This window comes from Capricornis sumatraensis, chromosome 1, assembly GCF_032405125.1.
Source record: "Capricornis sumatraensis isolate serow.1 chromosome 1, serow.2, whole genome shotgun sequence".
Lineage (NCBI taxonomy): Eukaryota > Metazoa > Chordata > Mammalia > Artiodactyla > Bovidae > Capricornis > Capricornis sumatraensis.
This window is the reverse complement of record NC_091069.1, coordinates 192,643,147-192,787,325: the sequence shown is the minus strand read 5'-3', so window position 1 is coordinate 192,787,325 and position 144,179 is coordinate 192,643,147. Positions and strand designations below refer to the sequence as shown.

General features: G+C 37.4%; 2 protein-coding genes across 2 annotated transcripts; one reads left to right on the top strand and one right to left on the bottom strand.

The window, feature by feature from the left end:
• Positions 1–45,991: 45,991 nt before the first annotated feature.
• Positions 45,992–55,709, top strand: TTC14 (tetratricopeptide repeat domain 14). Its single transcript, XM_068969864.1, has 12 exons — positions 45,992–46,273; positions 46,731–46,855; positions 46,955–47,154; positions 48,073–48,157; positions 48,258–48,387; positions 48,713–48,868; positions 49,283–49,354; positions 49,765–49,884; positions 49,989–50,111; positions 52,328–52,445; positions 53,347–53,456; positions 54,261–55,709. Exons 1-12 carry the CDS (start codon positions 46,113–46,115, stop codon positions 55,177–55,179), a joined length of 2,319 nt encoding a protein of 772 aa, XP_068825965.1. The 5' UTR covers positions 45,992–46,112; the 3' UTR covers positions 55,180–55,709.
• Positions 55,710–58,833: 3,124 nt separating this feature from the next.
• Positions 58,834–113,535, bottom strand: CCDC39 (coiled-coil domain 39 molecular ruler complex subunit). Its single transcript, XM_068984689.1, has 20 exons — positions 113,446–113,535; positions 104,385–104,504; positions 100,859–101,005; positions 99,439–99,597; positions 98,495–98,587; positions 98,280–98,408; positions 95,552–95,743; positions 92,708–92,811; positions 92,256–92,388; positions 89,606–89,800; positions 88,605–88,769; positions 85,603–85,740; positions 81,787–81,995; positions 77,430–77,553; positions 64,988–65,147; positions 64,435–64,541; positions 63,408–63,548; positions 63,088–63,267; positions 62,861–62,946; positions 58,834–58,987 (listed from the first exon to the last, which is right to left on the bottom strand). Exons 1-20 carry the CDS (start codon positions 113,533–113,535, stop codon positions 58,834–58,836), a joined length of 2,826 nt encoding a protein of 941 aa, XP_068840790.1.
• Between the last annotated feature and the right edge of the window lie 30,644 nt (positions 113,536–144,179).

Here is a 144,179-nt window from a genome sequence, read left to right as displayed (position 1 = left end):
GTCCATCACCAACTCCCGGAATCCACCCAAACCGATGTCCATTGAGTCAATGATGCCATCGAGCCATCTCATTCTCTGTCGTCCACTTCTGCTCCTGCCCCCAATCCCTCCCAGCATTGGGGTCTTTTCCAATGAGTCAGCTCTTCGCATGAGGTGGCAAAAGTATTGGAGTTTCAGCTTCAACATCAGTCCTTCCAATGAACACCCAGGACTGGTCTCCTTTAGGATGGACTGGTTGGATCTCCTTGCAGTCCAAGGGACTCTCAAGAGTCTTCTCCAACACCACAGTTCAAAAGCATCAGTTCTTCACCACTCAGCTTTCTTTATAGTCCAACTCTAACATCCATACATGACCACTGGAAAAACCATAGCCTTGACTAGATGGGCCTTTTGTTGGCAAAATAATGTCTCTGCTTTTGAATATGTTGTCTAGGTTGGTCATAACTTTCCTTCCAAGGATTAAGTATCTTTTAATTTCATTGCTGCAATCACCATCCGCAGTGATTTAGGAGCCCCCAAAAATAAAGTCAACCACCGTTTCCACTGTTTCCCCATCTATCTGCCATGAAGTGAGGCTAAACAACATGCTTCTGAATAACCAACAAATCACAGAATAAATCAAAAAAGAAATTAAAATATGCATAAAAACGAATGAAAATGAAAACACAACAACCCAAAACCTATGGGACTCACTAAAAGCAGTGATAAGGGGAAGATTCATAGCAACACAAGCTTACCTCAAGAAACAGGGAGAAAAATCCAACAAATAACCTAGCTCTACACCTAAAGTAACTAGAAAAAGGAAGAAATTAAGAACCCCAGGGTTAGTAGAAGGAAAGAAATCATAAAAATTATGGCAGAAATAAATGAAAAAGAAACAAAGGAGACCATAGCAAAAATCAACAAAGCTAAAAGCTGGCTCTTTGGGAAGATAAATGAAATTGATAAACCATTAGCCAGACTCATCAAGAAACAAACGGAGAAGAATCAAATCAATAAAATTCGAAATGAAAATGGAGAAATCACAACAGACAACACAGAAATACAAGGGATCATAAGAGATACTATCAGCAACTTTTGAACTGTGATGTTGGAGAAGACTCTTGAGAGTCCCTTGGACTACAAGGAGATCCAACCAGTCCATTCTGAAGGAGATCAGCCCTGGTATTTCTCTGGAAGGAATGATGCTAAAGCTGAAGCTCCAGTACTTTGGCCATCTCATACGAAGAGCTGACTCATTGAAAAAGACTGATGCTGGGAGGGATTAGGGGCAGGAGGAGAAGGGGACGACCGAGGATGAGATGGCTGGATGGCATCATGGACTCGACGGACGTGAGTCTGAGTGAACTCCAGGAGATGGTGATGGACAGAGAGGCCTGACGTGCTGCGATTCATGGGGTCGCAAAGAGTCGGACACAACTGAGCGACTGAACTGAACTTAGTCAGCAACTATATGCCAATAAAATGGGCAACTTGGAAGAAACTGACAAATTCTTAGAAAAGTACAGCTTTCCAAAACTGAACAAAGAAGAATTAGAAAATCTTAACAGACCTATCACAAGCATGAAAATCGAAACTGTAATCAGAAATCTTCCAGCAAACAAAAGCCTGGGACCAGACAGCTTCACAGCTGAATTGTACCAAAAATCTAGAGAAGAGTTAACACCTATCCTATTCAAACTCTTCCAGAAAATTGCAAGGAAGGTAAACTTCCAAATTCATTCTATAAGGCCACCATCACCCTAATACCAAAACCTGACAAGTGAAAGTGAAAGTGAAGTCGCTCAGTCATGTCCAACTCTTTGCGACCCGTGGACTATAGCCCACCAAGCTCCTCCATCCATGGGATTCTCCAGGCAAGAATACTGGAGTGGGTTGCCATTTCCTTCTCCAGGGGATCTTGCTGACAAACACACCACAAAAAAAGAAAACTACACTGAAAACTCCTCACTGATGAACATAGATGCAAAAATCCTTAACAAACTTCTAGCAAACAGAATCCAACAACATATTTAAAACATCGTACATCCTGACCAAGTGGACTTTATCCTAAGGATACAAGGATTCTTTAATATCTACAAAGCAATCAATGTGATATACCACATTAACAAATTGAAAGATAAAAACCATATGATTATCTCAATAGATGCAGAGAAAGCCATTGACAAAATTCAACATCCATTTATGATAAAAAAAAAAAAAAACTCTCCAGAAAGCAGGACTAGAAGGAACATATCTCAACATAATAAAAGCCATATATGACAAACCCACAGCAAACATTATCCTCAGTGGTGAAAAATTGAAAGCATTTACCCTAAAGTCAGGAACAAGACAAGGGTGCCCACTCTCATCACTAGTATTTAACATAGTTTTGGAAGTTTTAGCCACAACAATCAGAGAAGACAAAGAAATAAGAGGAATCCAGATTGGGAAAGAAGTAAAACACTATTTGCAGAAGACATGATCCTCTACATAAAAAACCTCAAACACTCCACCAGAAAATTACTAGAGCTAATCAATGAATATAGTAAAGTTGCAAGATATAAAATTAACACACAGAAATCCCTTGCATTCCTATACACTAACAATGAGAAAACAGCAAGAGAAATTAAGGAAAAAATTCCATTCAGTATTCCAATGAAAAGAAACAATACTTAGGAATAGATCAACCTAAAGAAACAAAAGACCTATATATAAGAAAACTATTAAACACTGATGAAAGAAATCGAAGAGGACACAAATAGATGGAGAAATATACCACATTCGTGGATCGGAAGAATCAATATAGTGAAAATGAGTGTATTACCCAAAGGAAAGGGACCAGATCTGATAGACAGAGTGCCTGATGAACTATGGACAGAGGTTTATGACATTGTACAGTAGACAGGGATCAAGAGCATCCCCATGGAAAAGAAATGCAAAAAAGGAAAATGGCTGTCTGAGGAGGCCTTACAAATAGCTGTGAAAAGAAGAGAAGTGAAAAGCAAAGGAGAAAAGGAAAATACAAGCATCTGAATGCAGAGTTCCAAAAAATAGCAAGGAGAAATAAGAAAGCCTTCCTCAGCGATCAATGCAAAGAAATAGAGGAAAACAACAGAATGGGAAAGACTAGAGATCTCTTCAAGAAAATTAGAGATACCAAGGGAACATTTCATGCAAAGATGGGCTCGATAAAGGACAGAAATAGTATGGACCTAACAGAAGCAGAAGATATTAAGAAGAGATGGCAAGAATACACAGAAGGACTGTACAAAAAAGATCTTCACGACCCAGATAATCACGATGGTGTGATCACTCATCTAGAGCCAGACCTCCTGCAATGTGAAGTCAAGTGGAACTTAGAAAGCATCACTATAAACAAAGCTAGTGGAGGTGATGGAATTCCAGTTGAGCTATTTCAAATCCTGAAAGATGATGCTGTGAAAGTGCTGCCCTCTATGCCAGAATTTGGAAAACTCAGCAATGGTCTCAAGACTGGAAAAGGTCAGTTTTCAGTCCAAACCAAAGAAAGGCAATGCCAAAAAATGCTCAAACTACTGCACAATTGCACTCATCTCACACGCTAGTGAAGTAATGCTCAAAATTCTCCAAGCCAGGCTTCAGTAATATGTGAACCGTGAACTTCCAGATGTTCAAGCTGGTTTTAGAAAAGGCAGAAGAACAAGAGATCAAATTGCCAACATCTGCTGGATCATGGAAAAAGCAAAAGCGTTCCAGAAAAACATCTATTTCTGCTTTATTGACTATGCCAAAGCCTTTGACTGTGTGGATCACAATAAACTGTGGGAAATCCTGAAAGAGATGGGAATACTAGACACCCTGACCTGCCTCTTGAGAAACCTATATGCAGGTCAGGAAGCTACAGTTAGAAATGGACATGGAACAACAGATTGGTTCCAAATAGGAAAAGGAGTACATCAAGACTGTATATTGTCCCCCTGCTTATTTAACTTTTATGCAGAATATATCATGAGAAACGCTGGGCTGGAGGTAGCACAAGATGGAATCAAGACTGCTGGGAGAAATATCAATAACCTCAGATATGCAGATGTTACCACCACTAAAAAGCCTCTTGATGAAAGTGAAAGAGGAGAGTGAAAAAGTTGGCTTAAAGCTCAACATTCAGAAAACTAAGATCATGGCATCTGGTACCATCACTTCATGGGAAATAGATGAGGAAACAGTGGAAACAGTGGCTGACTTTATTTTGGGGGGCTCCAAAATCACTGCAGATGGTGACTGCAGCCATGAAATTAAGACGCTTACTCCATGGAAGGAAAGTTATGACCAACCTAGATAGCATATCAAAAAGCAGAGACATTACTTTGCCAACAAAGGTCCATCTAGTCAAGGCTATGGTTTTTCCAGTGGTCATATATGGATGTGAGAGTTGAACTGTGAAGAAAGCTGAGTGCTGAAGAACTGATGCTTTTGAACTGTGGTGTTGGAGAAGACTCTTGAGAGTCCCTTGGACTGCAAGGAGATCCAACCAGTCCATTCTAAAGGAGACCAGTCCTGGGTGTTCATTGGAAGGAATGATGCTGAAGCTGAAACTCCAATACTTTGCCCACCTCATGCAAAGAGTTGACTGATTGGAAAAGACCCTGATGATGGGAGGGATCGAGGGCAGGAGGAGAAGGGGATGACAGAGGATGAGATGGCTGGATGGCATCACCAACTCGATGGTCATGAGTCTGAGTAAACTCCAGGAGTTGGTGATGGACACGGAGGTCTGGCATCCTGTGATTCATGTGGTCACAAAAACTCGGACACAACTGAGCGACCGAACTGAACTGACTGCACTGAACCCAAACGAATCTATAGATTCAATGCAATCCCTTTCAAACTACCAACAGTATTTTTCAGAGAACTAGAACAATAATTTCACAATTTGCATGGAAATACAAAAAACCTCAAATAGCCAAAGCAATCTTGAGAAAGAAGTATGGAACTGGAGGAATCAACCTGTTTCTCTTCAGACTATACTGCAAAGCTACAGTCATCTAGACAGTATGGTACTGGCACAAAGACAGAAACATAAATCAGTGGAACAAAATAGAAACCCCAGAGATAAATCCATGCACCTATGGATGCCTTATCTTTGACAAAGGAGGCAAGAATATACAATGGAGTGAAGACAATCTGTTTAACAAGTGGTGCTGGGAAAACTGGTCAACCACTTGTAAAAGAATGAAACTAGATCACTTTCTAACACCACACACAAAAATAAACACAAAATGGATTAAAGATCTAAACGTAAGACCAAAACTATAAAACTCCTAGAGGAGAACATAGGCAAAACATTCTGACATAAATCACAGCAGGATCCTCTATTACGCATCTCCTAGAGTAATGGAAATGAAAGTAAAAATAAACAAATGGGACCTAACTAAACTTAATAGCTTTTGCACAACAAAGGAAACTATAAGCAAGGTGAAAGATAGCTTTCAGAATGGGAGAAAACAACAGCAAATGAAGCGACTGACAAAGAATTAATCTCAAAAATATACAAGCAGCTCCTGCAGCTCAATTCCAAAAAAATAAAATGAGCCAATCAAAAATGGGCCAGAGAACTAAACAGACATTATTCCAAAGAAGACTTACAGGTGGCTAACAAACACATGAAAACGTGCTCAGCATCACTCATTATCTGAGAAATGCGAATCAAAACTACAATGAGGTATGATCTCATGCTGGTCAGAATGGCTGCTATCAAAAAGTCTACAAACAAACAATAAATGCTGAAGAGGGTGTGGAGAAAAGGGAAGTCTCTTACACTCTTGGTGGGAATGCAAACTAGTACAGCCACTATGGAGAACAGTGTGGAGATTCCTTAAAATTCTGGAAATAGAACTGCCATATGACCCAGCAATCCCACTGCTGCATATACACATCGAGGAAACCAGAATTGAAAGAGACACGTGTACCCCAGTGTTCACTGCAGCACTGTTTACAATAGCCAGGACATGGAAGCAACCTAGATGTCTATCAGCAGACGAATGGATAAGAAAGCTGTGGTACATACAAACAATGGAATATTACTCAGCTATTAAAAAAGTGCATTTGAATCAGTTCTAATGAGGTGGATGAAATGGAGCCTATTATACAGAGTGAAGTAAGTCAGAAAGAAAAACACCCATACAGTATATTAACGCATATATATGGAATTTGGAAAGATGGTAACGATGATCCTATATGAGAGACAGCAAAAGAGACACAGATTTATAGAACAGTCTTTTGGACTCTGTGGGAGAAGGCGAGGGTGGGATGATTTGAGAGAATAGCATTGAAACATGTATATTATCATATATGGAACAGATCACCAGTCCAGGTTCAATGCATGAGACAGGGTGCTCAGGGCTGGTGCACTGGGATGACCCTGAGGGATGGGGTGGGGAGGAAGGTTGGAGGAGGGTACAGGATAGGGAACACATGTACACCGATGGCTGATTCATGTCAGTGTATGGGGAAAACCACTACAATATTATAAAGTAATTAACCTCTGATTAAAATAATAAATTCATTTTTTAAAAATAGAAAAAAAAGAATCAATTCTTTAGCACTCAGCTTTCTTTATAGAGCAATTCTCACATCCATACATGACTCCTGGGAAAACCATAGCTTTGACTAAATGAACCTTTGTTGGCAAAGTAACATCTCTGCTTTTTAATATGCTACTAACACCAAAAAAAGATGTCCTTTTCATTATAGGGGACTGGAATGCAAAAGTAGGAAGTCAAAAAACACCTGGGATAACAGGCAAATTTGGCCTTGGAATACGGAATGAAGCACGGCAAAGGCTCATACAGTTTTGCCAAGAAAATGCACTGGTCATAGCAAACACCCTCTTCCAACAACACAAGAGAAGACTCTACACATGGACATCACCAGATGGTCAACACTGAAATCAGATTGATTATATTCTCTGCAGCAAAAGATGGAGAAGCTCTATAAAGTCAGCAAAAACAAGACTGGGAGCTGACTGTGGCTCAGATCATGAACTCCTTATTGCCAAATTCAGACTTAAATTGAAGAAAGTGGGGAAAACCACTAGACCATTCATGTATGACCTAAATCAAATCCCTTATGATCATACAGTGGAAGTGAGAAATAGATTTAAGGGCCTAGATCTGATAGCTAGAGTGCCTGATGAACTATGGACAGAGGTTCGTGACATTGTGCAGGAGACAGGGATCAAGACCATCCCCATGGAAAAGAAATGCAAAAAAGAAAAATGGCTGTATGGGAAGGCCTTACAAATAGCTGTGAAAAGAAGAGAAGCGAAAAGCCAAGGAGAAAAGGAAAGATATAAGCATCTGAATGCAGAGTTCCAAAGGATAGCAAGGAGAGATAAGAAAGCCTCCCTCAGCAATCAATGCAAAGAAATAGAGGAAAACAACAGAATGGGAAAAATTAGAGATCTCTTAAGAAAATTAGAGATACCAAGGGAACATTTCATGCAAAGATGGGCTCGATAAAGGACAAAAATGGTCTGGACCTAACAGAAGCAGAAGATATTAAGAAGTGGCAACAATACACAGAAGAACTATACTAAAAAGATCTTCATGACCAAATAATCACGATGGCGTGATCACTAACCTAGGGCCAGACATGCTGGAATGTGAAGTCAAGTGGGCCTTAGGAAGCATCACTATGAACAAAGCTACTGGAGGTGATGGAATTCCAGTTGAGCTATTTCAATTCCTGAAAGATGATGCTTTGAAAGTGTCACACTAAATATGCCTGCAAACTTGGAAAACTCAGCAGTGGCCATAGGACTGGAAAAGGTCAGTTTTCATTCTAATCCCAAAGAAAGGCAATGTCAAAGAATGCTCAAACTACTGCACAATTGCACTCATCTCACACGCTAGTGAAGTAATGCTCAAAATTCTCCAAGCCAGGCTTCAGCAATATGTGAACCGTGAACTTCCAGATGTTCAAGCTGGTTTTAGAAAAGGCAGAAGAACAAGAGATCAAATTGCCAACATCCGCTGGATCATGGAAAAAGCAAAAGCGTTCCAGAAAAACATCTATTTCTGCTTTATTGACTATGCCAAAGCCTTTGACTGTGTGGATCACAATAAACTGTGGGAAATCCTGAAAGAGATGGGAATACCAGACACCCTGACCTGCCTCTTGAGAAACCTATATGCAGGTCAGGAAGCAACAGCTAGAACTGGACATGGAACACCAGACTGGTTCCAAATAGGAAAAGGAGTACATCAAGGCTGTGTATCGTCACCCTGCTTATTTAACTTTTATGCAGAATATATCATGAGAAACTCTGGGTTGGAAGAAGCACAAGATGGAATCAAGATTTCCAGGAAAAATATCAATAACCTCAGATATGCAGATGATACCACCCTTATGGCAGAAAGTGAAGAGGAACTAAAAAGCCTATTGATGAAAGTGAAAGAGGAGAGTGAAAAAGTTGGCTTAAAGCTCAACATTCAGAAAACGAAGATCATGGCATCTGGTCCCATCACTTCATGGGAAATAGATGGGGAAACAATGGAAACAGTGTCAGACTTTATTTTGTGGAGCTCCAAAATCACTGCAGATGGTGAGAATCACTGCATGAAATTAAAAGACGCTTACTCCTTGGAGGGAAAGTTATGACCAACCTAGATAGCATATTCAAAAGCAGAGACATTACTTTGCCAACAAGGTCCGTATAGTCAAGGCTATGTTTTTTCCAGTGGTCATGTATGGATGTGACAGTTGGACTGTGAAGAAAGCTGAGTGGTGAAGAACTGATGCTTTTGAACTGTAGTGTTGGAGAAGACTCTTGAGAGTCCCTTGGACTGCAAGGAGATCCAACCTGTCCATTCTGAAGGAGACCAGTCCTGGGTGTTCACTGGAAGGAGTGATGCTAAATCTGAAACTCCAGTACTTTGGCCACCTCATGTGAAGAGTTGACTCATTGGAAAAGACTCTGATGCTGGGAGGGATTAGGGGCAGGAGGAGAAGGGGACGACAGAGGATGAGATGACTGGATGGCATCACTGACTCGATGGACATGAGTTTGGGTAAACTCCGGGAGTTGGTGATGGACAGGGAGGCCTGGTGTGCTGAGATTCATGTGGTCGCAAAGAGTCAGATGCGACTGAGTGACTATACTGAAGTGAACTGAGGTCGGTCTAACCAGGGATCAAACGAGCCCCCCTGCAGTGGTAATGAAATCTAACCACTAAACCACTAGGGAACTCCAAAGATTAATTTTTAAATCAGTCAATTTTGAGTAATCAGATTACTTAATGTGGGTGAGTCTCATCCAAGTAGTTGAAGGCCAGGATAGGAAAAAAAAGACTGGCCTCCCCTGTCGAAAAAGAGAGGAATTATCTACCTGACTGCCTTCAGTCTTCATCTCTACCACCAGATCTTCTGGGTCTCCAGCTTGCCACACCTACAGATTTCTAAGACTTTTTAAGAAAAGCTATAAATTTGAGTACTGGTGATGCTGCTAGTAGGGGTCATTTAAATTGTCCTAGTGAAAGAGGAACTAAAAAGCCTCTTGATGAAAGTAAAAAAGGAGAGTGAAAAAGTTGGTTTAAAGCTCAACATTCAGAAAATGAAGATCATGGCATCCGGTCCCATCACTTCATGGGAATTAGATGGGGAAACAGTGGAAACAGTGTCAGACTTTATTTTTTGGGCTCCAAAATCACTGCAGATGGTGATTGCAGCCATGAAATTAAAAGACGCTTACTCCTTGGAAGAAAAGTTATGACCAACCTAGATAGCATATTCAAAAGCAGAGACATTACTTTGCCTACTAAGGTCCATCTAGTCAAGGCTATGGTTTTTCCTGTGGTCACGTATGGATGTGAGAGTTGGACTGTGCAGAAGGCAGAGCACCGAAGAACTGATGCTTTTGAACTGTGGTGTTGGAGAAGACTCTTGAAAGTCCCTCGGACTGCAAGGAGATCCAACCAGTCCATTCTGAAGGAGATCAACCCTGGGATTTCTTTGGAAGAAATGATGCTAAAGCATCCACTACTTTGGCCACCTCATGAGAAGAGTTGACTCATTGGAAAAGACTCTGATGCTGGGAGGGATTGAGGGCAGGAGAAGAAAGGGACGACAGAGGATGAGATGGCTGGATGGCATCACTGACTTGATGGACGTGAGTCTGAGTGAACTCTGGGAGTTGGTGATAGACAGGGAGGCCTGGCGTGCTGCAGTTCATGGGGTCGCAAAGAGTCGGACACAACTGAGCGACTGAACTGAACTGAACTGAGGCCACCAAACTTCTTACATAGAGCATCAGACAGAAATATTTTAGGCTTTTCAGATCATAAGGCCTTTGACACAGCTACTCAGATAATACATAATGAAAGAGCATGGCTGAGTCCCAACTAACCTTTATTTATAGATAGTGAATTTTAAATATTAAATAATTTACATATATAACAAAAGATTATTTCACTCTGTCTTTATTTTTCAACCATGTAAAAATGTAAAAATCCATCCTTAGCTCATGAGCCATATAAAAACAGGTTACAATTTACTAATACTTCATCGAGACAGATCATTCTTAAACAGCTGTCTTTGGTACCTTGGGTGCTACAATTTTTCATCAGATGGTATGTGATTCAAGATTGTGAGTTCCTTCTTTAGTTGATATGGGTTGAATAAATCACATGAAATGTCACAGACTAATTGTTATGTACATGATAGGCTACTTACTAGTAACCTAAATAGCTTACTAAGTATTACTTATATTTAGTTATTAAAAAAATACTAAAACTGATCCAATACTGGAATTTTTTTCCCACCTCTTAGCCTTTTCAGCTTTTACAAAGATTACATTATATCCCCCAAATTACCTCACAGATATTACATAACATTATGACCATAACACCCTGTACTTTGTTTTTTTTTCTTTTTTTTTAATTTTCTTTTTTTTTTTTAATTTTAAAATCTTTAATTCTTACATGCATTCCCAAACATGAACCCCCCTCCCACCTCCCTCCCCATAACATCTCTGTGGGTCATCCCCATGCACCAGCCCCAAGCATGCTGTATCCTGCGTCAGACATAGACTGGCGATTCAATTCTTACATGATAGTATACATGTTAGAATGCCATTCTCCCAAATCATCCCACCCTCTCCCTCTCCCTCTGAGTCCAAAAGTCCGTTATACACATATGTGTCTTTTTTCCTGTCTTGCATACAGGGTCGTCATTGCCATCTCTCTAAATTCCATATATATAACACCCTGTACTTTGATGTACTTTTTTATCCGATATCACTTACCATGATTTCCATTAAATTTTTTCATTAAAATATGTTATTTCCACTAGACTATTAGCTCTATGAGATCCGTGGTCATGTCTGTTTTCTTCACCACAATATAATGAGCCGAAACCGTATCTAGGAAATTCTAAGTATTTGGTATATATTTGTGGACTGAATGAACAAAATCAATTGCTTATGGTCATTAATTGTTTTAACTCTTGTTATTTAATTATAAAGAACTTTTCACTTAGTCTCAACATAATCAGTTCACTTTGTTAATGGCTGTTTACTGTTTGTAATAATGTTATGTTCATACAAACAATATTTGGGGTCTATAATTTTAAACTGACAGGTCTTAAGAATGAAATGTGGCTCTGTTGACTAAAAAGAGATATACAACTTGAGAGTTGTGAGTTAAGTTTTATTTGGGACAAAATATGGACTGCAGCCCCGCGGCGAGGGCAGCATCTCAGATAGATCTGAGAGACTGCTCCAAATGTGCAGTGGGAGAAAGTCTGTATGTAAGGTTTTGGTGAATGGGGAGTTCAATGCCATGAAGCACTCATTTTACAAAAGGTTTTTGTTAGTCATGAGGATCTGATGTCACCATGAAGGGATTTAGTACTTCTCTAGATATGAGGGGCTTCCCTGGTGGCTCAGAGGTTAAAGCATCTGCCTGCAATGCAGGAGACCTGGGTTCGATCCCTGGGTCAGGAAGATCCCCTGGAGAAAGAAATGGCAACCCACTCCAGTATTCTTGCCTGGAGAATCCCATGGATGGAGGAGCTTGATGAGCTACAGTCCACGGGGTCGCAAAGAGTCGGACACGACTGAGTGAATTCACTTTCACTTTCACTTTCACTTTAGATATGAGGAGATGCAAGGATTGAAATCATAAAATCTATTCCTAAAAACATCCAAAGACCTGCCCCACCAGATTCCCTGGAGCACAGAGTGCCTCACTCCATCCTGAACTCCCTCAGGGGTTGTTGAAGGTCAACAGCTATAGCAGCATGGGGTTCAATCTCATAGAGGCAGATGGCAAATGCCTTTGTTGTTCAGTCACTGGCAAGGCTCTTGGTAACTGCCAATTTGTAGTTGACAGCTCTAAAATGAGTCATTCACACTTCTGTTTTTAAAATGTGAAAGTGAAAGTGAAGTCGACTCTTTGTGACCCCATGGACTGTAGCCTATCAGGCTCCTCAGTCCATGGAATTTTCCAGGCAAGAGTACTGGAGTGGGTTGCAAAATTCACTCCTGGGGACACAGGGTGAAGGATAGAGGAGGGAAGGTTAACAAGAACATTATTATCATAAGTTACAAGTCTTATTCCAAAGGAAAAGGGTCAAAGTTTTTAAAATCTTTTTATTTGCAAGAAATATACTCTGTGGATAATAGGGCCATATCTCTTTTAGTTGAAACACTTTGGTTCAGGGATATTTAATTTCTTGATATTCTTGCTTCTTTAGCTCAAGGCTAGACTTTCAAAACAGTTCTGCTAAGCCTCACCTCAGTTCCACTTGGGGCAATACAACTTTTACTAGCTTGTTTCCAAGACAAGATGCGAAAAGGAAGGAGTTCTCCCAACTGACAGTAATGCTTCCAAGTCATTAGCCCTCTGTGTACTTTGTTTTTATAAATACACAGGTAAAAACAGAACCCCAGGGATTTCCATGATAGTGCCAACATCAAGGTCTTAAAATCCAGGCCTAATGTGAGATATAAGACTTCCTTGGAAAATAAATAGGACCACTGATCTGTACTCAATAGCTTCAGATAGAGTTTTGGTCTATTCCAATTCTTACAACTCTTATTTTAAACTGTTTTACTAAAGGCAGCATTACAGGTAATTTAGGTAAAAACAAAATTTAAACAAAGCAATGAAAAAGAATGCTAATTACTTTAGGGAAATGTGTAAATTTCCTATTCATTGAATGCTCAATGGTTATTTGTTCTAATTGCTCTTTAGTGAGTATTTATTGTGTACACTGGCAAGCTGCTCATTAGAATTGCTGATTCAAAGATAAGAGGAAAACTGCAAAACTACCAATAAGTTCACCGGATCCTGAAATCCTTTAAGTCCTTAACTCTTCTGGCAGCACAAAGTTATCAAGGAATTTAAAGACCCAGTTCTGCCAATCCCAACCTGAAACTCTGATATGTACTCAGAACTTAACTTGCAAGTTTTATACAGATTGACCCAGCTTGCAAAGTTGAAAATGGTGGCTAAATTGTTTCTGACACTACAACAAGTCCTTGAAAAAGAGGTAATCTTGTCAAGCTGTGATGTTAGTTATGTCAGGAAAAAAAAAAAAAATTAAGGAAAGAAAACTTTTTAAAATAAATGTGGAAGTGCTCATAAAGGAGAGAGCTGCTGCTTAAATTTAAACTGTCCTTTCTTTCTTTCTTTCTTCTTTCTTTTTTAGAGAAAAAAACACTCTAGTACTGGCACAAAAAAAAAAATGTTTTGCCCTTTGGCCTAACTTACACAAGTTAACAAGGGGGGCTCTCAGAGGGCCCCGTTTCCATCTCTTCAGATTTTTCTGTTCTTCCAATTGCAGCGGAAGTCCTTCCCCTTCCAAATTCTGCCTGAGTAAGCTTCCTAAAGCTTCAGCCTGTATCGATTTCCTTTTTCACTAAAGAATCATTGTTTCTGCTGCTCATTATAGTTCTTGTTTCTTGGTTGCTTTACTGCTATTGAACTGTTCCTCTTCTCCATTATCAGAGTACAAACTCCAGGAGAGCTCCAACAGTGCTTTATCTCCTTTCAAACTAGGAGAGGATGTTATGAGGAGCTACTGGTAGGGTGTTGTGACAGCACTAACACAGACTGGGGGCTTTGGAAAGACTGTCCAGAGGAGATACCCCAATGCAACATTCCCTCATTTCTTAGGCCTCTGCTTAACCTAATGATCCAGCCAGAGCTCTGGTTTTATCTTCCTTCTGACTATATTTACCTCTCTTTTTGAAAGCACATCCACTTTATACTCAATCTTTTTGATTCTGCTTCAATTTTAAGTCTTTCTTCATTTTTTTTTCATAGAGGCTGAAAAGGCTGAGCTAGAAACAAGCTTGCTTCAGGTTTAATTGGGTACTCTGATTTATTTTTATTTTTCTCTTATACCTCTGTATTATGTATGCTCTGGTGCTACTACATGTGGATAGGTTCCAGGTCACTAGTTGGCAAACCTGTACTCCAGTTGCAGAGTGGCAATTCACTTGCAGACTGCACTGTCTGTTGAGCAAGCATGTTATTTGTGTCAGAACAAAAGATAAATAACATTGCAGCAGATTTTCCACCCCTGAATTTTTGTGTTCTGCAAGCAAGTGGTAGTATTATATCCACTCTATGAGTAGGTGTCTGAGGACAGAGAAAGTTTATGTATTTAAAAAGCATAGGAATAAACTCAGAAGTTCTTTTTCTAAGTTATAAAGGGGGTTTTTCCTTCAAAGACATATTTGTATAACAATGCTCATAGCAGCATTATTTAAAAGAGCCAAAATGTGGATGCACTCCAAATATCCATCAACAAATGAATGGTTAAACAAAATGTGGCATATACATATAGTGAAATATTGGAAGAAATGAAAGTCACTAAGTCGTTTCTGACTCTTTGCAATCCCATGGACTATACAGTCCATGAATTCTCCAGGCCAGAACACTGGAGTAGGTAGCCTTTCCCTTCTCCAGGGGATCTTCCCTTCTCCTGGGACCCAACCCAGGAATTGAACTCAGGTCTCCCGATTGTAGGTAGATTCTTCACCAGCTGAGCCATAAGGAAAGCCCAATGAAATATTATTCAGCCTTAAAAAGAAAAGAAATTCTGGCACATGCCACAACATAGACGAATCTTCAAGATATTATACCAAGCAAAATAAGCAATTCACTAAAGGACAAATATTGTATGATTCCACTTATATGTGGTACCTAGAGTAGTCAAATTCATAGAGAAAGAAAGTAGAATGGTGGTTGCTAAGGGGTAGGAGGAGCACAAATGGGGTGTTAGTATTATTATTAATGGATACACAGTTTTGGTTGGGAAGCATGAAAAAGTTTCCAATATGGAAGGTGATGGTAACTGCACAACAGTGTGAATGTACCTAATGCCACAGAACTGTACACTTAAAAACGGTTAAAATGGTAAATTTTATATTATGCATATTTTGTGCTTGTGCTTAATCTCTGTTGTGTCTGGCCCTTTGCGACCCCATGGACTGTAGCCCACCAGGCTCCTCTATCCATGGGGATTCTCCAGGCAGGAATACTGGAGTGGGTTGCCTGCCCTCCTCCAGGTGATCTTCCCAGTGCAAGTCTCCTGCATTGCAGGAGGATTGTTTGCCATCTGAGCCACCAGGGAAGCCTTTTGGAATACTATTTCTCTCTTCCTTGAAAGTAACAAAACAATGAAAGAAACTAAAAATGGGATTCTGCCCATTTCTTCACTGAATTAACCCCAGTCTAGTGGTTTCAATAATGAGTTATACAAATAAGACTAACCTGACTGTTCTCTTTTAAAGATGTTTAAAAAAAAAAAAAAAGATATCTAGGGGAAATACATATTTTAAAACCATTTAAAAACTTTTCTTTAAATCACTTATCTTTCACATACCAGGTAGATTTTATTTATTCTGCCCCTAGATATTTCCCATACCTGAAATTCAATGTATAGGGACATAAAAATTGCATTCTACAACAGAAAATAGGAATTAATATGCACAGGTAACTTAGGAAAGGGAACACATTTTCTTAAATTAATTAAGCCAGTATTGCTGATAGTATGATCTTACAGCTTCTTGCATTACAATTAGAGAACCTATTAAAATTCTTATTCTAGACATACTGAATCGGCATCTTTGGGACTGGTGACTTCTAACCTGCATTTTCAATTAGCTCCTCTAAGTTAAATTAATGTACACTGAAGTCTGAGAACCAGTAAACTAAAACAAAAGTAAATAATACCAATATCAGGAGTGTATCTCCTTAGACAAGCAGGCGTGAATCTGATCAGAGGGTAGGAATATGAGACTCTGTCTACTGAAATCAAAATTACAATATCTTTATCTGTACTCACTGATTCTTCAACTATAATAGACATTAGAGTGATGTCACAGATTTAAATAACAAAACAACAAAGAAGCAAAGACTTTCATCGGGAGTTACAAGGAAAGGAACAGTTTGTTTTTGTGAAGTGTTTTATAGAACTTAAAAGAAAAGCCTAGTGTGTCATGTGTGTAAAAATAAATAAAACAGAAACTGCAACTAAGAGTCAGGCAGCCAGAAGGGGGAGCTCTCACAATCTATGACAACAGAGCCCAAGAGAAAGATGACTCTCATCTTGCCTGACAAGAGTTCAGCAAATGAGTTACTGCCACAGCTCAATTAAAAGCCACTATACTTTGAACTTTCAATTCCCCTGATGGACTCACTTTACTATAGCCCTCCCAACTTCAATTATCCTCTCTTTGAGAGGGTTATCTCTTTGTTGTGCAGAGATTTGCACTGTGGTTCCCCATGGATGTAGATCCAAAATTGCAGTTCTTTGTTGATCCCAAATAAACCCATTTTGCTGAAAAAATATCTGGCAGTCTATTTGGGCACAGTCCCTTGGCATTTCCATCTTTGATCAGTCAGCCTGAACTCAGATATAACTTTGCATTATTATACAGTGCTTATATTTAATTTGAATTTCTAAGTAACTTCTAACCAGGGCCACCCAAGATATATATGCTTTTCTTCCCTGAAGATGTTTGTCTTATGTCTTTGAGAATGTAGAGTGTCTTCCTATGGACAAAAAAAAATGCTATATATGTAGAAAGTGTCAAAAGAATTAAAAGAATGCATGAAATGATTTTTGTCTCTCTAGGAACTATACTTCTGTCAAAAAATAAAAAGGAAAGGAGGAAAGAAGGCTTAACATTGAAAGCAACAGAATATTAAATAGTTTAAAATATTGTTAGTAATGCAAAAGGCTTGGTATTTACAGTCTTTTCCACAGTCCCAATATATAACCTATAAAAAGTACTTAATAACACCATGATTCTGATATTTCATAATCAATGTGGCTTGAGTGATAAGGGTCATCTCTCTCCTCTTCCACTTCTCTAATGTCTATACTGTGCTTTCATCCTGTCTTTTCTGCCTGTATGTCTACATTTAACTCTTTACATCCAAATAAAGAACGCTGATTCTGATTGGAACTAATAAGAACAGTTCCTTTTTCAAAAACATTCTAGTTTCATAGATAAACTATATAATGATATCTGTTAGCACTTTTTTAAGTACTGTGAATAAATCTCTTTGGAACAATTATCTAGGAAATGGTCATTATCACTCCCCACCCCAGCCCTGGGTGTTTCATATCCATGCCATATTCCCAGGTGCTCTGGGTTCAGAAAGAAGCAGCTGCCTGAGAAGTATGGGAGTACATTCATCTGTAGCACCAGATGGAAAGAATGGATACAAGAAAATCCATGAGGGTAAAAGAGCTTTATGGCCTTCCTGGATGAATGGATAGGAGAGGCTAGGGAGAGGTGGAAGAGTACAACTTGAATCAGAGGTTTCAAGCTGGATGATAAAGAAAATCATGACACCACCAGCAGAAATAGAGAAAATAAGAATTTTGGTTTTGAGAGAAAAATATTGCATTTCACTTGAGACAGAATCTTAAAACTGATGACTGGATATTCATATAGAAATGTCTAGCAGAAAACTGCTGATACAATAACACAGTTAAACAGAGGGCAGACCCAGAGAGGGTGATTTATCACTTTCATTTATGCAGTGGTTATGACATTTAAATGGATGAAACATCTCAAGAGAAGGAATAAAGAAACAAACCAAAGCACATGGATGGAACTTTATGAAGAAGAAAAGTCAGTGAAAGGGACAAAAGAATAGTAAACAAGGAAACTGGATAAGAATTTTAGTGACTCAGAGTTATAGAGGTCAAGGAAGGAAGAAAAGCAAGAAAGTGGGGATCTCAGTTTTGTGATACACAAGAAAAAGGACCAATGACCATAGAAAGATAATATGCACATATATAATTTAAAATTTTCTAGTAGCCACATTTTTAAAAAGTAAAAAGAAATAAATGAAATTAATTTTAAGAATATATTGTTTATCCTAATTTCAAAAGTAAATTTTAAAATGTCAATACATGATATAAAAATTAGTGAGAATTTAACACTCTTCTTATCTTTTGCCATCTTTTAAATTTATTGTGTATTTTACACTTACAATACATCTCAATCTGGTTGCTATATTTCAAGTGCTTAATAGCCATACATGAATACTGGCTTCCTTACTGGACAACTCAGGGTCAGAGAATGTAAATACGCCCTAGGAAACACAGTGAAGACAGGAATGGGTTATGGAAGCCAGTAACCAAAAGTGCAAGTGGAGATAAGATAACCAGATGGATTATCTGAACCTCAGATAAAAAGTGGGATGAGAGTGGCAGTTAAAGGTCCTAGAAATGACACTGGGGAGTAAGGAGCACATCTCTGTCATGTCTAATACACTAGGAGGAAAATGAAAAATGAGGATGAGGTCACTATGAGACGGTCAAGGGGAAGGTAGTCCTATTGGGAGAGTTATATTTGAGTCATGTTGAAGGACATATTTGATTATGAGGAACAGTGCTGCTGCTGCTGCTGCTAAGTCACTTCAGTTGTGTCCAACTCTGTGCAACCCCACAGACAGCAGCCTACCAGGCTTCCCCGTCCCTGGGATTCTCCAGGCAAGAACACTGGAATGGGTTGCCATTTCCTTCTCCAATGCATGAAAGTGAAAAGTGAAAGTGAAGTCACTCAGTCGTGTCTGACTCTTCACAACCCCATGGGCTGCAGCCCACCAGGCTTCTCCATCCATGGGATTCTCCAGGCAAGAATACTGGAGTGGGGTTCCATTGCTTGCTGCTGCTAAGTCACTTCAGTCATGTCCGACTCTGTGCGACCCCATAGATGGCAGCCCAGCAGGATTCTCCAGGCAAGAATATTGGAGTGGGTTCCCATTTCCTTCTCCAATGAGGAAGAGTAGTGTGGAAATAAAGATCAACCAAATTAAAACAAGCAAAGCCTATTTATGCAGAACTTGCTATAAAAGAGTTAGCCACTATCACTTGCATTTTGGCAGAAACTCAAAGCAGGCAAAGGAATGGGGAAAGCTTTGCAGTGGAAAAAAGAAAAGGTTTCAGGTATTCCTTGAATGGAGGCTGTTAGTGTGGAGAAATTCCAGACTGGCTAACTAGAAGTGGGACATCCTATGTAATTAGTTAGAGGTACATATTTGGCTTTTTCTGGTTGGTCCTAAATAGGAATCTGGGACAAAAATTAGGGAAGCTGTTAATTATTAATTAAATCCTAATTTGGAGCAAATTGTAATAGGGTTATTATTTGGTTGAGTTTTTTTTTTTTTTTTTAATTGTTACGCGAGGTAGACCTCTGACTTCCTACCAGTCAGATTTAAAGCAAGCTGGATTCCTCAGCTGCTTACTATAGGCAATGAGTCAGTTTCCTGGGCAAGTTGCTACAAATTGTGGGCCAGAGTTCTATTCATATATATGGTCTGGCCATTATCCATTTGTATATTTTGTCTCTCGCTAGCCTTGCTTCTGTTATTCATTGTAAAACTGTGCTTTTGAATTTAGTGTAGCTCAGGAATGTCACATGTTAGATGTCAAAAGACCTGAGTCATTATCTCCATTCTTTCACCGTTAGTAGTAGAGAAGACAATGGCACCCCCACTCCAGTACTCTTGCTTGGAAAATCCCATGGACTGAGGAGCCTGGTAGGCTACAGTCCATGGGATTGCTAGGAGTTGGACATGACTGAGCGACTTCACTTTCACTTTTCACTTTCATGCATTGGAGAAGGAAATGGCAACCCACTCCAGTACTCTTGCCTGGAGAATCCCGGGGACGGCAGAGCCTGGTGGGCTGCTGTCTATGGGGTCGCACAGAGTTGGACAACACTGAAGTGACTTAGCAGCAGCAGTGTGACCCTAAACTCATCATTAAACTTTTCTGTACCTCAAATTTTCTCATCCACAATCGAAGAGAAATCAAAAGTTTTAAGCTGCAAAAAATACAAAGAGAAGACAGAAAGGAAAATATGAAGGAAGATGGCAACCGCAGAACAGAGAAAATTAACAATGCTTCCATATAAATAAAATGTAATTAGACAATAAATTATAAATATAAAAATATTAAAACTCAATCTAGAAGTGAACAAGGAACAGAGAAATGAGAAGTCATAGTTAGCCAAACAATGGGAGAAATTAGAAAAAAATGTATGTCAACAATTAAGACTAAATTACAAAATGTCTATGTACCAACACAGGCAATAGGTGAGAATCAAACAATGTCATCTGAAAGTCATAAACTAAACAAAGGCCTAAGTAAGAAAAAGTGGTACTGAAGGGTATATATAAAGAAAATTATTAGAATTAGTATAAAATAAAATACACTGGAATAAAAATACAAACCTTTCTAAACCAATATAAAAAAGAACAAAGGAAACATAATAAATGTGAATGACAAACACCAAAACATCAATAATATTAACTAGTTCAAACTCATATATTATAAGTACAACCCCCCTCTATACCATATATAAGAGAAATCCCTAAAACAAATTTATTCAGAAAATTTAAATATAAAGAGATGGACAAAGGTATACCAAAATAAAAGCAAACAAAAAAGAAGGAAGGAATAGTGATCTTAATACCTGACAAACTAGAGTTCAGTACCTTAAGCAATAAAATAAATGACAATAAATGACATGCCATTAGCAAAAGAATATATAATAGTTTTGAATACTTATGTGCTACCACCTCATAAAGCAAAAACTAAAAGAAATATAGGGGCTTCCCTGGTGGCTCAGACAGTAAAGAATCTGCCTGCAATGCAGGAGACCAGGGTTCAATCCCTGGATCTGGAAGATCCCCTGAAGAAGGGAATGGCTACTCACTCCCTTGCCTGGAGAAGTATTCTTGCCTGGAGAAGTATTCTTGCCTGGAGAAGTCCATGGACAGAGGAGCCTGGCAGGCTACAGTCCATGCGGTCGCAAAGAGTCAGATACAACTGAGCAACACAAGAAATGTAAGGAAAAATAGCCAGAAACACACAGTAATGCACAATTTTAATATTCTACTCTCAGTCCAAGACACTTGACAAAAAATAAAGATATAGAAATCCTAAACAACATAAGCAATAAAGTAAATTATATGAATATATATCAAACTTTGCATGCCAAATATATCTTCAAGATCCCATAAACATTCATGAAGACAGTCAATATATTATGGCTCAAAGAAAATCTCAATGAGCATAATAACAAAGTAGAAGTGATACAAAAATAATTCTCTCATATTAAAAACACAGAAATCAATAACAAAATTAAAACATAAATAGACCTTTCCATACAAAGTTAAGTAATGATTAAACAACTCAAGGCAAAGGGGAACTGAAATTTCAGAATTATTTATAAATAAAAATAATGGAAATGAAGTATTATTTATCAGTATCAATGAGATACAATCAAAGTGAAGATCAGAGAAAAAAATCATAGCCTTAAATGGTTATACAGAAAAAAATGAAAGGATGGCAATAAATAAATATCCACTTGAATTGACAGACATTTCTTGTTCTTAAATAGGACTTATTTAATACAGAGATGTCAATTCTTCACCAGTATATAAAATTTCACTTGGGAGTAATTAAAAATAAACAGAAAATGAAAAAAGGCAATATTAAAAATAATGGCAAAATAATGAGTTATAAATATAAAAAACAATAAATTAAAATGTTCAGTGTTGGAAAATATTAGCAAAATAAGAATCAGCTAGCTAATTAATCAAGCAAAAAAGGAACACAAATATATAAAAGTAACCATTAAACAGGAACTTTTTTTAAAAAATCATAAGACATTGCATGGTACAACTTTGCTAATAAATTGTAAAACCTAGATGAAATATATACATTCAGATATTGACCCTAGTGTATATAAAATGTCCAACAAACTAATTTTCATAAAAGAAATAAATATACTTTTTCACAACAGTAGCCCACAGAAGGCGCAAGGCCAAAATGGTTTCATGAGGGAAGTCTAGCAAACATCCAAAAATCTGTCTATCCTCCTCCTAAATACCTCTTTAATTATGATCCATACCCAGAACCATTCATTTCCTGAGCTCAGAGCTTCATAATCTTTTGCCTGGATGGTCCATTCTTTTTCCTCTATTTTTTTCCTATAATCTGATGCTGGAGTGCTATTTTGAAAATGAAAATATGATCACAATTTTATTTACTTTTTCAACTTTAATGTACTGATAATTGAAGTCATAGGAGTGAAAATTACAATGGGGCAAATTCTGCCATCATCTTAAACACACTCTAGGAAAAGAAAGGAAAGTGAAGTCGCTCAGTCGTGTCCAACTTTTTGGGACCCCATGGACTGTAGCCTACCAACCTCCTCTGTCCAGGGGACTGGAGTGGATTGCCATTTCCTTCTCCAGGGGATCTTCCCGAACCCAGGTCCCCCGCGTTGTAGACAGACACTTTATCTTCTGAGCCTCCGAGGAAGTCCTTAAACACACTGTAATAAATCTTATTATCAATATACTTTCTGAGTATGTGGACTTAAGGTACCTTTGGTACATTCAGACTGTTTCTTTGGAAGACATTAATAGTAAAGAATCCACCTGCAATGCAAAAGATGCAGGAGATGTGGGTTCAACCCCTGGCCTGAGAAGATCCCCTGGAGGAAAAAAAGGCAACCCACTCCAGTATTCTCGCCTGGAGAATCCCATGGACAGAGGAGCCTGGCGGCTACAGTCCACGGGGTCGCAAAGAGTCGTACACAACTGAGCGACCGAGCACACTCACAGAATTGAAATCACAGGTAAAGATGGAGTTCTAGATAATATATCAAAGGAAACTAAAGGAAAAAAAAAAAAGAGGATTTAGTAGGGAAAAGATGAGGGCATAAGACACATCTTTCCAGTGATTTTATGGCATAGTCAGGTAAGTAACCATTTCAATCTTAAGAACCTTGTCTCAGGATAGTCAGGGTCATATAACTAGCATGTGCTATAGCCAGGACTAAAGCCCAGATTGCAGCCATAGCCAGCATTCTGTAAATAACTGTCTTTCTTCATCTAATAGTCCTCCACATATCTATTCTTTGAAATGTCAAGACTTTTTATACTTTTGATAACTCACTTCTCTTAAATTTTATTCTCCTTAAAAGCAAGAAACATATTTTATGGTACCCTTTAATCAACAAGGGTGCCTAGCATAGTGAAGCACTAATTCATGCTGCTTAACTCTTGTATATTATTAACTATTATTCTAAAACATATTTTCTTAAATCTATTAGATTTCTGTGAAGACTGGTACATATTTTTAATACAGTTTTGAAAATGTCAAACAATAATCAGTATTGATGCTACAAAAAACAAAGAGTTTTATTTGGGGGTCTTAGGAATTGCAATTTGGGGACTTCCCTTGTTGTGCAGTGGGAAAGAATTCTGCCAGTGCAGAGGACATGGCTCAATCCCTAGTCTGGGAAGATTCCACATGCTATGGAGCAACTAAAGCCCACGCACTGTAACTACTGAGTCTGAACTCTAGAGCCCATGAGGTGCAACTACTGAACCTGTGTGCCACAACTACTAAAGCCCGAACACCATAGAGCCTGAGCTTTGCAATGAGAAGCCATCACAACAAACCTGTGCACCGCTATGAAAAACAGCCTCTGCTTGTCACAAGTAGAGAAAGCCCATGCAAAACAACAGCAACAAAGACTCAGCACAGCCAAAAATAGATTAATTTAAAAAAAAAATTTAAAGAATTGTAATTTGGGACACACAGATTCAGGTGAAACCAAAAGTCTGTTCTGAAGAAGAGAAAGAGGAGTTTAAAAAGACAAAAACCACAAGGATGTTAAATTGTGAGAGAATTGTGATAGATTCTGATGCAAATGGATGGGGAAACAATGAAAACAGTGAGAGACTTTATTTTCTTGGACTCCAAAATCACTGCAGATGGTGACTGCAGCCATGAAATTAAAAGACACTTACTCCTTGAAAGAAAAGCTATGACCAAACTAGATAGCATATTAAAAAGCAGAGTCATTACTTTGCCAACGAAGGTCCATCTAGTCAAAGCTTTGGTTTTTCCAGTAGTCATGTATGGATGTGAGAGTTGGACTATGAAGAAAGCTGGGTGCCAAAGAATTGATGCTTTTGAACTGTGGTATTGGAGAAGATGTCTTCTGCAAGGAGATCCAACTGCAAGGAGATCCAACCAGTCTATCCTAAAGGAAATCAGTCCTGATTATTCATTGGAAGGACTGATGCTGAAGCTGAAACTCCAATACACTTGATGTGAAGAACTGACTCACTGAAAAAGACCTTGATGCTGGGAAAGATTAAAGGCGGGAGAAAAAGGGGACAACAGAGGATGAGATGGTTGGAGGGCATCACCGACTCCTTGCACATGAGTTTGAGTAAGCTCTGGGAGTTGGTGATGGACAGGGAAGCCTGGTGTGCTGCAGTCCATGGGGGTCGCAAAGAGTGGACACGACTAAATGACTGAACTGAACTGAACTGATGCAAGTCAGGGGATATTTGTCCTTAAGGAATCATGAGTTGTTTTAGGGTAAGGATTCAGTAAGTAGATAGGCTGTCACAAATTTATATTAGGGTACATGATGGATAAGTATCTTGAGTAGGATGATAAGTGTTCAAAAGGTCAGATTCCATCTGGACTGAGAGGTACATAAGTCACATTTCCTCAGTAGCTTCTCAGTCTCCATTTTAGAAAGCTCTCTTAGCAATACTGACTCTATTTTGATTTTCACAAAAGAGATTAAGAGGAAATGTGTCATGCATAAAACCTGTACACATAGCAATCTTATGGCTTAGATATTTTTTCCTTAAACCAGAGACAATTTCAAATATTTTGGTCCATTATCACAATAAAAAGTTCCAAAAATTATAGCAGCCATATATTTATTATTAGTTTGAACTGCTGTTGCATGTAAAAATTGTGCTGTAAATGAAGTCAGGAAAATCTAATGACGTGGAAAAATATCTTGACTGATTTAATAAAGTATTCTCAACCTAACGTGTAAATAATATTCTGCTTAATCTTGACTACTGGATATACTTCACACCCTCAGGCTAATACTGAATATCTGAAAGAAGTATGAAAGTATTAGTCACTCAGTCATGTCCAACTCTTTGCAATCCCACGGACTATAGCCCACAAGGCTCCTCTCTGCATGAGATTTTCCAGGCAAGAATACTGGAGGGGGTTGCCATTTCCTTTTCCAGGGGATCTTCCCGATCAAGGGGTTGAATTTAAGTCTCCCACATTGCAGGCTGAGCCACTAGCTGTTAATCCATTATATACATTCAAAGGTTAATTTTTTAATATTATATCAGGAAAAATGCTCATCAGTGCTCATCATTCAGACTAACTGAAGTAAAGGCTAATGTGGTAAAAAGTTTGAAAGATGTATTAAAGTAAACTTACTACTTAAAATATACACAATAAATACATGATACCTAGTTAACTGCTTCAGTGAATAATTGGAAATTAGCATTTTACAACTATGTCTTTCTGAAGTATATAAAGACCCATGGAAAATTTGCTCTCTTAAGTAGTTTTTAACATAAACATGCAAATTTTATTAACATTGTTAATTTTCTTAGGAAACCCTTTTTACATAGATGGACAAAAAAATTTTAAGCAAATTATCAGAGTGTAAATTCAGCAACTGAACTGAACTGAACTGAAATTCACTAGATGTAAATGAATATTTATGTGCATATAGATTGCTGCCATTTAATTTGGTGTGCATTTCTAGATTATTTATTCATTTTTATTCAAAGAAATTCAAGTCGCCTTCTTTTTACAACCTAAAGAAGTGAAAATGTAAGTTTGTAAGAGCATTGTGACTCTTACTTAGAGCTACTATGGATAACAAAGAAGATTCCCATCATGGCGGCACTAAAAGGTAGTTTCTAGAAGTGACAGACTAGAAAAGAATCCAAAAAATCTTAAATAAGTCCCAGCTCATATAGATGCCAACAGGCCTCAGTTCCCCTCACCAAAGACTTCCTAAAATTTTATGCATTGCAAAAAGTCTGATGCCTTGTCTTGATACTCAATTGAGCATTCAATACCAAACAATAAATTATTCAAATAGAAAGACTGACTGTCTTTAAACTACCACATATTTATGTGGTTTATGTTTTTTTTTTCCCCCTTTATATTGAAAGTGAAAGTGTTACTCAGTAGTGTCTGACTCTTTGTGATCCTCTGTCCATGGAATTCTCCAGGCAAGAATATTGGAGTGGGTTGCAATTTCCTTCTCCAGGGGACCTTCTTGACCCCAGGAAGCCAAGACGAAGCCAGGTCTCCCACATTGCGGGTGGATTCTTTACCATCCGAGCCACCTGGGAAGCCCAAATAAACAGAGTAGGAACCACTCAGGTCCTGACACAAAGAGATAACTCTGGATTAGCCTGAAATTGGGTGACTGAGGATAATTTAATAGACTATAAAAGCATGGGAAGGGTTACAGGAAATCAATTAAGCACAATGCTTTAATCCAGGGCTAGCAGTTGTAGGGTGGTACTATTCCCCTACATCTGAGGGTATGAAGGGAGAAAATGGCTATTCAAACCTGGAGAGAGAAGGACACGACAGGATCTACATCCGCTGCAAGAAAGAGTAAGAACCCCTAAGAATAATAGGGAGTAACTGCCCTGACTTAAGCTTCCAGAGAGATTTCCATTGGCTGAACATAACCAGAAGCCAGAGAGTAATAGAACTCTCTGATGAAGTCCAGATAGGTTAGCCCTCTGGGGCACAGACAGAAAGGAGAAGAGTAGGGAGTAAAGTTGGAGGGCAAATGGAACGTATCTACTATAGTACTCTTTTGCAGATAACATAAAATCTAACTCAAGCTTATCTAAGTAAACAAGGGTATATATTCACCTAAGTATCTGAAAACTATAAAGGTAGCTCTATCTTCAGGCCCTTCTTCACTCAGCATTTCAAAGGATATCATGGGATTCAGTATCTTTCCATCTCTTAGCTGTGCTCCCTTCTGTGTAGATTTTATTCAAAGCTGCAAGATATTTGATAGCAAGTTTCAGGTTGAAATTTTGAATTTCAAAAATTCTTTTTGAAAAAAGTAAAAGAATAATAAAATAAAAATAATAAAGTAAAAAAAAAAAAAACAAAAAAACACAAGATCCTTTCAACAAGTTTAAAGAGAGTTCCTGGGCTTAACTCTCAGCGGCCTAAGTCAAGTCACCTGCTCATTCCTAAACCAATCAGTTTAAACAGGAATGAAACATGATGGCCTATAATGAATCACATGCCTATTCTTAGACTCAATAGCGTAAGCCACACAAAGCCCAAGTACAGAGGGTGGGAAAAAGGTGGGTAGTCTTACCAAAACTAGTAAAAAGATAGGCATCCAAAAGACAGCGAATGACCACAGAAGCCTATTTGGTAATCTAGTTCACATCTCAGCTCTAATTATCATGACCTTCAGGAATATATGAATCCACCAGTTTAGGCTGACCATGGAGCATTAGAAAAATATGGTAAAAACTTTCACTTTTCTTTTATTTCTACATTTGATGCCAATAAACCCATGGCACACTTATTAATATGTATATATTTATATGTACATATATGTAGATATCGCTATATATAAATATGTATATAAAACTTTTCATCTTGGCAATAATTTGATTTGATGTTGTATTAAACATTTATATTAGCTTTCTAGATCTAAAAGCAGTGAGCACATATAAGCATTCTCTTTAGGACACCAATTCTTGAAAAAAAAAGGAGGCATTTCTTTTTTAGTTAGTGTCACTTCTTTCACTAAAGATGAATTAGTGAGTCAATTTGGGGCTAATAATAATAAAATTACACTTTGGGATATTTTTCTCTGAAAAGGAAACATCTTTACTTTCAAACATAAAGCACACTGTCACAGAAATTTAAAGCTGGAAAGGCCTGGATTATTTCTCAGCTTCTAGCTGAGAACCAAACAAGTTCAAGTGACCTAAAAACTAGGTAACATTTTAAAATCAAATCCTGAAGAAAGGAAAGTCTGTGTCCCATATGAATTAGCCAGGGACACTATATGAACTTGCAGTCCACAGTAAATTAAACCATGTGAGTAGCAAGTGACTATAAAGGCTGAGCCTGGATGTATACTCCCCTTAAATCAACCTGTTAAAGAAAGAAAAGCTCAAAACAGGTAGACACAGAATTTAGTTCTCTCAGATCACATTTATAGGGTAAATGGAGTTTTTTTTAACTGCAGCTGTGTATTTGCTGATAAGACAAAGTAAAGAATGCAAGTACTTAATCATCACATCTCAAAAATGATACAGAAATTAATCTATTTTTAGCTGTATACTGTGCTTTTTTTACCCTTTCCTCTTAATAACGTACCTACATATTGTTTTGAAATGGCTTACCTACACAAAGCACATAGCTTCTCATAGGTTTATAGGCTGCTGCTGTTTATAGGCTGGCTTCATGTTTATTCCTCTACAGAAAGATCACATCTCTAAAATTATCCAGTAACAAATATAAAGCTAGATGATTAGAAAAGCAACTGGAGAGCAGGAAATCATTTTCTTTTAGACTGTTTAACAATAAACAAACTAAGATGTATCAAAATGAAGACTCATTCCTATTTAAGATTGCTTTCCCTTTCTCCTCTTCCTCCTCCCTGTTGAGCTGGGGGACTTAAATATGCCATGATGATATCTGGATACAAGAGCTATCCATTTTGCATTTTAATCAGTCTCATTTTTGGAAAATGATATCCTTGGAGATCATGTTTCACCATTGTGTTGTTGATAATCCATTGAGATGTGGCAGTATCCTCTTACCTTCTCCCATCTCCCTAGGGTTCTTCTTACCCAGGCTGAGAGACTGGTAAACCTCCTGCCAAGTCTGCTGAGTCTTTCTTTCTCACTTATATTCTGGGCCCTTTCTTGTGAACACAGAGAAATGTTCACTGTTTGTTCATACATCTCTTGGACCACAAAGGTTCCATGGTTGCAGCAGGCACTTGCTGTGACATACCATCTCTAGAGAACACTCTGTTCCGTAATGTTCTCTTGTTGTCATAGTGTGGTAAACCTCAGCAAGTCTACCAAAGTCCCAGACAGAAACAGTGATACATAGAGAGCAAACCCATCAGAGCAAGAGGGGAAGGATTCACGACCATTCTCTCCTCTACCTATATGTGCTCCAGAATTTATTCCAAGGGTATTAGTTTCATTTACATAGAAAATAACAAAGTTATCTTTTCTCTATCTCCATTACCATTCTAAATCTTTATATATATTCATAATAACTGTTTTAAAAGTCCTTGTCTATTAATTCCATCATCTCTTCATTTCTTGGTCTATTTCTATTGATGGATTTTTTTTTCACCTGTCTATGGGTCACAGTTTCATGATTCTCCATATGTCTAGCAATTTTTTAATGAATGTTTAATATGAAGAATTTTATTGTTGAATGACTTTTGTGTTTCATTAAAGGGAGCTGAGTTTTGTTCTGGTAAGTAATTAATTTACAGGCATACCTTGTTTTACAGCATCTCACTTTATAGTGCTTCATAGATACTGTAGTTTGTTACCATTTGCATTGTCAGATGATGGTAAACATTTTTTCAGGAATATTTTTAATTAAGGTATATAATTTTTAAGGGTTTTTTAGATTGCATTCTTTATAACAGACTTCAGTATGGTATAAACATAACTTTCACATGCACTGGAAAACCCCAAAATGCATGTGACTCAATTTATTGTGATATTCACTTTAGTGCTGGGGTCTAGAATGGAACCCACAATATCTCTGAGGTATGCCTACACCTGAAGTATAACATGATCATTTTGAAGCTTCTATTTTAACTTTATTAAGGTTAGTCTAGAACGCATTTTACTCTAGAGATAGTTTTAGCCCTTCTTCTTAGAAGTAAAATGAATAGCATATCCATTTGGTATCTCTATTGAATTCCCTGAGCATAAACAAGCCTTTCCATCCAATTGGTCAGAACTCAAACATCTACCAACCCTGTGAAACTCTGATGGTTTTTCAGTTTATAGCTTTCTTATAGTTGCTCCTTTGCTGGTAGTCATTTGTCTTGTGGAGTCTCACCTCATATATATACAACTTGTGGAGTTCTTGTGGAGTCTCACCTCATATATGTACAGTGTAGTATTCAATCAAAATGCTCAAAGGGACATCCATACAAATTTCTGGAGATCTTTCCCTACCTCTCTCCCTTGTTTTTGGCCCTCTGCCCCATAAATTACAGTTTCCTAAGCCTCTCTGTATGCAGGTCAGGAAGCAACAGTTAGAACTGGACATGGAACAACAGACTGGTTCCAAATAGGAAAAGGAGTATGTCAAGGCTGTATATTGTCACCCTGCTTATTTAACTTATATGCAGAGTACATCATGAGAAATGCTGGACTGGAAGAAACACAAGCTGGAATCAAGATTGCCGGGAGAAATATCAATAACCTCAGATATGCAGATGACACTACTCTTATGGCAGAAAGTGAAGAGGAACTAAAAAGCCTCTTGATGAAAGTGAAAGTGGAGAGTGAAAAAATTGGCTTAAAGCTCAACATTCAGAAAACTAAGATCATGGCATCCAGTTCCATCACTTCATGGGAAATAGATGGGGAAACAGTGGAAACAGTGTCAGACTTTATTTTTTTAGCTCCAAAATCACTGCAGATGGTGACTGCAGCCATGAAATTAAAATACACTTACTCCTTGGAAGAAAAGTTATGACCAACCTAGATAGTATATTAAAAAGCAGAGACATTACTTTGCCAACTAAGGTCCGTCTAGTCAAGGCTATGGTTTTTCCTGTAGTGATGTATGGATGTGAGAGTTGGACTGTGAAGAAGGCTGAGCACTGAAGAATTGATGCTTTTGAACTGTGGTGTTGAAGAAGACTGTTGAGAGTCCCTTGGACTGCAAGGAGATCCAACCAGTCCATTCTGAAGGAGATCAGCCCTGGGATTTCTTTGGAAGGACTGATGCTAAAGCTGAAATGCCAGTACTTTGGCCACCTCATGTGAAGAGTTGACTCATTGGAAAAGACTCTCATGCTGGGAGGGATTGGGGGCAGGAGGAGAATAGGACGACAGAGGATGAGATGGCTGGATGGCATCACTGACTCGATGAATGTGAGTCTGAGTGAAATCTGGGAGTTGCTGATGGACAGGGAGTCCTGGCGTGCTGCAATTCATGGGGTCGCAAAGAGTCGGACATGACTGAGCAACTGAACTGAACTGAACTGAAGCCTCTCTGACTCTGTTATTTGTCTCCTCAGTTTAGAAAGCCTGCCATGTTTTATCTGGGTCCCACATCTCTTCACAACTGTCTGTCTGTGAAGTGCCTCCAGCCAGAAAACTGGGAATCGTAGGACTAATCTAGCTTGATTTCCTTCTTTCAGACACTGTAGTTTTGCACTGCCCATTGTACGATCTCTGAAAACAGCTGTTTCATATACATTGCCCAGTTTTATTTATTTATTTATTGTGGAAGGGTGAGTCAAGGCTTTTGATCGTCTCATTTATACAAATATTATTGACAACCCCTAAAATAATGGATATCCTTTTATGTAGGTGCCAACTGAGAAGAGGATCACCATTTAATCATTTATGCTAGGAAAAAAATCAATTAATAGTTCATAAATCACACTATCAAAACCCACCCTAAATTTCAATAGGTATATAAAATAGATTGTATAGTCAAATTTTATTACAACTGCAATAACTATAATTCAGATACACCATGTAGAGATATCAGGTAGTAGACTTATTCATAAAACAGAACAAAAGAGAAGTTATTGGAAGAGAAGAATATGGGAATTAAAAATGACTTCCTGGAGAACAAAGGAAAAGCAATTTCCTAGAGAACAAAGAAGGGATTAAGTTTTCCTCTTTTCTAATAAAATTGAAAAGTTTCAGAATTTAATAATATGAGTTTGCAGTAAATGACAGGATAGGGAACGGGTGTTTGTTCACTGCAAGGCCTTAGGATAATAAACCCATTAGAAGAGGGCAAATAGGGATTTAAGTAAGGAATATCTAAGAGGATTTTCATGGTTCCCTCAAAAACTGAAAATGTGATAAGTTCAGACTATCCTTAGAGAAGACATTTTTAGAAAACTGGGAGAGTGTATGACCTAAATAGGACAAGCATGCCAAAAAGATGTGTATCCCAATGTTCATCTCAACACTGTTTATAATAGCCAGGACATGGAAACAACCTAGATGTCCATCAGCAAATGAATGGATAAGAAAGCTGTGGTACATATACACAACAGAATATTACTTGGCCATTAAAAAGGATACATTTAAATCAGTTCTAATGAGGTGGATGAAACTGGAGCCGATTATACAGAGTGAAATAAGCCAGAAAGAAAACCACTAACACATATATATGGATTTTAGAAAGAAGGTAACAATAACCCTGTATGCGAGAGAGCAAAAGAGACACAGATGTATTGAACAGTCTTTTGGACTCTGTGGGAGAGGGCAAGAGCAGGATGATATGGGAGAATGGCATTGAAACATGTAAAATATCATATGTGAAATGAATCGCCAGTCCAGGTTTGATGCATGATACAGGGTGCTCAGGGCTGGTGCACTGGAATGACCCAGAGGGATGGGATGGGGAGAAAGGTGGGAGGGGGGTTCAGGATAGGGAACACATGTACACTCATGGCAGATTCAAGTCAATGTATGGCAAAACCAATACAACATTGTAAAGTTAAATTAATTAATTAATTAAAAAAATAAAAATAAAAAAGAAGAGCTAAGGCATCAATGTTTGGAAAAAAAGTTGGCTTGTAAATAATGAGATTGCCCAGAAAGTTTCAGCATTTATATGCTGTTAATTCACTTTGTATTTCTTATACAAAACGCATTTGCATTTAATCATTTTGAATAGAATCTGTCATAAGAATACTTGCTCACAATTCAACATTCTCTATCTCCATGAATGCTGGGAAAGGGGATTATGTTAATTCAGAATATTCCATAAAACAAATTTCCTAGTAAATGGTATAAAAAATTCAATTCCAATAATTCAGTTCTTATCCACTAATTCCAAGGATCCTACAGATACTCTTTTGCTATATAGTACAGGAAATGAATTATCCTTAATTTAATAAGAGCCAATGACAAAGACTTGGAAATATTTTAATTATACAGAAATAATCAATGTAATGACATGTTACTTTGAAATGATATTATACTATTGTGAAGTTTATTCATCTCTAAATCTTTAAATTTTAACAAGAGTGCTAGTCCTTTTATTCTGTATAACTGATAAAACCTATGGAAATAATTCACTTTTGTATCCAGATCCATAGGTTTAGAATTAAGGAAGATTCATCAGGATGAAAGCAAAATACTAGCAATAACCATTCATGCTATCTTTTTCAAATGTGATGTTTCTATGACTTGTTCATCATTGAATTCCCAGCCCCTCAAGATGCTTGGCACAAGTGGATATTCAGTAAACACTAGGTGAATGAATGAATAAGTTACAACTCTTACACCCATACTCCTCACGATGATGCCAATAATGAATATGACAAATTCATTCAATACAAAAAATGAATACAATAAATTCTGGACCAACAGCTAATGAAAGGTCTAACTGTCACAGAAAAACAACCAAAAAAAAAAACCCCAAAATCAAAGACTTTTCCTAACATGATGGTTCTTGGTTTTGTTTGTTATTTCTGGGGATGGGGTTGAAATGTGCCCACAGAAATGGGCATGAGACAGTTTACAGTTAAGGCTATTACCATAAGAAGAGATGTTTTATTCCTGCAAAGGGAATCACCTGGGGTCAATGATTCCCAGGCAGGGAATCAAAAGGCAGAAACATGTTTATGCAAAAGGCAGAAAATGTATTACTCAAGGCTCAACATGGAAGTTATTTTGCAGAAATCAGAAGACTGAATAAGAAATCTTAAGTTCTAGATCTTGGAAATAGCAAAATAAAAAACTACAAGCATAGAAATTTTGTTGATAAAGGCCCTTAACTGAAATCAAAGTAATTTCAAGCCAAAGAACAGTGAAATGTCTACAGCTCATACTATAACTCTGACATAAGATGTGATGATTCAACTCAGAAAGATACTGGGTATAAACAAGTGTGGAACCCAGTAGGCCAAACAATGCAGAATTTCTAAACAACCCTGTCCCTTCAGTTGTTCTTCACATGACATTGTCTCTAGCTGCTTTGCCATCATGGGGTTGCACAGCTCCAAATAAGCATCATTGTCTTAAAATGTGGCATTGAAGTACAACACAAATGTGACAGTTAATTTTATGTGTCACTTTGGCTGGGACATGGTGCCTGGATACGTAGCCAAACATTCTGGGTATTTCTGTGAGGGTGCTTTGAGATAAAATTAATATTTAAGTTGGTGGATTCTAAATAAAGCAAAATGCACTCCATTATGTGGGTAGGTCTCATCCAATCAGCTGAAAGGCAGAATAGCACAATAGACTGACTTCCCTCAAGCAAGAGAAAATTCTGCATTTATACTTGAACTGCAACATCAGCACTTCCTGGATCTCCAGCCTGATGGCCTTCAGACTTGAACCGTAGCATCAGCTCTTTCTTCCTGCCCACCCTGCAGATCTTAGACTTTTCAGACTCTATAATCACATGAAGCAATTGCTTAAAATAAATCTCTTTATAAATATTTATTTATTTATAAATTTATATATATATATATATGTTACACACAGAATACTGTAAAGAGATTATTCCTAGTCACACCTCAGAGAGGACAACCCTTAATCACAGATAAAATGAAATCAACAAAGATTAATGCAAGATAAAAAACAACAACCAAATGTAAACCAGGAGGAAGAGAAAAAATTACATTTGCTTTTTCAGTTATCAAACCATTTAAACTCATAATTGAGCTAAAGGGGAAAAAAAAAACTCCTTTTAAGTGTTTTTAAAATAAGTCAATCCATCTGCTTCTGGAGTATCCAGTTACCATGCTCCTCTTACCTGTCCAGAAAGCACTTTTATTTCACATTGAATAAATAATGTGAATCACTTTTTTGAAATACCACCTTTTCTTTGTTGCTATAACTCTCAGATGACATGTTTTGCTTGCCATGACTACCTTGCAAGGCAAGAGGTGGTATCACAGCCCAGAATGTGAAATTATTTCCAGGTCCTCTACATGGTTAATTAAGCCTCAGTTCAGTTCAGTTCGGTCACTCAGTCGTCTCCAACTCTTTGCGCCTCCATGAATCGCAGCACGCCAGGCCTCCCTGTCCATCACCAGCTCCCGGAGTTCATTCAGACTCACATCCATCGAGTCAGTGATGCCATCCAGCCATCTCATCCTCGGTCGTCCCCTTCTCCTCCTGCCACCAATCCCTCCCAGCATCAGAGTCTTTTCCAATGAGTCAACTCTTCTCATGAGGTGACCAAAGTACTGGAGTTTCAGCTTTAGCATCATTTCTTCCAAAGAAATCCCAGGTCTGATCTCCTTCAGAATGGACTGGTTGGATCTCCCTGCAGTCCAAGGGACTCTTAAGAGTCTTCTCCAACACCACAGTTCAAAAGCATCAATTCTTCGGCGTTCAGCCTTCTTCACAGTCCAACTCTCACATCCATACATGACTACAGGAAAAACCATAGCCTTGACTAGACGGACCTTAGTCGGCAAAGTATTGTCTCTGCTTTTGAATATGCTATCTAGGTTGGTCATAACTTTTCTTCCAAGGAGTAAGCTTCTTTCAATTAAGCCTAGCTCAACCATGTATGTGACATGCTACATATATATGACATGCTACATCCTATCCCTTACTCTGAGTGGGTGTGATATCTACATGTAAATATTTCTTCATTGTTATTCATTCACTCTTGAGAAATCTGTATGCAGGTCCGGAAGCAACAGTTAGAACTGGACGTGGAACAAGAGACTGCTTCCAAATAGGAAAAGGAGTACGTCAAGGCTGTATATTGTCACCCTGCTTATTTAACTTATATAAAGAGCACATCATAAGAAATGCTGGGCTGGAAGAAGCACAAGCTGGAATCAAGATTTCCAGGAGAAATATCAATGACCTCAGATATGCAGATGACACCAACTTTATGGCAGAAAATGAAGAACTAAAGAGCCTCTCAATGAAAATGAAAGAAGAGAGTGAAAAAGTTGGTTTAAAGCTCAACATTCAGAAAACTAAGATCATGGCATCCAGTCCCATCACTTCATGGCAAATAGATGGGGATGCACCTGATGCAAAGAGCTGACTCATTTGAAAAGACCCTGATGTTGGGAAAGATTGAAGGCAGGAGAAGAAGGGTACAACAGAGGATGAGATCGTTAGATGGCATCACTGACTCAATGGACATGAGTGGGTAAACTCCAGGAGTTGGTGATGGATAGGAGGACTGGCATGGTGCAGTTCATGGAGTCGCAAAGAGTCGGACACAACTGAGCAACTGAACTGAACTGAAGTGAACTACCACCTTCTATCATCTTACATTATTTACTTATTATGTTTATTGTTCTGTCTCCCTTCATCAGAATGTGAGCTCCATGAAAGCAGGAATCTTGGTGTATCTTTCCACTATTATATCCCTAATATCTGAAACACTGCCTAATTCTCAACAAATATCTGATGGATGAATTAAATCATTCATTCAATTAACTGTATTTGGAAAATTGACCACTTGATGTCTACCAATAATCAAATGTCACATTTAAAGTAAATAGGATCAAAGTTGAATCTTTACCAAGATATGCTGGCTCTTCCAACAGATTCCATTAGGAAGGGAATATCTAAAGCAATAATACATTTCTAGTCTCTGAAATTATTCTGTAGTGTTGCCATTAATAAAATAAAAAGGGTTACTATTTAAAAATTAAAAGATGATCATCACAAGGATTTACTGTATAGCACAAGGAACTATATTCAATATTTTGTAAAACTCTATTCAATATAATAGAAAAGAATATGGCACTATACACCTGAAACTAACACAATATTGTAAATGAAATACAGTTAATAATGTTTTTTAGAAAGATGACCAATTACTTTTTTTCAAAGAGATGTCAAAATTGCATTAAAAATGAGTATTGAACCAACCCAAAATGTATTGACAAGAAATACTATTTCTTTAGCTTCAATTAAACTGTCAATTTTTCTTGGTTATAACCATGTTCTCTTGCATAATATTCTGAGAAACTGCCACAAAATGAGATTCCGAGAAGTGTATGTGTGTGTGTGTTGGTATCTTTATAAACAGTCATGACAAATTACACAAAGCTAAGCATACTGATATGTCCATTGCATGTAAGTATTGCACACATCTTTCAACTGGTTTGTTTTCTCAACAGTCATAATAGATTTGTTCTTAAATATCCTCATTCTATTTCCAAGCATTTTTTGTAAGCAAACATGGATAAATGGCTAACTGAGAACAGCCCTGCAGGTGGCCACTGTGTGTGGTCAAGCATTACACATCTCTGGGAGTGCCATGTGTATCATACATGGACTATGATCCTAATGCGTTACCACCACCCTTCTGGAGTCGCACAGTATTTACCCATGGGTCTGTTCAGTCTAACCAGCCCAGAGTGGATCTAAACTCAATGACCTTTTCTCTCATTGCTGTTCAGTCACTCAGTCATGTCCAACTCTTTGCCACCTCATGGACAGCAGCACACCAGGCTTCCCTGTCCTTCACCATCTCCCAGAGCTTGCTCAAACTCATGTCAGAAAAAGTAATTCAAAATTACTGAGTTAATCAATCCTAGACAATGAGATATGAACTGATTTACATTAAAATAATATCCTCAAAACATTTATCAGTAAGTAAAAAAGAGAAGGTGTTAGAGACACAACTATCTTAAAATGACTTTATGTGACAGGTCAGTTTCCCATTCCTGAATTTTCATTTAATGGCAGTTGGTTTTCTGGTAAAGGATAGAGAATTTGATACTCATGATGATCTTATAGCACCCTCAAGTGGCAATGTTTTTCTTAGATGTTTTAGCTTTGATAGAAAATAAAATGAAAAAAGAAAGTGGTAGAAACAAATAATCCTGAATGAATGAAGATGTATGAACCCTTATCACAAGGGCTTGTAGCCATCAGCAGCTTATGCAGCTCAATACCAGAAAAACAAACAAATCAAAAAGTGGCCATAAGACTGAAATAGGCACTTCTCCAAAGAAGACATACAGATGGCTAATAAATATATGAAGAGATGCTCAACATCACCAGTCCATCCTAAAGGAGATTAGTCCTGGGTGTTCACTGGAAGGACTGATGTTGAAGCTGAAACTCCAGTACTTTGGCCACCTGATGTGGAGAGCTGACTCATGTGAAAAGACCCTGATGCTGGGAAAGATTGAGGGCAGGAGGAGAAGGGGACAACAGAGGATGAGAGGGTAGGATAGCATCACCGACATGATGGACATGGGTTTGGGTGGACTCTGGGAGTTGGTGATGGACAGGGAGGCCTGGCGTGCTGCGGTGGACAGGGGTCACAGAGTCGGACATGACTGAGCGACTGAACTGAACTGATCACTCATTATTAGAGAAATGCAAATCAAAATATGATGTCGTATTACCTCACACTGGTTAGAATGGCGATCATCAAAAAATCCACAAAAAACAAATACTGGAGAGGGTGTGGAGAAAAGGGAGCCCTCCTGCACCATTGGTAGAGTCAGGGGAGTTTGCAATTTCCTCAGTTCTGTCTCGTCACAACAAAAATTTGAAGCAATGGACAGACCAGTGTTACAGCCCTCAGACAGACCAGTGTTACAACCCTCAAATGGACCAGTGTTACAGCTCCATGTTATAGCTCAGTTTGGGTTTTTTTTTTTTAATTAATTAATTTATTTCAGTTGGAGGCTAATTACTTTATAATACTGTAGTGGTTTTTGCCATACATTGACATGAATCAGCCTTGGGTGTACATATGTCCCCCATCCTGAACACTCCTCCCACCTGCCCTGCCATCCCATCCCTTGGGGTCATCCCAGTGCACCAGCCCTGAGCACCCTGTCTCATGCATTGAACCTGGACTGGAGATCTGTTTCACATATGGTAATATACATATTTCAGTGCTATTCTCTCAAATCATCCCACCCTCAACTTCTCCCACAGAGTCCAAAAGACTGTTCTATACATCTGTGTCTCTTTTGCTGTCTCTCATATAGGGTCATTGTTACCATGTATATGCGCTAATATACTGTATTGGTGTTTTTCTTTCTGACTTACTTCACTCTGTATAATAGGCACCAGTTTCATCCACCTCATTAGAACTGATTCAAATCCATTCTTTTTAATAGCTGAGTAATATTCCATTATGTATATGTACCACAGCCTTCTTAGTTTTATTTAGAAAGTAAAGGAAAATACATCCTTGAGGCATGAGGGCATGCCAACTCAAAAGACGTCAAGAGAAGAGAGGCACCCCACCCCCGGCCCAGCTTTGGCTCCTCGTTTTATATGTTTTTTCTCCTCCCCCTGGACCTGCCCTATGTAAACTGGGCTAGCCAGGAGTGCTGTTTGTTTTACCTGAGGTCCTCACTCCAGTCCTCAGGCCTTCCTTTGTTCTATTCTCATGGGCTTTTCCCTTCCTTGTCTTTTAGCCACTGCCATTCTAGACTCCTTTTTCCTATTCTAACTGCCTAACAGTAGGAATCTAAACTGATACAGCCACTATGTAAGACGGTATGGAGATTCCTTTAAAAACTAGGAATAAAACTACCAAACGACCCAGGAATCCTACTACTAGGTATATACCCTGAGCAAACCAAAATGGAAAAGACACATGTACCCCAACGTTCACTGTAGGACAATTTACAGTAGCTAGGACATGGAATCAACCTACATATCCATCGACAGATGAATGCATAAAGAAGTTATGGTACATATATACAATGGAATATTACTCAGCCATAAAAAGGAATGAATTTGAGTCAGTTCTATGAGGTGGATGAACCTAGAGCCAATTATTATACAGGGTGAAGTAAGTCAAAAAAACAAATATTGCATATTAATGTATATATATATGAAATCTAGAAAGATGATACTGATGAACCAATTGCTAGGGCAGTCGGACACAACTACAGTGACTTAGCGTGCAATGGAGATGCAGACATAGAGAAAAGACTTATGGACCTGGGAGTGGGGAGGAAGGAGAGGGTGGTACAAATGAAGAGAGTAGCATGGAAATATATATACTACCATATGTAAAATAGATAGCCAATGGGAATTTGCTGTATAATTCAGGGAACTCAAACCAGGCTCTGTGACAACCTAGAAGGGGAGTTGGGGTGGAAGGTGGGAGGGTGGTTCAAGAGGGAATGGACATATGTATATCTATGGCTTATTTATGTTGATATATGGCAGAAACCAACACAATATTGTGAAGCAATTATCCTCCAACTAAAAATAAATAAATAAATAAATAAACAGCTTGTAGTTTGAATTATTTCTTTAATAATGAGGATGGATTTTGGCTGGTCTAAGCATATTTTCCATTTAATATTCTTCACTTTTTCTTGAGTCAATTTAGGAGGACTTTGAATAGAACTCTGAATAGACCAAAGCTACCCTACATGCAAAGTACATCATGAGAAACGCTGGACTGGAAGAAATACAAGCTGGAATCAAGATTGCTGGGAGAAATATCAATAACCTCAGAAATGCTGCAGATGACACCACCCTTATGGCAGAAAGTGAAGAGGAACTAAAAAGCCTCTTGATGAAAGTGAAAGTGGAGAGCGAAAAAGTTGGCTTAAAGCTCAACATTCAGAAAACGAAGATCATGGCATCTGGTCCCATCACTTCATGGGAAATAGATGGTGAAACAGTGTCAGACTTTATTTTTGGGGGCTCCAAAATCACTGCAGATGGTGACTGCAGCCATGAAATTAAAAGATGCTTACTCCTTGGAAGAAAAGTTATGACCAACCTAGATAGTATATTCAAAAGCAGAGACATTACTTTGCCAACTAAGGTCTGTCTAGTCAAGGCTATGGTTTTTCCTGTGGTCATGTATGGATGTGAGAGTTGGACTGTGAAAAAGGCTGAGCACTGAAGAATTGATGCTTTTGAACTGTATTGGAGAAGACTCTTGAGAGTCCCTTGGACTGCAAGGAGATCCAACCAGTCCATTCTGAAGGAGATCAACCCTGGGATTTGTTTGGAAGGAATGATGCTAAAGCTGAAGCTCCAGTATTTTGTCCAACTCTGCGAAGAGTTGATTCACTGGAAAAGACTTTGATGCTGGGAGGGATTGGGGGCAGGAGGAGAAGGGGACGACAGAGGATGAGATGGCTGAATGGCATCACTGACGTGATGGATGTGAATCTGAGTGAACTCCGGGAGTTGGTGATGGACAGGGAGGCCGGGCGTGCTGTGATTCATGGGGTCGCAAAGAGTCGGACACGACTGAGCGACTGAACTGAACTGAACCCTATATGGTAAAGCGTTAGTCACTCAGTCATGTCTGACTCTTTGTGACCCCATGGACTGTAGCCCACCAGGCTCCTCTGTCCACGGAATCTTCCAGGCAAAAATACTGGAGTGGGTTGCCATTCCCTTCTCCCGGGGATCTCCCTGACCCAGGGATCGAATCCAGGTCTCCTGCATTGCAGGCAGATTCTTTACTGTCTGAGCCACCAGGGAAGCCCATATGGTAGCAAGTCATAACCTAAACCTCTTGTACCACATGCTTTTGAATGAAACCAAGTGTCCTCGTTACAGGAAAAAGTGTTCAAGATTATCTTTAGATGTTAAGATACTAGACCTGCTTTAAATAAAATAAGTTTGATACATATATACTTATAAATTACATCCTTAAGGAGCATAATTTCAGTCGACCCTATAAACGATACAGCATGGTAGAAAGAGTACCAGATAGATATACAGTAAAATAATGTGTATTCTAAAATTATTTTTGAACAAATTATTAACCCCTCTGTATCTGTTTCTTCACACACACACACACAATCAGAGTAGAAACCAGAGCAGAGAGTAGTTGGTGGCTTCTTCGTGTATTAGTCAAAGTTCTTCTGGTTCCAAACCCTAAATTTACTCAAGCTGGCTTAGGCAATAAAAAAGAACTTTTTAACAAAAAAAAAAAAAAAGAGAGAGAGAGAGATGCTGAAAAATTAAAGGGAGGAGTAGTAACACATCACTAGGATGTTTTCAGTTCTATTCACTCTTTTCTGATATACACATCCCAACCTTGACCCCAGATGAGGAATGGGCTTTGCTGAAATAGTTTATATCAGTTCAAGAACCAGAAAGAACCTGTCTACAAATATTTCTTATAAAAGTCATAGATTAATCTGTGTAAATCTTTTCCAAATGGTAATATACAACTTTCTGAGATCCAGACAGACCTTATCTGTGGCATATAGTGTTACCAGTAACCACACATGTTATTTTGGGAAAATTGGGGGATCTAAGAAAAGCTACTTTGTAATATGCTGTTTCTTTCCCTACTTCATGTGGCTATCTTTTTTCAGGTAAGTTTTTGTGTTCTTTGCTAAATAAATCAGGAACTTAATCTGTGAGTTGGTGTGTGTGTGTGCATTCACACAGAGACAGAGGATCTCTTACCACCAACCTATAATTTGCCTGACAACACTTAATCAAAATGTCCATTCTTAAAATAAAAATAAAATATCCCTAATTCAATTTCAATCTTGCAATCGCCAGAAAGTATTTTGCTTTCATACATCTCTACTCCTTTAATTACGTTGTTCCTCATCCTAAAATACACATACTTGCCCCTCATCCTAAAATACACATACTTGCCCCCTCCTCTCCTCTCTTACCTTCATCAATTCCCACTACCTCATCCCCCAGAAACAAAAGGGGAAAGCAGATGCATAGCAGGTGTTCACAACAATAGTACTTACCATTGTGCCATATTTGTTTCTTTTTGTGTTTATTCTTTTGTTGAATGGTGTGCCAGAAAAGAGCCAGATGTGTTTTTTTCATATTTAAATATCCAGAGCCTAGAGAGCATTTATTAAAAGCTGTAAATATGTATTTATTTAGAAATGGAATTTGACATAAAAATATGCCCAGGATTAAGACACCAAAGATCTAGTTGTCTTTAATGCTCTGCCCTCTCTTACCTCCCATATATTCATGTAATCACTCATACTGCTTAGTGTGGAAAAATTACTTTGAAAATATTTTTAATGGTCAAGCAAACAACCAAACAAATTAAATCAAGAAATGAAAAAAAGGGTCAGCTTTCTATGCCCAACTCGAAAAGCCCCATATGTAGGACTAGTTTCTCCTAGAAGCAAAACTAGTTTCCCCATTTTCTTTCCTCACTTCCTCCAGTCCTGCTTCAAAGATCCAGTACTTGGTCCCCTTCAAAGCCAAAAGCATCCATCCCAGCAGAAAATGAATTGAAATACACTTGGAACTGTAGAAGGCTCAAACCCCTGCTGTAGGAGTGTTATTTGGAAAGTGAAGAACAATGTTGCCTCTACACTTAACTATCACTACTCCATTCAAGGCACTAACCAAAGATGGAAAGCCCCAGCCTGAGCTTTGATTACCCCTGCTTGAAATTTATTAGCATTTGATAAATGTCACTTGACAACAATGTTTATCCTCTAAAAGCAGCTACTTTTTCCTATTTTCATGGCCATATCACAGCAGTTTTAGATGTTCAAAATATGGGGTAGTAACTCTGATGTTGGAATTAGGAAAAGGAGTGTTGCTGTTTAGTTGCTAAGTCGTATCCAACTCTTCTGCAAACCCATGGACTGTAGCACCCCTGGCTCCTCTGTCCATGGAATTTCCCAGGCAACAATATTGGAGTGGGTTGTTTCATCCTTCTCCAGGAGATCTTCCCCAACCAGGGATCCAACCCACGTGTCCTGCACTGGCAGGCAGATTATTTTACCACTGAGCCACCAGGGAAGCCCAAGAAGAGTAGGCAGATCCAATAGCAATGTTACTCAAGAATGGCTTTATAAGGGGACATTCTCAGAGTAGGTGCCACATCTGCTTCTCAGCCACTAGCTTCTCAGTCTCTCCAGAGATAATTAGATCCTTAATAACAGATCAACTCTAACTAAAATCACATACCTTATTTATCAGAAGGTCCATATAGTTTCTTTTAAGAAGTCAGTTTTCCTTTTCAGTGACAGCACCCTCTTTCCTAAAACAGCTATTGTCTGAAGCTATAGCTTAACACAAGTCAGTCTGTACCACTGATTAAACTTTCCTGATGTGTTCCTCGTGACTTGAAAGTTATTATCTTTTAAAGTTACACTCATTGTTTCATTTTCTGGAGTCTCAATAAACTGTTTACCTATTTGCCTGGGTTTTTCCCAAAATAGTGTGGAGGCATTCACTATATTCTGACTGCATCTTCTATCCAGGTGGTGACAGGGCAAACTAAATTCCCCAATATACATAACTGAAGATGTGACAGAATAACCACTATTTATTTTTGTTCAAGAGGACGATACTAAACTACACGATTTAAGTAGTACAGACGTTTGATATATTTTAATAAAACAAAGTCACCTTATTTTAATATTAAAGACAGGCCTTCTAAATGATAAAAAATACTTTCTCCAGCAACTCTGCCGGTGAAGATCTATTCAGCGGTAGGTTGAAATTCTAACTCTAGCATTTTGCCAGCTGGTGATAACTGAGCAATATACTGAGAGTCTCTGGGCTTGTTTCCTCAGTAGAGCGGTTAGAAACCAAAGTCAGTAAGTGTGGGGGAGGAGGTGAGAGCCTGTCATAATTATCTTCGAAAAATCACTTGAATTACACAGTAAACCTTATGGGCACTAAATTTTGAGAAAACACATAAACTAAAACAAATAAAAAGGAATGTATATATACATTTGGGGCTTCCTAGGTAGCTAGTGGGTAAAAAATCCGCCTGCCAACACAGGAGAGGGGGTTCGATCCCTGTGTGGGGAAGTTCCCTGAAGAAGGAAATCGCAACCCCCTCCAATATCCTTGCCTGAAAAATTCCATGTCCAGAGAAGCCCGGAGGGCTACAGTCCCTTGGGTCGCAAAAAAAGTCCGACACGACTTAGCGACTAAAGAACAAAACAAAATATGCATATGTCTAGGCATTAAAGTCATTCTGGTTTTAACTCTAAAATCACTAACAGTGAACAGGGTACGGCTAGAAAACACAGCTCCAGTGTTTAATAAATGTTAATGTTCTTCCTTTCTTCTGCCCTACAGCCTAACAGGAAGTCTCTCAGAGCAGTAGTTTTAATGCGGTTATGCCTGAGGCATAGATACTTATCCAGCGATAACTCCAAGGTAAGAAACTTTGTAACAGTTCAGGGTTCTTTTCCTGACACTGGCACTTAGAAGCGCCTCGCTAAACACAAGGATGAATTATTATTTACCACAGATTAGAACTTGGGTCATTTCAATGTAATAACACCTCAGAAATTTTAAAACGAAAACTTGTTACACACTTCACTACCTCAGAGCCACAACCGGCCCTAAACTCCTGAAAATCTTGCCCCAATCCTCCCGGCTTCCGTAATCTCGCTCAATTTCGCGATACCAAAACTGCGATCCTCAGCACCGCCGCTGGGGGCGGTTCCAGAACACTTCCGGGAGGCCACTCTGGAGGTGTCTGCGATGTGTGCTTCCGGCGGCTTCCAGGCGGCTTCCTCAGCCTCCACGACCACGGCCTGAAGTAGTGGGCACCGAACCGGGGGCTAGCAGCCCACTGGCCTTTGGTCACTACAGTCTCTAGCCATGGACCGAGACCTCTTGCGGCAGTCACTAAATTTCCACGGCCCGTCTTTGCTCTCCCTGCTCCGGAGCGAACAGCAGGACAACCCGCACTTCCGGAGCCTCCTGGGGTCGGTGGCCGACCCTGCCCGGGGCCCGCCGGGCCAGCAGCAGTTCCCGGGCAGGTAATGGGACGGCGGCGCCGCTGCGAGACGGGAGAGGGGACGCAGCTCCGGGCTTCATTACCGCAGGCCGGCTGCTGAGCCGAGGCTGTGAGCACGTGAGGACTGCGGCGCAGGTTTCGAGGGCAGGGTGCAGGAGGGTACCTTCTCCCTAATGTGGGCAATGCGGGATGTGGGTTGAACTTTTAAATCTAGTACTGCCACCAGAGGCGCGGATTCTTTAGCTAAAATCTTTGGGGCTTGTGTATATCTGGAACAGCGCGGCTGTGTTTTTAAGTTTCCGCGCCCTCCATCTACAGACTGGCGTATGAGGGGATCCCTGGTTAAAACTTTTTCGGAGGTTGTGTGGCCAACAGCTTAGGATGGTCACGATTGGCGTGAAAGCAGAGAGCAGAAGCTTGTACGTACTAAAAAGTTATGCAGAAAAACCAGTTTTCATAAATTTTGTTTTCTTTTTAAGAAAAGAGAGGAGAGTTGACAACATTGAAATACAAAAATTCATTTCCAAAAAAGCGGATCTGCTTTTTGCACTTTCCTGGAAATCAGATGCACCTACAACTGCTGAAGTTAGTGAAGACAATGATGGTGTGTTTAGTCTTAAAATCGTTGCGTTTTGGTTTAACAGCACTTTGATGAAGCAGAACACAGAGCTGTTGCTAGTAATTTTGTTACTTATTTTTTCAGATTATTATGCAGTCATGCCACCGTTAGAGCAATTCATGGAGATACCTACTATGGACCGGAGAGAGCTGTTTTTTCGAGATATTGAACGTGGTGATATAGTGATTGGAAGAATTAGTTCCATTCGGGAATTTGGGTTTTTCATGGTGTTAATTTGTTTAGGCAGTGGCATTATGAGAGATATATCCCACTTAGAAATCACAGTAAGTTACTCACCTTTTAGTTATTTGATTGTTTTTGTTTTTGATAAAAATGTCATCTCAGTGCAAAAATTATATCTTTTCATCCAGCTGTAATTGTGTACTCTGCAGACCTAGTTTTGAGAATTAAATAAGTATTAATAGAAAAATTAAGTACTTTTTTACTTTAAAAAAAATTATTAGCCATAATAGAATTACAGTTTCTGCCACTGTTTCTAGTTTGGGGAATTTGGTCCTTTGGCTGGCAGAAGTGGGGTCCTGTTTTAAGTGCTCAGATATTAGTGGGCCTGGTGAGATTCATTAGTAGCCTGGGTTATCTTTTCTAGCTGAAAAGTCTTTAATTATTTAGTACTCAGCATTAGATACTTGCATGTGGATAATTTAGAAACAAATTCCTGTCTTTTCTGTATATTTCCAATAATTAAGTGATTTGTACATCATGATACTTGCCCAAGGTGAATAGATCTAAATTTGAAATACACTATGTCGCTTTAATTTGAAAGGTTTGTTATTGTCTATTAAGACAGATAGGGAAGAAAACCAAAAGATACTGCAAACTCGATAACACACCGAAACCTAGAAGAGTTCACGTTTCATTTTCTTGGAAGTCTCCTACTTTCTGGACACATTTTAATTTTATATTTAAGAAGCACAAAATATCTTTTTGTTTCATCATACATACTTATATTCCGTTTCTAAAACTAATTGCAAGTTTCATGAGAGTTTAGCTTTGACCTGAACCAGAAAACTTTTTCTACTTATGTTTGGGCACAGAAATTTAAATTTAGACTCTAGGGTGCTAGTTGTTTTCTTAATGTTCCTTTCAAGTCTTAGCTGTTTATACTGAACTGCTAGAATAAAAGAAGACACTTCTCTCTGAAGAATAGAATGTCTAGTGTTTTACAGTGCTTCTTGTTGCAGGCTCTATGTCCACTAAGAGATGTGCCTTCAATCAGTAACCATGGGGATCCTTTATCATATTACCAAACTGGTGACATCATTCGAGGTGATCAGTTTCCTCATATTAGTAAAAAAAAGTAACTGTGGTTATGTTTATGTTAGTTTGCATTGCTTTGCTAATTAACTTAATTTTCTTATTTTTTAAGCTGGAATCAAGGATATTGACAGATACCATGAAAAGCTTGCAGTGTCTCTATATAGCTCATCTCTTCCACCACACCTATCTGGTATTAAGTTAGGTGTAATTAGTTCTGAAGAACTTCCTTTGTACTACAGGTAATTTTATCCACATTGTCTCAACAAGTTAATTGCAAAACAGTTTCTTGGCTAAAAAATTGCAAATTTTGCCCAACTTCTAACAAGAAGGTAGAATTCTAATTTCTCTTATTTCAAAATATGCTAATTTTATTTTTATAACCCATAAATCAGTTCAAACTTGGCAAAAGGAACCAAATCACAGTTGCCACACTTTCATGTACAAAAATAGACTGAGTATTTAAATCCCATATAATAATGTTATTTCCATAATTAAAATGGGACATGCTATTTAATTGTCTTAATCATCTTAATATTTTGTGATTTTTTTTTTTTTTTTTTAAAGGAAAAGCGTTGAACTAAATAGCAATTCTTTGGAATCCTATGAGAATATCATGCAGAGTTCTTTGGGATTTGTTAATCCAGGAGTAGTTGAATTCCTTTTAGGAAAACTAGGAATAGATGAATCTAATCCACCATCTTTAATGAGAGGCCTTCAGAGGTATAGTAAATCAGTATTTGTTCTGTTAAGTGGTGAGGTCTGTGGTGCTGATGTGAGAAGCTGCATAACTGAAGAACATAATTGATTATCCTAAGCCTGGTGGCAGCAGTATGCCAAAGTTTGAATGAACTAGGTTATCCTTTCTCCTCTGGAGTGGAGTCTTATCGGTGATTGATATGTGCCGTGTGACCAGGTAGATGCAGAAAAAATTTATAAGATGCAGAAAATTTACAAGAATTTCATGTATATGCTAACGGAAAATACTTCTTAATAATAATAGTCATTCCTGAGAGTTCAAAAATTTCGCATTATAAATGGGAATACAAATTTCTTGCTTGAGATTCAGTTTTTATCTGTCAGGTAAGATGTAGTTACCCAAAAAAGTATTTACATTTTGACTTTTATCTTTAATAGCAAAAATTTCTCTGAGGATGATTTTGCTTCTGCGTTAAGAAAGAAGCAGTCTGCATCATGGGCTTTAAAATGGTATGAAGATTTTGTCATTCAACAATTGCATTATTTAACCTAACAGGTTAAGTTAAGGCAAGCATGCTTATGTCATCTTTAAAACAAAATTTGTTTATAAATGAATTGAAATGATACCTTTTTGAGATTAGCTTTTTTATAGATATAAATGCTAGTGTGTTGTAAACTTTAAAGATTTACATTTTAGCCAATATTTTTTTAATTTTGTTGAAAAGGAATTAGTATATTGATATCTGGATTTCATAAATATTTGTTACAAAATTATCTAAAGACTGTTTCTTGGTTATACTGAGAATATTGAAGACTAATAACTAATAAATTTGGTTTGCTTTAAAATTTTATTTACGCTAACATTTTGTTTGGATATTCTGTGAAATATTTGTTATATATGCTTTAAAATATATTTTTAGTGTGAAGATTGGAGTGGATTATTTTAAGGTTGGACGCCATGTGGATGCTATGAATGAATACAATAAGGCTCTGGAAATAGACAAACAAAATGTGGAAGCTTTGGTAGCTCGTGGTGCATTGTAAGTGGATCATGGGTTTTGAGGAATATTTACAAGATAAATGTATATAAGATTTATGAATAGCTCACAAGATAAATTCCTCTAATTTTGTCTTGTATCTATAGATATGCAACAAAAGGAAGTCTAAACAAAGCAATAGAAGATTTTGAACTTGCACTGGAAAACTGTCCAACTCACAGAAATGCAAGAAAATACCTCTGCCAGACACTTGTAGAAAGAGGAGGGCAGTAAGTGTCAGATTTGCTTAATAGTAGAGATCTAATATTTAATAGCCAACTACTATAAAATCTTGAACTTAAAGAAATAACATCTTTGACTTAGTTCAGATACTCTTAGTTTCAGTTTTGATTGAGAATGTTTTTTAAATATAGTTCTTTTTACATTCTCTGGTCCTTTTATCCTTCCTTATTAGTTACTTTTTTCATGATTGGAGATATTTTAGTGTCTTGAGTTCACTGTTCTGAGTATGTATTATAATACATAGAAAGTTAATAGGTAAATCTTATCCTGGACACACACCAAAAGCTTTTGTTTAATAGAGAGAAATTTCTAACTCATTTCATCATTCTAGTAATTACAATGCCAAAAATATAAATTGAGAACTCTGTAGTTCATTGTACATAAGATTTCACTGTTGTAGTCAACTTATTGCTCTACTTTGTCTAATAAAATCCATGAACTTAGATTAAATAAAGAGGAAAACATTAAGAACAAACCCTGTAACGTAACCTATATTATACTGTCCTGAGATACTGGCATAGTACTTGGCATAATGACTAACAGACTAGTCTAACTTATAAAATATTTTGAAGAAATATAGTACTTTTAACATAAATAATTTGGTAACATCCTGCTTTAATAATTAAGGGCCAGCATCTTCTTTGCTATATTTTTTTCTTAAATAGAATCATCCCCTTTCTGCCTCATGAATTTGCCAGATCATTACAGTTTGTATGATCATTTCAGAACTCCATATAAATGAAATTTTGCAAGGTTTGTTTTTAACTGATAAGAACTTCTACTTGGACCCAAGTGATTGGAGCAGCTTTTTTCTTTCTTACATAGCTTACATAACTGTGCTTAGTCGTTCAGTTGTGTCTGACTCTTTGCGACCCAATGGATTGTAGCCTGCTAGGCTCCTCTGTCCATGGGGATTCTCCAGGCAAGAATACTGGTGTGGGTTGCCATGCCCTACTCCAGGAGATCTTCCAAACCCAGGGATCAGACCCAGGTCTCCCGCATTGCTGGCAGATTCTTTACCGTCTGAGCCACCAGGGAAGCCCCTAGGTACATAGGTAGTGCCTCGTTAGATGTGGTTGTCTTACTATTCACATACTTGTGATTTTTAGCTCTGTGAATGGCAACACCATCTATTGGGTCATCCAGTTGAGAAATCTTGATCATCTTTGGCTTATTCCTTCCTCCCCTCATCCTATCTGACACAAAACTGATTGCGTTGAAACTACTGGGTTTATTCATTTGTTTTACAGTGAATACCTTTTCTTGCTTTCTAAAAACTGAAAATATTGTGCAAAATCCTTTCACTGATCTGTGTCTAAACTTTCTGATATTTCACAACATAGACTTGTGAGCATCATCTAATAATGATTATTATTATCCTTTCTGCAGGCTGGTTGTGATATGTGTGCCTTGGTATTTGTGATGTTAGCAGTGAATTTTCTGGAAAAATTGTTCTGTAGAAAGGAAAACTCTTCATAAACTACTAGGAGAAGCCAGCCTACATAATTCTGTGCTAAAGTTCAAGATCATAACTAAATTTCAGAGGTTGATAGTGTGTTTTCACAAATTATACTAAAATGCCACTGCTTGACCTACAATATGGCTTTAGTTATCAGTAATGAATTCCTGTTTGTTTTTTATTTGTTTAATTGAGATTTAGTTCACACATAACTTTATGTTAGTTTCAGGTTATGTTCAACACAGGATTCAGTTTATGTGTATATTGTGAAGAGTTGACCATTGTGTCTGGTTAACATTTCATCATCACACAGTTATGTTTGTTTTTTTTTCTTGTGATGAGAACTTTTAAGTTGTACTCTTTGCAACTTTCAAATATACAGTATGGTACTAACTCTAATCACCATGCTGTATATTCATCCTCAGGACTTTATTTTATACCTGGAAGTTTATAAAATGAATCATTTTCACCCATTTTACCTGCCCCCAACCCCATCTCCAGCAACCACCAGTCTCTATCTTTGAGTTCAGTTTCTCTGATTGGTTTTATGTAGTTTTATATTGTCTTTTACAACAACACTAACAAAAAAATAGCAGAAGCACAGTATTTAAGTATTGTTCAATTTGGAAAATAATTTGCTAAACATAGTTTTCCCTCATGAACTCACATAAGCTTTTGCCCTATATGCATATTTGAGAACTTCTAATTTTTACCAAAAAAGCTAAATTTTTCTTTTGAATTTAGGTTAGAAGAAGAAGAAAAGTTTTTAAATGCTGAAAGTTATTATAAGAAAGCTTTGGCTTTGGATGAAACTTTCAAAGATGCAGAGGATGCTTTGCAGAAGCTTCATGTATATATGCAGGTGATTCTTTATTTCCTCTTAGAAATGTAGTCATTTTTAAGATTAATGCCAAAACTTCTAGGGAAACTATTCTAGATCACTTAATTATGGCATTATGAAAAGTTTTTTAGATACAGCTTTTCTTAATTGGGTTTGACATTACTTCATAGTTTTATTGAGAAAATTTCCTTTGCCTGTTTGGTATGAAGTTGTCCTTGTAGAATTGTCCTTGTAGTGAGCTTTCCTGATGGTTACAAAATTCAGTATTATTACTGTAATTGAACTAATTATAAAAACCATTCTGAAAAATATTTTAAACTGTCTTTTCCTGTAATACTGATGATGATGTTTTCTCATGCATTTTCTTCTGAATTGGACCATTGCTGCTGTGTCTGACATCTGGTGCTGCTCATCCCCATCCTCAAACTGGAAAATGATTTCTTATGTAACCATGCATCCAACTGGGCTGTGCTATTTTTTAAATGGTTTGTATTTGAACATGGTGATTCCCCTCTCAACTCACCATATCGGGATTTCTTCCTTTGAATTTTATTTATAAAATTTGTGTCCTGTTTCAATTTTTAATGGTTTTTTAAATATATATATATTTTCATGTATTTTATTTTTTCTTTTTCTTGCACTCTGGGTCATGGGTATCAATGCAATGGCTTCCCTTTTTTTTCCATGGAATACCAACTGCAATATGGTCCTCAATACTGTTCTGGCTGTTTAATGATTAATGCCAAACACCTGTGATTAATTTTTATATGTTAAAAATACTTTTTTAATGCTGGATATATGGTGATTTGGGTATACCACATTTGGTTTCTGGTTGGGGGGTGGGTTGGTCTTTTGAAAACTGGATTTTATATATTCTGCTATTTTTAACGTGTGGTTTTTTCCGATATCTGGGTTCTAAAAGAAATCTTTGGAATTAAGAGAAAAACAAGCTGAAAAGGAAGAAAAGCAGAAAACAAAGAAAATAGAAACAAGTGCAGAAAAGTTGCGTAAGCTCTTAAAAGAGGAGAAAAGGTAAACTATAATATTCAGTATTTTTAAACTTAAAGCAAGTACTCAGTTCAACCAAAGTGCCATTTGGGAGATAAAGTAAGTAAAAAATTAAAGTGTTTCAAGTCATAATCAATGATTCTTAGCAAGTATGTGTACCATAAATTTTTCTGTAAAAGAGAGCAAAGTAGAATGGATGGCTAGAGTTCTGCAAAAAAAAAAAAAAAGAATTAAAATGTTATTTTAATTATCTGTATTTTAGGGAGAAATGTTTCAAAATTAGAGCAGTAGTTCTCAACTGGGTGTGGTTTCCCATGGGACATTTTTGGTTTTCATAACTGGTAGGTGCTACTGGTATATAGTGGTATAGAGATAGAGATCAGAGATGCTGCTAAACTTAAACAATGATATAGAATTTCCCCACTGCCACCCTACCCTCCAAGCAAAGTTATTTGGCCAAAAATGTTTATAGTCCTGAGGTGGTAAAACCATGAACTAGACATAGCCAAATGTAAAACTTCAGTTCTCCTTTATGTATTCAGATGCTCTTAAATTTTTAAGGTAATTTTAGAAATGTCACCGTGTATTTGAAAAATGATGGATTTGCTTACAGTGACAATTGTCTACACAAGTATTTTTTCCCAAAAGTCATGACTAATGGTAAAATTGGATATTGTAGTAAAAACTAAACTTATTACTATAATTCTTATATAAGCTGCAAACTTTTATGAAATCTTTAAATAGAGAATAAAATAGAACTAAAATCTTTATGGGTAATTAAACATTTTTATACTCAACATATCTGATGAGTTAACTACATTTTTTTAGGCTAAAGAAGAAAAGAAGAAAATCAACTTCTTCTTCTTCGAGTGTTTCTTCTGCTGATGAATCAGTTTCTTCTTCATCCTCCTCTTCATCTTCTGGTCACAGAAGGCATAAGAAACATAAGAGGAACCGCTCAGAGTCTTCTCGAAGTTCTAAAAGGCATTCAGCTAAGGCATCCTCAAATCAGATAGATCAGAATAAGAAAGATGAGTGCTTCCCAGTTCCAGCTAATACGTCAGCATCTTTTCTTAACCGAAAACAAGAAGTGGAAAAACTATTGGAAAAGCAGGATAGGTTACCATATCAAAAGAAACAGGTAAAAGAAAAAGATAAATGTTCTTTCTCATCATCTTCTGTTGAAATTCCGGATGATTTTGGAGGTAGGTCTGAAGATCCAAGAGATTTTTATGATAGCTATAAAACTCAGGCAGGTAGTAGCAGAACAGAAAAGCCATATAAATCAGAAAGACATTTTTCCAGTAGAAGAGATTCCTCAGATTCTTTTTATAGGAATTCAGAGGATAAGGTAAAAATGTATGGTTATAGAAGATTTGAAAAAGATACAGAAGGAAGAAAAGAGCACTATAGAAAGTGGGAACCAGGTTCCACGAGACATGCTACTTCACCAGCAAGCTCAGACTACTCTTGGAAGTCAGGAGAAAAATATAAGAAATCCACTTACTCTGGATCACGTGATCTAAGTAGACATGAGCAAAGATATCAATTAAATAAAAATCAAAGAGAATATGAAAGAGAGGGTAATTACGAGGAGGATATTAAAACAGAGATTCAGGGAGAGGGACTCAATAGCAAAGACCATTCAGAAGGTGGAGTTAAAAAAAATTTACCTCAAAATTTGCTCAATATATTTAATCAGATAGCTGCATTTGAGAAAGAAAAAGGAAGTAAGCCAAAAAACTAATATGCCAAGGGTATCCTCAACATTACACTAAAGACTTTTAATTAAATATTTGGATCTTTTAGTAATACAGTCCAGTGCAGAAATCTCTGCTCCCGTGGTTATTTTATTTGTAGACATTTTGGAAATCAATTGCTTTTTATAGCGGTTCTCAAAGTATATTTGTTTCAGTTATAGGTCCTCTTTTCATAGCTGATATTTTTAATGTGTGTATGTTATGTACAGTTATTTCTTATTCTGATGATTTAAACTTCTTCACCTAAAGATAACTCTCAAAGTATTGTTTCTTCATTGTACTATGGTATGTTAGAATTCCTCAGGTTCACCTTATCCTGCTGTTTGACAAAATATTAAATTTGTGCATTGGACACTTGGATCATTTTTATGAAAAATTATTTCATTCTGTTAAAAGTTCTTGACTTTCTAAAGAGATTATTTGAATGTTAAATACCATTTTATAATCATTATTTGTTTAAAGGTGAATTTTCTTGCATAACATTTTTAAATGGTAGACAGATATGTGTCTTGTCTAATTGACGTCTAAAGCCTGATTTAATTAAAATGATTTATGTTCCAGATGTTTAAAAGTACTCTAGGAATAAAGCCATGAAAGTTGAATAGGGGCCCATTTTGCTCATCTCTCTTTTTTTCTTCCTTGCTAGCAGTGTAGCCATAAGAAATTTCTTTAAATATTGACAAGACCATACATTCCAGGCAAGAACAGATCAGAGTAGGAAAGAGTCCTGGCAAAAGCAGCAGTGGCAAGTGAAGCACACTATAAATCTGGTCTTCCACTAAGGGAAAGGAAGTTAGGAAACTGTCCTAGTATTGCAAATGTCCAGTTGAGTGTGTTTTTTGATAGCCTGGAGCTGGCTTCCATTTCTGCTTTTCTTCCTAGAGTCTGAATAAATGATTCAGCTGACAGAAGCTGGACTTACTCAGAATTAATTTCAGCAACTAGAGCTGAAGAAGGAAGGAACTTGGATCATAATGATTCTTCCCAAATTATTAAAAACAGTATAGATGAGAATAGAGATAGTATACATAGGAGTCATAGGTGTTTAGAATCTCATAGGCTTTAGAATCTTTCCAATTCATGATGACACTGGATGGGTGGGTTGAAGGGTTGATGAGTATCCCCATCTACAAATATCTAAGTGACAGAGAATGCTGGGGAAGAAGACACTTAGTCCTTGTTCTGTGTCAGTTCTTGCCAGCAATAAAATACCAAAACTTAATATCACTTAGTTCAGTTTAGTTGCTCAGTCATGTCCGACTCTTTGTGACCCCATGAATCGCAGCACACCAGGCCTCCCTGTCCATCACCAACTCCTGGAGTTCGCGCAAACTCATGTCCATCGAGTCGGTGATGCCATCCAGCCATCTCATCCTCTGTCGTCCCCTTCTGCCCCCAATCCCTCCCAGCATCAGAGTCTTTTCCTGTGAGTCAACTCTTGGCATCAGGTGGCCAAAGTATTGGGAGTTTCAGCTTTAGCATCAGTCCTTCCAGTGAACACCCAGGACTGGTCTCCTTTAGGATGGACTGGTTGGATCTCCTTGCAGTCCAAGGAACTCTCAAGAGTCTTCAACACCACAGTTCAAAAGCATCAATTCTTGGGCGCTCAGCTTTCTTCACAGTCCAACTCTCACATCCATACATGACCACTGGAAAAACCAACCATAGCCTTGGCTAGATGGACCTTTGTTGGCAAAGTAATGTCTCTGCTTTTTAATATGCTATCTAGATTGGTCATAACTTTCCTTCCAAGGAGTAAGCGTCTTAATTTCACAGCTGCAGTCACCATCTGCAGTGATTTTGGAGCCCAAAAAAATAATGCCTGACACTGTTTCCACTGTTTCCCCATCTATTTCCCATGAAGTGATGGGACCAGATGCCATGATCTTCGTTTTCTGAATGTTGAGCTTTAAGCAAACTTTTTCACTCTCCTTTCACTTCATCAAGAGGCTTTTTAGTTCCTCTTCACTTTCTGCCATAAGGGTGGTGTCATCTGCATATCTGAGGTTATTGATATTTCTCCCGGCAGTCTTGATTCCAGCTTGTGCTTCTTCCAGTCCAGTGTTTCTCATGATGTACTCTAACTTAACCATTCCACAAATACTGTGCTAGGCTTTGGTTGGTGGCTCAATGTTAGGTAGAAGCTACTGTGCAATTCCAGGGCTTCCCTGATAGCTCAGTTAGTGAAGAATCCACCTGCAATGCAGGAGACTCCAGTTCAATTCCTGGGTAGGAAAGATCCGCTGGAAAAGGGATAGGCTACCCACTATGCTATTCTTGGCCTGGAGAATTCCATGGACTATATAGTCCATGGGGTCACAAAGAGTCAGACATCACTGAGCGACTTTACATTTTTACTATACAATTCCAGTGTGTTGGGCCCTGTGCCTTTATATAAATTATCTGATTTCAATAAACTTTAACATAGATAACTTTTACTGTCTCCATATTATAAATGAGAAAAAAAGCATAGAGAAGTAACTTTGCCAAGGTCACAGTACTAGTCCCTGCCGGCTTGGAATATACTTCAACTTCCAGGTAATTTGCAGAGTAAAATAGGGCAAAGAATGAGAATTTTGGTGAACATTCAAAGTGATGGTAAGATTAATCAGTTTTTATATTTCACAAATCTCACTGGAATAATGTTTTACGGAAAAAAAAAAAATCAGCTTTTTAGCCATCTTATTCATTGGACTTGGCTGTGCCTTTTGCTGCCTATTACAAGAAATGACAATACACCAGTGATGCAGAGAAACATGTTTACTACCATTACTGCCTTTCAGAAGGAATTGCAAGTGACAGTTGTAAACAATGACAGTTTTTGTAAGAAATACTTTTTCCCAAGATTTGAAGGAGACAGTACTTACTTAAGTATATATATTCTGATATATTTATTTGAAAACCAGTTTTATAACATAGTCATACTTCACCCTCTATTCTAAAGTTCAAAGTGTTGGGCACATGTAATGATAAAGGACTGAGAAATAACTAATTCTTAATCTGGTAGTCTATCTTTACTGGAAATTTACAGAATTCCTATTGCAAATCTAATTATGCCTGGCTTTCTTTAAACTGTTCATTAAATCAAGGAAATATTGAAAACATTGTTGGTTGTATCTTGAGAGCAGAATCTTCACTATGTTTGACTTCTTTCAAGATCAGAGTGGCCTCCTTATAGAAATTTAAGTTCCACTGTTGATACATAGTGGTTCTCTTTCGTTTCAGCTGTTTTCTGGTGGAGGGAGGGGGGAGGTAATGCTAAAAGAAGAAACTAACACATTTCTTCTCCTAAAGTCTGAGAAATATGTTTCTTGTTAATAAATAAAACCTACTTTCAGGATCATCTAGGCTAAAAGAAAATTTTAATAGTGTTATAAACTATATAGTGTAATAAATCTTTAGAGATTTCTTCCGAAAAGATTCTGTTACATTAGAAGTAAGAAGTTTCATGGCTAGCATGAAGTTTTTACATTTTTCACTGGATAAAACTTTTCTCTGGTCATTTTGTATTTCTAACACTTATCTCATTAGGACTCTATATCAGTATAAGGCACCCAAAAATATAGGGTGTGATATACTATTTTAAAATTAGAAGACTTTTGGTTTTGTGTTTACAACTTGTTCAAGAGAGATTCAAAATTTTATTTGTTGGTCTTTTTGCTTTTACCGGTACTGGAGGCACTGCTAGCACTAGTTGGTCTGGAAGTGCTGCCAGTTAGCGGAGAGGCTGGGAAGTTCAGCTCTAATACTTTGATCGAAGTGTGAGAAGCAGAAGTGCTTGTACTCTTAGGTGACCTAGAATAAAACCAGAATTACTGTAATTCAGAATTTTTATTTTAGTAGAGACCCCCTCATTAATCGCAAAGATGCCATAATCCCACAAGTACTTAAAGAGATCAAAAAAGATATCCTGTTAAGAGTGCTAATTATGAATTTTAAAAAGATGACCATTAATAGTATCAGGAAATTAAGAAAAAATAATAAAGTTTCAAATCAGTAGAAAAATAGTTCTGCAAATATATTTCTATTTAAAAAATGTTTCAACTATAACTAATTTAGAATCATTAGGTATTAAGTTTGCCAAAATCATTCAACAAAAGGTAGGAAAAGAAGCAAGAAAATTTGAGTGCTAGAAAGAGTGATTAAAATGATAGATTATATACTTTGAGCCAAAAAGAAAAAAATGAGGGACCTATTGACAGGATAAAGTGGTGGGGTCATTTGAAAAGCATAACTGTCCATACAATTCTGAATGCTAAGTTTTTAAAGTATGCTTTTATGAAAATACTAGGGTGGAATGGGTGAATTTAACTCAGATGACCATTATATCTACTACTGTGGGCAGGAATCCCTTAGAAGAAATGGAGTAGCCATCATAGGCAACATGAGTCTGAAATGCAGTACATGGATGCAGTCTCAAAAATGATAGAATGATCTCTGTTCGTTTCCAAGGCAAACCATTCAATATCACAGTAACCCAAATCTATGCCCTAACCAGTAATGCTGAAGAAGCTGAAGTTGAGTTCTATGAAGACCTACAAGACCTTTTAGAACTAACACCCAAAAAAGATGTCCTTTTCATTATAGGGGACTGGAATGCAAAAGTAGGAAGTCAAGAAACACCTGGAGTAACAGGCAAATTTGGCCTTGGAGTACAGAATGAAGCAGGGCAAAGGCTAATAGAGTTCTGCCAAGAAAACGCATTGGTCGTAGCAAACACCCTTTTCCAACAACACAAGAGAAGACTACACATGGACATCACCAGATGGTCAACACCGAAATCAGATTGATTATATTCTTTGCAGCCAAAGATGGAGAAGCTCTTATACAGTCAGCAAAAACAAGACCAGGAGCCGCTCAGATCATGAACTTCTTAAAGCCAAATTCAGATTGAAATTGAAGAAAATGGGGGAAATCACTAAACCATTCAGGTCTGACCTATATCAAATCCCATATGATTATACAGTGGAAGTGAGAAATAGATTTAAGGGACTAGATCTGATAGAGTGCCAGATGAACTATGGACGGAGGTTCATGACATTGTACAGAAGACAGGAATCAAGACCATCCCTAAGAAAAAGAAATGCAAAAAAGCAAAATGGCTGGCTGAGTAGGCCTTACAAATAGCTGTGAAAAGAGAAGCGAAAAGCAAAGGAGAAAAGTAAAGATATAAGCATCTGAATGCAGAGTTCCAAAGAATAGCAAGGAGAGATAAGAAAGCTTTCCTCAGCAATCAATACAAAGAAATAGAAGAAAATAATAGAATGGGAAAGTCTAGAGATTGCTTCAAGAAAATTAGAGATACCCATGCAAAGATGGGCTCAATAAAGGACAGAAATTATATGGACCTGACAGAAGCAGAAGATATTAAGAAGAGGTGGCAAGAATACACAGAAGAACAAAAAAAGATCTTCATGACCCAGATAATCACGATGGTGTGACCACTCACCTAGAACCAGACATCTTAGAATGTGAAGTCAAGTGGGCCTTACACTACAAACAAAGATAGTGGAGGTGATGGAATTCCGGTTGAGCTATTTCAAATCCTAAAAGATGCTGCAAAAGTGTTGCACTCAATATGTCAACAAATTTGGAAAACTCAGCAGTGGCCACAGGACTGGAAAAGGTCAGTTTTCATTCCAATTCCAAAGAAAGGCAATGCCAAAGAATGCTCAAACTACTGCACAATTGCACTCATCTCACACACTAGTAAAATAATGCTCAAAATTCTCCAAACCAGGCTTCAGCAACACATGAACCATGAACTTCCAGATGTTCAAGCTGGTTTTAGAAAAGGCAGAGGAACAAGAGATCAAATTGCCAACATCTGCTGGAAAACAAAAAAGCAAGAAAGTTCCAGAAAAAATATCTATTTCTGCTTTCTTGACTATGCCAAAGCCTTTGACTGTGTGGACAATAAACTATGGAAAATTCTGAAAGAGATGGGAATACCAGACCACCTGACCTGCCTCTTGAGAAACCTATATGCAGGTCAGGAAGCAACAGTTAAAACTGGACATGGAACACCAAACTGGTTCCAAATAGGAAAAGGAGTGCATCAAGGCTGTATATTATCACCCTACTCATTTAACTTCTATGCAGATTACATCATGAGAAACACTGAGCTGGAAGAAGCACAAGCTGGAGTCAAGATTACTGGGAGAAATATTAACCTCAGATATGCAGATGACACCACCCTTATGGCAGAAAGTGAAGAACTGAAGAGCCTCTTGACAGTGAAAAAGTTGGCTTAAAGCTCAACATTCAGAAAACTAAGATCATGGCATCCAGTCCCATCACTTCATTGGAAATGGATGGGAAACAGTGACTAACTTTATTTTGCAATCACTACAGATGGTGATTGCAGCCATGAAATTAAAAGACGCTTCTTGGAAGGAAAGTTATGACCAACCTAGATAGCATATTAAAAGGCCGAGACATTACTTGGTCAACAAAGGTCTGTCTAGTCAAGGCTGTGGGTTTTCCAGTAGTCATGTATGGATGTGAGAGTAGGACTGTGAAGAAGGCTGAGTGCTGAAGAAATAATGATTTTGAACTGTGGTTTTGGAGAAGACTCTTGAGAGTCCCTTGGACTGCAAGGAGATCCAACCAGTCCATCCTAAGGGAGATCAGTCCTGGGTATTCTTTGGAAGGACTGATGTTGAAGCTGAAACTCCAATACTTTGGCCAGCTGATGCAAAGAGCTGACTGATTTGAAAAGACCCCGATGCCGGGAAAGATTGAGGGCAGGAGGAGAAGGGGATGACAGAGGATGAGATGGTTGGATGGCATCATTGACTCGATGGACATGAGTTTGGGTAAACTCCAGGAGTTGGTGATGGACAGGGAGGCCTGGTGTGCTGTGGTTCATGCGGTCGCAAAGAGTCAGACACTACTGAGTGACTGAACTGAACTTAGGGTGTTCAAGTGGGTGCTCACCATGTTTACATAGAAAGTGTTTTTGTTTTACTTAAAAAATATCTTTTAGGAAATCCTTTCATGACATCTTGCTGTGGAGTAATGAAAAGTAATACGGTGCTGAATGTGGCAGATTGGGAATTTTAAGATGAGAATCATCTTTAATATTAATAATTATTATTTTGTCAGCAAGGCACAGGAATGTTGACTAAATGTCCACCTGATAGAATTCTGGATAAAACTAAACTGCAGAAGAAAAAATAATTTCCTTTTTAGCAAAACAAAGCAGCATAAATAAAATTCTGACTCCTTAGATTTTACAGTGGATTTTAATCTTATAAATCTTTGATTAAACCATAAAAGGACCACTTAGCTGTACACTCAATATCTGTGTACAGCTAAGTGGTCCTTTTATGGTTTAATCAATTCACCCCACACTCGGGATGACCATGCTATGTGTATCATCCAAAATTTCACCCTGCTTTATCCTACTGAAATATCTGATAGTCACAGAGCTCTACATGTCAAACTGGAAATGATAACTCCAGACAGAAGCCAGAAGGGAAGAGTCTTGTGCTGCTGGCTGGTTTCTGCCTCTGACACAAACATCAGAAGGTAGGGAAAGCTGGGGAGAGTACTAGCAGTGCACTGGCAGGTCCAACAGCTATGGCGTATGAAGTGGCCGAATTTGCTTGGGATGGAAGCTGTAACTGAGTGAATCAGGAGATGGTGGTTTCTCCTTCCACTTACCTTGCTGATAACAGTGAAGTCTGGGAAGGAGATCTAGAACTGTGACGACTACCTTTAGTACTAGCTGTAGGTAGTTCTAAACCACTCTGGAAAAATATTCAAGGGCAATCATTAGTATCATGCCATTTCAGAATATTTTTCAGTAAATTTAATTTTATGTTGAATACCCTAAATTTTTCTTCATGAAATGTTTAAGAAATATTTGACTAGAAGATAATTCTTATTACCTGTTGAAAGTATGTTTGAAGGATAACACCGATCTCAGCATTTTCTTGTGTGATATCAACTAACATTTCATCAATGATCTTGTGAAGCTGTTTCACTTCACGAAGTTTAATATCTTGTTCTTCTAGTGTTTCATCTTTTGTATCTTTCAAAAGACGGACTTCCTTGGTGAGTTTTGCACACTGTTGGTCAACAGCAGTCAGTTATTTAAACCTGTTTTCTAGAACTAAGTATTTGTTAATGGATGAAGGAAGATGTGAGGTTATCATTTGGAACTCCAAAATATAAATATGACAGGTCAGTTTTTTAAAGTTTCCAATACCTGTTTAGTTACTCTCTCTAATTTTGGCTTCTGTTCCTCAGTTTCTCTTTTTAATTGAAGTACGTAAGCTTGCTTCTCTGTTACTTTTTCTTTGACATTATTTGTTAAGTGTTCTATAACTGTTAAAGTATTTTCCATGCTCTGCAGAAAATAAATATTGACAAATTTATTGGTTAGGTTCAGAAATAACTTTTATAGTTGCCACTTGTCAAGTATTTAATTCTGATTCCTTTGTTTTTGTATATATGTGCTCAGTTGCTCAGTCGTGGCCAACTCTTTTCATATATAATGTACATTCTATTGGTAGATAATAAGTATAATGGTTCTGTGGATTAAGTTTTATATATAATTCCACTGGAAGGTTATTTTTATGGTATTTGGGAGAAAAACAATTCAAACAATGACTATTGAAAGCACACAGTTTTCAAAGATTCCCAACTCATATAATCTATTTCTATTTCTTTAATCAAAAAAAAAAAAAATCTCTGTAAGTGCACTCAGTAATGTCCAGGTCTGTGACCCTTTCAACTGTAGCCTGCCAGGGCTCTTCTGTTCGTTGTAATTTTCAGGGAAGAATACTGGAGCAGGTTGCCATTTCCTCCTCCAGTGGATCTTCCCAACCCACGGACTGCACCCCTGTCTGTTGTGTCTGCTGCATTGGCAGGTGGATTCTTTACCATCAGGGAAGCCCTTAAATGCTTATATAGAGCCTGCTTATTACCAAACACATTGTTTTCTCATCTTTCAAATTTTTGTTTTAAGGAACAGTCTTTTAAGGTGATTTTAAAGGATTTAACTGAAATAAAGATTAGGGGATATCATAGTTAGCTAGCTATAATTTATCCACTGATTACCAAGTAATTGTCAGGGCTTAGCACTGGGATTTTAACTAGTTATACTTTGATCACTTTTTTCTCATTTAAGTAACTGCTTCTCTAAAAAATTGTATATTAACAAGAGTATAATAATTATAATAGTGATAGTTAACTTTTACTAAGGGCTTATTATTAAAGCCTATAGAATTTACCTGGATATCTTCCTGTAGTTCTCTGATTTGTCTTTGTTTGTGTCTGTATTTTTCATCAACAGCTCTTTTTTGTTCTTCTAGTTGAATTTTTACCTCATACTCAGCACCTAGAATTTATAAGAATTTTTGCTTTAAATTTTTAACATGCTGTGTAGAAAGCAAATTTAAAATATTACATAATTTAAACTTCTAACATTTTTCATTATGAAAGGTCAACTTCCAAATGTCTAATTTTTGAAAAATAGGGTGTGAAATAACTATTCTTATTTTGTCAACATACAGCACCCAGTATACTGCTGTTTTTTTCAGATTTGAAATGAACTCCGTAGAGGAGTACTATGCCACATCACTACAACTAGTAACAGGTGGAATTAACACCTTAGCACTTATTTGAAGTGGGGGAGGGAAGGGGGGTTGTGGTGATTAGGTTTTCCAGCTGAATCAAATATGATGCATTTGTTTTCCTTATCGCATAGTGATCCTCTTTTTAAAATAACTATGCAGCTTTCATTGCATGTACATTAATGTAAAAGTTTCAATAATTTCTACATACTAGATGGAGTCACTTTCTGAAAAGATTGTTTGTAATTGTTGTTGCAGCTGTTCAGCACTTGCAGGGTGTTTCCTAGAGCATAGATTTCTTTTTCAGCTTTGTTGATCTTAGCATCCAAACTGTCACCTTCCCTTTGAAGTTCTTCCTTTTCTTGAGCAGCCTATTTAAAACAGAATAGAATAGATTGGTTAAAAATATTTATCATGATGGGGGGGGGCAGAAGAATGTCTGTGATCAGGGCAGGAAGTACTTCACTCACAACAATACCAATTTGCCTTGGGACGTACATGCAGCACCAAGCATTTATTTCTTGCACTTGATTTACCAAATCCTGAAGGCCTTCCAAATATAGCACTTAGGATACAAAACCATGATGGGAGTTAACTAAAACTTAACAAGCAAAAATGACCAAAAAATATAAACTTTACTGAGAAAAGAAAAGGTTAAGTAGAAGAGGTTTCAAACTAGATATTAAATAAAAGGAATGTATGTTTCTTGCCTGGAAGAGGCTTGGCACACTTTGTCATTTTATCTTAGGAATAAAAGAGGTTAGCAAGCTAAACCCATGAAAGTAAAAGTGTTAGTTGCTCAGTTGTGTCCAACTCAGCAACCCCATGGAATGTAACCCGCCAGGCTCCTCTGTCCATGGAATTCTCCAGGAAGAATATTGGAGTGGCTTGCCATTTTACTCTCTAGGGGATCTTCCCACCCCAGAGATTGAATATTTTTAAGAGGAAAAAATATTGCATGATTCTACTTCCATGAGGCACCTAGAGTAGTCAGATTCACAAAAGCAAAGTAGATTGGTGGTTGCCAGGGATTTCAGGGAGGGGGAAATGGGGAGTTACTGTTTAACAGGTACAGTTTCAGTTCTGAAAGATAAAGTTCTGGAGACGGCTAATTGTGTTGACTGCATAACAATATGAATATACTTAATACTACTGAACTGTACACTTCCAAAACTATTAAAACAGCAAATTTTGAGCCCAATTTCATGTATATATTCCTGGAGAAGGAAATGTTAACCCACTCCAGTATCCTTGCCTGGAAAATCCCATGGACAAAGGAGCCTGGTTGGCTACAGTCCATGGGGTTGCAGAGTCATACAGAAGTGAGCAACTAACACTTCACTTCATGTGTTTATTATCATATTTTAAAACAGCTTTAATTAAAGATAATTATGATAAATGTGGCCAGGAACAAGTGAAGTCTAAACTGCTAAAAACCAAAAATTCCTCAGTGAGCAGTCAGTGGACTTCTGAATTAGGCCTTCTAGAGTTGTACCAAAACAGTTCCAGAACACTTCTGCAATTAAAGACTGAGAGAGATAATATGCATATATATTTAAAAATGCCCCCATGAAAAGATGCTCATCACTATTCATTCAGTTCAGTTCAGTCGCTCAGTTGTGTCCGACTCCTTGCAACCCCATGAATCGCAGCACGCCAGGCCTCCCTGTCCATCACCAACTCCCGGAGTTCACTCAGATTCACGTCCATCGAGTCAGTGATGCCATCCAGCCATCTCATCCTCGGTCGTCCCCTTCTCCTGCCCCCAGTCCCTCCCAGCATCAAAGTCTTTTCCAATGAGTTAACTCTTCGCATGAGGTGGCCAAAGTACTGGAGATTCAGCTTCAGCATCATTCCTTCCAAACAAATCCCAGGGTTGATCACCTTCAGAATGGACTGGTTGGATCTCCTTGCAGTCCAAGGGACTCTCAGCAGTCTTCTCCAACACCACAGTTCAAAAGCATCAATTCTTCGGCGCTCAGCCTTCTTCACCGTCCAACGCTCACATCCATACATAACTACTGGAAAAACCATAAGCTTGACTAGATGGACCTTAGTCAGCAAACTAATGTCTCTGCTTTTGAATATGCTATCTAGGTTGGTCATAACTTTTCTTCCAAGGAGTAAGCGGCTTTTAATTTCATGGCTGTAGTCACCATCTGCAGTGATATTGGAGCCCAAAAATATAAAGTCAGCCACTGTTTCCACTGATTCCCCATCTATTTCCCAGGAAGTGATGGGACCAGATGCCATGATCTTCGTTTTTTGAATGTTTAGCTTTAAGCCAACTTTTTCACTCTCGTCTTTCACTTTCATCAAGAGGCTTTTTAGTTCCTCTTCACTTTCTGCCATAAGGGTGGTGTCATCTGCATATCTGAGGTTATTGATATTTCTCCCAGCAATCTTGATTCCAGCTTGTGTTTCTTCCAGTCCAGCATTTCTCACTGATCATTACAGAAATTCAAATCAAAACTAACCCTAACCCTAACCTTACACCAGTCAGAACAGCCATCATAAAGTCTAAAAATAACGCATGCTAGAGAAGATGTGAAGAAAAGGGAATCTTTCTACACTGTTGGTGGGAATGTAAATTGGTGCTGCCACTGTGGAAGACCTGTATGAAGGCTCCTGAAAAAACCTGAGTTGCCATATGATCCAACAATCCTACTCCTGGGCATATACCCATATAAAATGATAATTCAGAAAAGATACATGGACCCCTCTGTTCACAACATTATTCACAAGACATGGAAACAACTTATATGTCCATAGACAGATGAATGGATAGATGTGGTACATATATACAATGGAATATTAACTCAGCTATAGAAAAGAATGAAATGATGCAATATGCAGCAACATGGTGGACCTAGAGGTTATCATACTAAGTGAAGTAAGAGAGAAAGACAAATATCATAATATCACTTACATGCAGACTCTAAAGCCTATCTATGAAACAAACACTCCCACAGACATATTAAACAGACTTGAAGTTGCAAAGGGTGGGGTAGAGGAGGGAAAGAGTGGGAATTTGGGATTAGCAGATGCAAATTTAACCACTGGTCCACCAGGGAAGTCCAGAAGACTATTGGTTTTTAATGACCAACAAATTTGGAAAACTCAGCAGTGGCCATAGGACTGGAAAAGGTCAGTTTTCATTCCAATCTCAAAGAAAGGCAATGCCAAAGAATGCTCAAACTACTGCACAATTGCACTCATCTCACACGCTAGTAAAGTAATGCTCAAAATTCTCCAAGCCAGGCTTCAGCAATACGTGAACCATGAACTTCCTGATGTTCAAGCTGGTTTTAGAAAAGGCAGAGGAACAAGAGATCAAATTGCCAACATCCGCTGGATCATGAAAAAAAGCAAGAAAGTTCCAGAAAAAACATCTATTTCTGCTTTATTGACTATGCCAAAGCCTTTGTGTGGATCACAATAAACTGTGGAAAATTCTGGAACAGATGGGAATACCAGACCACCTGACCTGCCTCTTGAGAAATCTGTATGCAGGTCAGGAAGCCACAGTTAGAACTGGACATGGAACAACAGACTGGTTCCAAATAGGAAAAGGAGTACGTCAAGGCTGTATATTGTCACCCTGCTTATTTAACTTCTATGCAGAGTACATCATGAGAAATGCTGGACTGGAAGAAGTACAAGCTGGAATCAAGATTTCCAGGAGAAATATCAATAACCTCAGATATGCAGATGACACCACCCTTATGGCAGAAAGTGAAGAGGAACTAAAAAGCCTCTTGATGAAAGTGAAAGACGAGAGTGAAAAAGTTGGCTTAAATCTCAACACTGAGAAAACAAAAATCATGGCATCTGGTCCCATCACTTCATGGGAAATAGATGGGGAATCAGTGGAAACAGTGTCAGGCTTTATATTTTTGGGCTCCAAAATCACTGCAGATGGTGACTGCAGCCATGAAATTAAAAGACGCTTACTCCTTGGAAGAAAAGTTATGACCAACCTAGATAGCATATTGAAAAGCAGAGACAATACTTTGCCGACTAAGGTCCGTTTAGTCAAGGCTATGGTTTTCTCAGTAGTCATGTATGCATGTGAGAGCTGGACGGTGAAGAAGGCTGAGCGCCAAAGAATTGATGCTTTTGAACTGTGGTGTTGGAGAAGACTGTTGAGAGTCCCTTGGACTGCAAGGAGATCCAACCAGTCCATTCTGAAGGAGGTCAACCCTGGGATTTGTTTGGAAGGAATGATGCTGAAGCTGAAACTCCAGTACTTTGGCCACCTCATGCGAAGAGTTAACTCATTAGAAAAGACTTTAATGCTGGGAGGGATTGGGGACAGGAGAAGAAGGGGACGACCGAGGATGAGATGGCTGGATGGCATCACTGACTTGATGGACGCAAGTCTGAGTGAACTCCGAGAGTTGGTGATGGACAGGGAGGCCTGGCGCGCTGCGATTCATGGCGTTGCAAAGAGTCAGACACGACTGAGCAACTGAACTGAACTGATGGTAAAAGCAGGGTTCAAGAATCAAACCTCTAGTTCTCATTTATTCTAAGCAAGCAAAAAGTTCTCACAGTCAACATTACTGCCTCCTTCAAACCTGATCAAATTTTACATAACTTAAGATCTCCAGTTTTTCTTTTTAAAGTCCTTCTCAGGTTCACTATTGTGAAATTAACTATATTTTAGTTCTTTCCTAAAGTGTTAGATATTACAATTGGCTCAGTTACAAGCAAATTTTGATAAAATATATTTCTAAAAATAAACTGACTGACATAGAGAACAGACGTGTGGTCACCAAGGGAGAGGAGGTGGGGAAGGGATGGAAGTTTGATATTAGCAGATGCAAACTAATATATACAGGCTGGATAAACAACAAGATCCTACTGAATAAACCATAATGGGAAAGAATACTGGAAAAAATATATGCATGTATAACTGAATCACCTTGCTGTACAGCAGAAATTTAACACTAAACAAATCAACTATACTTTAATAAAGTTTTTTAAAAAAAAAGTTCCAAGACCTATTTTAAGGCAATATCAACCAATAGTTTCTTTGGTAAAGTTATTCAATCCAAAGTATCTATCTTTAAATCAAAATGTGGTCTCTGGAAGAGTTTTGGTAACATTTTGATTCTTAACATTTTTACTGTTTATTGTTTTATTATGCCTCAAGATATACATTTTATATCAAATAGTATGCAATAAAAAGCTTAGCAAAAAAAAATTCTGAGATAAATTACATCTAATTCTTTCAAGTTGAGTTTAGAATTAGCAAACATTTCATTTAAAATATAGTAAGTGGGGAAAAGAGATAGAATGAGTCAAAACATTTCCCACTAGTAAGCTGAACAAATAGCATTAAACAATTTACTTCACTACTCCAAGTTCAGTTTGTCAAATAAAGGCATTGGATTTGCTCATTTATACAAATTCCTGATCTAGTTCCATATATACCTTAAACTTCTAAACCTTTATGGTCCCATTTGCCTGTAAATCACCAATTATATAATGTTTACCTTTTATCCTGGATTAGAAGAGCAGTTATTTGGAAAAAATGTTTATACCTTTCTGTCAATATTTTTAAGTAATTTTATTGGGCTGTTTCATTAAATTCTGATCAGAATTGAACTGTTTCCTTATAAAGATAAAAGGGAACTTGGAAATGTGATTTGAAAGATGCTAGATAGCATATTGAAAAGCAGAGATATTACTTTGCCAACAAAGGTCTGTCGAGTCAAGGCTATGGTTTTTCCAGTGGTCATGTATGGATGTGAGAGTTGGGCTGTGAAGAAAGCTGAGCATTGAAGATTTGATGCTTTTAAACTGTGGTGTTGGAAAAGACTCTTAAGAGTCCCTTGGACTGCAAGGAGATCCAACGAATCCATCCTGAAGGAGATCAGCCCTGGGATTTCTTTGGAAGGAATGATGCTAAAGCTGAAACTCCAGTACTTTGACCACCTCATGTGAAGAGTGGACTCACTGGAAAAGACTCTGATGCTGGGAGCGATTGGGGGCAGGAGGAGGAGGGGATGACAGAGGATGAGATGGCTGGATGGCATCACTGACTCAATGCACGTAAGTCTGAGTGAATTCCGGGAGTTGGTGATGGACAGGGAAGGAGGCCTGGCGTGCTGCGATTCATGGGGTCACAAAGAGTCAGACACGACTGAGCGACTGGACTGAACTAGACCTTCACTGATTGCTGATTATATTTTTTTCTGACTCTTTTAAGAGTCAGATATAGAAGCTGCTAAGGTGGGAAAGATTGAAAGCAGGAGAAGGGGACAGTGGGACAAGATGGTTGGATATCATCACCAACTCAAGGGACATGAGTTTAAGCAAGCTCCAGGAGATGGTGAAGGACAGGGAAGTCTTGTGCTGTAGTCCATGGGGTCACAAAGAGTCAGACATGACTGACTGACTGAACAATACAAGGTGGGTAAAAGGGAACATTACCATGTGTGTAACATAGACAAGAGGATACTTGCAGGACCAAAAATGAGGACTGTGGGTTGAACTGTTAACCTAAAAAAAAAATACAAGAAGTCCCAACCCTCAGTACCTCAGAATGTGACCATATATGGAAATAGGGTCTTTGCAGATGTAGTCAAGTTATGATGAATTCATTAGGGTAGGCCCTAGTCCACTATCCCTAGTGTCCTTACAAAAATGGGAAATTTGAACACAAACACAAGAAGAAAGGCTGAAGAAACACAAGAAGAATGCCATGTGAAGATGAAGGCAGAGCTAATGATGATGCTTCCATAAGCTAAGGAATTCCAAAAACTGCCAGCAAACCACCAAAAACTAAGAGAGAGGCATATAACATATTGTCCCTCCCAACCCTTAGAAAGAACCAATCCTGCTGACACCTTCATCTTGGACTTCCAGCCACTACAACTGTGAGATGTCTATAGTATAAGCTACCTAATTGTGATACTTTATTATAGCAGCTCTAACAAATTAATACAAGGGGTCACCAAACAGTATGGGAAAGAGTAAATATTTTAGGCTTTATGGGCCAGTCAGTCTCTAAACCACTAGTACTTAATACCACTGCTATTGTAGCATGAAAGCAGCCAGAGACAATAAATAAATGAATGAGTTTATGTATTGTGCGGTTCAGCGCTTATTTATAAAATGGTAGTGGGCAGCATTTAGCCCAGAGTCCTTGGTTTGCTTACCCCTGAAATAGAGTATCCAGAGAATAAGAGTGGTTTGCTCTATAACCAAACTCCTCTCCCCCTGTGCTATAAACATACATATATGCGCCTATCAGGAAAGACCACCTCCAGGAGGAATGTAAAGGGTATAAAAGGGAAAGGAGCCTGAATTGAGTGAATTTACATCCTAAGTCTACGACATTCAAAACTAGAAATGATGTTTAGCTTCTAAGTTTTTTCCAGCAGTAAAACTGCTGAAATCATATTTTCAAAAAGTTAAATATTATGCTCATATGAACATAAACATGTCAAAGAGTTTATCCAATTCATTAGTGAAGGAACCAGTAAGACATTTAGACAAGTTCAAAAAGAGAATTAGAACAGATTTTACACACATACAGAATCAGAAATGCTGAAAATAATTTTCTTATAGATATAAAACAGGCTAATATCTTTTCAATTCAGTTCAGTTCAGTCACTCTGTCATGTCCGACTCTTTGTGACCCCATGAATCACAGCACGCCAGGCCACCCTGTCCATCACCAACTCCCGGAGTTTACCCAAACTCTTGTCCATCGATCGGTGATGCCACCCAGCCATCTCATCCTGTCGTTCCCTTCTCCTCCTGCCCCCAATCCCTCCCAGCATCAGGGTCTTTTCCAATGAGTCAACTCTTCACATGAGGTGGCCAAAGTATTGGAGTTTCAGCTTCAGCATCAGTCCTCCCAATGAACACCCGGGACTGATCTCCTTTAAGATGGACTAGTTGGATCTCCTTGCAGTCCAAGGGACTCTCAACAGTCTTCTCCAACACCACAGTTCAAAAGCATCAATTCTTCGGTGCTCAGCTTTCTTCACAGTCCAACTCTCACATCCATACATGACCACTGGAAAAACCATAGTCTTGACTAGACAGACCTTTGTTGATGAAGTAATGTCTCTGTTTATATGCTATCTAGGTTGGACATAACTTTCCTTCCCAGGAGTAAGCGTCTTTTAATTTCATGACTGCAATCACCATCTGCAGTGATTTTGGAGCCCAAAAATATAAAGCCTGACACTGTTTCCACTGTTTCCCCATCTATTTCCCATGAAGTGATGGAGCCAGATGCCATGATCTTCATTTTCTGAATGTTGAGCTTTAAACCAACTTTTTCATTCTCCTCTTTCACTTTCATCAAGAGGCTCTTTAGTTCCTCTTCACTTTCTGCCATAAGGGTGATGTCATCTGCATATCTGAGGTTATTGATATTTCTCCCGGGAATCTTGATTCCAGCTTGTGCTTCTTCCAGCCCAGCACTTCTCATGATGTACTCTGCATAGAAGTTAAATGAGCAGGGTGACAATATACACCCTTGATGTACTCCTTTTCCTATTTGGAACCAGTCTGATGTTCCATGTCCAGTTCTAACTGTGGCTTCCTGACCTGCATACAGGTTTCTCAAGAGGCAGGTCAGGTGGTCTGATATTCCCATCTCTTTCAGAATTTTCCACAGTTTATTGTGATCCACACTGTCAAAGGCTTTGGTAATAAAATATAATGCTTGGGTTATCTTTCCTACAAGCATAAGTGAGTTGTATTACACTGGGCAAAATTCATTTGCATTGTTATGAGTGAGAATCATATGCATTGCTATCATTTTTCCATAAGATAAAGTCTATCCCTCTAGAGAATGGTAAAATAGATTAGTCAACAGAAAATCAGTCAGAGGTGTGCATTCCTGTAGAATCAGATAATCCCTGGAGGGCCTGATAGAAAATGGCAAGCCTTCTTTGTCACCATGAAGTGGCATCATTGTACACCCACTGATTGCTTTTCCCCATTTTCAGACCATGGATGATTTTTCTCAACATAAGCCAGACTGACTTTAGTTATTAAAGAAAGTTTCAGTTTTATACATCTGGCACACATGAGGTATAGTGAGTAAAACATTTACTAACACATATATATGGAATTTAGAAAGATGGTAATGATGACCCTGTATGAGAGACAGCAAAAGAGACACAGATGTGTAGAGTGGACTTTTGGACTCTGAGGGAGACGGAGAGGATAGGATGATTTGGGAGAATGGCATTGAAACATGTATACTATCATTTAAGAAACGAATCGCTAGTCTATGTTCGATGCAGGATACAGGATGCTTGGGGCTGGTGCACGGGGATGATCCAGAGAGATGATATGGGGTGAGAGGTGGGAGGGGGGTTCATGTTTGGGAACTCATGTACACCCGTGGTGGATTCATGTCAATGTATGGCAAAACCAATACAGTACTGTAGAATAAAGTAAAAATAAAAATTAAAAAAAAAATGATTTTCAAACTAAAAAAAAAAAAACATTTAAATGTGCTATAAACAAAACATGTAAATAACTGTGTGGCAAGCTATGAACCCTGGAGAAGATGGAAAGTGGAATGTGGCATCAGGAAATTGAGAACAACTGACAGCCTTGATTAATGTCACATATTAGTTATATTGGCACAAAGGAATACTCCTCCTCATATGACCTGCCTGTTTTTTCCTAAAAAGTGGATACTTCCCATCAACATCATCATCATAGCAATAACAATAATTTCAGCTAACATTCATTGAGAGCTCATTTTGTTCCAGGCACTGCTTTAAGGGCTTTACATATATTTTCTCATTTACTTCTTACAACAAATGTAACAGTATCCTAATTTTGCAAGTGAGGACACTGAAGCCCCAAATGGTTAAGTAACTTATTCAAGGTCACCTACCTAATCAGTGATAGAATTAAGACTCGGACAAAAGCACTGTAACACCAGTGCTTTTTATGTCACTCTCATCAGAGCCCTTGTTGGGAGAGAAACTTCACTGCAATTGCAGCATCTATCTACTTCCCAAAGAATTAACAGAATAGAGCCTCCAATTCACCGCTTGGGAACCTTCAAAACCTGAGAGGAGGAAAATACTGTTAATAGTGGACAGAAGCCTGAGGTACTAAAGGCTGATGAGGTAAGAAGCATTTGAGAGCTGGGACTCATTTCTCATATAGGTTGGATGGAATTTCCTGAGGCAAAGTGGCAGACATATAGCATGTGTTCAGGGAAGCCTAAAAGAAGGGCTACAGAAGGAAACAAGAATAAGTAGAAGTCAACAACAAGATGGCAATCAACTCTCAAAACATCAGGAAAAAAACAGTAAATTTATCTGATCTGTTTGTCTCCTAATATGAAGGCAAAGGAACAGCCCCCTTCCTCTCTGGATATCTGCCATACCAGGACAGCAATGGTAAACTGGAGTGTAAGATTCAGAGGTGGTGGAGCTCCAAGAGACAAAATCTAGGTTGTGGTCATATGAGTGGATACAGTGAAGTAAAGCTTTGAGCCTAAAGTGAATGGGTTGTCACAAGCATGTGATACTGAGAGTGATAGTAGGTTTTAGAGTAAAAGAGTTTATGAACTTTGAATAAATGGGGGAACATAATATGACACAGATGTGAAGAACTGACTCACTAGAAAAGACCCTGATGCTGAGAAAGATTGAAGGTAACAGAAGAGGACAACAGAGGATGAGATGGTTGGATGGATCACCGACTCAATGGACATGAGTTTGAGTAAATTCTGGGAGTTGATGGGCAGGGAAGCCTGGGAGGCTGCATGCAGTCCATGGAGTTGCAAAGAGACAGACACAACTGAGCGACTGAAGTGAACTGAACTGAACGTGACACAAATGATAGCCAAAAAAAAAAAACCTGTGTCAGAATGGTCTAGGCTTTTCTTTGACCTCATGTGTATAAAACTAATAGTCCTTCAGTACCTCCATCTAGCAACTCATGTTCTATGACCCTAATTATGTGCAATAGCTACTGGAGTGCTATGAAATTTGAAATTTCATAGCAAAAAAAAAAGGCATTTTCATTGATAACAAAGAGCTTGGGATTCATTCCAATCCCAAAGAAAGGCAATGCCAAAGAATGCTCAAACTATCGCACAATTGCACTCATCTCACACGCTAGTAATGCTCAAAATTCTCCAAGCCAGGCTTTAGCAATACCTGAACTGTGAACTTCCAGATGTTCAAGCTAGTTTAGAAAAGGCAGAGGAACCAGAGATCAAATTGCCAACATCCGCTGGATCATCGAAAAAGCAAGAGAGTTCCAGAAAAACATTTATTTCTGCTTTATTGACTATGCCAAAGCCTTTGACTGTATGGGTCACAATAAACTGAGGAAAATTCTGAAAGAGATGGGAATACCAGACCACCTGACCTGCCTCTTGAGAAACCTATATGCAGGTCAGGAAGCAACAGTTAGAATGGGATATGGAACAACAGACTGGTTCCAAACAGGAAAAGGAGTACGTCAAGGCTGTATATTGTCACCCTGCTCACTTAACTTATATGCAGAGTACATCATGAGAAATGCTGGGCTGGAAGAAGCACAAGCTGGAGTCAAGATTGCTGGGAGAAATATCAATAACCTCAGATATGTAGATGACACCACCCTTATGGCAGAAAGTGAAGAGGAACTAAAAAGCCTCTTGATGAAAGTGAAAGAGGAGAGTGAAAATGCTGATTTAAAGCTCAAGATTCAGAAAATGAAGATCATGGCATCTGGTCCCATCACTTCATGGGAAATAGATGGGGAAACAGTGGAAACAGTGGCTGACTTTATTTTTCTGGGCTCCAAAATCACTGCAGATGGTGACTGCAGCCATGAAATTAAAAGACGCTTACTCCTTGGAAGGAAAGTTATGACCAACATAGACACCATATTAAAAAGCAGAGACATTACTTTGTCAACTAGGTCCGCCTAGTCAAGGCTATAGTTTTCCCAGTGGTCATGTATGGTCATGTGAGAGTTGGACTGTGCAGAAAGCTGAGCACTGAAGATTTGATGTTTTTGAACTGTGGTGTTGGAGAAGACTGTTGAGAGTCTCTTGGACTGCAAGGAGATCCAACTAGTCCATCTTAAAGGAGCTCAGTCCTGGGTGTTCATTGGAAGAACTGATGTTGATGCTGAAACTCCAATACTTTGGCTACCTGATGCAAAGAGCTGACTCATTTGAAAAGACCCTGATGCTGGGAAAGATTGAAGGTGGGAGGAGAAGGGGACAACAGAGGATGAGATGGTTGGATGGCATCACTAACTCAATGGACATGAGTCTGGGTGAACTCCAGGAGTTAGTGATGGACAGGGAGGCCTGGCGTGCTGCGGTTCATGGGGTCGCAATGTCGGACACGACTGAGTGATTGAACTGAACTGAACTGAACTGAATGGATACTTCATTTTACCACAACTGTAAATCCATTAGAACTGTAAGTGTAAGTCACTCAGTCATATCCACCTCTTTGAGACCCCATGGACTATAGCCCACCAGGCTCCTCTGTCTGTGGAATTCTCCAGACAAGAATACTGGAGTGGATAGCCATTCCCTTCTCCAGAGGATCTTCCAAACCCAGGGATCAAAGCCTGGTCTCCTGCATTGCAGATGGATAATTTATCATCAGAGCCACCAGGGAAGCCCATAAATCCATTAAGCTTACCTTTATTACATAGTAGGCCTGTGTTTTCTCCTCTTCTCCTTCAGGAGGCAGCATAACAACAGTAAGAATTTCATATCTATTCTTCAGCTTATCAATTTTACTTAGCCGCTCATGAAACTCAGCACTAACATGAAAAGAAAAGTTAAACACTGAAAAACAAACAATATACTTTTTTAAAAGACTATACTGTTCTTAGAGAAGACATCTGTATTTGTGTTACTACTGAAACAGTTTAAATAGGTTCTAACTTTGCAGTTTTACATTTCAGTTTGAAAATAGGAAATCAGTCCTGAATATTCTTTGGAAGGACTGATGCTAAAGCTGAAACTCCAATACTTTGGGCACCTGACGTGAAGAACCAACTCACTGGAGAAGACCCTGATGCTGGGAAGGATTGAAGGTGAGAGGAGAAGGGGACAACAGAGGATGAGATGGCTGGATGGCATTACTGATTCCTCGTATATGAGTTTGAGTAGGCTCCGGGAGTTGGTGATGGACAGGGAAGCCTGTCGTGCTACAGTCCATGGGGTCGCAAAGAATCGGACATGACTGAGCAACTGAACTGAACTGAACTGAACTGTGAAAGGTCTCAGATTTCACCCTATTTAAAAGCTAGCAAGTTAGTCTGCCACTTTCATGGATGCTGGCAGAAAACACAATATATCTGGGTAACAGAAAAAGGACTTTACCACTCATTGGCATACCAAGTAGCATGAGCTGCCTATTTGCATTGGTTCCGCTTGCTCTTAAAGTCACATGCAAGTAAGGAGGGGCTCAAATGGATGCTGCACATACAGTAGGTTTATGTCACAACTGAAGAACTCAAGCTTAGCTAATTCAAATATTTCATAATGGGAAATAAGCAAACATACCTAACCTTTGCTCCAGAGGGAGATACTATCTCTAGTTCCCAAGGCTACTCACTATCCAAATATCCTTTAAAAGGATATGCAAATCAAAACCACAATAAGATATCACCTCACACCCGCAAGAATGGCTACTATGAAAAAGAAAAAAAAATAAATATTGGTGTGTAGAGAAACTGAACCTTTAAGAACTGTTGGTGGGACAGTAAAATGGTGCAACCACTATGAAAAATATGGCAGTTCCTCAAAAAGATAAAAATAAAATAGCTGTATGATCCAGTCATCCTACTCCTGGGTATATATCCTAAAGAACTGAAAATGGTTTTCAAAGACATGTCTGCACATAGATGTTCATATATTATTCACAATAGTTCACAATAGCCAAGAAGTAGAAGCAAACCAAATGTCCATAGGCAGATGAATGGATAAAATGTGATACATACATACAATGAAGTATTATTCAGCCTTAGAGAGAAAATCTATCACATGCTACATGGGTGAGTCTTGCGGACATTATGCTAAATACAATAAGCCAGTCAAAAAAGACAAATATCAATACTACATGATCCACTTATGTGAGGCATCTAGTGTAGTCAAATTCATACAGGCAGAAAAAATAGTGGCTATCAAGGGCTAGGGGAAGGGGAAAATGCAAAGCTAATATTCAATGGGTATAGAGTTTCAGTTTTACAAGATGAAAAAGTTCTAGAGATTTGTTGCTCAAAAATGTGAAAATACTAATACTACTAACTGTACATTTTTAAATGGTTAAGATAAATTTTAGGTGTTTTTTACCAAAAATTTTTTAAAATATGATCCAGAACAGGATAGCTATTGCCTCTCCTCGCAAGCTATGCAGAAATATGAGAAACCTTTGGAGAATTATCTCTTGAGATTTACAGCCTTAAAATTGCTGGTTACTTTCTTCCTTTTATTCCAGTAAATTTATATTTTTAAATCATTTTAACTTATTTTGTAATAATACTAATAATGCTAATATATGTACAGCAACATGGAGACTCATTTGCCTGCTACAGCTTGATGAAAATAAGCCTTCTAACCATAGTGAAAAGAAATCTTCAACATACTAGGTTCCTACTCCTAAAGAAAGTTGATGGTAAAATATAGTAAGTATCAGAAGTTATAGCTTTGCTTATTTTTAAGTATTAATATTGTTTCATCAGAAAATATTTACTCATCCTTTATGTGATTGTAAAAGACAAGCCTTGTTGGCCTTTCAGCTTAAGATGGTGGACCAAGCACAAACATGTCTCCTCCTTCCTAAAACAGAAAGTATTAAAAGGAAAAAAAAACCTACCACAGCTCTGGAAACAAGAAAGATAATTTTCTTTATGAATGAAAAAATGGAAAACAAATGTGATATGATTGAGAGGAGGAAAAAAAGGAGATACAGAAGATTATGCAGAAATTAGAGCCACTTTTCATGAAAGAAATCTGTAGAAAATTTTTTCTAGAGAAAAATAAGAAATTTACTAAAACAGATGCAAGAAAAAATACAAGATCCACACTGTCCCATAACCAATAAATAAACTGAACCAACAGTTCAACTGAACTAAATCTTCCTCAAAAAACTCCAGATGTCCAAAGGCTTTACTGGTGAGGTATTCGAAAATTCAAGGTGTAATTCTGCTCTTTCACAAACTTACCTAGAGTATAGAAAAAAAAAGAAACACAAAAATCATTTTATAAAAGTAGGTGTAACCTTAATAACCTGATAATTTGACAAGGACAGGAAAGAAAGGAACTATAAGCATAGAATATAAAAAATATATAAAAATATTAGCAAACAAAATCTAGATACATACAAAATATAATATGTGAGTTACATTTACTACAAGAAGGTAAGTTAGTTTAACTTTGAAAAAGTGATCAACATACAGTTTTCAATTATACTAACAGATTGAAGAAGCTATATCATATCAATGACTGAAAAAAAATCACATCATAAAAGTCAAGATTCATTTCTGATTAAACAAATTAAAACAACCTCTTAGCAAAGAATGAAAATAAATGGGATCTCTCTTAATATTGTAAAAAAATATATCAAAAAACACTATAGTAAACTTGATACTTAATGATAAAACAATGAACACTTTCCCTTTGAGATCAAGCACCTGCAAGACAAGGGTACCTGCAATCACCATTACTATTTGGCATTGAACTGGAGATTAAATAGCAAGGACAATAAAGCAAGAACAAGAAAAGTTATAGAGGCTGAAAAGGAAGACAGAAAACTGTTGTTTGCATATGATGTCAATTAAATACCTGGAAGGTAGAATCTACAGATCAACTGTTAGGATTAATAAAAGTTTAAGCAAGGTTGCTGAATACTTAATGAAACCAACTGCATGCATTTCTACATACCAGCAACAAATCAAATATGAAATGCTTTAAAAAGAGATAACATTGACAGTAACACTTAAAAAGTAGCATGTAATCCAGGAAGGTGAAGTCGCTCAGTCGTGTCCAACTTTTGCGACCCCATGGACTATAGCCTACCAGGCTTCTCCATCCATGGGATTCTCCAGGCAAGAATACTGGAGTGGGTTACCATTTCCTTCTCCAGGGGATCTTCCTGACTCAGGGATCGAACCCGGGTCTCCCACATTGGAGGCAGATGCTTTAACCTCTGAGCCACCAAAATAAATCTTATACAAGATTGGTGAAATCTCTAGGGGAAAATTGCTTCAATAAATGCAGCTATTGGGTATCCATAAGGGAAAACATGTTATTGGACCCTTGGGCATGCGTGCATACTCAGTTGCTTCAGTCATGATCGACTGTGCGACCCCACAGCCATAGCCCAATAGGCTTCTCTGTCCATGGGATTTTCCTGGAAAGAATACTGGAGTGGGTTGCCATGCTCTTTTCCAGGGGATCCTCCCAACCCAGGGGGGATCTTGGGTCCCCTTGCAGGATCCTGAACCCGCATCTCCTGCATTGCAGGCAGATCCATTAAGGGAAAGCATGTTATTGAACCCTTATCACGAACTATATATAAAAATCAATTCCAAGGGAATTGGTGATCTTAACGTAAAATGATAAATCTTCAGAACAAGGAGTTAGCCTAAGGAAAGAGAGAGAGATAAGCATAGATTTGCTACTAAAATATGGCCTATGTATTATATTAATCTTCCCTGGTGGTTCAAACAGTAAAGATTCTGCCTGCAATGCTGGAAACCCAGGTTCAATCCCTTGGTCGAGAAGATCCCTTGGAGAAGGAAATGGCTACCCACTCCAGTATTCTTAACTGGAGAATTCCATGGACAGAGGAGCCTGGCAGGCTACAGTTTATGGGGTCACAAAGAGTTGGACACAACTGAGCAGACACGCACACATTATATTAATAGCCTTCTCAAACAAATAAGAAAAAGATGGAAATCCAAGGTGGTGGAAGGAACAGTCAGTTCTTCTAACATTACTCATGTTTTCAAAATTCATTAGCAATATTTAAAAATTCTAATTATTACCTTATATTTTGCCGTTCTTGATCAACGTTTCTTATTTGTGATGCAAGCATTGTTTTATGAACCTTAATTTCTTCGGTCCGTTCTTCCATAGCTGTGTGTAACTGTTGTTTTCTTTTTTCCAGAGAAAGAACTTCTTCTGCCTTACTGTGAAGCAGTTCTCGAGTACGTTTAACCTCAAGTTTTAAAAGATTGTCTTCTATCATCAAATCCTATCAACATAACAAAATCATCAAATATTGAAACAATTATTTGCATAACCAATCCAAAATATGTTTCTTTTTTATTGCTACAAAAGTCAAACTTAAAAATACAATTTTTTCTAATTTGACTATTTTCCATGATATTAATTAGCGTTAAGTTTAGATTGCTCTGAGTCATATCTCTGCTTTTTCCTTTTAAGAGAAGGGTTTATGACTATTCCAACTTTTATTATAATGTAATTGTAAATTCAAGTTTTACTATTAATAAAAAAACAAAAATAAAATTGAAAGTTATAATATCCAGAAAATATATGATGCCCTATGGATAAGCATTTTTATATTTTAAACTAATTCTTACAAGATAATGTATAAATACACTTTTATTTTAAAATAGTTCAATCATAAGTAGAATCCTGAAGGAAAATCACGAGTAGAACAGAGTGCAGAAGCAGAAGAGATTAAGAAGAGGTGGCAGGAATACAAAGAACTGTACAAAAAAAGATCTTAATGACCTGAATAACCACAAGGTTGTGGTCACTCACCTAGACTTGGACATCCTGAAATATGAAGTGGGCCTTAGGAAGCATTACTACAAACAAAGCTAGTGGAGATGATTGAATTCCAGCTGAGATATTTCAAATCCTAAAAGATTAAGACTTTTAAAGTACTGCACTCAATACGGCAGCAAATTTGGAAAACTTAGAAGTGACCACAGGACTGGAAAAGTCAGTTTTCATTGGAATCCCAAGGAAGGGCAATGCCAAAGGATGTTTAAACTACCATACAGTTGTAATCATTTCACATGCTATCAAAGTTATGCTCAAAATCCCTCAAGCTAGGCATTAATAGTATGTGAACCAAGAACGTCTAGATGTGCAAGCTGGGTTTCAAAGAGGCAAAGGAACCAGAGATCAAATGAAGAAAGCAAAGGAGTTCCAAAAAAAAAAAATCTGCTACATTAACTACGCTAAAGTTTACTGCGTGGTTCAAAACAAACTGTGGAAAATTCATAAAGAGATGGGAGTACCAGACCACCTTACATGCCTCTGAGAAACCTGGTATATAGGTTAAGAACCAACAGTTAGAACCAGACATGGAACTGACTGGTTCAAAATTGGAAAAGGAGTATGACAAGGCTGTATATTGTCACCCTGCTTATTTAACTTATATGCAGAGTACATCATGTGAAATGCTGGGCTGGATGAATCACAAGCTGGTGTCAAGACTGCTGGGAGAAATATCAATAACCTGAGATATACAGTTGATACCACTCTAATGGCAGAAAGTGAAGAGGAACTGAAGAGCCTCTTGATGATGTGAAAGAGCAGAGTGAAAAAGCTAGTTTGAAACTCAATGTTCAAAAAAGTAAGATCATGGCATTCAGTCCCATCACTTCATGCCAAATAGAGCTGGAAAAAATGGAAGCAGTGACGGATCAGATTTTCTTAGGCTTCAAAATCACTGAAGACAGTGACTGCAGCCATGAAATTAAAAAGGAAGCTATGACAAACCTTGCCTGGTGACTCAGTGGTAAAGAATCCGCCTGCCAATACAAAAGATGTAAATTCAATCTCTGGGTTGAGAAGATCCCCTGGAGAAGAAAATGGCAATCTGTTCCAGTTCATGCCTGGGAAATCCCATGGACAGAGGAGCCTAGTGGGCTATAGTCCATGGAGTCACAAAGAGTCAGACATGACTTAGTAACTAAACAACAACAATGACAAACCTAGACAGTGTATGATAAAAGCAGAAACACCACTTTGCCAACAAAGGTCCTTATAGTTACAACTGCAGTTTTTCCAGTAGTCATTATGGATATGAGAGTTGGACCATTAAAGAAGGTTGAGAGATGAAGAATTGATGCTTTTGAACTGTGGTATTGGAGAAGACTTTTGAGAGTCCCTTGGACTGCAAGGAGATAAAACCAGTCAATTCTAAAGGAAATCAACCCTGAATATTCATTGGTAGGACTCAGGCTGAAGCTGAAGCTCTAACACTTTTGCCACCTGATGCAAAGAGCCAACTTATAGGAAAAGACTTTGATGCTGGGAAAGATTGAAGGCAGGAGAAGAAGAGGATGACAGAGGATGAGACAGTCAGACAGCATCACCAACCAATGGACATGCATTTGAGCAAACTCCAGAAGTTGGTGATGTACGAGGAAGCCTGGCTTGCCATAGTCCATGGGGTTGCAAAGAGTCAGACATGGCTTAAGTGACTGCACAATAACAGAGTACTGACATAAGATCACACTTAATAGATCAATTTTCAGAAGACAAAGCCCAGAAAAAAAAATCCAGAATATAAGATTTTACTATTTCAAGACAAAGCTTGTTATTTAGAGCAAAGACTAAACCCCCATATCTCATATGTACCAGAAATAAATTCCAGTTGAATGAAAGAACTTAATGTAAGAGATGAAACCAAAAGCAGCCACTAAAAATAGTAAATATTTTTAGTGTGACTAAAAAGTTTCTAAACATAAAAATACACAAGGAAAAACACTTAAACATATGATGTTTAAAAAAGTTTTATGGAAAAAACTGAATAGAAGTTTAAAGACAATGAGACAAATACTTATGAGTTAATATATGAAGATCTTTTGCCAAGTATTTTAAAAATATAAACCACCTAATGGAAATATATGCAAGAAAATGAACTAGAAATCCAAAAGAAAAATTATAGAAAATAACATAGCATAAAAAATGCTTAAACATTTTCAATGAAACATAAATATTTTAAATTTTATGCTTAAAATGTTTTAAAATGTCACTAACTTTAAAATGCAGGTTTCCCTGGTGGCTCAAATGGTAAAGTGTCTACCTGCAATGTGGGAGACCTGGGTACGATCCCTGGGTCGGGAAGATCCTCTGGAGAAGGAAATGGCAACCCACTCCAGTACTGTTGCCTGGAAAATTTCATGGATAGAGGACCCTGATAGGCTACAGTCCGTGGGGTTGCAGAGAGCCGGACATGACTGAGCAACTTCACTTCACTCACAACTTTAAAATGCAGACTAAAAACAATGAAATACCATGTTTGCCCATCAAACTAACAGTAATTTTATACATTATATTATCCAGGCTTGGTGGTGGTAAATAAAATAGAATGCTTATACATTGCTGGTGGGAGTATTAATTGAACCTTCTAGAAGGCAAATGGTTTGAAAATAGTTTCAAGATACTAGAAATATGCATTCTAATTATACAGCTAGAAATTTATACTAAGAAACTATATGAACAACTGTACAATGAAATATGTGCACAGTACATGAGAATACTATCTATAATAGCCAAACACTGGAAAAAAATACATATCCAAAAATAGATGGTCAAATAAATTATAGTAACTTCATGCAATGGGGTGTAGGAAGTCTTTAAAGATACTTAATGTTTAGAAAACATGTATCATATATTTTTAAATTTTTGAATACAATATATAAATCCATTTTCTTTAAAAGACTGAAAGACAATAATATACTATAACACTGCTTATTATCTGTACAGTGATTATAGTGACTTGTTCCTTTATAATTTGGTATATTAAAAATTTTTTCTACAATTAGCCTGAAAATATGTGGATTTTAATATTATATATAAACATGACTTTATTGCACCTGTTTTAAAGCTTTGGCTTTAGTAAGTTCTTTCTCTGATCTGTCATTGAAAAGGGTTAGTTCGTTTATTTTGGTCATGAGGGACTGTTTTTCATCACGATATTTACTATTTGACTTCTTGGTAAAGTAAAGATCATTCTGTAAAGAGGAAAAAAGGTATAAATACATATTTTAAATAACATTATATGCATGACACATTGAATCATATGCTCCATTAAATATTTATAATAATCAGATTTTTAAATCTCACCCCTTCATACTCTGACATCTCTAATAAGATATACGTGAATATTCTCATAGAAACACTTTCATTTTTATTATTTGTTGATGTTTGGGTTCAGTTTGATTTTAGTAATTCTAGGAAATATCATGTATGATTACCATTCAAACTGAATTATTAAGTGATTGCCCTTTATGGGAAGACATGGGAGGGTAGAGTTCAAGTTTTGTTTAAATACAGGGTTCACCTTCTGGATTTCATCATTTGATTCAACCCAAGCCCCAGAAGGTAAAAATGTTAACAGTGTGAGAAAGCAAAGGGTTTTGGTTAACTACAAGCTCTGGAATTAGACGGTCTTAATTACTTATCCGGAGAAGGCTAAAAGTTGGACACGACTGAGCCACTTCACTTTCACACATTGGAGAAGGAAATGGCAACCCACTCCAGTGTTCTTGCCTGAAGAATCCTAGGGATGGGGGAGCCTGGTGGGCTGCTGTCTATGGGGTCGCACAGAGTTGGACACGACTGAAGCGACTTAGCAACAGCAGCAATTACTTATCAGCCATCCAACACCAGTGGGCAACCTATTCTTCCTTAGTGTCCTCATCTCTAAAATGGAGATGATAACAACACCTACCTACCTGGGCTGCTGTGGAGGGTTAAAGAAGTTACTGTAATATGTGCAATAATGTTTGACACAGAAAAATGTTGTTATGATTATTATTATGTATATAATCATATATTGCTGAAGAGAAAAATGCTAGATAAGATCAAATTCCATCGACTGAATGAATGGGTCATACTCATCAGTCTTCCAGTTTTATACAAGTTTGCATCCTCCCTTCCACCCAGAACTAGAATGAGGTTTGCTCTCTTTGTCCTTATTAGTCCCTCTTAGGGGACCTAAAGCAAAAAGTTTCTAGTGCCAAGATCTCTCTCCCTTTCCCCTCGCTTCCTCTCTCCCTTGCTTCCTCCCTCCCCTACCTTTCTCACTGCCTGTATTTCTCTGAACAATCAGAACCTAAGATTGAAACAAGACAGTAAGAATTTTTTCTTTCACATAAAGATATGACTTCAAAAAATTAACTTTTAGAATTAAAATATTAATTTAAGGTAATTTCAACTATAGGAAATTTGTTTGTTATTCAAAATAAGAGATGGAGTGGCATGGGAAAGAGAATGTAGAATGACTACAATCTAACACTACTATCAAGAAGATAAAACCTTCATTAGAAAGTTAACTAGCTTTAATATCTTTAAAAATTCACTTGTATGACTATTAATTTATTTACCTCTGTCAAAACCAGAGCTGGGATAGGCATAAGTACTAGCCTACTGCATCATGGACAGAGCCCCATGGTAGTTAAAATGGGGAACACTAGAACCACTCTCACACAGCAAAACAGAAACAATTGAGTTAGCATCAAAAAACACATCCAGATATGAATGTCATCCTCCTATCATTCTATAGCACTAATATTCTCATATTCTATATAATTAAAACAATACCATTTATTGAGAACATACTAAAGGCACTGTGTTAAGATACACATTGCTTCTAATTCTCCCAAATGTCCTAAAATAATATCAAATATTGTTTTCCATTTAAAAATGAGTAAACTAAGACTCAGAAAAGTTAAATAAACAGTACTGTGCTGTGCTAAGTCACTTCAGTTGTGTCCAACTCTGTGTGACCCTAAGGACTGCAGCCTTCCAGGCTCCTCTGTCCATGGGATTCTCCAGGCAAGAATACTGGAGTGGGTTGCCATGCCTTCCTCCAGGGGATCTTCCCAACCCAGGTAGTTAGGTATAACCTTGACATTCAAAACCAGTTCTGATTCCAAAACATGCGCTCCTATTACTAATTCAAGGAAATAGTCTTTTAAAAATTTAATCAGGCTATAAACCACTCAAAACCAATATTTTGTCATATTGAATTTTTTTTCTTTCCTAATTTAAAAAAGTAATAGCTCCCTTTCACCTTTGTAGCCCTTAAGGAATTCAGGGCAATTTTTCATTTAACCACTAGAGGACATTCATTACTAGCCTTTCCAGCTGTTCAACATTTAAAATTGGAGTTCTCCCATTCAGATCCATGCTTTTAACTGGCCTTCACTCTTGCCAATTAAACATTAGCATAGGTTCTATATTACATAGGTTCCCCTAACACAGGTTTTATATTACCATAAACATATTAAAGTACCTAAGGATGAACCTTAGGATTAACCTTATTAATAAAATAGTCATATGAAACATGTAACTAAGTAAATATTTATAAAATATTTTTGTAATAACAAAAGATGACCCATAAAAAAGCAGCTTCTTTTAGATGCCAATTCAGTGATAAAAAGCAATCAAGTTATTATGGGAGACACATAATAGAAACTAGAACTTATCAGTTTTTAAAATCATGTACCATTTAAGACTACTTTTAAGTCACATGGACCAAGGATCAAATCCTCTCTGTGAAATCATGAACAAGTTACTTATCTGTAAAACAGGTAATAATATCTTCCTCACAAGACATTTATAAGGATTAAATGAAATAAAACACTAAAGACATAAACATAGCATACAGCAAATGCATAATCAATGGTAACATTATTTTCACATTTCCATATGAGAATGTAAGCACAGAAATACGGGCATTAGTTCATACATTTATTACATATGTGGGTAGCTTGGCAATCATCCTATCCAAAGTCAGTCTTAGGAACATGTTAATGTAAAATGACTAATAATTAGGATATTTGAAGCATAAAAAGTATTTTAGCTAAGTTACATGAAGCTTCTTGATCTGTGTTTCCAAAAGGCAAAGTGCAGATTTTTTCTCTTCCAATGTCTTCTGAAGTTCAACTGTTTTTGCTTCAAGGGCTTGTTTCTCTTCTGAATTAATTTCTCCCTTTAAGCGCGACATTCGGCGTTCTACTTGTTGAATGTAAAAATCCTGTTACAGGTTTTAAAGAAAGTCAGTAGGGAGAAACAGTTAAAACCATTTTTGTAGATGCAAACACACTGTAAATATTTTCATGAGTTTGGTCTGATGTCATCATTTACTAAAGTCACTTTAATTTTCTAGTGATGAAGTCCTTCTTACTCCAAGGGGAGAAACAGTAAACTATTCTTCAACAACCAGAGTATATGATAATAACACACAACTAATCTGAAAATATAATAGAGCAGTTAGGTGGGTATTTATCATACTATCATCATAGAACATCAGTAAATCTACTAGGTTCACACGGACATGGATTTTGGAGGGTATTTTTCTACAGAGTACAAAAAAGAGTCACAGATTGTTAGCCATGAAAGGCTCAAATATGATGAACTTTTAAACAATATTTTGAAAATTATACTTCAGCATCTGTAATTCTGAGAAATTAAGAATATATAAGATGCAGAAATTAAGATGTAGAGAGGGAGGACATTAAACAATTAACATGGACAGAATATGTAAAGAGAACCAAAAAGGAAAACTTTAAAAATACTTTTAACCTATTGGTCCAGGGACAGGGGTGGAGAGGCTGATGTATGCATAACATACAGTTTTGCAGGGGTTTTAGGAGTTCTTTTTGTTGTTGTTTTTTGGCTGCACCATGCAGCATGTAGGATCTTAGTTCCCTGGCCAGGGATGGAACCCACACCCCCTGCAGTCTGTAGCATCTGTCTATGCCCTCCCAACCTCAAGAGTTCATAGAAATCTTTTTCTTAGCACACTGCAGTATCTTGACCATCACAATTATGACAAATCAATATGAAGACATTTATAAGAGTAACATCTACCTGAGTGTACATAATTTCTTGCTGCTGCAAGGTTTCAAAGTCCAGTTTATGTAACTGATGGTTGAGGTGCTTTAGAGAAGAACGGGTTCCTTCAATTTCAGATACAAGAGCTTTTTCTTTCATTGTTTCAGTCTGTAATTCCTGAACTTTCTTAAATAACACATCTTTCACTATGTTCAACTGAACTTCTACTTCCTGATAATAAGAATAACAATGATTAATGTAATATAATACCTTTAAATGTTTTACTGAATGAATACTATAATTTAGGGGTTCATCAATGAACCTTCATTTTAGCCCTAGAGAGTATAAAGCCCTTCTTACAATTTCAACACATTCCCAACATTGCTTGTAGTCTACTCTCATCCACTATTCCTGTATCATATACCTTGATACGTCATCTACCCTGTGTCACCTTAGCCTTAGAACTTGACCATGTTCACTGGTTTCTTTGGAACATAAAATACATTGAAAACACACAGCTTATAAGTTCCCAAAGTTTACTAAAGTCTTGAAAATGTTAAGGGAAGAACTCTCCCACCTTGTTTTCAGCACTATTCAGTGGTGAGCAGATAAATGCTTAACCACCAGGTTTCTAGTAGATGGGAGGTTAGGAAGAAGAGGCTGATTTCCATAATTATTTATATTCCCACTAAGGCCAATTTCAAGCTACTCACATGATTCCTCTATATTCAAAGCTGGGAAGAGACATGCAGTTGCAGATCATTATGCAGTATATCCACTATACAGATATAATAGTCGGACACAACTTGGTGATTGAACAACACCACTACAGATATGATAGATGTTAGTAATTTTAAGTAACCTTAAAAGCATAGACAACAGTAAAGAGTAGAAAACTAATTAGAAGTGATATGTGCTGAGTACTTTTTACTTTGTTTTTAATATAATTTATTTAATTGTGAGTCTATATAGTTTGATTTTTAATAATAGCTACATTTAGCAGCTGACTTATAAAATTCCAGAAAATTTAACTATCAGCTTTTGTGAGCTGGTAAGCACTGGCACTAACACACTACTGGCACTATTCCTTACTCACATTTTGCCTGCAGCTGACTTCCCTACCCATGCAGCCCACTAGGAAACAGAAACCAGTACCCAATTTTCACTTCTCCCGTCTCAGGAGGCAGGTCTGTCTTGACCTCAAAGCGTCACATTAATGTATTCTAGACTTCAAATAGATCTCACATGCCAAGATCTATTGAAAGCTCTCATTTTAGAATGTTGAAATAATTTCCTTCTGTGCTGTTATAGACAGGTAAGCATATTTCTCTTTGGTCTCCAATGAACCTCAATATGTAACAAAAGAAGTCTGTGATTGGTACATCTGAATTTTCACAAATGAAGAAACCTAATCTGATATACAAGCTTATAAAATATATTGCTTTTCATATAATAGAAAATTTCCACTGGGTTCAGGACCTTCTCAATGACTGCCTGGCTGAGTTTTAAAGTCAGGGCTTGGTGGTAAATAAGTCAGCAAAACATAGAGGGCTAAGATTTTTCCCAAACAAACAAACAAAACCCCAAGAACACAGCCCTGCTCACACATGTGGCCAACCTTACTGTTTATTAATTCAGCTAATTTCTTTTTAAATATCACTAGTTTTTAATTCTTTCTTCAGAAGGTTTATTTCATATAAAATTCACAGTCTTTAAGATTTCTAATAAGCTCCAATACTGTCCCATTTCATGTGCTAACAGAAAATCATGCTTTCTGAGGGGAAAAAGTCATAACATTTTTTAAAATAATGTTGCATGATTTGGACTCAAATAACACTCAAATCAAGACTGTTGCATGACGTTGTTACTCAGGATTTTAAACATACAACAGCACACTAAGGAAGCTGGATTCTATCCAGATATAAATGAAACCATACTTGAAACAAGCCTCTGCAAATGGGAGATTCTACAAGCACCTTGAGCTGCCCTTCCTCTTCCCCCATTAGACAAAAAAGAGTAAAAGCAAGAAGTAGTGCCTACACAGTGCCTATGTGACAGGTCACACAAATCATTTGGAGTTTTCAAAGAGGAAATGGCCAACTAGCCTATTCCAGTTCCTCAAAAATTGGCTTTAATGCTACCAGAATGCCGAATGGATTATGGTAGAAAAGGGGTGCCAGGGAAGTTAGTAAGGTGTTAGCATTTATAAGCCCATTTACCAATAATGGTGCCAAGCTGGAAGAGGTTAAAGAGACAGCAGATGCTGAAGAAATATATGTAATGAATGCAGACTGCTGGGAGGGAATTGGATCACAAGCAAAAAATGATAGGCAGGAAGAAATCAGCTGTAAAACAAGGGCATTTTTCAAGATACATTTGCAATTTAAGAAAATACATATGGATTGCAAACAGGGACAAGCACACAGTAGGCATTGGGAGGACATGGAATCTCAGAGGATCTACCATTCAGAGATGACATCAAAGTTAAATGCTGAAAGTGAAGCAAATGGAGAATTAAGAGCTTAAAATAAAGAGGTTCAACAACTCAACAATCTAATTAGAAATATGATGACCTCAGAAATCACAGCTTTATTAAAAGACCTCCTGCTCATCGATCTCAAGAGTCTAGTTTATTCACTATTACTAAATTTGCTGTAATTTCTTAAAAACTGAAACTAAACTTTACCTTCACACCTCTTTCTTCCTCCCTTAGCATGTCTTCCAAGTTGGTAGCTTTCTCCTCTACAGACATAGTTTTCTCAGTTATCTCCTTTAATTTTTTTCTTACAATCTGATTATGATTTTTAATTTTGCGTAACCTATAGAGAATTTGAGGAAAAAGCAGAAAACATGTCTAAAAGATATTTAATGCAAACAAAGAAAGAACAGTTTATCCTAAGATTTCTTCATATAACGTGAAGCTTCTTTTGCCATAAACCTTTTAATACCAGCATATATTTAGTAGGTCATAAAAATATTGCTCCTAAGGCTTTGTATTGAAAAACTCAGTAAAAATTGTTTAGGTTTAATAAATTAGTAGCTATAATTTTATAGTTATTGAACCAAAAAACCAATATTCAATAATTTTTCTAGAAATATTAAAAAATTACAAACATTCTTAAATATTTTTTTTCTTACCTTGCTGTTTCTTCATTAATGTCCATCTTTATTTTGGAAATATTTTTCCTCAGAGCTTCTAAATCACTGGAACTTCTATTCACAGTGGTTTTTAAAGAATCCAGCTATTTATTAGTTAACAGACAGAAATGATATATTTACTCTATATCTTATAATTTCATTTCTAAGAATTTTTATTCTGAACACATTCATTTCTAACCTACATAACAGTGACAAACATAATAACCATGTTTCTGTAACATATTTAACAAATTTTCTTTTTGATCTGATAATAAATTTCAAATGACTTGTAAGATACTGACAAATTATAGAGATCTATATATGAGTTAAAAGCACATAGAACAAAAGCTTCACAATATTGCATTTGGCAATGATTTCTTGGATACGACACCAAAGGCACAGACAATCAAAGAAAAATAGACAAGTTTGACTTCATTAAACTAAAAATTTTTGTACAGCAAAAGTAATATCAACAGAGCAAAAAAGAAACACAAAGAATGAGGGGGAAATAACTACAAATTATATATCTGACAAGGGACTAATATCCAGGATATATAGGGAACGTCTAAAACTCAACAACAACAACAAGCCTGATTCAAAAATGGTCAGAGATCTTGAATAGATATTTCTCCAGAGAAGAGATACAAAAGGTAAATAAGCACATGAAAAACTGCTCAACATCATTAATCATTAGGTAAACAAAAATCAAAACTACATTGAAATACCATTTCACAACCATTAATATAGCTACCATCAAAAAATCTCAACAAGTGTGGATGAGGATGTGGAGAAATTGGAACCCTTGTGCACTGTTAGTGAAAATATCAAATAGTACTACCATTGTGTGGTAATTCTTCCAAAAATTAAAAATGTAATTATTGTTTGATAAGGCAATTCTGAGATAATTCTACACCCATGCTCACAGCAGCATTATTCATTATAGCCAAAACAGGAATGCAGTCCAAGGTCATTGACAGGGGAATTGATAAGCAAAATATAGTATATACGCACAATGGAATACTATTCAGCCACACAATGGAATACTATTCAGCCTTAAAAAGGAACAAAATTTTGACATATGCTGTAACATGGATGACCCTTGAGGACATTATGCTAAGAAAAATAAGTGAAATAGGCCAGCCAGAAAAAGACAAGTATTTTATGACTCCATTTATATGAGGTACTTAGAGTAGCTAAAATTCTAGAGACAGAATGTAGAATGGTGGTTTCCAGGGGCTGGGAGGACAGGGAAATGGGAAATTATTGTTCGATGGGTACAGAGTTTCTGCTTTACAAGGGAAGAGTTATGAAGATGGTTGATAGTGGTGGTTGTACAACATTAGTGAGGTATTTAACACTAAACTGTCCATCTGAAGACAGTTAAGATGGTAAATTGTGTACATATTTCACCACAATAAAAAAATTCTGAGAAAAAATGAAGTACTTTTACATGTTACATCTTATAAGAACCTTGAAAACATCATGTAAGTAAAAAAAAACCTGACACAAAATGCATCATGTTGTATGATGACCAAAATAGGCAAATCCACCAAGACAAAGTAGATCAGGAGTTGCCAGGGCCTGGGTTGGAGGAGGAGAGGGACAGAAGGAAAGCCACTGCTAATGGGTATGAGGTTTCTTTTTGAAAGACCAAAATACTCTAAAATTAGGTAGTGATAATGGTTTCACAATTCTGTAAAATACTAAAAAGTATTGAATTGTATGTTTTAAGAGAGTGTATTTGATATGTGAATTCTATCTCAAAAAATAAATTATAAATAAATGAATACCTACATTTTTTTCTACAACTGGTTTAAGCTTTAAAATTTTGGAGAATGAGCTATTAGCTGTGACATTTAATTTATGTAAGAAATTCACTTTTTTGCTTTTGCAAGATCTTACTTATTCTCTCCAGATAGAAAAAAACTTTCCTTCTTTATCAGAAATATAAAGTATAACAACTTATAAAATGAAATGCTCTGCAATGTTTCAATTTCCCATCCAAATATCAGTAACTTCAGATAATTTGCTAACTATGGGAATTGCTAACTCTACCCATGGAATAATCTAGTTGACATGTATGCTCAAAAGAAGAACAGACCAAAGCAGATTTTATTCTCTCTGTTTAAAGACATTATACCACTACATTGTCCCATTACTACACTGAAATGTTTTCCCTTAACAAGGTAAAACACTGAACTTCAACAGTAGTTTCTGCTAGAATTTGAGTGGTAAAACCACCATATGCATGTATCTCTGGAAAGACACTTCAAAATATCACCAATGTCAATAATTCATCTTCACATTTATCTATTTTCCTTTATCTTATGATTTCCAGCCTAGACTTTTCAGAAGTCTTTTGCCTTGAGTTAATAACAAAACACCACGTGTGATAGGAAAGTTGGGCACTGCACAACACCAGGGGAACCCTTTATACCACCTGAATGACAGCCCCCTGTTGCCTTTATCCAATCAAGGTTTCAACAGAAAGTGAAAGTGAAGTCACTTAGTTGTGTCCGACTCTTTGCGACCCCATGGACTGTAGCCAGGCTCCTCCGTCCATGGGATTTTCCAGGCAAGAATACTGGAGTGGGTTGTTGACATTTCCATCTCCAGGGGATCTTTCTGACCCAGAGATCGAACCCGGGTCTCCCGCATTGTAGGCAGACGCTTTACCGTCTGAGCTACCAGGAAAGCCCTAGTGTATCCTAAAAGTTCAAGTTTCACAATACGAAGGAATGTAACAAAAAGAACTAAAAGCAGGTCCTTAACAAAGGAAAGCCTTTATGCTTATCTGTATAGTTATTTGTTATAAACACAAACCAGTCCTTTTAATTGACATACCTCATCCTTCAGCTGAATTCTATTAGCTTCATGATGTTGATATTCTGTTCTACATTTTAAAACTTTACGATCAGCAACAGAAATTTTTTTTTCATACTCTGTGTTATTCCCAATTTCACTTTCCAAAAACTTGATTTTTTCCTTAACCAGATTTTCTTTTTCTCTTATTTCTTGCTTTATCCTTGCTAATGCCTAGAATTTGAAATACACATTAAATACATGTGTAATATGACAAATAAAACTAAAACTAAAAGGAATTCCATTTTTATAGTACTTATTTTACCAAAATTTAAGGAGAGACTAATTTAAATGAATAAAATAAAATATTAGTATGCCACTAGTATCTATAAGCTCATGTTTTTAAAGAACCCTATATTTTATTTCATCCATCTGGTACTTTGCTAAAGGGATAAGAAAAATGTCAGTCTTTTATCAAGAAAAGGTGACATCTAAAAAATAAAACAGTATTGAATAGCTTTCACATTTCAATGCAGTTTTCCAAGACCAGTTTTTTTCATTTTTTGAGAATATTATTTTTGTTATTCGTTTCAATAGGAATATCTTCATCACTCAGGCTTCCTGCTGGTCGTGGAGATACAAAATAACTGAATATGCAAAGTAGTAACTGTGGTGTGGACAAAGTACCATGGGAGCAAGGAGATGATGAAATCTACCCAAGAGAAATCATTAAAAGCATTACCTAAGAGGCTTCATTTGAGTCGGGCCTAAAAAGGTAAGTGGGGATGCATAAATACTCTAACATGGTTAAAGTGTAGGGTGGGAGGGCAAAGATGGAATGGGGGGATGTTAAGAAAGAGTGGATACAGATGACAGAGATGAAGGGTGGAAGGCAGAGGTTAGGGCCAAATGGTGAAGAATTCAACTTTTCAATTGCCATGTTAAGGAGAGTCAAGTTTTAAGCAATATGGAATAAAGATCTTAGAGGTGGGGAATAAAAAGATCATATGTGGTTTTTCAGGTGATTCTGATGACAGTATGTTAGATGAGTTGGAAAGAGAAGGAAAATTTACCCTAAGATATATTTCTTTCAAGTTTTCTGAAATAGAGTCTCACCAAACAACTAATCTCAAGAGACTGGGTCAGGGGAGGCTATGTTTCTGAAGTTGGTAAGTTTTAGAAATGCTACATGTAATATTGTACATATTAGCATATTAAATCAATATACATCTGAAATTCACTGCATTTTAAAACACATTATAGATTTGTTTACTCAAGTATTCCCATATATATAACAATTAACATTTTATAATTGTAACATTCTATATCTCTACTGTGTCCATTCAACCAAAGGATAGGTTAAAACTTCCTAAATTTGTATGTTAAATAATTATTCTAGAATTCCCTGCTTTATATTAATTTTCTACCACTTACTCAGAAGCTTTAATTCCTACATTACAGGCATTAACAGGGCAATCTATTCACAGTTAAGTTTTCACGTAGGTGATGCCACAGATCAAAAATATCACAAATCAAGAGCTAGTTGTTAAACACTTAGAGGCATCCCACTACCTATGGAACCACTTCTGAGCACCTTTCCTAGTCTTTTTCAATACATATAGCCAGGAGATGTCACCCTGTGAATAAAGAATCACTGAGGATGTAACCAGAGAGCTGTAGGCTGTGGATTCCACCAAATCAGCAGGCTGAGTAACTTCAGCTACAGGACTGTATGAGCATTCAGATTATGGATTTGCAGTCTTAGATCTTAGTCTTAGATGTGATCTACACAGAGGAAGCAGTCAGGACGTGATGTTTGAAACCAGTATAAAGCAAGAAAGAGAAACCAACATTAGTAGCAAGAAGTAAGAGGAACTCATAGTTAAGACTGATTCTTCCAACTCCCCTCTAAGGAGACATAAGCCATTTTGTTGATAAAATGATTAATCACAGAAATTTAAAATACAGAAATAACATTTTCATATAAGTTACACATAACAAGTAAACCACATCCAGATATCAGAATTCCAAACTTCCAGTGACCTGAATTGCTTGCCAAATGCCTTTCCATGGAGTATATTCAGAATGGAAGTTCGCACATTTCCTATGCGCCTTCTTTCCTCCTCAATTCCTTCTCCCTCCCCAACTTCCCTAATCTTCCCATTTTCACTCACCACTATTTCACTCTTTAATGACTTCCCCAAAAAGTTTTCCTAAATTACCTCTGAAAGGAGCAGAAGATAACACTAGACCCGTGTTTAATCAGCATGGTGTTCCTCCCCTTCAGAACTTTTACCCCATTCTGAATGGTAACTCAGTTTCCAAAGGGACAATCTATTGCAGTCAAGGTTTCTTTCCTGCCTCTCCATCCTTCTTTCTTGGCTACCCATGAGGCTCATTTCCCTACACCTTTTGATTCACACAGAAACAGCACACATGTTAAATCCAAGGCATCGTGGACAACCACGTATATATGAGTCAAGGCATTGGCTTTGCTGCAATAAAGTTGTCTGTTGATTTTCTCTTGTTTCACATTTCAGAGATATTAGAACTCAGTCTTTGGCATTATATACCATAAGTAAATAACCTTCATAAAATCACATTTCCAAATAGATATAGAACCAGCTTTAGAAAACATTTACCCAAACTATTGGATCATGCTACAAAAGTGACTTTCAAATAATAGTGTGATTTAATTTGAAATGAATGAGTTAAATACAAAAAGAGATAAATACAGCTGAACGTTGAAAGAACCAAACAACCACTTTACCACAGCACAGTTATCGATGTCTTTATCTCTCTTCTGCATCTGTTCTATTGTGCTCTCCCACTGTAGAATGAGTTTTTGCCTTTCATTATGAATCTTTTGAAAATCTTGGGCAGCTTTATCCAATTCTAACTGTAAAATGAAGACCAAATAATATTTCAGTGCTTTTGTGAACATCATTTTGACAATTAAGAAATAAAAATCTTTACTAAACCAACCTGTACACTTAGAGTCTCTGCAAATTCATTGTCAAGTGCCTTTCTTCTCTGATTACATTCCACAGTCAGTCTTTCTAATTGCAGGGTCAGGGCCTAGAATGTAGTTACATACAAAAATATTCATAATTATCATTTTACTAATATAAAAGCTGTTAGACAGCATATCCCACATTAATATTATATTATACATATGCAAAGAGTTGGACACAACTGAGTGACTGAACTGAACTGATACATATACATATTATACATATTATAAGACACATATTCATTTGACATCTAAAATAACTCGAAATAATATATATATTCTTTATCTTCTAACTTCAATGGAAACCCAATTGTTTCTAAAAAGACTTTTAATACTTTTTTAAATGAGTTAGAAAAAAATATTTAACAATAAATTTTCATTTAAGGTTACTGTAACTAATGCATGCAGTTTTAACTTGTTAGAAAACAGAATGTTTCATGATACTAATATATCACCAGATTTAATCACAAGTAGATTTTTAAGTAGTGGTTATAATAATTATTATTTTATTTAATATATTATAATATATTAAATAATCAATAGCACTATAGTCTCAAATCAGCAAAAATTATCTGTAATATTCAAACTATTAAGCAAAATAAGTTAAAATATTAATACATAGTTCTAGTACAAAACTTTATTTTCTGAAATGCTTTTGAGAAACCTTCTCAATCAGGATTCTTAACCTGGAGTTCAAAGATCCTTAAATGGTCAAAGGGCTTTAGAGGAGCTATAAAAGTTGCATCAAGATTGTGTGAGTATTAGAGTACATTCATTTCTCTAGAGAGAGAATAATTGGCTTTATTAGACCCAAAATGTTTAAGCACTACTTTAAAATTATAAGTCCAATTTAAATTACAGGTTGCTTTACTATAGATTCAGAGAAAATCTAACACTACAATGTATAACATCTCACCCTAATCTTATTATCATCTTGCTGAGCATACTTCTGAAGAGTGAGAGCATCACTATCTTTATGAGCTGATTCTTCCAGCCAGGCCTCCAATGCTTGCTGGTCCCAGTTCATTTGACATTTCAAACCATCCAATTTTTGAGTAGTTTTAAATATGGAATTCTAATTTCCAAAGAGAGGGAACAGGGAGAAATAACAAAACATTATTTACTATGCAAACTAAAATAAAACATAACATTACATATTTAAAAGGAAGAAAGAAATCTTGTCTCTGTCCCCGGTCTCCAGATGTATACAACATATCATATTTAATTATATAACTATCATACTGTATTTCAATTCTTTAGTTCTGAAATAGAGGGAAGTGATTATCAAATTGAGAACAATAGTTGAGTCAAAGTTTACTTAAAAAGACATTAGGGTATCTCCCCTAGAGCAATCTCATTAGTCACTCTACCAAAACTACCTAAGCAGATATGAAATTATAATAAAAATAATGTGCCTCATATGCTAACTCAAGCACAAGACAAGTTCTCTTCAGCCCCATTTCCAATCAGATTGCTGTCTCTAAAAGGTCTATTATATAGAAATTTTGGAAGCACATTTAATTAAAACGAATATAGTAATTAAGGAGATAAAATATTTTTCAATGTATTTAACAAATTTAGATTCATAAAAGAAAACAGATCAATACACAAACAAATACAAATTAACATGATAAAATAGGTATGTATGTGTATATATAGGATTCCCTGGTGGCTCAGATGGTAAAGAATATGCCTGCAATGCACGAGACCCAGATGTATATATATTTATATATATGTGTATATACTTATTGTATGTATATATGTTTATGTTTAATATTATATTTATTATATATGTATAAGAATATATATATATTTCCATATATACAAATATATTTCCATAAGTATATACATATGTAAAGAGAAGAATTGAATTTGGAAAGCACTCCCAACCAAGCAACTAAAAGCTAAGGAAAAGAGAAAAACAGGTTATAGTACTTTAATATTAGAGTCACAGGTTGATAATATGAAGGGTAAAAATTCTGACTGAAAAATGAAATTCAAAATTATAAGTGACTTTTTAAATGTAGATTTTTAAAATGTAGCACTTATAAATAAATTATGCCTAGTATGGTGTAATAGGCAGACAGCAGGGTACCTCACATATTTTAAGGCTCAATGACTATTTGGTAAGTGAACACTGAGAAAATAAATGTAATATTCTATCATTGTTGATTTAAATCACAGCTCCATGTGACTTTCATTGTCCAAAAAACAACATAAGTAAATGTCAGGAAACTAAATGTCTTTCCCATACAGAAAAAAAATAAATCAACATTTATTTGGTGAAGGAAGAAGGAGCAATTGCACAAAATTTTAGGTAACAGTTCAACACATACTTCCTTATCATTTTTTTTTCCCCGTATTGAAGATATCTCATTTTCCAGGCGTTGAATTTCATCCTTCACTCGTCCCAGTTCTCTTTCAGCAATCATCTTAAAATGTTCTTCACTTTCAATCTCATGATCCCTGGCTTTGCAAAGAGACTACAGAATAACATACAAAAGAGAAAGACTTTTTACATTTTAAAATTATAAAATAACACTAAAACTAGACAAAAAATAACAAAGTTCCCACAAAATGCTTAGATGACCTATTATTAATTCCACTTCTCTGAAACCTGCACATTAGATTTTGTGATTCAGTGTAGGCAGTGCTGCTTACTAGTTGTGAGAATGAAAGACAGCTCATTGAATGTGCAAGGAAAAAAATGTTTTCAGCAGATTTCAGTTTTGGTCTAGGGAAGCTGTTGGAAACCAAGTTTACTGAGACTTTAAAAGAGACATTCCATGTTCCTGGGTAGGAATAATCGATATTGTGAAAATGACGATACTACCAAATGCAATTTACAGATTCAATGCAATCCCTATCAAACTACCAATGGCATTTTTCACAATTCATATGGAAACACAAAAGACCCCAAACAGCCAAAGCAGTCTTGAGAAAGAAGAATGGAGCTGGAGGAATCAACCTTCCTGACTTTAGACTATATATGTTAGAAAGCTACAGTCATCAAAACAGTATGGTACTGGCACAAAAACAGAAATATAGACCAATGAAACAAGACAGAGAACCCAGAGATAAACCCAGGTACCTATCGATACCTTATTTTTGACAAAGGAGGCAAGAATATACAATGGAGCAAAGATAGCCTTTTCAATAAGTGGTGCTGGGAAAATTGGACAGTTACGTGTAAAGGAATGAAATGAGAGCACTTCCTAATGCCATACAAAGATAAACTCAAAACGGGTTAAAGACCTAAATGTAAGATCAGAAACTATAAAACTCTTAGAGGAAAGCATAGGTAGAACACTCAATGATATAAATCAAAGCAAGATCTTCTATGACCCACCTCTTGGAGTAATGAAATAAAAACAAACAACAAAAAAAACCAAGTGGGACCTAATTAAACTTAAAAGCTTTTGCACAGCAAAGGAAACTACAAACAAGGTAAAAAGACAACCCTCAAAATGGGAGAAAATAATAGCAAATTAAACAACTGATGAGTAATTAATTCCCAAAATATACAAGCAGCTCACACAACTCAACACCAGAAAAACAAACAGCCCAATTGAAAAGTAGGGAAAATATCTAAAAAAGACATTTCTCTAAAGAAGACATATAGATGGCTAATAAACACAATAAAAGATATGCTCAACATCATTCATTATTAGAGAAATGCAAATCAAAACTATAATGAGATACTACCTCACACCAGTCAGAATGGCCATCATCAAAAAGTCTACAAACAATAAATGCTGGAGAGGGTGTAGAGAAAAGGAAGCCCACTTGCATTGCTGGTGGGATACAGCCACTATGGAAGATAGTATGGAGATTCCTTAAAAAGCTAGGAATAAAACCACCATATGACCCAGCAATCCCACTCTTAGGCATATACCCTGAGGAAACCAAAATTGAAAAAGACACATGTACCCTAATGTTCCTTTAAGCACTATTTACAACAGCCTGAACATGGAAGCAACCTAGATGTCCATCAACAGATGAATGGATAGGAAGTTGTAGTACATATACACAATGGAATACTGCTCAGCCATAAAAAGGAATGCATTTGATTCCGTTATAATTAAGTGGATGAGCCTAGAGCCTATTAAACAGAGTGAAGTAGGTCAGAAAGAGAAATACAAATATCATACACTGATATATATACATGGAATCTAAAAAGATGGTACTGATGAATTTATATTCAGGGCAGTGATGGAGAAACAGAGAGAGAGAACAGACCTATGGACACAGGAGTGGGGGAGGAGGGAAAAAAAAAACTAGACAGAAAATAACAAAGTTCCCACAAAATGTTTATATGACCTACTATTAATTCCACTTCCCTGAAACTTGCACATTAGATTTTGTGACTCAGTGTAGGCAGTGCTGCTTACTAGTTGTGAGAAAGACAGTTCATGGAATGTGCTAGGAAAAAATGTCAGCAGTTTTCAGTTTTGGTCTAGGGAAACTGTTGAAAACCAAAGTTTATCTACTGAGACTTTAAAAGAGAAAATTCATTTATTTAAAACTAAGAAATTAAATTAATATTAAAATACTTAGGAAATGGTATGCTTATAAGAATTGACCACATATCCAATAAAGAGAAATAATTTTAAAATAATATGTAAACAGTGATGGTTATAAATATGCCTTAGAGTATGTTAACATACAATGATGCCTTTGTGTTAAGTTTTACTTAATAAAATTGTATTTGTTGCCTACTGATCCTGTAGGACTTCAAAGTTATCAACAGTGGTATTGTTTTTACATTATTAAGGCTGTTAGTGTTGAAGGAAGTTTATTGTCTTTCATCTCTATTAGCCTACTTGAAGTTTGACTGTAATGAAATACACCTAAAGATCTCTGCTTCTAAAATCCCCAACTCAGTGGTATATAACTTGAGGAAAAGATGTTATCCTAAACTGTTTATTAACTACTAAATCACATCAGGATTCCAAAATCTTGGGATTGTTTTTAAAAGTTCATTAAATTTATAGCTTTCTAATGAGACTTGTAAAAACCCATGAAATAGTTACTTATCTATATTAATTATAAACTGGTATTAGAAACATGACTTGTTCAGTTTTAAGAATTACATATTTGTACTTTTTTTTTTTTTTACATATTTGTACTTAAAAAAAAAAAAGTTTGAGAGAAGCTAGTAAAGTCTCCAATACTGATTTACAGTGCTTTTGGATTTTCTGGGCATCATCAGGGAAAGAGATTCTTCACATGAACAGACTGTCCATAAAACAGATGCTTACTTAATTAATTACTCTGTTTTAATTTTTATTGTTTGTACTAATATTTCTAAAATGCATTGTACTGTCCCTAGTCACCTTAACTTCCTGAGCATAAATTAACTTTTCTATTATCTCAGGATTGTTATTATAAAATTCAGTCCTTAAACTATGCTAAAATATTGTGGTGTCCTTAGGGCTATTGAAGTGTGTTGACAGTTTGCCTCCTCTCAAAATCACTCCAGGAAGTTGTGCTGAAAATTTTTAAAGTAGACAGAAACTCTATTAGAATGTTTTATTAGATCTATTTCCACTTAGGCCATCATTTCTCTGCACTGCTGTCACTGCACCCTTCTCATATAATCAGCTGCCTAATATTATATCAGACTGTCTGAATGATGATATCTCCTGATGAATTAATTGTTCCTTGAATTTGGTGGCAGTAGAGTTCCTAAAAACCTTTTTTTCTACCTACTTTCAGGTTTAATGATTACATTCATAATCATTTAGTTATGTGAAACCTTATTATTATATCTCTAAAATCAAATCACAGATGTAAATGCAATGTGAAATGTTCCATGACTACACATGATACAATCAATGTAAATTTCAAACAGTATTTTACCTGGGTAAACAAGAACTCTTGCTTAACATTTTTGAAGTGAGAAGTCATAGCATTAATTCGATCTTCATAGTCACGTAGCTGATCTTGCATGGTTGACCTTTCATCTTGCAGCTTTGATAACTGTAAATAATAAATGCTATGATCAACCAAAGTCCTACTAAGTTTTTACCATATTAAAAAATATAAAATCAAAAGAAAATTAAATTTTCATTTACTTTGCTTCTTTCAATATCCATTTGAATTTCTAAAATCTACTGATCTTTTAAATGTTATAAAATAGTGTTGTGATTTAGAGATAACTGTGGGGAAAATTAGCACCATAATATCTGAACCATGAACTTCCAGATGTTCAAGCTGGTTTAGAAAAGGCAGAGGAACCAGAGATCAAATTGCCAACATCCGCTGGATCATCAAAAAAGCAAGAGAGTTCCAGAAAAACAACTATTTCTGCTTTATTGACTATGCCAAAGCCTTTGACTGTGTAGATCACAATAAACTGCGGAAATTCTGAAAGAGATGGGAATACCAGACCACCTGACCTGCCTCTTGAGAAATCTGTATGCAGGTCAGGAAGCAACAGTTGGAACTGGACATGGAACAACAGACTGGTTCCAAATAGGAAAAGGAGTACGTCAAGGCTGTATATTGTCACCCTGCTTATTTAACTTCTATGCAGAGTACATCATGAGAAACACTGGGCTGGATGAAGCACAAGCTGGAATCAAGATTGCCGGGAGAAATATCAATCACCTCAGATATGCAGATGACACCACCATTATGGCAGAAAGTGAAGAGGAATTAAAGAGCCTCTTGACACAAGTGAAAGAGGAGAATGAAAATGTTGGCTTAAAACTCAACATTCAGAAAACTAAGATCATGGCATCCGGCCCCATCACTTCATGAGAAATAGATGGGGAAACAGTGGAGACAGTGGCTGACTTTATTTTTGTGGGGCTCCAAAATCACTGCAGATGGTGACTGCAGCCATGAAATTAAAAGATGCTTACTCCTTGGAAGGAAAGTTATGACCAACCTAGATAGTATATTGAAAAGCAGAGACATTACTTTGCCGACTAAGGTCTGTCTAGTCAAGGGTATGGTTATTCCTGTGGTCATGTATGGATGTGAGAGTTGGACTGTGAAGAAGGCTGAGCGCCGAAGAATTGATGCTTTTGAACTGTGGTGTTGGAGAAGACTCTTGAGAGTCCCTTGGACTGCAAGGAGATCCAACCAGTCCATTCTAAAGGAGATCAGTCCTGGGTATTCATTGGAAGGACTGATGTTAAAGCTGAAACTCAAATACTTTGGCCACCTCATGCGAAGAGTTGACTCATTGGAAAAGACTCTGATGCTGGGAAGGATTGGGGGCAGGAGGAAAAGGGACGACAGAGGTTGAGATGGCTGGATGGCATCACCGACTTGATGGACATGAGTTTGAGTGAACTCTGGGAGTTGGTGATGGACAGGGAGGCCTGGTGTGCTGCGATTCATGGGGTCGCAAAGAGTCAGACATGACTGAGTGACAGAACTGAACTGAAGAAGAGTAAGAGAGTCCAGAGCTCACTCAGTCTTAGCCATGTGAGAACAGAGCCAGAAGGCAGCCATCTACAGGGCAGGAAGAGGGCTCTCACCCAATATATTCACCCAATATGGCACCCTGATCTTGACTTCTAGCCTTCAAAATTTTGAGAAATAAATGTCTGTTTTTTATTGAGTCTATGTTATTTCAGTAAAGCAACCCAAGCTAAGACACTGATTTAAATATAAAGGAATTTAAAGCTACAAGTTTTCTGTAAGATTTTTGCTGTTTTTCATTCCATGGACAGAGGAGCCTGGTGAGCTACAGTCTATGAAGTCCAAAGAGCTGGACACGAATGAGAACATATGGGTGTGGGTACGAAGTAGTCTCCTTTTACTGTTTTCTAAAAGGTGATTTTTTTCCCCTTTCAATGTCTCTTTAATATAAAGCTATCCAGATGCTGAGGGGCAGGGAAGCTTGGTGTGCTACACTCCAAGGGGGGACAAAGAGTTGGACATGACTGGGTGACTGAACAACAACAACAATTCAGAATATATTTCTGAGAAACTTGCCTAAGCATTTAAGATGTCTATCTTAGCTCAGACTGCCATAACAAAAAATCATAGACTGGGTGGCTAAAACAATGGAAGTTTATTTCTCTCAATTATGGAGGCTAGGAGGTCCAAGATCAAAGCGCCAGTCAATTTGGTTTCAGTGAAATTTTTCTTCCTGACTTGCAAATGACTGCCTTCTCACTGTGCCCTCACATGACAGAAAGAGCCCTGGTCTCTCTTCCTCTTCTTACAAGAGCACTAATCCCAGTGCAACCCCCTCTCCCCTATATCTTGTTGTCCTTGTTCAGTGGCTCAGTTATGACCAACTCTTTGCAACCCCATGGACTGCAGCATGTCAGGCTTCCCTGTCCTTCACTATCTCCCAGAGCTTGCTCAAACTCAAGTCCATTGAGTTGATGATGCCATCCAACCATCTCATTCTCTGTCGTCCCCTTCTCCTCCTGCCCTCAATCTTTCCCAGCATCAGGGCATCAGGGTCTTTTCCAATGAACTGGCTCTTTGCATCAGGTGACCAAAGTATTGGAGCCCCCCAGTCTAGAACTCCCAAAGGCCCTACCTCTAAAGACCACAGTCTCTCTTACTCTTCTGGTTGTTCAGTCATCCAGTCGTGTCCAACTGTTTGCAACTCCATGAACTGCAGCACACCAGGCTTCCCTGTCCCTCTTCATCTCCTGGAGTTTGCCCAAACTCATATTCATTGCATCGGTGATGCCATCCTGTCATTTCACGCTCTGATACCCTCTTCTCCTTCTGCTCTCAATCTTTCCCAGCAATAGGGACTTTTCCTATGAGTTGTCCGTTCACATGAGATGACCAAAATACTGGAGCTTCAGCTTCAGCAACAGTCCTTCCAGTGAATATTCAAGGTTGATCTCCCTTAAGATTGACTGGTTTAATCTCCTTCAGTCTAAGGGACATATAAGAGTTTTCTCCAGTACCACAGTTTGAAAGTATCAATTCTTTGGCATTCTGCCTTCTTTTTTTTTTTTTTTGAGGTTTTTTTTATAATTTTATTTTTACTTTACTTTACAATACTGTTTTGGTTTTGCCACACATTGACATGAATCCACCATGGGTGTATACGAGCTCCCAATCCTGAATCCCCCTCCCACCTCCCACCCCATATCATCCCTCTGGATCATCCCCATGCACCAGCCCCAAGCATCCTGTATCCTGTATCAAACATAGACTGGCACTTCGTTTCTCACATGATAGTAAACATGTTTCAATGCCATTCTCCCAAATCATCCCACCCTCTCCCTCTCCCTCTCCCTCAGAGTCTAAAAGTCCGTTCTGTACATCTGTGTCTCTTTTGCTGTCTCGCAAACAGGGTCATCATTACCATCTTTCTAAATTCCATATATATGTGTCAGTATACTGTATTGGTGTTTTTCTTTCTGGCTTACTTCACTCTGTATAATCGGCTCTAGTTTCATCCATCTCATTAGAACTGATTCAAATTTATTCTTTTTAATGGCTGAGTAATACTCCATTGTGTATATGTACCACAGTTTTCTTATCCATTCATCTGCTGATGGACATCTAGGTTGTTTCCATGTCCCCACTTGTAAAAGAATGAAACTAGATCACTTTCTAACACCACACACAAAAATAAACTCAAAATGGATTAAAGATCTAAATGTAAGACCAGAAACTATAAAACTCCTAGAGGAGAACATAGGCAAAACACTCTCTGACATAAATCACAGCAGGATCCTCTATGATCCATTCTGCCTTCTTTATGGTCCAGCTCTCACAACCATATGTGACAACTGGAAAGACCATAGCCTTGACTATACAGACCTTTGTTGGCAGAGTAATGTCTGTTTTTCAACACACTGTCTAGGTTTGTCATTGCTTTTCTGCCAAAAAGCAAACGTCTTCTGATTTCATGGCTGCAGTCACCATCTGCAGTGATTTTGGAGCCCAGCAAGAGGAAATCTGTCCCTACTTCCACATTTCCCCCCCTCTATTTGCCATGCAGTAATGGGGCCAGATGCCATGATCTTAGTTTTTTTTTAATATTTAGTCTTAAACAAGCTTATCACTCTCCTCCTTCACCCTCATCAAGAGGCTCTTTAGTTCCTCTTTTCTTTCTGTCATTAGCACGTATCTGAGGTTGTTGAGGTCCTGCTTATCTTGATTTCAGTTTGTAATTCACCCAGCCCAGCATTTCTCATGATATGCTCAGCGTATAGGTTAAACAAACAGGTGACAGCAGACCGCCCTGTTGTACTCCTTTCTCAATCTTGAACCAATCAGTTGTTCCCTACAGGGTTCTAACTGTTGCTTCTTGACCCACATACAGATTCCTCAAGAAGTAGGTAAGATGGTCTGGTATTCCCATCTCTCTAAGAGCTTTCCACAGTTTGTCATGATCCAAACAGTCAAAGGCTTTAGCACGGTCAATGAAATAGAGATAGATGTTTTTCTGAAATTCCCTTGCTTTCTCTATAATCCAGCAAATGTTGGCAATTTGATTTCTAGTTCCTCTTCCTTTTCTAAACCCAACTTGGAAATCTGAAAGTTCTTGGTTTGCATAATGCTGAAGCCCAGCATGTAAGATTTTAAGCATGACCTTACTAGCATGAGAGATGAGTGCAATTGTCCGATGGTTAGCAGATTCTTCGATACTACCCTTTGGTGGCTGGCATGAGGATCAACCTTTTCCAGGTTTCCTTCCTCTTTTTATAAGAACACTAATCCCAGTCCCCACCCCATCTAGACCACATCTAAACCTAACTGCCTCCCAAAGACCCCACCTCTAAAGACTATCACATTGGGAGTTAGGGCTTCAGCATATAAATTACTGGGAAAGGAACACAAACATTCAGTCCATAATAATGGAGAGTAATCTTTTAAACTGTTTATTATTAATTCTGTTGGCTTATGATCAGAAAATGTGACCTATAAAATTATCATTCATTTTTAATTATTGTAAATACATATAGCATAAAATTTACCATTTTAAACATTTTTCAGTGTATATTAAATACAATGGCATTATGTATATCCACACATTGTACAACCATCACTAGCATCCATTTCCAAAAATGTTTCATGCTTCCAAACTGAAATTCTGAATCCATTAAATACTAATCCCACATCCTCCTTATCTCCAGCCCCTGGAAAACACCATTCTACTTTATGCCTATGAATTTGACTACCCTAAGTTACCTCATATAGGTGGAATCATACCTTTGGTAATCATACCTTACCAAATCATATCAAGTATTTGACCTTATGTGTCCAGCTTATTTCACTTAGCATACTGTATTTAAGGTTAATCATTCATTTTTAGGTTTTTGCTCTGGTCTAGTACACAATCTACCTTTGTAAGTGCTTTATGAACATATACTTAAAGGATGTATGTTCTCTTTGTTTTTACTTTTGTTGTATTATTCATATATTGCATATCTTTATTTTTGCTCTGTGTGTGTGTGTGTGTGTGTGTGTGTGTGTGTGTGTGTGTGCGCATGCATTCAGTCACTCAGTCATGTCCCACTCTTTGTGACCACATGGACTGTAGCACACCAGTCTCCATTGTCCACGGAATTTTTCCAGCAAGAATACTAGAACATGTTTTTATTTTCTACTCCGGGGATCTTCCCAACCCAGGGATCAAATCTGGGTTTCTTGTGTCTCCTGCACTGGCAGGCAGATTCTTTACCTCTGCTCCACCTGGGAAGTCCAGATATTGAAGTACCTCACTGCATATTTTTGTCAAGGTCTACTAGCATTTATAATAGCTTTTACTTTTATGTATTTGGCTGTTGTGTTGTTTGGTACTTTATCACTTTTATTTTCTTTGTCAATTATGACTTTTATCACTGCATAATTAACCCAAAGCAAAAGAATCTGCTTTTTAAATTAAAGCATAATGATTAATTCTCCACAACTTGATAATTCCTTCCCCATAGAGCTCCCAAACAACATTTGACTGCCTCTTTCTTAAATATAAAAGGATATGCAAGGATCACCAGCTACTTATTGAAAACTTACATAATGTATGGGACATCAAGATAAAAAGATTCCAAAGAAAACAGATAATTCGGGACAAAAAAGACAAGAACTAAAGACACACACATACATACACACTCAGATTGTAATTGATAATATACTCCTAAAACAAGACCATGTGACACAAAAAAGCAACAAGCACATAACCTGAAAATTTTAAATATGATTGATATAGTTGCCAAAATTAAAGCTGCTATATAAAGATGAAACAAAACTCTAAAAGCTTCCAGAGAATGAAAAAGTAACCTACAAAGAAATGGAAATCAATTTAAAAAAATAAGAACTGGAAATCATTTTAATGTAAGATTATTCACCATCAACACTGCTTGAAAGACAATAGGGCAAAATTCTTGATAAATTCTGTGGAAATTGTATTTTTAATCTAGATTTTTTAATCCAGCCAAATTATCATCAAATGTGAAGATAAAAATATTTTCAGATTCAGAGTGTTTACCTCACATAGACACTTCTTAGGGAGACACAAGAAAGTAGTTCATCAAAATAAGGGAATGTCTCAAGAAAAAAAGAAGATATATATGTAGGAAATAGACCATCAACCAAGTAAAAGAATAAAGTGAATTCACAGGTTAACAGTTGGGAAATAGGCTTTCAGAAAAACAGTCCACTTTGGGAAACACAGGATTCCAGGAGGAAGTAGTAAGGCAGAGAGAAAGTATCTTGATGATCCGATACTATGATTTAAGGAATATAAAGTTAAAGCAGGCAGTGCAAGGAACCAGACTGGCAAAGCACAGTACTGTGGGCCCTTCTTGAAACAACCATACATGAAAAGTATCCAACCAGTCAAAAGATGAATCAAAAGTGAAAATTTCAAAATAAGATCAACTTAGTAAAGTAGCTGTATAAAAGACCATTAAATCATATTAAATATAAAATTAAGACTAAACACTTATAGTAAATTAAGAGCATTGAATAGAATGCATATAAAATAAACCTTGATAATATAAAAATAATAAAACCACTATTTTTAATGGTGAAAAGAAGGTAGCAGAAAGGGTAGGAGGGCTAATCTCTTCATTTCAAAGATGCAAAATGAAAGATCAGGGAGTCAACTCATACTGTCTACAAATGAAGCAAAGAATTTTTTTAGAAACACTTAATTTAACCATTTCATTTTTCTTATTTAGTTTTTCTTAAGGTTACAGAAATTTTTTCACAACCACTATCTCTTATAACCAAGTAACATTCACTGATAGTCAATAATTTCTTTCATCTTCTCCTCTTAAACACAAGTAAAATTAAATTTCTATGCTAAAAATAGCACATGTAATAGGATCTAATTTTTATAATATTCCTGTCTTTTTTGTCTATATACCTGTAGATCATGATGTCTAGGATATTTGTTTAAAGCCATGATAGTCATATATATGGTTAACAGTGAGTATTTTGGGGAGAGAATATCTTGTATTTTTTATTTTATACCCTTCTCTTCTGTTTGAATATTTGAAACTTTCAAGAGTTGCTTTTTTAATATCAGAGTTTATTAGGTGATGTGATTATGGTCCTCATTATTCTTTAATTGTTCTTCAATATTTTTTAAAATAGCTAATTCAAGGAATAAGTATATAAAATCCTGTAAGACATATTATGGCAATAATACCCAAAACGAACATTTTAATGGAACTTAACCTATATTAATGTCCTTAGAGCAGTATAACAACCTTGTGAAATGATTGTTTTACTTATCTCCAGTTTATGTAAGAAGAAGAAACTGACTCAACGCTGATATACAGGATCTGAACCCAGGACTGGATACTTATTAACATTATTATTCCTCAGTATTCAGTGCTAGATCTCTTATATTTCCCAATGTAGTTCTTCACTTAAAAAGCAAAATCTAAAACCATCTAATTAGATATAAGTAAATAAGTAAGAATATTTTTAAAAATATATTTTCAAGAAGCAGAGCGGAGGACTTTCATTTTCATTTCTCAGAGGAGAGAAGACCTTGTCTTCCATTCTCTAAAGCAGTGTAAGCATCATAGGTTCTTCTTGGACTCTTCCACACAACACATTGTCATGTGATGGAGCATTAGACTCAAGGTCTTTAAAAGTTTCCTGAGCTGGTTACAGTTTTTAACAACTGCCATGCTTTGGTTGCAAGCTGGTTAAAATACTCCTTTGTTGTTGTTTAGTCACAGTCCTGTCGGACTCTTTGCGACCCGCAAGAACTACACCCACCAGGCTTCTCTGTCCACGGAAGGATTTCTCAGACAAGAATACTGGAGTGGGTTGCTATTATTGCTTCTCCAGGGGATCTTCTGGATCCAGGGATGGAACCGCCTCTCCTCCATTGGCAGGCGAATTCTTTACCGCTGAGCCACCAGGGAATCCCCCAAATACTCCTTGCAACGTAAAATATTTATACTGTTCTATGACAACTTAGTCTCACTTTGAAAAGCTGTAAACTGCACACTGAACATACTTACTAGAACATCCCTCTTGAAAACATTTCCTCGAGTCATTTCAAATATCATAGGAAGAAACTCAAAAAGAAAAGTCAACCATACGTGTTTCGTTTACAAACATCCGCAAATAACTGTTGCTACGCAAATCTCAAAAGTCACTTTGCAAACCGCGCTTAATTCTGAGGCAGGAAAACGCTGGCGCTTTTCCCCTCTACTACTCAGGAGGTTGCAAATGAGTGCAAGAAGTGGAAGAGGAGGGAGTAAAGATTCAGACTTTATTCTCTTGTATACCAATTATCGTTTCAATTGGATTGACTGATATCAACGCTTAGCAAGTACCGAAAAGGGCTAGCAGGTGAGCAAAGAGATGGTACCGAAAAGGTAAACCAAGAAAAGATGGCATTAGGGAAGGAACGAGAGAAATAAAAGTTTGGGTATTTCTGCCAACCAAAAAAGTCCCCCCAGAGCCCCCCTCTCCCCTCGCCCGCCCCACCTTGCCTTCTTCACCTGATCCTTACCTGCTCTTCCAGTGTCTTGTTCTCCTCGTTCGCCACCGGGATAGCGAACCCATCCTCCCAGCGCAGCTCCGCCAGGAATTCACTACTCATGATGACAAATAGATAGGGGACCTCAGAAAAAGTGCAGAAGAACGAGCCACCTTCTCATTTCACCCGTGAGCGGCACCTGAGGCAACCCCAGGAACTCGCAAAGCTCCGGAGTAGTTGCTACCCGAGCTCTAGCAACCGTTTCGCGCCCTTAGTTACCAAACCGGAAGCGCTCAGGTCCTGAGGCAAAACTTCCGGTCGAGAACACTCCCTGAATCCAGGGAAACTTTTTCTTCTTGAGCACCCAGGGAAGAGAATCAATTTACTCTTCCAGAGGTTCCTTCGGAGAAGTCAATGGCACCCCACTCTAGCACTCTTGCCTGGAAAATCCCATGGCCGGAGGAGTCTGGTGGGCCGCAGTCCATGGGGTCGATAAGAGTCGGACACGACTGAGCTACTTCACTTTCACTTTTCACTTTCATGCATTGGAGAAGGAAATGGCAACCCACTCCACTGTTCTCGCCTGGAGAATCCCAGGGACGGGGCAAGCTTGTGGGCTGCCGTCTACGGGGTCGCAGAGTCGGACACGACTGAAGCGACTTAGCAGCAGCAGTAGCAGCAGAGGTTCCTTGGGGTTGCCAGGTGCCGGCATAACAGTCCTTCAACGTGCAGCTCGGGATAACCCCCATCTGCGGTCCCGGGGGCTGTAAAATCCGGCGCCTGCGGTCTCCCGGGGGCCGCAAGGCACAGATCCGCACTGCTCCAGGCGGCAGATGAAAGCTGACGAAAAGAATGTTCAAGTGGCGTTTGAGTTTCATTAGAAGGTGAAATCTCGGTAGACTGAAGTAGACAGGGATTTTGAAGCAGAATTAACTCCCTGGAAACATTGCTGGATGTTTTGATCCTCGTCTGATTTAACTTCTGGTTTTCCAGCTTACAGTCTTAGCCAGCCGCAAGACGTGAACTGCGCAGAGGCGGCTGACCTGCAGCGCAGAGTTCCTACACCTTTATTTTCTTTACATTTTCATTTGTTAACATGTGTAAAATCTTTAACTCAGCACAAAAACTTGTATTGCTTCCTAATCTCGAAAAAGGAAATCTAGAATGGCAAACACGTCAATTAACTCATTTGGATTACCTACTTGGCACCGGTAGGTGTTTGAGTTTATGCCCTGTGTTGTAGAGCTTCTCAGAACTGGAAAGGACAAAACAGTGAACTAATTTAATCCCTTCAGTTCCTAGATAATAAACTGAAGCTCCCTGAAGAGGGTAAGTGGACAGAACCAGACAGAACCTAAACTAAGATACAGGTCTCAAACTATGCTTTCTGCAATGAGGGGTGTTCTTGGCTGGAATACTGTCTACCACTGCATGTGAAAGTGGAAGTTGCTCAGTTGTGTCCAACTCTTTGCAACCCAATGGACTATAGCCTGTCAGGCTCCTCTGTCCATGGCATTCTCTAAGCCAGAATACTGGAATGGGTAGCCGGTCCCTTCTCCAGGGGATCTTCCCAACCCAGAGATCAAACCCAGATCTCCTGAATTGCAGGCAGATTCTTTACGGAGAGCCACCAGGGAAACCCCTACCATCCTGAGGATCAGATAATTTTGCTTATCCAATAGTTCACTTATCTGTTGCTTTTTTCCCCTTTTCTGAGTTTTATTTTAGCTGTTCGTAGTTAAACATTTATAAAGTTTAAATATATATCCTCATATACTCAGGAACCAGAGATCAAATTGCCAAACTCCTCTGGATTCTCAAAAAAGCAAGAGAGTTCCAGAAAAACAACTATTTCTGCTTTATTGGCTATGCCAAAGCCTTTGACTATGTGGATCACAATAAACTGGAAAATTCTGAAAGAGATGGGAATACCAGACCACCTGACCTGCCTCCTGAGAAACCTGTATGCAGGTCAGGAAGCAACAGTTGGAACTGGACATGGAACAACAGACTGGTTCCAAATAGGAAAAGGAGTACGTCAAGGCTGTATATTGTTACCCTGCTCATTTAACTTCTATGCAGAGTACATCATGAGAAACGCTGAGCTGGAAGAAACACAAGCTGGAGTCAAGATTGCTGGAAGAAATATCAATAACCTCAGATATGCAGATGACACTACCCTTATGACAGAAAGTGAAGAACTAAAGAGCCTCTTGATGAAAGTGAAAGAGGAGAATGAAAAAGTTGGCTTAAAGCTCAACATTCAGAAAACGAAGATCATGGATGGCATCTGGTCCCATCACTTCATGGCAAATAGATGGGGAAACAGTGGAGACAGTGGCTGACTTTATTTTTCTGGGCTCCAAAATCACTGCAGATGGTGACTGCAGCCATGAAATTAAAAGACGCTTACTCCTTGGAAGGAAAGTTATGACCAACCTAGACAGCATATTCAAAAGCAGAGACATTACTTTGTCAACAAAGGTCCATCTAGTCAAGGCTGTGGTTTTTCCAGTGGTCATGTATGGATGTGAGAGTTGGACTATAAAGAAAGCTGAGTGCCAAAGAATTGATGCTTTTGAACTGTGGTGTTGGAGAAGACTCTTGAGAGTCCCTGGGACTGCAAGGAGATCCAACCAGTCCATCCTAAAGGAGCTCAGTCCTGGGTGTTCATTGGTAGGTCTGATGCTGAAGCTGAAACTCCAATACTTTGGCCACCTGATGTGAAGAGCTGACTCATTTGAAAAGACCCTGATGCTGGGAAAGATTGACGGCAAGAGGAGAAGGGGACAACAGAGGATGAGATGGTTGGATGGCATCACCAACTCAATGGACATGGGTTTGGGTGGACTCCAGTTGTTGGTGATGGACAGAGAGGCCTGGCATGCTGTGGTTCATGGAGTCACAAAGAGTTGGACGCAACTGAGCGACTGAACTGAACTGAACTGACTTATCACCTTAACACTTTTTTTTTCTTGCCATATTAACTTCATCTGTATCTTTTGTTTAAGCATTTTAAAGTAAGACACAAATCTAACAGTTCACTCATAACTGCTTGAGTATACATTACCAACATTTAGCTTATTAATGTTTTATAATATAAACACAGTATCATTATCGCATCTAACAAAATTAACAGTATCAAAATATCTTAGTGATCAATATCTTTTCACATTTATATTTCCTCAAATGTCTTGAAAATGTTTTTTCCCTTGGTTTGTCACTATACTTTTGAAATCCTCTTTTCTAGCTTTGGCTCTTTGTGCTCACATGGTTTTCCATGTATTTAGTCATTCGGACTTAGAAGTAGTGACTTCAAAGACTAGAGTTAGTAAGGTATTTTAATCTCTATTTCTACAATGCCTAAGTTTCCAAAGTGGTTGCAAGAAAACAACTTGTAGAGGGAATATTGACCTATATGAAATAATGGACTTTTACAGCTTAAATAACTTATAGCTTATAGAGATTATATTCCATTTCACAGTAGCTTAATCATCCGTGCTAACGAAAATGTTAGTATCTAGCATATATTAAGATGGCATAGTTATTTATACTTGAAAATTGTTATAGCAGTGTCTTTTTTAAACAATTATTTTAAAATGTGAATACTGAGGCAGCTGCCTTGGCCTGTGCTGATCTGTTGATCCACCCCTCTCAGTGTCAGCTGTAGCTGCCAACTGCATGACTGCAGCTGTCTTTGCTGGGTACTCCTCTAGGCCCATGGACATAAGAAATTTGACAGCTAAATCCCTGCAAATAGTCCCATTTCCCATAACTCAAGGCTTCTGTTTCCTGAATTTCAGGATGATGATTGTATCCATGTTGAATTTTGGACAAAATATCCGTGCATCCTCCAAATTCTACCTTTCCACCTTTAAATAATATCCCTACTTCTCCCCTTCATCGCCACAGTATTTCTATCATCCAATTCCCACTTTTATAAATTCTACAGTTTCCAGATTATAACTGTATTCATTTGGATCTAGATTTAGAAACAAAACCCAAAGTTTTACAAGCCTTGTCACTGACCATGAAATAATCAATTTAATTCCCAAATGCTAAGGTAGATGTTACCCTTTTACTATTTCATTCCCAAGTAGATAACTTCATTCAAATTAGGTTGTTCTGGCTAAAATATTAAGAGATATTTGGTTTTGCAAAAAAATAATGTGATCTTTGTTTTAAAAAGAAAAATACATATAAGTATGAAGTATGCCAATCTCACTCTCAAAAGTTTGCCACATTTTGGCATTTATCCTACTGGCATTTTTTTAAATGAAGCTCTCTCTCTCTCTCTCTCTCTCTCTCTCTCTCTCTATATATATATATATATATATATATATATATATATATATATATATAAATGAAGCTATATATTTTTTTTCTTATAGAAATAAAACAAAACATTCTTTGCAAATTCATTTTTTCATTTAACAACAGTGGCCACACTTCCACGTCAGTACACTACATCTTTGGTCTTTTAATGGCAACTTAAAATTCAGTATTATTAATCAATTTTAACTTTATAAACAATGCTAAAATGAATGTCTTTAAAATTCTCTAGGTCATCAATTATAGAGTGTAATTATTTTCATATTTTAATATCTCCAAAATTGGAATCCAATTTCAATTAGTGTTTTATTTGGTGAATAAGATATAACCTTACACACTTATGTGTGTCTGCATAACATTTTCTTAGAAGTAAAATTAATGGAAAACAGGTATAAGTGATTTTATTTTTATAGATAACACTAGATTTCTTTCAAAATGTCTTGGATACCCACAAAGTATGACAGTATTCTTGCATATTCTGAATGTTATGAAGTATCAAATATTTTACAATCTAAGGAGAAAATATATTATCTCATTGTTTATTGACAATTCAATAATTATGAGTGCGACTGAACATCACATTTCTTCTGCAAAGAATTTCTATAGCATATTTTTTGCCCATTTTTTCCCATTAGGCTGTCTTCTTTTATTGAATTATGGCAGTGTTTTTCATGATATAGGTAGTTTCTTTGTGCATTTTTGTGTCTGTGTCTGCTGCTACTGCTGCTAAGTCACTTCAGTCATGTCTGACTCTGTGCGACCCCATAGATGGCAGCCCACCAGGTTCCTCCATCCCTGGGATTCTCCAGGCAAGAACACTGGAGTGGGTTGCCATTTCCTTCTCCAATGCATGAAAGTGAAAAGTGAAAGTGAAGTTGCTCAGTCATGTCCAACTCGTAGCAACCCCATGGACTGCACCCTACCAGGCTCCTCTGCCCGTGGAGTTTTCCAGGCGAGAGTACTAGAGTGGGTTGCATTGCCTTCTCCATCTGTCTCTAAGAAGAATATTTTTTCACCTAATCTTTTTTGTTTTTTAAAAATTTGTTTTTAGTGTATTTTGCTGTACACATCTCAGACACTGCTCATGTTGCCATCAATATCCTTCATATTCCAATGGCTATATTCATCATTAACTTCTTTTGCTCTCTGGGCTGCATTCAGCTCAGCTATTCCTTCCCTATTAAAACATCTTCTTCTTTTGGCTTTTATGACTTCTCCCCCATCTCCACTGCCACCATTCCAATTTAGACTATCATCATCTCTTATTGCACCACTGTAATTGCATCCTCAACAATCTGCCCACTTCTACTCTTGTTCCCCTGAAATCCATTCTCCCTCAACAGCTAAGGTAATCTTTTACTTCCAGCATCTAATTCTGAAGTACTTCCCATACAGAAAATCTGAAATAATATTACACTGAGCACCATTATCCCACAGATCTAGATGTTTCCTAGGTCCTACCATGAATGGTTGACTATTCTTGTTATCACATATCTATCTATCCATTTATCAATCCATGTTATTTATTGGTGCATTTCAAAGTAAATTGCAATAATCAATACACTTCTCTACTAAATACTTCACTATGCATATGTCGACTTTTATTGACATTCTTCCCTCTATAGGTAAATTTATATACAAATACACGAATCTTGAGTTTTGACAGATGCATATACCAGGTTAACCTAGACTATGCTCAAGAAGTGGAACATCACCACTACTCCAAAAAGCTTCTTCTTGCTTTTCCACTCAGTCCCTGTTCTTACCCTCCTCTAACCTCCCAGAGGTAACTTACTGTTCTAGTATTTTCTCCAGCATAAACTAGATTCCTCTCTTTTAAAACTTCAAATAAATAGAACAACATTGAGACTATATCATGGCATATCTACTATATTTACAATTTATTGCCTCTCAGCTTCAAATTCACCCATTTTGCCACTCTGTGAAAACAGATAATGGCCCTTAAAATTTTCTCTTTCGACAGCTGGCACACCATCAAGCTTTATTAATTAAGGGCACAGGAGAGACACTGCAGGAGGAGAAAAGCCTTTTCTTCCTCCCTGGTTTCAGTGTGCTCACGTGGCAGGTTCCTGCAAGCATTCACAGTTTCTTCAGCATCCAGCTCCTGCATCTCAAGCAGTTTTTCCAGCATCAGGTTCCAGCAGTGCTTATGGCTTCTCCAAGTCCCAGCTCCTGCTGTGCACAGTAGCAGCTTTCCTAGGCATCCACCCCCACCCCCAACTTGAGAAACTGGCAACAGAGTGCCCCCAGTGAGACATCACCCCTTTAATAGTATTCCCTGGCCCCAAAGAGAATAGATTTCCAATAAGTTCAACCAGCACAATGACTTTGCCATTCATTTAGCTGGGATGGCTGAGTGAGGAGGTTCCTCCTGGGGCTCACTATCTCAGGTTTAAGGATAGTAACTGCTCTTATATCTGCTGTTTCTACATTCTTTACAGTTTTTCTTACTTCTTAACAGCTACCCTCTTGTTACTCCATCCTCTGTTATAGTTGATAATTCTCTATATTGTGCCTTCTCTATAAAATCACTGTGTGATTTTTCACTCTCCTGATTGCACCCAGATGGATAAAAATATGTACTTTTGATGTTAGCCTTTTTTCACTCAGATTCATGTTTTTTATATTCATCCATATTGCAGTATCAGTGGTTCATTTCTTTTTATTGCTGAATAATATTCCCTTATAATAAATATAACACATTCTGTTTATCTGTTCTTCTAATGATGAACAGCTGGACTGTTTTCAGTTTGGGGAAACTATGAATAGCTCTATTATAAATATTCTTCTTTTTTAATACAATTTTTATTTTATTTTTAATTTTTAAACTTATTTTATATTGGAGTAGAGTTGATTAGAGAGAAAATTAGAGATACCAAGGGAACATTTCATGCAAAGATGGGCACAATAAAGGACAGAAATGGTAGGGACCTAACCAAAGCAGAAGATATTAAGAAGAGGTGGCAAGAATACACAGAAGAACTGTACAAAACAGATCTTCACGACCCAGATAATCACGATGGTGTGAGCACTCACCTACAGCCAGACATCCTGGCATGTGAAGTCAAGTGGGCCTTAGAAAGCATCACTATGAACAAAGCTAGTGGAGGTGATGGAATTCCAGTTGAGCTATTTCAAATCCTGAAAGATGATGCTGTGAAAGTGCTGCACTCAATATGCCAGCAAATTTGGAAAACTCAGCAGTGGCCACAGGACCAGAAAAGGTCAGTTTTCATTCCAATCCCAAAGAAAAGTAATGCCAAAGAATGCTCAAACTACCGCACAATTGCACTCATCTCACATGCTAGTAAAGTAATGCTCAGAATTCTCCAAACCAGGCTTCAGCAATACATGAACCGTGAATTTCCTGATGTTCAAGCTGGTTTTAGAAAAGGCAGAGGAACCAGAGATCAAATTGCCAACATCTGCTGGCTCATGGAAAAACCAAGAGAGTTCCAGAAAAACATCTATTTCTGCTTTATTGATTATGCCAAAGCCTTTGACTGTGTGGATCACAATAAACTGTGGAAAATTCTAAAAGAGATAGGAATACCAGACCACCTGACCTGCCTCTTGAGAAACCTATATGCAAGTCAGGAAGCAACAGTTAGAACTGGACATGGAACAACAGACTGGTTCCAAATAGCAAAAGGAGTATGTCAAGGCTGTATATTGTCACCCTGCTCATTTAATTATGTGCAGAGTACATCATGAGAAACGCTGGGCTGGAAGAAGCACAAGCTAGAATCAAGATTGCTGGGAGAAATATCAGTCACCTCAGATATGCAGATGACACCACCCTTATGGCAGAAGATGAACTAAAGAGCCTCCTGATGCAAGTGAAAGCGGAGAGTGAAAAAGCTGGCTTAAAGCTCAACATTCAGAAAACTAAGATCATGGCATCTGGTCCCATCAGTTCATGGGAAATAGATGGGGAAACAGTGGAAACAGTGGCTGACTTTATTTTTTTTGGGCTCCAAATCACTGCAGATGGTGATTCCAGCCATGAAATTAAAAGACACTTACTCTTTGGAAGAAAAGTTATGACCAACCTAGACAGCATATTCAAAAACAGAGACATTACTTTGCCAACAAAGGTCCATCTAGTCGAGGCTATGGTTTTTCTAGTGGTCATGTATGGATGTGAGAGTTGGACTGTGAAGAAAGCTGAGCACCGAAGAATTGATGCTTTTGAACTGTGGTGTTGGAGAAGACTCTTGAGAGGCCCTTGGACTGCAAGGAGATCCAACCAGTCCATCCTAAAGGAGATCAGTCCTGGGTGTTCATTGGAAGGACTGATGAGGAAGCTGAAACTCAAATACTTTGGCCACTTGATGAGAAGAGTTGACTCATTGGAAAAGACTCTGATGCTGGGAGGGATTGGGGGCAGGAGAAGAAGGGGATGACAGAGGATGAAATAGCTGGATGGCATCACCGACTCGATGGACATGAGTTTGGGTAAACTCCGGGAGTTGGTGATGGACAGGGAGGCCTGGAGTGCTGCGATTCATGGGATCACAAAAAGTCAGACACGACTGAGTGATTAACAATGTTGTGATGGTTTCAAGTGTACAAAGTGATAGAGTTATGCATATACATATATCTATTATTTTTCAACTTCTTTTTCCATTTAGGTTTTTCCATAATATTGAGCAGAGCCTCCTGTGTTATACAGTAGTCCTTGTTGATTATCCATTTAATATGCTTTTTACTTCACAGTAACTTTGATTAACAGAAAACTTGCAAATATAATATACCCATATATCCCTCATACAGTTTCAGTTTCCTCTAACATTATCATCACACATTACCATGGTATGTATGACAAAAGTAAGAAGTCAGAAAGAAGTGAGAAGTCTATCACTATAAAATAAATTCCAGATTTTCTAGTCTTTCCATTAATGTTCTTTTTCTGATTCAAGGATATAATCTAGCATGCCACACTGAATTTTATTGTTATATCTCCTTAGTTTCCCCTGGTCTGTAACAAGTTTTTAGTTTTGTCTGTTTTTTGTAAGCTAGACAGTATTGAGAAGTCCTGGTCACATAATTATAGAATGTCTCAGAATGTCTCCTAATGGTTTAAATCTCTTGGCTTTATCCTGAATAGCCTGGAGTTATGAACTTGGGGCAGAAAACCACAGAGGTGAAATACACTTCTCATTACATCATATCAGAGGGCTCATGATGTTAAATTTCATGGCATTACTGATTATTTTAACTGTCATCCTTTTGTTTAAATAGCATTTTCCAGGTTTCTTCACTCTAAAGCTACTATTTCCCTCCCATACTCTGAATAATTCACTGAGCTCAGTCTGCCTTCAAGAAGAGAGATTACACTCTATTTCCCAAAAAGAGAGTATCTACATATATTATTTGAAATCCTTCTGTAAGTGAGATCATTTCTTCATTTACTTATTCAATTATTTATTTATATTACCATGGACTCATTTTACACTTTGGATTATAATTCAAACTATGCTATGTTGTTACTCAGTTTGCTCCAGATGCCGTTGGCCCCTATTTCTTTGATATCCTTTCATCTTTTTGTTTTTTGAGTATCTCCTTTCTGGCCTGCAAAATGCTCTAGGTTTATCTTGCATTTTCCCTTCCACAACCCAAGAACTAGCATTTCTCCAAGGAGCTCTGATTCTTTTTATTGGAGAATGGTATGTAGAAATCAAGATCTACGTTCTGGGCCTGTTTGCTGTTGCTGGGTTGTCATTGCTTCTGGGCCCTCTCAGCAGACCAAATTAGATATTATATTGATGTTTACTAACCCAGGAATTCATACATATCTGTAATTGTCTTGTGTCTATGTATCTGTATAAGCTAAACACTAGTACATACTGACGTCTCTGACTCCAATCCAGGACCACAAGTCCATTCTTGCCTTCCCTTCTTATTTATTTGAAACTTCCCTTCTAATAGTGAGAAATCTTGCTCCCACTATGCATCATACATTTACTTATTTAATCAACTAGAAAGTATTTAATTTTTTTTTTTCAGAATTGTTAATGTGTTCCCTGGTGGCTCTTGATGAAAGTGAAAGTGGAGAGTAAAACAGTTGGCTTTTCATTCAGAAAACGAAGATCATGGCATCTGGTCCCATCACTTCATGGGAAATAGATGGGGAAACAGTGGAAACAGTGACAGACTTTATTTTTTAGGGGGCTCCAAAATCACTGCAGATGGTGACTGCAGCCATGAAATTAAAAGACGCTTACTCCTTGGAAGAAAAGTTATGAGCAACCTAGATAGCATATTCAAAAGCAGAGACATTACTTTGCTGACTAAGGTTCGTCTAATCAAGGCTATGGTTTTTCCAGTGGTCATGTATGGATGTGAGAGTTGGACTGTGAAGAAGGCTGAGCGCTGAAGAATTGATGCTTTTGAACTGTGGGTTTGGAGAAGACTCTTGAGAGTCCCTTGGACTGCAAGGAGATCCAACCAATCCATTCTGAAGGAGATCAGTCCTGGGATTTCTTTGGAAGGAATGATGCTAAAGCTGAAACTCCAGTACTTTGGCCACCTCATGAGAAGAGTTGACTCACTGGAAAAGACTGTGATGCTGGGAGGGATTGGGGGCAGGAGGAGAAGGGGACGACAGAGGATGAGATGGCTGGATGGCATCACTGACTCAATGGACGTGAGTCTGAGGGAACTTCAAGAGTTGGTGATGGACAGGGAGGCCTGGCGTGCTGCGATTCATGGGGTCGCAAAGAGTCAGACACGACTGAGCGATGAAACTGAACTGAACTGAACTGGTGGCTCAGAGCCTGCAATGCAGGAGATCCAGGTTTGATTCCTGGGTTGGAAAGATAGCCTGGAGAAGGGAATGACAACCTACTCCAGTATTCTTGCCTGGAGAATTCCATGGACAAAAGAGCCCGTCAAGCTACAGTCCATGAGATTGCAAAGAGTCAGACATGACTGAGCAACTAACACTTTGAACTTATCTTAGTACAAGCCTTTTCAAGGGCATATGTTTTTATTTCCTTTGGATAAAAACCAAGGAGTACAATTGCTGACCTTAGGATAGGTGCATTTTTAGTTTTATAAAACATGCCATACCTTTTCCAAAATAGTTGTACCTTTTTAAGTACATTAAAAAAAATTAAATCAGATTTCTCCCAAGTTAAAACTCTTCGGTGGGTTGCTGGTTTAGTTGCAATTAAACCCAAACTTCTTAACCTGGTCTACAAAATCCTATGTGATCTTATCTCAGCTGATTTTTGTTTTTCCAACTTAATCTCTTGGCCTCTTTTCCCTTATTCACCATGTTTTAGCCACCTTGAATTTTTTAAAAGTTATTTCCTCAGAGCTTCAGAAACACCAAGGAGTCTCATAGCCTTTGAGTCTTCATATATGCTGATCCTCCAACCTTGAATATTTTCCTTCCATAATGTCTAGTTTTAGAGTATTCTTCAGGGCTCTACAGTCTTTAGTTTATATATAACCTTCTTAGGTCTTCCTTTTCCATTCAACTGAATATAGCTCTTACCAGTTACTTTCTCTTATAGTAGAATCTTCACATTTGGTAATTAACATCTGACATTCACCACAATGAGTACTTATGTTTTTATTTCCTTGTTAACTTATTTTTTTTCTATCATTGCCACTAGACTGTAATATATAAGACAGTAGGAACCATGTGCATTTTGTTAACCCTATATTCAGAGACTAGAACAATACCTGCATATGCTCAATAAAAATCTGCTGAGAGAAAAAATATATAAATGAAAAGAGGAGTTTTAAGTTTTTACATAGTTAAACCTGTCAGTCCTTTGCCTGATAACATTTATTTTACATCTCACTAAGGAAAGAATTTCCCAGAGGACTACAGAGATAATCTATTTTAGTATATTATTTATACACAAATATTATACATAATATGTAATTTTAGTTATTAAATGTTTTAGTCAGTTCAGTTCAGTCATTCATTCGTGTCCAACTCTTTGTGACCCCATGGACTGCAGCACACCAGGCCTCCTTGTCCATCGCCAACTCCCAGAGTTTATTCAAACTCATGTCCATTGAGCCAGTGATGCCATCCAACCATCTTATCCTCTGTCATCCCCTTCTCCTCCTGCTTTCAATATTTCCCAGCATCAGAGTCTTTTCCAAGGAGTCAGTTCTTCCCATCAGGTGGCCAAAGTATTGGAGTTTCAAGTTCAGCATCAGTCCTTCCAATGAATATTCGGGACTGATTTTCGTTAGGATTGACTGGTTGGATCTCCTTGCTGTCCAAGGGACTCTCAAGAGTCATCCAACACCACAATTCAAAAGCATCAATTCTTCAGCACTCAGCTTTCTTTATAGTCCAACTCATGTTAAAATTATTATATTTAATTTATATTATTAAAATTTAGTATTTAGTCATTAAAATGTATCATTGATTGTACATTAAAGTATTTATATATAAATTATTTATATATTTTTCTAGTACTTTTTTCAGTACTTTTTTTTCAGTACTTCCTGAGAACCTTTTTTTAATTGAATTATAGTTAATTTACAATGTTGTGTTAATTTCTGTTGTACAGCAAAGTGATTCTGTTATACATACATATACATTCTTTTTTTATATATATCCTTTTCCATTATGGTTTACCATATTGAATATAGTTCCATGTGCTAAACAATGAGACCTTGTTCTTTATTCATTCTATATAAAATAGTTTGTATCTGCTAACACCAAGTTCCCAAGTAGTTTTATAATTATGTAATTACTTTTAAAATCATATATTTGACATTAAAATTTTAATGCACATAAAATTTATGTTTGTGTATGAGACAAAGTAGATTCATAGTTCTTTTCCAAAACAAATAGGAATTTTCCCAACACCATTTTTTAAATAGCCTATGTTCCATGGTTTGAAATGTGTCCTTTTTGTATACTAAATTCTCATATACACAATTTACGTATTTCTGGATGTCTGGTATTTTATTGATTTATTTATCTATATGTACAAAAGTGCCAAACTGTTTTGAGTAGCATAACTTCTTATTATGGTAGGGCCAAACACGTCATCTATCACCACCATCACAACTACTCTTATTTTCAAACACTTCCTTGCAATTGAGTTATCAAGGTCATAAAAAGTTGAAGAACCCTAGGAATTTTCATTGAAATTCCTTGAATATACATGACAATTTAAGAAGAAATTAAACTTTTATTGTCTTCATATCCAGAAACGTGGTAAACATCTCCATTTTCTCAGATTTTCATTTTTACAATTTGTTCTTAATATAGCTGCATATGACTAGATTCAGAACATTTGTATAACCTCAGGATTAGAAGAAAATTCTAAGATTGCCTCCAGCTACAACATGCACCTCAGCAACATGCAATGCTTTTACTTTGCTACTGTACTGTTTAGGTACTCACTCCCTCCTGAGGAAATGCATTTTTTTAAGAAATAGAAAATGACTTGAATTATGAGATAACAATCTCATTGGAAGGTCAGAGGGGTCTTTTAATTGTCTTGTTCCACAATTTCCCTCCCTATATGATATGTGTTTCTAGTACTGAATATCTTAACCAGTATCTATAACATTTTGTAAATTGGCACATTTTACAAGGCTCTATTGGATGACTGGTTGCTCACTTAGTGAAACAAATGGATGTAAGTTTTTACAAAGGAACACTTACTTCAGCCAAATATTATACAATATTACTAAAATTATTGTTCCATTTTTTCAATGTTTTTATCATTGTTACTGAATATAGTAATCCCTTGATTAATACTTGCTGAATTCACAAATGGATCATTTTTAAGGATTTATTTCTCCTCATAACAGAGCCATAGCTATTTAAAAAAAAATTTTTTCTACTGCAGAGAAACAATAGAGGAAAGACCTCCCTGATTATAGACTTTCTAATACCCTTTTCTATGAAATTACATTGACAAATTTAGTTTGCCAATGGCAACCACTGCTTTGTAAAAAAAAATTACGCAATTTTATTTTTTGATGTGCCTCTGTGTGCGTGTGTGTGTACATAAAAAATCAATTGCTGTAGATGGGTAACCTAAAATAATACCTACCAATTTTTTGGTGACTATTTCCTAAATGCAAGGACAAAGGGGAAAAGAAGGCCCTTTATAGCAAAGTAGGCTCATCTAATAGTAAAACAATCCTCAAAATCAAAAGAACTGGCTAAACCAATACTATAGGAAGCTTTAATATTCATAGTTTCATACTTTTGCTAGTGGAAACACTTGTTTTACAGGTTTTATTCAATTATTCTAATCCAGTAGATGGTGCTACATGTCTGTCTATGTAAAGTACCACAAACGTCTCTTTTTCAATCTTTTCTTTCTTTTAGCTAGAACTCTCATCAAGGTCTACTATTATAATGAAGCTCATTATTCCTGACATCTGAGCCAAATCTCTGGGTGCAGCGTTAAGGATGTACTTAAGGAGAAAACCCCCAGAAATAATTTTGGCCCTAATACCAACCTAACAATCTCTTAACAATTTTTCCCCTCATCTCATTCTCACTCTAACAACAAAATCTTTGGTGTCACGCAGAACTCTGTGTCATTCCATTTAAAAACATCCAGATGCAAAATCATAGTCCATCTTATTCTTCTAAACACTGTTAGTTACTATTATTGTGAAGCAACCATAACAATGATAATAATTAACAGTGAAAGTTTAAATGTAAGATCATCATGGATAAATGGATACATAAATTAATCACTTGGAAGATAATGTATACTAAAAAATTTAGATATGTGAAATTTTATAAACAAAGTTTGTTGTTGAATCTGATTACATGAACCATGAAAATTAATGTTTCATTGTGAATCATGAAAGGCTGAAAGCTGTAGAAAAGTAGGGATTCTAGTTAGGAATTAGCAAAAATAATCTATGTCACCCAGCAACCTACAAATAGTTAATTTATATTACTCATTTACTGGAAACACAATAATGAAACATTATATGATCTGAATCAGAAATCATCAAGTTTTTTGTCTTTTTTATCTTTGTAGATTTGAAATGTGTTATTAGTTCACAGCTTTATGATGATTTGAAAGTATCATTGTATCATAAAATAAGGAGAAAAAGATGTAACTACTAACATAAAAATTAGAACAGTTTTATTATTGCATTAGTTTATTATATAGAATTTTGATTGAGTTAACTGTGATGTGATTTCACAAAGTCTTTTCACATACTTCAAAAATTCTTTTTCACTTTTTCATTGTATTGAAAGAAAAATGAGAGCTGTAATCACTAATTTTAGATGAGTTCTATACATAATATAGGTATTAATAATCTGCTGACCAAAGGCTTAATAAAATGATTTTATTCAGTAAATTATATCACTTTAATGACTAGATTCTAATACAAATACAGGGAAGTCAGTAGAAACCTTTCAGATGTCTATTTCATCATTTATACTTTCCTTCATTTGTATCTTCATTAACTCACTAGTCTTTGAATAAACACAAAGAGGCAGAATTGCATAGATTATTCTTGGGTAGGTTGTGCAACATGGAAAAGCCATGATATTAATCCAGCAATGACATCTTGATGAAAAAGCAAAAAAAAAAAAAAAATTAACTGGTCAGCTGTAATACAGGCAAGGTAAGGTGAGATAAATCAACTTAGGGATATAAGAGGAGCCACCAGATCAGGGCAGGGTTGCCACTAAATCTTCTTTGTGTAACTGAATTACCTGGAGGGAGTTCAGTTCAGTTCAGTTCAGTTCAGTCACTTAGTCATGTCCAACTCTTTGCAACCCCATGGATGCAACACGCCAGGCCTCCTTGTCCATCACCAATTCCCGGAGTTTACTCAAACTCATGTCCACTAGGTTGGATATATCATCCAACCATCTCATCCTCTGCTGTCCCCTTCTCCTCTTGCCTTCAATCTTTCCCAGCATCAGGGTCTTTTCCAAGGAGTCAGTTCTTCCCATCAGGTGGCCAAAGTATTGGAGTTTCAGCTTCAACATCAGTACTTTCAATGAATATTCAAGACTGATTTTCGTTAGGATTGACTGATTGGATCTCCTTGCTCTCCAAGGGACTCTCAAGAGTCTTCTCCAACACCACAGTTCAAAAGCATCAATTTTCGGCTCTCAGCTTTCTTCATAGTCCAACTCTCACATCCATACATGACTACTGGAAAAACCATAGCCTTGACTAGATGGACCTTAGTTGGGAAAGTAATGTCTCTGCTTTTGAATATGTTTTCTAGGTTGCTCATAACTTTTCTTCTAAGGAGTAAGCGTCTTTTAATTTCATGGCTGCAGTCACCATCTGCAGTGATTTTGGAGCCCAAAAATATAAAGTCTGTCACTGTTTCCACCATTTCCCCATCTATTCCCCACTAAATCTCCTTTGTGTAACTAGATTACCTGGAGGGAGTTACATTCATCCAAAGACCAGATGAGCCACAAGGAAAATGGCTTTTTTTCTTTTTAATTTTTTGGCCGCATCATGTTGCATGTGTGATCTTAGTTCCCTGACTAGGGATTGAATCTATGGCCCTAGCAGTGCAAGCATGGAATCCTAACCACTGGACCACCAGGGAAGTCCCCAGAAGTGGACATTTATTCATTCATTCATTGTATAGTCACTGAGCACCTATTATGTGACATGCTGTCTGTAGTAAGTGATAGGGGCATGTATCATTGAGCAAAACTAGAGTAGGATGCTGCCTTCCAGAACATTTATTAACTAAGCTAAAGCATACCAAATGCACACAGTTTGGCAAAGCTCTCAGAACTCATCAGGGAAGCATGTCTGTCTCTAGGTGGGAGAGGATCAGGGGCACTGCTGTCACACTATTAAAATAAGGTCTTAAAAGAGAGGGTGGGATGATTCATGTTGATATATGACAGAAACCAATGTAATATTGTAAAGCAATTATCCTTCAATTAAAAATAAATGATTTTTTAAATGAGGTCTTACCTTCTAAATTTAAGGCCAGATACTATAAAACTCTTAGAGGAAAACATAGGCAGAACACTTTTCGACATAAATTGCAACAAAAATCTTTTTCAATCTGTCTCCCAGAGTAATGAAAATAAAAACAAAAACAAACAACTGGGACTAATTAAACTCAAAAGCTTTTGCACAGAAAAGGAAATCATAAACAAAATGAAAAAACAACCCACAGAATGGGAGAAAATATTTGCAAACAATGCAACAAGGGATTAATCTTCAAAATTTACAAATAGCTCATGTGGCTCAATATCAGAAAAACAAACAACCCAATCAGAAAATGTGGGAAGGTCTAAATAGACATTTCTCCAAAGAAGACAGAGAGATGGACCAAAGGAACATGAAAAGATGCTCAACACCACTAATTATTAGAGAAATGCAGATCAAAACTACAATGAGGTGTCATTTCACACTAGTCACGATGACCATCATCAAAAAGTCTATAAAGCAATAAGAGCTGGAGAGCGTGTGGAAAAAAGGGAACCCTCCTTTACCATTGGTCTGACTGTAGATTGGTATAGTCACAATGGAGTACATTACAGAGGTTCCTTAAAAAACGAACACTAGAGCTACCATATGAACCAACAAGCCCACTCCTGGGTGTATATCCAGAGAAAACTATGGTTCAAAAAGATGCATGCAGCCCAATGTTCATTGCTATACTGTTTACAATAGCCAAGATATGGAAGCAATCTAATGAATGAATAAGGAAGATGTGGTATACATATATGCAATGGATTACTTAGCCTTTAAAAAGAACAAAATAAGTCCACTTGCAGCAACATGATTGGACCTGATGATTATCATACTAAATGAACTAAGTCAGACAGAGAAAGACAAATATCATATGATTTTGCTTATATGAGAAATCTAAAAAAAATGATGCAAATTAATTTATTTGAAAAACGGAAATGTTCACAGACTTAGACCATGAATTTATGGTTACTGGGGGAAGTGAGGGGGGAGGAATAGTCTGGGAGTTTGGGATTGGCATGTACACACTATTATACTTAAAGCAGAAAAGCAACAGGGACCTACTATATAGTACAGGGAACTTGGCTCAATACTCTGGATTAAACGAAATAGGAAAAGAGTTTGAAAAAGAAAAGAAACTTGTATGGGTATAACTGAATCGCTTTGCTATAACACCTGTAACTAATAAATCATTACTAATCAACTATACTCCAATATAAAATAAAAATTAAAATAAATAATGTAGCCAATGAAAAACAATAAAATGTATACACTCTATAAAAAATAATAAGGTCTTATTTGAAACCTCAAAGATGGGGATACAAAGGTTCCTGGTGAAAAGCTGAGATGAAAGTGTATACCAGGTAGAGAGAATAATAATAATGCAATAATGTGGAAAATTTTGAGCCTAGGATGTGGAGAGCAGCAAGAAGTTACAAGCAGTTCAGTACTGCTGAACGGGGAAGGGAGTGATTTTTGAGGGTAGCATTTGCCTAGGAGAGTAATATGAGATGAGTTATAGAGTTAGTCGTTAAGTCGTCTCCAAATCTTTGTGACCCCATGGACTGTAGCCCACTAGGCTCCTCTGTCCATGGAATTCTCCAGACAAGAATACTGGAGTGGGTTGCCATTTCCTTCTCCAAATATGAGATGAGGCAAGGAGAACTGAAAGGTCGCAAAAAAATTTTCATATAGACAATAAGGACACACTGAGTAATTTTAAATGGGGGAAATGAGTGGAAAAGAGATCAGTAATGAGGATGCAAAATAGGCAAAGAGAAAAAGGCAGAAGATAAGACTTTGTGACTGTTTAAAAGTGGGACCAACCAAGAGGATGGTCCTCTCATTCCGTGGGAAGTATTGGGGCTGAGTGGGCTTGGGATAAGAAAAGCTAGTTCCAAAATCTGTCAACAATATTGTGCCACAAATAGAAGTGTTTTCAAAATATCCTTAAGACTGAAAGGAGATCCAACCAGTCCATTCTGAAGGAGATCAGCCCTGGGATTTCTTTGGAAGGAATGATGCTAAAGCTGAAACTCCAGTACTTTGGCCACCTCATGCGAAAAGTTGACTCATTGGAAAAGACTCTGATGCTGGGAGGGTTGGGGGCAGGAGAAGGGGACGACAGAGGATGAGATGGCTGGGTGACATCACTGACTCGATGGACGTGAGTCTGAGTGAACTCCAGGAGTTGCTGATGGACAGAGAGGCCTGGCGTGCCACGATTCATGGGGTCGAAAAGAGTCGGACACGACTGAGCGACTGAACTGAACTGAACTGAATGTGGTTTTGCTTAGCCTTTCAAACCCTCTATATTCTCCCACTTGCTTGACAATGCCACTCTACATTATCAGAATATAAAGCATCACCTACTCGTACCTGTATGTTTATCATTGGAGTGTTATTCTCTTGGTCCATGATAGACACAGAAAAATAGAGAAAGAAAACAAGCAGAAAACAATGTCCTGCATTTTATGCTATCGTAGCAGTTAATAAAAAATATATATATTGGTATCAGCTTTCTTTGCTTCCAGTACTATTCTTCAAAACATAGAGATTGTTTTATATCCTTCTTTGCGCCTTTGTGAACTCTTTCATATTCTATACAAGCCTGAATTATTTTTATGACCAAAAGAAAAATACGTTTAACAACAATACCACCCCAAAAAAAGTCCTTGAGAGGTAACAGGGAGTGGTAAAACTGCAAACAAAAATGCACACCCACCATAAAACTACTGTATAGAAAAAGGTAGGGTAAATATACAAGGAAATGTGTGTTATGATATGTACACACCATCCATGTGAACAAAATATAAAAACAAGTCTAGTGGAACAGGGCTGTGGCTTCCACGCTGCTACATGGACAAAGCACCATTCCGCTAGGCTAAGAAACATGGCTTTTTTATAGTTGTGGCTTTAAGAAATATGACAGAGTGGTGGCCTGCATTAATTCAGTGAGCTATAGCTCTCCACATAATATACGGGTAAGTTTACTCAAAGCACTTTTTATGAGCTATCAATCTGTTTTCCAGCCTGCATTTGGCTACAGTTCAGGTAGCAAAGGAGAAAGGAGGAATTGTTCTATGGTTTTTGCGCTAGGGGAAATAACTGTTACCCATCACTTTAGTGAATTGTATGTGAAGTAATTGCTGTTCTCCTGCTGTTTTGTAGTTTTATTCACATAAACCTATGTAAAGCTAGGTCTCTATGCCATCTACTTAGTTTAGTCAAAAGTGGATGTCTGTATACATGTGCCTGGATAGTTGGAAGTACTAGTTTTGTCACCTCATGTTGAGACATCTGTGAAGGTATATTGAATCCTTCTTCTTGAAATCTGTTCAGTGTGTCTACTGACACTATAAGAAATTTGTGCCATCATTGTTCTTCTCTACACATTGAATGATGATTTCATGTTAATCCTCTAGCATTACCTTACTCCAAAATCTTTTGTGAATGAGTTTCTTAAGTTTCAGTGAGGATGCTGAAAATACAAACTATCCTACCCTCTTTTCTCATCTTCTTTTAACTCTCTCACTGAGGTTCATGTAAGTGTGGCTAGTAATGTGAGGAGAGAGAGAATGAAAGAGAGACAGGTGGGGGAGAGAGGGAAAAAGATGCACACATTAACCAACAGTTTTCTTTTATGAACAAGAAAATTGGCCGTTTTCCTATTAGCATATGAGGAACCTAAGAATGTCCCTTGTTGTCAAGGCAACAGCTGTTCCTTGGGTAGCTGCAATAGAAAAGAAGCCATAGCAATCTTTATAGGATCAAGTCTTTTCTATCATCAAATCATAGAAAGGAACCTTGAGAGTGTACCCAGTCTATTCTCTTGCCTTTAGTTAAGGCCTACTTAAATAATTTGAAGCTAATACAAAAAAAGTCTAAATTTAAATAATTCTACAAATGTTGCATAGTATTAATTAGTAATCATTTGCAATATTTTACAGTTCACATTACTTAGAAGTTTTTTTTTCAATCATCCTAACTTAAATCTTCCATCCTGCAGTTTGAAAGCCACTTCCTATTATTCTAATATCAGTGGAAATAAACAACTGTAGACTTTCCTCTCTAAGAGAATCTTGCCTGTACTGGAAAAAAAAAAAAAAGTCTGACATATTCCTTAAAGTGAATAACGCTAAGTTCTTTCATCTTTTCAGCCATTTGTATTATAGGTCTCCTCTGATGACATCATATACTCTGTAAGACCATACCTATTCAGGAAACCCATTCCTATCTTGTTACTTATCTGAAAGCCTGATCAATGGTGCCCAAAAGAGGAGGACACCATCCAGTTCTTAGTCTATCTATTCAAGTCTTTTAGAGTACAGTAATCTTTAGATTTACATTCATGATACACTGTTTTGCACAGACTGGTTGATAGAGCTTTTGCTTCTTGGTTTGATCATAATTATTCATTCCTCACCAGATACTCGGGCAACTGATTTTCCTTCTCCAAATAGACTACTATCACTTTTCCTGGTAAAAGCGTATTTTCTTACTTCTTTCTTTCAAGGAGAAGCTCATGCTCTCCCTGCCTCACACTGGCAGGCTTAATAAGCATACTTTCTGTGCCACTGTCCAGGTTACTAATTTATATATGCTGAGCACTAGCCACAGGAAAGCATCATGGAAGTATATTCTAAAAGATACTCACACATTGTTCAGTCGCACAAAAAATTTATCACCTAGAACCATAAGTATCCTCCTCACTGTATTTCCTGTATTATTTTTGCTTATGGGAGGTTAGTTCTTCAGCCATAGATGACATACTTTCTGGCCCTAATTTTTCTTATCTTTAAAATGGAGGGATTGCAAATACAGACTAATAGTATTTATTGATCCCTTCCTCTATGAGAGGCTCTATTGTGAATCATCTCATTTCAATTTCACAGCAATTCTAAAATGTAGATATTTTTATTGTCATTCCTATTTTATATAAAACCAAAGTGAAGCTTGGCATGGTCAAGTCACTTTTCCAAAGTAACATGGCTATCAGACGATGGAGCCAGAATTTGGCCTGACCTCTCATAGCTCAGCTGGTAAAGAATCCGCCTGCAATGCAGAAGACCCCAATTTGATTGCTGGGTCAGGAAGATCCCCTGGAGAAGGGAAAGGCTGCCAATTCCAGCATTCTGGCCTGGAGAATTCCATGGACTTTATAGTGCATCGACTCACAAAGAGTTGGACACAACTAAGTGACTTTCACTGCACTTCATGTCCTATACTTTTAACTAGTCTGCCACGGGAGCAGGAAAATGGGTACTCCACTCACATGCTGCTTTAATTGGTAGGATCTTTCTGAAAGGTAACTTGGTAGTATCAGAATCCTTTAAAAGATGTGCATCCTTTTCTCTGGGATTTATTTTTTATTTAACAAAAATCTATATAATACTTACTATTTGCCATTAACTGCCCTAAGCACTTTTTCATATATTAAAAATAAACTTTCATGCCAACTTTATAATATCTCTATTTTACAAAAAAGCAAATTGAGGCACTTGGAAACTAAACAATTTTCCTAAAGTTTCACAGTTTATAAGATGTGAAGTTGGGTTGTGGCTAGCTCCTGAATCATATATTGATAAGAGACAGTAAGTGAAACACTATTATGGTATATCTAATTTTTATTTAGAAAATAGACATTTATATTCATATATGGACACAAAAAAACTAGAATACAAGAACAACAAAATTAAACGGTGATGAGGCTATATATGGGTGATTTTTTCTTGAATATATCTATGTTTTTCTTCTTTATACATCTATATTTCATATAGATATATGAAAGTGAAATTGTTAGTCACTTAGTCATATCTGATTCTTTTCAATCCCATGCACTGTAGTCCGTCAGGCTCCTCTGTCCACGAAATTCTCCAGGCAAGAATATTGGAGTGGGTTTCCATTCCCTTCTCCAGGGTATCTTCCCAACCCAGGGACTGAACCTGGCTCTTTTGCATTGCAGGCAGATTCTTTAATGTCTGAGCCATCAGGGAAGCCCATATACATAGCAATTCTTAGTTTAAAAGTAAGCTAAAGAGATGTAATAAGGTTTCTCTGGAGTCTTTTTGGCAGTGTATGATGCTTATATTGCACAAATATATGTGAACAGCCATGCTTGGAACAAACTTTGACTGGAAATCTATCTCAGTTGTCCTTCCTTTATTAATATCAGCCTTGCAAGCAAGGAGGATTATTTTATTTGCTTTAATTAAGTTATGTGATCTAGTGAACAACCCTAATTTATGAATTTGGAAAACCTCACCCTAGATCCATCAATACGACAAACCATTTAACTCCTCTTGCTACATCTCTGGGTCATGTTGAAGTTATTTGTGCTTCTGGGATAGAGTGATGGTTAAGAGCCAGTTTGGAGGGCTGTAGTTCCATTCCTGATTCCACCACATATTTTAGCTGTGTGAACTTGAACTCTATAGGATTCATTTCCCTTATCAATAAAATGAGGATACTAATAGCATTGAGCATTAAACCCTAAGGCTTTTGAAAGTATCAATTGAGATAATCTGTGTAAAATACCACTATGTCAGGTACAGAGTAGTAACTCAGTATAGGATAGCTGTTTTATTATAACTACTTATTATTGCTTAATGTTCATTTTTAAAGTACTTTTGAGATTCTCTAGTAAAAGTTACCATGCACTTTCTTCAGGTATATTCATCTGAGGGATTTAAATTTTTCTTTAGTAAGGAGATGAGAAAAACCAAGGCATCATCTATGATCTGATATACTTAAACACTTGTTAAACTTCAACATTTTAAATGATCCCTATGGTTTTCTAAGATCAGTTTTTATAATGAATTTGATTACTACATCTATAATGATTAGTAATTATTTTATGAACTAGTCAGGATCGAGAACAGAATGGCAACCCACTCCAGTATGCTTGCCTGGAGAATCTCCTAGACTGAGGAGTCTGGCGGGCTGTAGTTCATGGGGGCACAAAGAGCTGGACACGACTGAGCGACTGACACTTCCACACTTTCAGAATCTATAGTCAATTTGTACTTGTTTTGGCTATGCCACAAACTATTTGCTTTTGCGTATAGTCTCAGATAAAGCTGTGGACCCTCATGCATGCTAATCTTAATCAAACACCCATGCTATATTGTTTGACTATTGCCAGTTTCTATGGGAAAGGAACATCAGATTAAATTCTGTGTGCTATAGAAAATAGCAATGAAATAGCTTCATCCTGTAGCACTCTATGGCCTTGTCCAAGAGAGACTTCTTCCATGTTTCTATGCCAGTGCAGGGAAGAATGAATGAGTGCACACATGTACACACGTACAAACACACACACACCCTTAAACCTCTTTCAATAAAACAAATTAAGAGAGTAGTATTTGCATCCTTCTAGCACTGTTTCTTCTGAATTCTGAAGAAACAGCTTGAGGAAAACCCTTGCTGTCTTTTGCAAATAGAGTCATTACACCAAAATCTGAATTGTCTTTTCAACTGGATTCAGTCTGTGAGTCAAAGCAGAGCTTGTGTTGTTATATGTCTCCCTACCCCTCTCCACTCCCCACATTAGTTGAGCCTCACTGCTCTTCCCTGTAATCCTCCTCACCCCACTCTCCAGGTTGGTTGAGGCTCACTGCTCCAACAAGTAATGCACTCCTGACACAAAGGGGGACAGGAGGGGCAGTGTGGGGGAAATCAGATAATGCACACACCAGCTTGACAGACTTGCTTCCCTTCAAGTGTCACATTATAAACTGGCCAAGTGAAACAGAAAGGTATTATTCTGTCTTATCTTGCGGTTGAAAGGGGTTGCAGCCTCCTTATTGGTAAGGTTTTGGTCTTGTTGCCAGAGGATTCTCCCTTTCAACTGCTTCCCGTGTTCACCCAGAGCACTGTCTCCTCCTCTCTGTGAGCTGTTTTGACTTGAACTTGCTCCAGGATGAGAGATCATGACCTGTCAGGACCAGCTGATGTCACTGCTACACAGGTTTTATGAAGAATAGGTCAATTCTGAAGTCAAATTAGAAATGTCTACAACTGGAGGGAGAGTTTAGGGACTCCAGGATACCTCAGAGATAACCTAGATATCTTACAGTTTCTCACTCCCTCCCCTGGACCGGCTTTAGTTTTCTCCCAGGGAAACCTTTGCTCTGGGATCACTGTCTTCCTATCTCAGAGAAGAGCGTGTAAACATATACACACATATACACACCCTTCAGAGTCAGAATCTGCTTCTAGTGGCTCCAGAGTTGTTTTTTTTTTAAGCTTCACAAGCGAATCTGATGCCTAATATGAACTTTGAGTGAGAATGACTGCCCATAGCATTCCTATAGTCCCAACTAGAGTCAAATTCAAGGACTAACTTTTAAAATTTATGAGCCATTCTTATAGAGCAAAATGCCCTGCAGCTCAAAGTTCCTCTTATTTCTGATAATCAATAATGAAATGTAGAGCACTACTTTTGAAAAAATATCCAAACACATACCTAGTTTTTACTCGGTGTTATGAGTAAATGGCTTAGTATGCCAGAACCAAAAACATAACCTTTTTGCAGCATAATTAATTCTACAGATATCAGCACAAGATCATCATCCAATTGTTGTTTGGTGACCTTGAAGAAAATTATCTGAGGTATCTGAAGTTTGGTCTCATTATGGGTAAAATGTATTCTCTATTTCATACAATTTTCTAAGGATTAAAGATTGGTAGATAGGACCATCCAGTTCCAAAGGGAAAGTTGGGTTCCTTCGCTTTTATATTTCTGTATCTCCCTTACAAACAGCTAGACTTTGTTTTCCACTGAACCGAAGACCTTAATTTACCCATTTGTCTGTGATGCTAAATAGCTACTCTATGCAAGGACTTAGGAAAGTAATGCACACTATCCTAGGAATTCAAAGGCATATATAGGCAATATTTCATTAAACCATATAGAAGTCTGATGTTGAAGGAAGCAAAGATTCTCATTTTCATTTTACAGGCACTTGAATTTTTTGAGGTTGTATGCTTCCAAGAAAACAACCAATCTGTGACCAAGATGTAATTAAGACCCATGATTTCTAATTCCCAGGCTTTGACTCCAACCTCTGAAAATGCTTCAATTCAATGAAACTAATGGCACTTCGGTCTCTGGAATTAGATCCTGTTATCAATGACTTCCACATGGAAAGATCATTCCAAAATGTGTAATTAACCAAGAAAATGCAAATAAACCAATTTGTACCTGCTATTTAGAGGTAAGACACAGAAGTGGCTTGAATTCATTATTTGAAAACTACCCTTTTTCTACTTTGAATGTAGCTTATGTTCTTCACTTGTTCACATATTTTTCAAAAATTACATTTTCAGTGAAATATTGTAGATCATTAGTGATTCTATTACCAGCACAGGGCTTGGAACAGAGAGAGAAATACATGTCATCAGGCACAATCAAAGAAAACCCTTCTTTGAACAATCTTAACAATTCAATGTAATAAATGTTTTTTTAAATTCTATTGTGTACTAGGCTCTGTGCTGAGTGGGGTATGAGTCAAGCTTCCAGTCTAGTCCAGTGGGAAACATGGTAACACTTGGCAAATATTACTAAATGATTGAACCTAATGGAATAGGAAAATAATTAGCTATACCTTCAGAAAAAGCAGCTGGCAATTGCATAATAAAGCAGATCTGTAAGGTTACAGTCTAGAAAGGCTTCATAGAGAAAGAAATATTTAATGTGGATGGACCTGGAGGACAATTTATTTTAAGTTACAGATTCAATTCTAAAAAAAGAAGAAGAAAAAGAGGAAGATTATGATTTGGCACTGTTAGATCAAGGTCTGGAACACCTTGACTCTCTCAGTCTCCCCAACTCTCTTATCTCATTCTCTTTGCATGTTGGCCTCAGAACATCCTACTACACGTGAGTTTTCACCTTGTCTTAGGAAACATGGTCACCAGCAGCTTTGGGGTAAATGTCACTCCAAAGTAATGATTCAGAAGACAAGGGTACCAGCAATCTTGGAAGGACTCCAACTGGCCCAATTTGGATTACTTGCTCACACTTCGGTCAGTTATTGTGACCACAAGCATAATGATGTATATGGCCTCGGTTGGTGGGCAAGGCTTTCAGAAACACATCATTCCAAAGTGAGAGAAGCAAGTTTTCCCAGAAATAGGAGTTCTGGGTGGGTCAAAAGAAATCCACTGCAGTCCAGAAAAATAAATTGGCTACTCCCGTGCTAAGATGGAAAGAAGAGTCATTCTGAGCAGATAGTTTGAGCAAAGGCTAAAAGATGGATAACACTGGATGGTATTGGTGGTAGTAAGGTAAGGTTAGACTGAAGTAAGGTAAGGCTAAAGAGCCTCTTGATGAAAGTGAAAGAGGAAAGTGAAAAAGTTGGCTTAAATCTCAACAGTCAGAAACTAAGATCATGGCATCTGGTCCCATCAATTCATGGCAGATAGATGGGGAAACAGTGGAAGCAGTGGCAGACTTTATTTTGGGGGCTCCAAAATCACTGCAGATGGTGACTGTAGCCATGAAATTAAAAGATGCTTACTCCTTGGAGAAAAGTTATGAACAACCTGCTGCTGCTGCTGCTAAGTTGCTTCAGTTGTGTCCGACTCTGTGTGACCCCATAGACGGCAGCCCGCCAGGCTTCCGCATCCCTGGGATTCTCCAGGCAAGAACACTGGAGTGGGAAACCTAGACAGCATATTAAAAAGCAGAGACATTACTTTGCCAACTAAGGTCCCTCTAGTCAAGGCTGTGGTTTTTTCCAGTAGTCATGTATGAATGTGAGAGTCAAACTATAAAGAAAGCTGAGTGCCAAAGAATTGATGCTTTTGAACTGTGGTGTTGGAGAAGACTCTTGACAACCCCTTGGACTGCAAGGAGATCCAACCAGTCAATCCTAAAGGAAATCAGTCCTGAATATTCATTGGAAGGATTGATGTTGAAGCTGAAACTCCAATACTTTGGCCACCTGCTGTGAAAACTGACTCATTTGAAAAGACCCTGATGCTGGGAAAGATTGAAGGTGGGAGGAGATGGGAACGACAGAGGATGAGGTGGTTGGATGGCATCACCGACTCAATGGACATGAGTTTGAGTAAACTCTGGGAGTTGGTGACGGACAGGGAGGCCTGGAGTGCTGCAGTCCACTGGGTAGCAAAGAGTCGGACATGACTGAGCAACTGAACTGACTGAAGGTAAGTTTACTTACCTTACCTTGCCTTAATGGGAAAGAATGGAAGGTTGGTTGAGGTCAACAGTGTGCATATTTGAAGCCCTATAAAGAAGTTGGTGTTCCTAAGCAGGATACAGGTTTTTACGGTTTTGAGAATTACACAATACAGTCTGTATTTCAGAAAAATACTTTTCTTATATCATGGAGGATATGCTAGACAGAAATACTAGAGACGAGATTGGGTAGAAAGGTATGGTGGGCATGCAGTTTTGTCTGAAAGCCTTCATTTCCTAGTGAGAACTTCCTCCCCACTCTCTGCGGTCTTAGTGAGACTGTCTGTCAATCAGTGTCTCACAGAACTAAAAGGTTGGGTCAATTTTAATGCTGTATTTCCTGGAACACACAATCGGTTCATGGACAAACATGTGACTCAAGCAAAGCCAATCAGAGTTCTTTCCTAAAGTTTACTCATAGTTCCTTTCAGAAAAATAGTCTAAAGGTACAGGCTAAGAGCTCCCATCCCATGGACAGAGGAGCCTGGTGGGCTTATAGTCCATGGGGTCACAATGAGTCCGACACAGCTGAGTGACTAAGCACACACATGCACATCCTGTCATTACACAGGTGTAAAATAGAATCTAACATAAAAGAAAAAAATATGTGAAAGGAGAAAAAAAGCTCTACAGACATTGTGTCAACCCTGGGTGAGGGTGAAATTCCCAGTTGCTTGTGTCAGTATCATTCGTCTTTCATTTGTCTCTTAATTGCATTTACCTCCAAAAGTACCTGTCATTTATTGAACACCTATTAGGTACTAGGCATGGTACTGGATACTTAATGTACATTAAAATATTAAGTCTTTACAATAACCTCAAAAATAAATATTATGATTCCCTGTTTCATAGGAGGGAAAACCATAGGTTTGAGACTAATACATCTATACTAGTGTTTGCCTCTAGAGTGGATGAGACTGTTCACAGACAACCTGTGCAAGTGAGCTCAGTCACTTTAGTCATGTCCAACTCTTTGCAACCCTATGGACTATAGCTCACCAGGCTCCTGTGTCACGGGATTCTCCAGACAAGAATACTGGAGTGGATTGCCATGCCCTCCTCCAGAGGGTCTTCCTGACGCCGGGATCGAAACTGAGTTTCCTGCATCTGTTGCATTGCAAGCGGATTATTTACCACTGAACCACCAGGGAAGCCCCACAGACAGCTCATAAAATGAGAAAAAAAAGATGGCAGAAAATGACTCTTCTAGATTTGAAAACATCAGCATTTAAAGAGTAAGCCTTTGTTCCTGCCCCTCTAAAGTACTCTTCTCCTTGTCTACCTTGTGTATGGATAGACATTTGTAATGACGTTACACAAGCATGATACCTCTTCCATTCTTCATCCTCCAGTGGAACTGAATGCTTCAACCTTTGTGCTAGGCCCCTGGAACTTTGCACAGTAATATTCTTATCACAGTTCTTATAATACTTTTATTCTATATCAAGAACAAGAGCACAGAGATCAGATTTAGACAAACCTGCATTGAATTTCCACTCTATGATTCACAAGTTATGTGGCCTTTAGCAAATTATCTATCTTTTTTTGAGTCATGATTTTCTCCTACATGAAAAGAGGATGAAAATATCTCTTTTTGAGAATAAAGGAGATAGCTGAAAACTCAGGTACAGAAGCTAGCACACAGAAAACGCAGGACTAGGAGTAGACATGCTTTGTGTATGAATCTATTTCTGCTTTTCATGTCTCTCCCATGTCTTATGCATCTTTATTTCTCTGTTCTCTGACAAAGCATGTGGTACCTGACGACCACTCAGGAAATATCTGCTTAATTCACACAGGACTAGATACGAGTCCGAGAAGCAAGAGGACAATCCGGAGAGAGCAGTCACATGGAAAGAAGTAGGAAGAGCATTTCAGGAAATAGGAGCAATGAACAGTACCAAACGCCCTAGAGGGATCTGAGAGAACAAGGTCTGCAAATATGGCATGAGATTCCACAGGCAGTAATTCGATCATTTGGTGATTCTAGTGAAATGTTGAGTCTCAAAGGAGATTACACTGCCTGAGGCATAAATGGAATGAGGAGATCAGAAGACAGAAAGTCTAGATAACTTTTGCCATAAGTTGACTAATAAAGGAAAAGAAAGAAACTTGGAGGTAGTTTGAAAGTGAAACAAGAAGGACAATTCTTGCACAGTAGGAAAAAAATGTTAAATGTATTTAACCAAAAGGGAGGACATGATTGGGTCAGAAAAAGTATCTGACACATGTGTGTGTGTGTTCTTACTAGCTCAGTCATGTCTGACTCTTTGCGA

Bases quoted from the DNA above. Each gene is read 5' to 3' on its own strand.
- TTC14 (XM_068969864.1), top strand. From the start codon at position 46,113: ATGGACCGAGACCTCTTGCGGCAGTCACTAAATTTCCACGGCCCGTCT. The intron at 49,355-49,764 runs GTATGAAGATTT...ATATATTTTTAG, and splicing joins GCATCATGGGCTTTAAAATG to TGTGAAGATTGGAGTGGATT. The intron at 50,112-52,327 runs GTAAGTGTCAGA...TTTTGAATTTAG, and splicing joins CTTGTAGAAAGAGGAGGGCA to GTTAGAAGAAGAAGAAAAGT.
- CCDC39 (XM_068984689.1), bottom strand. From the start codon at position 113,535: ATGAGTAGTGAATTCCTGGCGGAGCTGCGCTGGGAGGATGGGTTCGCT. The intron at 77,554-81,786 runs GTAATAATTAGA...TTTTCATGTTAG, and splicing joins CAAGAACGGCAAAATATAAG to TGCTGAGTTTCATGAGCGGC. The intron at 58,988-62,860 runs GTAAGTGGAAGG...GTTTTATTCTAG, and splicing joins ACTTCACTGTTATCAGCAAG to GTCACCTAAGAGTACAAGCA.